The sequence below is a fragment of the Abrus precatorius genome, unplaced genomic scaffold (assembly GCF_003935025.1).
Source record: "Abrus precatorius isolate BTA unplaced genomic scaffold, Abrus_2018 Scaffold3, whole genome shotgun sequence".
Classification (NCBI taxonomy): Eukaryota; Viridiplantae; Streptophyta; class Magnoliopsida; order Fabales; family Fabaceae; genus Abrus; species Abrus precatorius.
The window spans coordinates 25,132,037-25,276,215 of record NW_020874373.1 but is presented as its reverse complement, the minus strand read 5'-3'; the positions used below and the strand labels follow the sequence as shown (position 1 = coordinate 25,276,215).

The following is a 144,179-nucleotide window of genomic DNA, read 5'->3' as shown; positions in this document are numbered from 1 at the left end:
AGGTCTCTTGTGATATTTAGGAAGAATCTCATGTTTTGAGCAAAAACCTGTTTCTAAACCTTCATTTCAAGGTAAAGGAAGCTCTATATCATTGCTAAGAATTGTTATGTGTATGGGTAAAAATGCTTGAAATGAGTATATATTGAATGATAACATGATATTGATATGTTTAGAACATGCTCTGTGATTCTTGAAATATGTTTGACATGATAGATGAGTATTTGAATTTGAGCATGTGTATGATGTACTGAGTCCGAGGGGAATAACCCTCGGCAATGAGAAAGTAACATATGGTGTAATAATGGAATAGGAAGAGATATAGAAATATGAGATAGAAAAAGAGAAAGAGAAAGGAAATCAGAAAGTATACGATAAGAGCAAGTATAGATGATTCAGAAGTACATTGAGAATGTGGAAGATAGAGAAGACTGAGAAGTCTAGGGAAAATGAGGGTGGTGGATATTCCTCTTAAATTGCGTAATACAAATGAGAGTAGGAACACCATAGGCCTCGCACTTGTTTCCTAACCCATACTCATGACTACATTTTTGCTAAAAAGGGCTGACTCGGCACACGTTATATCCGTGTAGCTGTGGTTATCCAGCGACTATCTATGCTAAGGAAGACTTTGAGGAATCCCAGGGGCAGTGGAAATGACAGTGTAATTGAGAATGAAATTGAATAAGGAAATGAGTATCAAAAGGATAAATAGAGATAAACATAATTTGGATGCATAACTGAATTGTTATATGATGCATGTTGAATGTTTTATCTGTATTATTGAATTTTCTGTATATGTATGCTTGGTAATGAATGTAGAGACTCATCCTTACGTAACCATTTCAGGAAATCCAGATGACAGTACCCATAGAAAGAATGAGAGTAGTAGATAGTTCAATAATAGATAATGTAAATGATGTATTTGATGAGTACCAGAGACTTAGTTACTTTAAAATTCTTATTTATGATAGTGAGGTACCTAGTAACGTAGTTATGATGGAGTTGGAGTTAGCTTTTAGCATCTCTTTTGATTTGTTTGTGCATCGAATTCATCATACCCTTTGTATTTATATCTTTTCTGGCACTGAGAGAACCCTAACAACATTAACATATCTGGTCACGTACCATGATCACGACCATTCCAGAATACCATCGCGATGAACGATCGAGCAGATTACGGGTACTCAGGTCATCACTGATCTGGGTAATCTGTACCTTAGCTCAGATGACGAGCTGAATTCTGAAAACCTGGCGATGATAGAGGGTTGGCATGGGGAAGACCAGTGCCACTTAGTCAGGACCAGTACTATTTTGAGTATTTGTAAATATAAATGAATGGTCTTAATGTATTTTAATAACTCTTATGTATATTTGGAGGTACTGATATCTACTGTACATTATGAAAACAAATATGACCATATTATTTAAAGTTTTCTTAACCAATTTTAAAGGCTAATATCTTATTATTTAAGTTTTTCCAATTTAAATTTTTGTTATTTAGAATTTTCTTTGATTTTATACTATTATTATGTTAATTAAAAATAAGGATGTTAAAAAAACTTATTTAAACTAAAAATTAATATAATCTAACAAGTTTTTCTTCTTTAACTTTTAAAACAAACTTTCAAAACAATTTTATTAAATAAATTTTTTTCTCAACTATAGAACAAATTTATTAAATAGAATTACCATAAAGCTTTTAATTTCTTTTCAAAAGTAAATTTTAAAAATTGATTTTCATAGTGGTTTAAAAAAAATAATTAAACAAGCCTTTATTTACAAATTTAAAATTAAACTATCAAATGGATTAGAGTTTTAGTATCATTTCCAACATCACACGAGATTATTGAAACAAATTATTGATTAAAAAATTAATCAAATAAATTATAAATGAATTAAAATTAGATAAAAATATATAAAAAATTTAAACCTACTTTAAAAATTGTCTTTTTATTTTCTAATTTTTCATTTAAAATTATTTTTAAATAATAAAAATTCACACATAAAATTATATACCAATTATTATTATTATCTAAAAATTACTATAATTTTTACTTTATAAAAGATATAATACAATTTTTATGTTAATTTAATTTTTTTAATTTAATATTCTTATAATTTTATAACTTAACATTTAATATAGGATTTTTCTAAAGTGTATCAACAACTGAAAAATAATAAATATGTCTAAAATTTTGTACTAAATCGTATATTAACAACTGAGAAAAAATCTTTAAAAATTAATGTGAAAATAATCACCAACACAAACTCCCATCTATCAATATATTTTACCGAATGACCAAATCCCATTTTCGAAACGTTCATAATTGATTTTTCAAAAACAACAAACGGCGTGGTTTTGTAGTAAATGTTATAACGGTATAGGAAATTTAATGGCTCCTAGATCCAGTCCTAGTATATAGTTTCTGTAGCATTCACTTTCCATTTCCAATTCCGTCGAAATCACAATCCCTCTCTCTCCAAGTCTCGAATCAATCCTCAAACAGTGTAGGTACGTTCTTGTGCAAACACCCGCTAGTCGTTAACCCTTTTATCTGAAATCACGGGGAAGTGCTCCCAATAACGGGTAGATTTTTGTATTATTTGGTCCTTTTTGGGTTCAACTTTGGGAACGAATGTTGGTGGTGGATTCCGTTTACCGAGGAATCCCAAGCTCTCAAAACCCTTTATTCTCTTTTGGTTGATATTCGAAAATTATGTCAATAGTCGTTGGATTCTCCGTTATTTGGTCTGTTTCGGCTGTTGGCTTCTCAAAGTTTTGAACTTTGGTAAGGAGTCGTTAAACATTTAGCTCTATCAGTTTTATTTGTTTTGGTCTCTCTTTGAGGAATGCCAACTGGGTTGTAGCAAGTTATGTCTTTTGATAAGTTGAAAGCTTCTAAGCTTTCCAGAATTTCATACGTGTACTTATTGTCATAGTTATGATATTATAAAATAATTGGTGGTGTTTCTGGTTATTAGATAATGTGATTTAAGGCTATAAAATGGTAGCAACATTCTTTAAAAAAGAACCTTTGATGAATCTGAGTGTTGTACCGCAGAGAAAAAAGTTTTTTTGATATACACAGTAAAGAATATTTATATACAAGTTATTGACGGGAAATAACTAAGTAACAAACTATTTTAAAGTGAGAAACTAACAGACTATTACTTGATTTATTTGATAACACAATTAACTATTACAATAACACCCCCTCTCAAGTTGGAAGGTGGATGTGTAACATTCCAAGCTTGGATTTAAGATGTCTAAAAGGACTAGTAGCTAGCAGTTTTGTCAAGATTTCTGCAATTTGAGATTTTGGGGAAATGGGAAGTAGGTGAATGGTTCCATCTTGCACTTTGTCATGAACAATATGGCAGTCCAGTTCTCTGTGTTTTGTCCTATCATGAAATACTGGATTAGCTGCTATGTGAAGGATTGATTAATTATCACTATACAAATTGCTGGGTTTGCAATTGTGATATGGAAATCTCGTAGAAGATAGATGATCCATTGAACTTCATAGGTTGCTTAAGCAAGAGCTCAATGCTCAACCTTTGATAAAGATCTTGATATAGTGGTTTGTTTCTTACTCTTCTAAGATATTAATGAGTTTCCAATAAAAGAACAATAACCTGGAACATATTTTCTTGTGTCTAGGCAAGATGCCCAGTCAGAATCACTGAATCCTTTAAGGTCTAATTTAGCAAGAAAGGAAAGGCCAATTGCTGGATAAACTTTCAGATATTTTAAATTACACAGACTCACAGAGTAGCTTGATAATGAATTGTAGTTGGAGGATCTAAGAATTGACTTAGATGAGTTACAACATAAGAGATATGTAGTCTGGTGTGTGTTAGATACAATAATCTCCCTATTAGTCTTCTATATGATGAAATGTCAGGAAATGGAGAACCTAAATGTTTGTGAAGTTTCAATGTTGAATCCATAGGAGATTACATGTTTTGGAGCCAAAAGAGTCTAGTGTCTTGAAGTAAGTCCAACGTGTTTTTCCTTTGATATAGATTGATGCCTTCAGATGATGTAGTTACTTCCAACCCCAAAAAAAAATTTCAATTTACCAAGGTCTTTGATACTTCATGTTTGTCAAGTTCCTGTTTGACAAAGTTTATTTCATTCAAGTCATTTCCTAATAACACAAAATCATCTAGGTGGATCAAAATTGCAGTGAAACTAGTCATAGTTGACTTTGTGGATAAAGAATAGTCTACTCGAGGTTGTTTATAGCCATATGAAAACACGTTGCTAGTGAGCTTCACATTTCATTGTCTGCTAACTTGCTTTAATCCATATAATAATTTCTGTAATTTTCATATCAAATTTTTGTTTAGAAGTGAGTCCGGGTGGAGGATCCATGTATAGTTCTTCATGTTGATCATTGTGTTGAAATGTTGTGTTCACATCTAACTTATGTAGATGCCATTCTTTTGCTGCAGCAAGAGATAAAAGGGTTCTTATTGTTGTCATTTTAGCAACTAAGTTGAATGTTTCAATGTAATCAATTCCTTTAGTTTGTCTAAAATCTTTCACTACAAGTCTTGTTTTGTGTCTTTTGACCGATCTATTAGGTTTGTGTTGAATTTTAAACACCCACTTGGACCCTATAGTCTGCTTCCCAAGGGGTAAAGATGTTAATGTCTATGTTCTGGTTTTTTAAAGTGCTTCCAACTCAGCTTGTTTAGCTTTTTGCCAGCATTCTTTTATCTTGGCTTCCTTGTGGGATTTTGGTTTTGTAATTATTGACAAGGCTATATAATAATTTTGTGAGAATTTGATAACAGTTTATATGTCAAAGTAGTCGATAAAGGATGCTGGACTTTCTTTGAAAAAGTTCATTGTCATTTGTTATAGATAGTGAGCAGTGATAATCCTTTAAATAGGATGGAGGATTCCTTGGTCTGTTGGATCGTTTGACTTGAGATTCATTTTGATTTATGGTGATTTGTGTTGATGCGGGTTGAACAACAAATGCATCTTCAATATTTTTAATTTCTGCTTCAACTTCTCTTTGAAGTGGTTCTTCATAAAGATCATTGCAAGTTGTAGGCAGAATTCTACATATGTTAGATTCTAGTTCTGCTTTCTTGGAAGTTTTAGGTAAAGGAAATATGTGTTCATAAAATGATGCATCTCATGAAATATACGTATTTCTGGTTTGTAAGTTCATAAGGATATAACCCTTAACATGTGACGTTTCGGGCACTGACGAGTGAAAAGTGATTGTCGGTGCACAAAGAGATGAGGTATGGACAAGAAGTGACTACTAATAGGTTTCCAACAGGAAGAACACATGAATGAATTAAATATACACCGAAATAAGAGGGTAGAAACTGGTGGGCATGTGATGTCTTAGGCACTTATGGGGGCAGGGAGTGATTGTTGGTACAAAAAGAGATAAGGCATGAACAGGGAGTGACTCCAAATAAGCTTAAAAGAATTGAATATACATTGAAATAGGCATGAGACTATATAGTTAAGGATAACTTAAAGGAATTGATTAGTAATACTTATACCAACAAAAAAACTTTTACTTTTTGGTGGTCTATTACTTAAGAACTTTAAGGTTAGACGTGCTTGACTTGGAGCAATTATGGAATGGGTGATCTTTTGAGAACTTCTCAAAAGTGTGTGAGTAAGGTCAAAATTCACTAAAAAGTCTTGTGTTGATTTATGGGAATAATCGTCAATCTTGAAAAAACTTCCAAGGCGTTACATAACACCAGCCTTGTTTCTTTTTGAGCTCTTACATACAGCTTCTTTCTACGATTGTTAAACAACCAAACACTTTTAGATTTGTTAAATTTGGTAGATCACCAAATAAAATTTCATAAGGTTTTCTATTTATTAAGAAAATGAGTAGATAATCTATTAATCAAACAAACTGCATGCCTTACAGCAAAATTCCAAAATGTTTTAGGCATATTAGATTGGAAAATAAGTGTCCTAGTAACTGATAATATGTGTTGATGTTTCCTCTCTATAACCCCATTTTGTTGGGGTGTTTCTACATGTCATTTGGTAAATGATTCCTTTTCTGTTATAGGATTCTTCTTGATTAAACTCTGGACCGTTATCAGTTCTAATGCACTTTACCTTCACATAAAATTGAGTTTCAACCATAGCAATAAAGGACTGCACTAAATTTCTAGTTTCTGATTTCTATTTCATAAGAAATAACTATGTATGTCTAGATTTATCATCAACCGCTGTCAAAAAAATATTTATGGCCATATATTGATGGTAAACTAAATGAACTCCATATATCCATGTGCAATAGATAAAAAATATTAGAAGACTTAGTATAACTATCTGGAAAAGGCAGCCTTTTCTGCTTAGCATAGTGACAAGTGTTACAAGGCATATTCATTTTATTACATTGTATCTAAGGAAAACACTGCTTCAAAATATGAAGTTTATCAAAAGAAGTATGTCCTAGTCTATAATGCCAAACATGCTGTTCAGAGGAATTCATGTGGTTTACATTGTGATTTGAACATATTATTTGGTGATTGAATGCATTACATACAATTCTCCAGTTCCTTTAGCTGCACCAATCGTCTTCAATAAAGTTTGATCCTGTATGTAACGAGTAACAACCAGTCTTAGAAAAAGTAACTTGACAAGATAAGGTATTGATTAGTTTTGACATAGAAATCAAGTTAAAATTAAAACTTGGAATATAAAGAACATTATTTAGGTCAATTTGTGCGCTAACTTTTGCACTATTTGGTAATTTTACAAGAATGAGATTAATTCTTTTATAGGATTGAAAGAAAGAAAGATTATAACAAACATGATCAGTTGCACCTGAATCAACTATCCTCTGCTCTTGATTAGATTTATTTGAAATGATAGAGATTGCACCTGTTTTGTTGAGATTATTTGGTATGGCAGCAAGTTGATTAATGAAATGGGAGTTTTCTGACTTTTTTTAGCATTTCCAAGATAGCTTGATGTTGTTCAGGAGTAAAGTTTGTATTGTAATTTTGACTTGTTCTTTATGATGTGTTGACACTTTGTTGTCTTCAACTTCCTCTTCTTCTACCATTATGCAATTCACATTACCATTTCTTTTGTAGTTTGGAGGAAAGCTATGTTTCTTGTAACATGTTTCAATTGTATGACCTATTTTTATTTTGCAATATGAACAACTCTTGTATCCTTGTCCTTGACTTCCATAGCCTCTCCCATTTGAGTATGAAAATTGTCCGCTAGAATTTCTTCCTCTTCCTTTACTAGTGTCAATTGCATTGTACAAAATTTTTGGCTCTTCCATATGTATCCCCAATTGTCTTTCTTGCTGAACTAATAATGAAAATACTTTGTTTATGGTGGGAAGAGGTTGCATCAGCATGATTTGAGACCTTGCAGCAGATTAACTTTCGTTTAGTCCCTTTAAGAATTTAATGACGGAGCCATTTTCTCTATATCCTTTTATAGTTGCCACAAGAACACATGTGCAAGGTGTCTGCCACTTACAAATTGGTGTGGGCCTGAAATTTTCAAGTTCTTGCTACAATGTTTTCAAGTGAGTGAAATGCATAGTAATTGAGAGATCGCCTTGTTTATACAAATATAATTCTTTTTGTAACTCAAAGATTCAGAATATCTCCTTGATAATACCTTTCTTTCAGATCATTCCAAACTTCCAGTGCAGTTTCGATCCAAAGCACACTGAATAATGGAATGAGGTTTAGTACCATTGTGTTACATCTATCTCAGGCTCCATATATGGGATCACTAGAATGAGGTTTTTTTAGAGTTCCATTGACAAACTAGTCTTCGTTCTTTGATTTCAAAGTCATCATCATAGCTCTTGACCATGAATGGTAACTTCCTCCTATAAGTGGAGCTGAAACAAGAATTGCACTTAGATTTTCATTAGCATGTATGTAATAAGGGCTCGATGTATCCATTCCAGAATTTGTCAACGTCAAAATTTGATCAAGAAACAGCAAAAAAAAGGAATTTCTGTTACAGCAGAAGAAATAGAGATTAGGATCAAATTGAAGAAGTAATATATCTTTTCTAAGAAAAGAACTTTAAAAAAAAAAAACAAAAAAAACTGCATAGCAGAGCTCCCAGTGGTGGAGCTGTAATACCATATTAAATGGTAGAAACATTCTTTGAAGAAGAACCTTTGATGAATCTAAGTGTTGTATTGCAGGAAAAAAAAAATTTTTGGATGTACAGAGTGGAGAATATTTATATACGAGTATTGACCGGAAATAACTAACTTAAGTAACAAACTTTCTAGAGTGAGACTATCTAAACTGACTATTACTTGATTTATTTGATAACAAGATTAACTATTACAATAACAAAGGCCAACACCTCGTTTTTCTATCCTTGCTTGGTATTTCCATTAGCCTGATTCAAAATCAGTGGCCAATGGTTTTACCACACTTCATCTTATCATATTTTTAACATGACAATAGCTTGGTTCTTGGCTGGTGGCATTTTATTGTTTGTATTACTGATCAAACCCATGATTCTAATTGTTCACTCATGATCTTATTCTAGTGTCTTGTTATGCTGAGTAACCATAGAATTGGAGTAGAATAGCAAAATAATAATAATAAAAAATTATGTTTGAATTATTTTGCTTTCCTCTTTATTTAAAGTGTATTTTGAAGGTTACAGGGATTAAGGCTGTTTATAGAAATGAGGGGGGAATGAGAACATGAGGATCGGGACTTTGGGGGGATAGATATTGGATCTCCTAACATGTGTTTTCCTTGCTGATATTTTAATAAGGATAATAGTGTAGTTAGAACCACTTGTGAATTTGTCTTGTAATTGTCTCTTCAGTTTGTTTATGTCATTGATGGGATCAATTTGCTGTGGTAATTGGTTTACTACATGGTAATTCATTTTAGATTCCCAAACAGTGTAAAATGAATGCCTTCTCAAATATTCACTCCTCCCTTACCCAAAAGAGCATGAAGTACTCATTTTTTGTTGTTTTTAATAAAAAATGAAAGAAAATTGACATTCTCATTACCATACATAGAAGAATGTGTGTAGAAGGCCTGAGATGGAGATATTTAATCATGGTCTTGTCCTTGAATGAAATACTGAATGATCTTTAGAGATTGGTCAGACTGTTTATAACAATAAAGTTGATGCTTGCCTTTTATAGTTTATTTCCAGTATCAATTTTATCATCATAATCATCATTGGAAATTTAAAAGTGCGGTCCACTTAGAATTGTTTTTTCAATTTAAGGTTCTTTTCTGAAACCATAGGATTTAGATCTTGTGAGTTGTGACTGTGGTATCTCTTAACTTCCTGTATTATACTACATAATACATATATGCTATCTCATGCTTACTATTGATAGTTTCTACTTGTGTTCCATGAAAAGAAAAGAAAGTGAACAAGATTTTAAACTCTCTCCACAGTTATGAAATTGAACAGCTAAGAGTAAGGGTGTGAGTAAGGGCTTTATTTAGTAGATTAAGCTACCCTTCTAGTGATCACTGGAAAATAAGAATAGAACCCTCGATTTACTGACATGATGTTTTTACCTTGCATTGCATATAGTTTTGATCTGCGACAGATAGAATATAAAATGCATTATGGATCGAGATATATTTCATTGATTGAGACAGATAGAATATGTCTGTGGGATCTTCAACCTGTTTATATGAGCATATTTCATGATTTCTATCCTAGGTAACTGAGCCACTGGTGTTTGTATCATGCGTTATTTTGATTATAGTTCCATGAATATGTTCTGCTTATGTGCATACTTTTAATTTTCATTTTATTTTTCGGAAAAGGGTTAGGGGTTGGAACATGGAAGATAGGAGAGAGACCAGGACTCAGCTCCTTTGAATTCTTGTAAATCAAGCCATTCTAGTTTATTTGAATTAAACACTTATCTTCTACTAATCTGGAATCAATGCTTTTTTCAGTTGAGCTGAGGAAGGTTGGCGTAAAAGCCATGGTTCTTGATTCCATTTTGTCTTCTCCCCATAGGAGGTCTCCATCATTCAGAAGGCAATTTCCCAGAGACGAACTGGGTAGTTGGTCGACCCTTGTTCGGAGACATCGTTTCCTTCTAACAGCACTCATTTTGCTTACTTTCCTATGTACTATTTATCTTTACTTTGCTGTCACTTTGGGGGCCACTAACACCTGCTCAGGATTGACTGGGGCTAGGAAAGCTTCATGCCAATTGGAGCGTGCAAAGAGCTTCATGGGCAAGAGCAAATTAAAATTTTTCTAATATTTGAATAAAGAATTATGGTTGAATTGGCTATCTCTTTCAATTCTTTCAAGGTTAGTTGATATGAAGCTGGAATATATATATATATATAGCCTTTAGCTACATGATATCTACCAGTTGCACGAATTAGTGTTCTTGAGCACCAGCATATACGATAACAAATATAACATTGAGAGAGTGAGAGAAAAGAATAAACTTAAAAGTTTGTGGTCACCTTCTGATTGTTTTATGTAGCTACTAATTTATTCTTTGTTGTGGGATGTCTATTGATACTAGTGCTGGCTTTACCAAATTTAGATATAGATCATTTCAGTTCTTCAGCAACAGTCTATATCTTATCTTTGTATTTTATGCAACTCTGGAATGTATGGGTTTTAATTTGCTCTATTTATATCGGAGCTCTTGCTTCAAATATACACGTAAATGTAATACAGATATAACATATGTTGCATGTCAGATAAGTTAGCATCGTAGATTTGTAGACAAACTAGCTAGTTAAGTAGCTTATAAAATATGGCAAAATAGGTAGTTATGTAATATACCTTAGAATTTGATTAGCTCGATTCAATTTAAACAAAATAAATTTAGTTAGTTTGGTTAATCACGTGATAAGTAATGAATTGCATGTTTGGGGTTTTTATTTTTAAAAGAAAAAGAACTTTTTTTTTATTAATTATGCGAGTTTTTAAAAATGATTTTCTTTTAATTGTTTCTTAACATTTCATTAAAAAAAAAAACTTAGAATGTTAGACATTTAATTATTTGGGTTGGCTATTGGGTCAAATAAATTCAAAATATGTCTACGCCAATCTACTTATCCAAATAAAGAAAAACATTTTGCTTTAAACGTCAAACGATATACATTGTTGCATGTATATAAAGTAATATAATGTCAATTGGATGTAATATAAAGTATTTAATGATGATGTGATAATATGATTTGATTCGAGGACTATATTTTTTTTCAAAATTTGTGAATTTAGTTCTTAAAGAATGTCTAATCAACAAAATTGGTCTTCAAAATATCATTAATCAATAAATCTAATTTTTCTAAGTAAAAAAAATAATTAATTCTCTGTTCTTTTTCTTCCTTAATCAGTTAAAATGATCCTTTAATAATTTATAATCAATTCAATTAGTCTAAAAAATTTCTAATAAATTAAAAAGTTTTGTTAGTCTCAATACGTAGTTATTATATTAAAATTATAAAAATAATAAATATTTTTTTAATAAAATTTTACTATTATTAGCTACTTATTTTCAGTTCTAAAGACTGAGATTAATAAAATTTTAAATTAAATTAGTTTTTAAAAAATTATGAATTAATTAAGTAATTAATCTAGTCCCCCAACTTTAAATATTTTTTTTTTTTCATTTTTCTTATGCTGAACTTGATTGGGTCGGTCTGTAAAGTCTAGCAGTGAGGTAGATGGTTGTGTGTATAGAGGTCGCAAGTTTTGATGTGATAATTACGAGGTAGATTTGTGGCGATGTGGCAAAAGCGTAGTGGTTAAATGGGGTAAGTGAAAGGGTTAACATAAAGATGGAACAAAATAAGGTAAACATAGATAGTATACTATTTATTACAATAACTCATACTTGCGAGTACCCATTAAAAATATTATTATTACTTGTGAGTATTCCTGGATATTTATAGATATTTAATAAAACATATATAGAAAAAGACTAAAAAATAACCTAATTTAAATTAATTTATATATAAAATTATAATTAAAAAATAAAGCACTTAAATTATAAAAATAGTATACTTTATTACAATAACAAATATTAAATTAAACGCACATCAAAATTATCATAAAATAATAATGTTAGAAACATATTTACTTGAATATGTATAATAATATTTTAATAATTTTATGAATACAAATATTTTAATATTCATATTCGCCCCATTAATAAGCATGTAGAAGAAATTATATTTAATTAAACTCAAAGTATTCATGAGTGCAAATATTTTTACCCACGACATTTTTTATCGATAGATATTTATTTATAGGTATGAAAAATTTTATCATTCATAAATAAGTTGTTAGTGATCACAACAACATTAATATTCATTCTAATAAGTAAAGATTAAATTAATTAATTAGAGATGCTTTGAAAACTAAATTTACTAATTAAAATTCTTTTGGAGATTAAATTTTTGTATTCTAAGTTAGAACCAAATTGACTGATTTAAAAAGAAAATTATGAGCGGAAATATGTCACATAATTACATCATCATAAAATGTCATATGTTATATATCCAACTATTATTTAACATATGAAGTTAATTATTGTTTAAGTTACAATAGATATTATTTTATTTAGTTTAAAAATTATTTTGAATTATCAAAAAACAAATGCAAATCAAAATAGTATTTTTTGTTTCTTTTCTTGTATTAAAATAATTTATTTTAATAAGCTTTAAATTCATATCAAATATTTTTTTAATCAGTAAAGTTAAATCATTACGTAAATTTAATTCAATAATATTATATGTTGCAATTTAATTACTCAAAATTAATATACAAATAACTTCTAAAATCAAGTTTTTAAATTTTGTTTAATATATTGTAAAAATTAAATTTGAAAAAGTAAAAAAATAAGAAAGGTGACGCGACTATAAAAGAAGTGGCTTAAGGAGCAATTTCAACGGCGCGGTATAATAAGTGGAGTAAGGGAGAATCCCAAGTCTGCTCCCACGACACCATATATTCATGTTCTGGTCGTTTTCGTCTGCGCCCTAACCAAATTGGATTCCAATTCGACCCTAATTCTCTGTTCAATATCCCTAACCAATCCAATCTCTTAAAACCCTAATTTGATCACCGAAGAAGAAGAAGAAGAAGAAGATCGATGTGGGCAGCTACGTGCCTAGCGTCATGCTGCGCGTCGTGCGCATGCGACGCTTGCAGGACCGTCGTTTCGGGAATCAGCCGTCGTTCTGCCAGAATCGCTTACTGTGGCCTCTTCGCCTTCTCCCTCGTCGTCGCTTGGATTCTCCGCGAGGTTGCTGCTCCTCTCATGGAATCTATTCCCTGTAAGCCTTCTCTTCTAAACCCCCCCCCCCTATTTTTTTAATTATATATATATATATATATTATAATCGCGATTTGATTGTTTATATGAATCGCCAATTCCGTGTACAATTCTTCATTTATTTTAATGCTGTATACCTGTTTTGTTTTATTTTTTCACTTTCTAAAATTATTGAGGTCTTAAACATATTGATTTATCCATGGACTTTTGCTAATGCTGTAGGGATCAATCACTTCAAACATACTCCTAGCCGAGAATGGTTTGAAACTGATGCAGTTCTGCGGGTTAGCTTGGGAAATTTTTTGTTTTTCACTATTCTGGCAATTCTAATGGTTGGTGTGAAAACCCAGAAGGATCCTCGGGATAATTTGCACCATGGAGGTTGGATGATGAAAATTGTCTGTTGGTTCCTTCTTGTAATCTTTATGTTTTTCCTTCCGAACGACATCATCAGCTTTTATGGTATGAAATTCTTCTAATGTAATTTCAGTTGATTCCTTATAGTTGCTTGTTAAGCTTACTGTACTGCTACCTTGCTCGACTCTTATATTTGGGCCTATATTACATTATAAGAAACTTTATATTACGATAAAGGGCATTGGGAGGGATCTTAGGATGTTGCCATTTGTGAATGGAAAATGGACCTCTTTTCAAGGTTCTTGCATGATGCCTCTATCTTTTAATAATAAGTTTTCTTCATGCATCTAGACTTCTGTTGGAGCACTTGAAGGTGAAGTTTGATGATTGGTCCAGACCAAATAATAGATTTCCAATTGAATTGAATCAAGATTTTATGACTGGATTCAGAATGATAGGCTTGTTGTTTGGTTAACAACTTAAAACTGGCTGGTGACAATTGCTTTCGTCATTTGAAATCTGTTGATGGGATTTTTTTTAAGTTACTTCTTAAGTGTCTCCTTGTTTGTGCATTCTTCTATTGTAGTTTGATTTGAACATATCCCATTAAAAGGTAAATATCTTGTTGCTTATGCAACTTTCTTCACGAACTGCCTGAGATTGAATCAAAATTGGAAGTTTGTGTGCAATCTTCATGAATTGAATCAAATGTCACTCTATGGACTTTTGCTGGGCCTGAGATTATTGGATGTGGAATTAGGGCTGGAATGAAAAGGTTACTGTAAAAACACTTTGATTATTTAAAGTGATATACCTTTTTTGTTTGAGCTATTGCTTGAATTTGGATTACTTCTCTTGATTAAGTTATTGTTTTAAATATCATTTTATCATTCTGCTGTTTTCTCTAAATGTCAAGAGTAGTGATTCCCTATTTGTTTGAAATTTTAACATGAAGAACAGTTTGATATCCAGTTTTTAGTGGGCATGGGAGGATCTATAAGTTAGAAGATATATCTTAGGTAATTTTATGGTACCTTGTAAATTAAGAGGGCATTCTGTGCCCTCACGCATGTGGAACAATTACCACCATTGATTTTATATTAAATATGTATGATAAAAAGTGGGGGTTAGTGGTTTATTTGAAAAAGTCATAAATATCCTTTAATATCTAAGATATTAGAGGAATCACAGTTGTCAATTAAAGAAAGTATAGAATATTCTCTCAAGTTTACGGGTACCATAACAAGCACTTATATCTTATGGATGCTGTAATTTTCTAGATATGAAAAATTACTTTGCGTTTAAGCTGATATAGCTGAAAGATATGAAGTATATATGTTTTTCTCACATACGAATTTGATATGTAAATTATTTCATTGTGTATGATAATGAAGTATATTAATTTGCAGAAACAATGTCAAAGTTTGGCTCGGGTATGTTTCTTCTTGTTCAAGTTGTGCTCTTGTTGGATTTTGTTCATGGATGGAATGACAAATGGGTTGGGTTTGATGAGCAATTCTGGTCAGTTTTAGGCTTTGCTTTATTATTTAACTCTTGTAATATCATTTCCTTTGCTTGATAAGTTGACATTACATTATATGTTTATACGAGAATGTCACTATTTACCTGCTGTTTATTTGTACAGGTATGTTGCTCTATTTGTTGTTTCACTTGTTTGTTATGTGGCAAACTTTGCATTCTCGGGAGTTCTCTTTCACTTCTTCACTCCATCTGGACAAGACTGTGGAATCAATGTTTTCTTTATTACTATGACCCTGATTCTCGCATTTGTTTTTGCCATAGTTGCTTTGCATCCTGCAGTAAGTTTCATTTACTGATTTTTATTGTAGCTACCCACTATTAATTGATTTCCTAGTTTTCATATGTAGAATGCTAATTTGCCAATTTTGTCTTTTCTATGATATTGAATTGTCAACTCATTGCTTGAAAGTTGTAAATGATGCATTTTCTATTTGTTTAGCTATATAGTACATGATTAAAATGTTACCATGTATAAGTTCATATATAATCTGTTTTTTAAATCTAGTTTCTTATCTGGTATCTTTATTCTCTTGGTTCAATATTTCTTATGGAATATAAACATGCTAGCGATGACAATACTAAGCATATTTAATATTTATTCCTGTCAGTTTGGGACGCTACTGAAATCTTCTAAGCTTAGCTTGAAGGATATATTGCTGGAATTTTATTAAGTTAGGAATTGATTTTATTCTATACAGCATATGTGTAGATTATGATTCATTACTTTAGTTGGAACTATGAGGTTTCTGAATTATTTTCATATACAGGTAAATGGAAGCATTTTACCCGCTTCAGTAATATCATTATACTGCACTTATCTCTGCTATAGTGCACTGGCTAGTGAACCAAGAGATTATGAGTGCAATGGTCTTCACAAACACTCAAAAGCTGTTTCCACTGGCACCCTTACTTTGGGTTTATTTACAACTGTTCTATCTGTTGTTTATTCTGCTGTACGTGCTGGCTCTTCTGCTGCAGTCCTTTCCCCACCAAGTTCCCCCCGTTCTGGTAAATTCTTAAAAATCCAACATTTCAAAATTGATTTTGAAATCTAAGAATGCTTTTATTGCCCTTGAAGCTGAGTTTTATTTTTTAATTTGGTGCCGTGAAGGAAATGAATGAATTGTGATGTTATATGGTTAGCATGAATTTACCAAAATTTTCCACGTGCTAATACTGACAATCTTCCCATTTCTGGTGATTCTGCAGGTAAGCCTTTGCTTCCATTGGATGGAAAGGAGGAAGAAGAGAGAGAGAAATCAAAGCCAGTTACATATTCGTATGCTTTCTTCCACTTGATTTTCTCTCTTGCTAGCATGTATTCCGCCATGCTTCTGACAGGTTGGTCAACCTCTGTTGGAGAGAGTGGAAAGTTGGTTGACGTGGGGTGGCCTTCTGTGTGGGTCCGGATTATCACTTGCTGGGCAACTGCTCTGCTCTACCTATGGTCTCTCGTAGCTCCTGTCCTGTTCCCAGAAAGGGAGTTCTGATGATACTGTTCCTCATTTCAAGGTTACAAGGGAAAATGTGTGTATCCTAACTACTATATAGTCGAGTTGTGTTGCTTTTAACGCTATGCATCTCTATCAACATACATTGGAAATGGAATAAAGTGTTTGCTATGTATGACATTCCAACTGGTATGTTTTTAATTGTATAGTGAAATATTTGTGCCATGAACAAATCTATATTATTCCATACGGTCTGTTTCTGCATCTTCCATCCCGCAATTTCACTGTCCTCTCTGTCTCTCTCTCTCTGTCTCTCTCTCTCTCTCTCTCTCTATATATATATATATATACACGTGTGTGTGTGAATGAATTTTGTGACTGATCTATAAAATAGAAATTGAAATGAGATAATAATTAGTTATGGTAATATTGGGTGATTAAAATTGTACTTTAATTATGATAAAAATTTTGAAAGTATAATTAAGTTTATTATTATTATTATTTTGAAAACTTAATAAATTGATTAAAAAATAGGTATTTCTTCGTGAAATGTTCTCTCAATAAATTTTCAAAAATAAGATAAGTCGGAGAATTGACAGTTAGCAAGTGTGATTTGTGAACCGTTGGTGGCTTATGGTGGTGGGAAATATTGTTTTTCCAAGATGATTATGACTTCAACAAAACCTGATTTTGCAAACAAATTATTTTCAAGAAAATTAATTTTACATTATAAAAGTTATCCATGTCTAGTGTTTCTTTCATTAAAAAAATGTTTGTGATCGTTTTCTTAATGTTATTTTCAATTTCTTGAAAATGTTAAAACGATTTTTTAAAATTTTAAGTTTTTATAAAAACTTATTTGTTCATTTGAAAAAAAATAGTATTTTTTTAAAATGTTTTAAGAAAACACAAATATACCTTTTAGTATAGTGATTAAATAAGTTTTATCCTATTGATTAAGTTTAAATGTAATTTAGGTTAAGAAACTAAACGAAATATCTAATACATTTTGTTGTTTTTATTTGTTAATTCATACTTCAGCTGTATATTTATTTTCTGGAAATGTTTGAAGCTACAGTTTTTAGTTGGGGTACGAAGAGTTAGAATTTCAATCCTCTGTAGGGGCCCCTTGTCATTTTGTATAGTGTAAACTTTAGTTACTTGCGTACGATTGAACAATTCATGCTAATTTTGGTATATAAAGCTAGTATCCAATGATGGGATCCGCAATTTATAACACGTACCTGTTGGCAGTAGAAAGTCAAATCGAAATAAAATGTATAATCACTGTGACAATTAACGAAATTTCATATCTTAAATACCTCTAATGAGTCAATTTACGCCATTGGATTTAGGATTTAGGATTTAAAAGTACTCAAGAAAGCATTTTAATTATAACGCATGAAAGGGGCATTTGCCCGTTCTGAAGACTTCACCGCTCAACGGTTGGCCTTTTACATTTGAAATGGATAATTGAATACTGCTTGCCTATAACCTACACAAAACTCCCACTCCCATAATTTTACTCTTGAAAGTGAGCTTTAAGAGCTGGAACAATCATTACAAGCAATTTACCTATAACTCCTCAAAATCCAAGAAGTAAAAAAATGTGGAAAAATAAAAGAAAAATGAGATAAAAAATAGAACAGCTGTTCAAAATTCATCTTAGAAAGAATAACGAAAATTAATATGGTGGTTTCTTTTTCAACATTTGGGAAGGTCAGAGGGTGGAGGTGGCAACTTCTGATTGTGCAGCTTTCCATCTTGGACGATCCATGCCATTTTCAATCCCCAACTCGTATGCACTTCAAGGTGGCAGTGCATGAACCAAACACCTGCTCATGTATGATCAGCAAATTAATGTTACAAAATGTGTAAATGGGCTTGATTAATTTACAAACTTTTAGACTTTTAAGATACCCGTCATCAGCATAATTAAAATATGATACAAATTAAAGTGATACGGTGTAAGAAACAAAAAATTATCATTCAATAGATGTATTTAAGAATCTCTTGTTATTGTTCTATGCACCTGGATTATCTGCAAGGAAGCGCAAAGCCACCCACCCTCCAGATGGCACACCAATAGAGTTCCTCTCAGCAGGGTCAACCAGATTGAACTTGGAAGGGTCCTTATTGGGGTCGAAGTTTCCATTGCCTTGACCCACAACAAAGAAGTTAAAGCCATGAAGGTGAAGTGGATGGCTCTCAGCACCAATAATGCTGGTGTCCTGCAGGAGCAACTCAACACTTGTATTGAATGGCAACACCACAACCTTAGTCCCACTTGTTACCATGATATTGCTTGGTGGAGTGCCAGTGTAGTTGAATTTGAAAGGTGGGTTAGCAGGGAAATCAGTTGTGTATACACCTTTGGATTGGTTGAAGAAATGGGCTTGGAGTAACGCAGTGTTCGGCATCACAAAGGACACATTGTTTATGGATGCTGTCACCCTTGTATTATTGGGTCCTTGGCATGCCTGGTTTGTTGAGCAGGTGCTAATTCCTAATCCAACTGTGAAGAAGAAGTGTTTGTCAACAGTTTTTGGAACTTTTGCAGGGAATTTTACATTGGCCAAGCTACGGATCTTCTTGTTGAAGTTCAAAGCAAAGACAGTGTCATTAAACTTTGGAAGCAGTGGTCTAAGAAGAGGAAGCCTCTTGTTCTTTGGTTTAGTGTTTGAAACTGAAGATTTGCTGTACTCAAGCAACCCAGTGGCAGTGGTGTTGTCAAAAGATGCAGGGCCTGTAGCATAAGGCCTTGCAGCTATGACAAAGGTAGTATTTGGGACCTTGGACTTTGTCTTGAGAAGGACATTGGTGGTTTGGCCAGGTGTGATTAATACAATGTTTGTTTTGAAGGGCTTTACATATACTGCATCAGCTTCCACCACAGTGAGAGAGTGGTTTGCAATGCTAAAGAAGAGCTCGTCGTTGAGTGCCGCATTGACCAGACGCAGGAGATAAGTTTTCCCTGCCTTGACCTTGAGTTTGAAGGTATCTGCATGAATGAGAAAGTTGTTAACTTAGTGGATTGGAAGTAAACATATTTTTACCCCTCTTGTAACCTTGCTTTTGTTTACCTTTGGCTGAGCAATTGTGGAGAAATCCTGCAAGACCATTGATGGTGTGAGCATCTGAGAGATTGGGTGCCAATCCTGTTTTCATTGCTTGGTTGATAACACTTTCTGTGTCAGCTTTCCACCATTCCCCTACCATTTTGAGCCAATGGAAAAGCTCAAGTTATAATTTGTGGTACAAAAATAATTTAACTAACAAGTACAAAGAAGGATTTTAGGAGAGTTTGAAAGCTATAAACTTACCAAATAAGATGGGGACTTCTTTGAAGGGTTGAGGGAATGGGTAAGGCACATGTCTTTTGGGAAGAATGACAATGGGACCATAAAGTGTTGCTCTTAGCCATGAGCTATGGGCATGCCACCATAATGTCCCTCTTTGGCCAGTGACTGTGAAGTTGTATACAAAAGTTTGGCCTGTTTGAATTGGACACTGTGTCACATAGGCAGGTCCATCAGCCCAGCCACTCCTTAATTGACGAACACCATGCCTAAAGAGATGAAAACAATTTTGAACAATTATGACCATTCAAAAATTACAATTAACTGATTATGAGGTGGTTTTTTGTATAATACCAGTGGATAGTAACATTGTAGGGAACATTGTTAGTCACTTTAATCACTAGCCTGTCGCCTTCTCTTGCTATGATTCTAGGCCCCGGAAATTGACCATTGACAGTCACAATGCTCTTTGTTTGGCATAGTCTTGTGACATTTTGCATTTGGACCTGTAGAAAGGAAAAGTGCAAAAAATAATAAACACTAGGAGATGGAATAAAGAAAAACTTTACTTCAATTGAACGCATTGTTTCTTCTAGATTTTGTGTTAATGAAATGGATTACACATACATTAAACTTGTAGTGCCTGGTAATTCTAGAATGCTTTGCGAGTGTTAACTCTGGCAATATCCAGAGAGCACACAAAAGAAGGAGGATGGCCCTCAATGAGCAGAGATAAGCAGATTCCATTCTTTTTTTGTTCTAAAGAACTTGAAACAGCCACTAGAGTTTACTATGATATCTTTTGGATGGAGAGAACAATAACACGAGGCAGTTTAAATAGTAGAATAAGCATTGGTGGCATTGGATGATTAGGTGGTTGAAAATGAGATATAGCAAACCCACAACACCTTTTAACAACAAATTCATAGTTGGATCTTTCTCACAAGGTTGCTGCTCTGCAATGCTTAGTGTACACTGTAGTGTAATGCTCAAGGCACAAGTTACTTGATAAATTGCTCTAACGGCATTGACTTCAGTTCCCAAAATGACACTCATTAGACAAAGACAGATATATTCGACCAAATTGGTGTTCACTCTCTCTCTCTCTGTTGCGTCTAAATTATTTCATTCCCTATGATTTGAACTTTGGTTCTCATAGAATTGTGACTTATCTATTGCCTTTTTCAAGCCTTGTCTAATTGATCAACCAGGGGCACATCTTCTTATCATGTTAACTTATTTACAAATTACACTTACATCACTTAATATTTAATTAAATTTTACTAAACATTTTTCTCCTAATTTTTGTTCAGTAATTATATGAATCAAAGAGTTTAAAGCAATATAAAAAATAGAGAAGTATCATATGAAATTTATTAAATCTCACGAGTAAGAGGGTAATTTATCCATTTTTCTTTGACGATATAAACCTTTAATAACAACTAATTTAGGACAATTTTTTAATTAAACTAAATTTTAATTTCCCCGGCCCCCATTATTTTAGGCTTTATTTAAAAAATAAATTAAAAAAGAGAGCATATTTTTACCTTTTTATTTATAATTAATATTCTTTAATTTTACAATTTTAAAAATAAAAATTAATATAAACTTATTATATTAACATTTGATTTACTTTTATAAAATTATATAAACTCCACTTCCTATTTCTCCAAAAATCCAATTCTCCAACATATCCTAATCGTTCCAATGACATACTTTTTTTTAATTTGTACGATGTAATCTAACATATGACACAAAAATATTAAATAAAAACACACCTTTTGGGGTATTCAGCATAATTTTAAAACCATTTAGTTCTTTGATTTGTAGAAATAAATACAAATTGACTTAGGAAAGGGATTGGTTATCGGTTAACTAACAGAGAAACTTCACCCTTTTACAACCGTTCATACTTACTAATTAAGGAAACGGGTAAACGCCAAGTTGCAGGTTACACCTTATTGTTCTGTTACAAGTGTCGGTTGTTAATCAACTCAGTATTCATAATTATTTTATAATAACTTGTTACATATTTCATAAGCTTCTAATTTAATAAATAAATAAGTTTAAATTTTATTTGAAATTTAATTATGTAAATACATGATATTTTAAAGCTCATGAATAATCTGTATCTGCATATAACAAACATGATATACTTAGTTGTGATTTTATATTAAAGAAATTGTTACATCATTTTTATGTTTAAAAATATTCTTTTATTTTTCTCTTCTTATTTCTATCTCGTCCTCTAATATGAAAATGTTTATTAAATACTTAATTAAAAAAGGGTTGTCGATTGATTGTTCAGGAGCATATAATAAAAGATCTCATTAATAACAATAAAACATACCTCAATGGTAAATAAAAAAAAATTCCAGCTATAGATAAGCTAAACAAACTAAGGTTGATTTTTTTTAATTTTTTTAAAAAAGTTCAAATTTTAAATTTAAATTATTTAAATAAATAATTAAAATTTAAACACTATTTTTTACAAGTGAATATTAAAGTCATTATATGTATCTATCACTAGAAATTATCTTTATTTTTATAAAATCTTGGTTGAGAGTAATCATATATACCCCTTATTGAGGAAAGGCATTGATTTACTTCTTCATGAGCAATTTTTTCCTTTTCTGTCTTAGCAACATTTGCATATCTATATGTGCAATTTCTCTTTGTTCTTGTCACATTAGTTATGCTTTTGTGTCATAACACGCGTATGGTAAACAAGGGAAGAAATATATGACGGAGTTTCAACGGTAAACTTTCTTAATTGCATGTCCTATGACTATCAATATTTTGTTTTCAAAAAGATAAAATTTTATCCTAATTTTTAATTAAACAAAACAACATTGATCTGGTATATATAAAAATTAATAGTCTAGTAGAATTCACCATTTAAAGATACAAAACATTTGATTTTTTTTTAAAAATAAATAGCAAGTTTCGGAAATGTTTTCTTTTGTAATATATATATATATATATATATATATATATCATATATTTTTATATTACATAAATTAGACTAAATTTTTGCTATTTAAAACTTACAAACATGATATATGCTTACAAGAAAAAATCAATCCATTATAGAGTTATTTTGCAATGCTATAAGATAAAATTATTACAGAATATAACATGTTGACCCAAAAAATGGCTAAACAGAAAAATAAAAAGAAAAACAAACAAACAACTCCAAAGTTCCATTATGGGCAATCTTGTTCCAAAAATCAAACCATTAACCTCTAAGTTAATATTTGATGTTTTTTCCTCATTTATTTTTGGTTCTTCTTTTCAACCTAACTGACTCTATCGATGCTTCAGTTACACTCAACAAGGCATGCCATTAGACATTAACAAGGTAAAGTTTTTGGTGCAAGGGAACACAGTTAGGAACAAAGATAAGAACCACTTGAAACATAGGAGGGAAAGAAATGCAAGGAAAAAGGGGAGGTAAGTAGAAATGGTGGAGTTGAGAAGGGTTCATTGTGGGTTGGGGAACGAGAGAGGTGGAGAGAAACAACAAAAGCGCAAAGGAAACTTAGGAGTAAGCTTTCTGTTTATCTTTGCGCATAAACATAAGGTGCTTCAGAAATACTATATTTTCGGGAACACACGTGAACATCTACTAAAAGAAGGTGATCAAAGGGTCCAAAGAAGAATAAAATTTACATTTTGATACAACTTAATTTCATTTAGAACATATTTGTTTTTATCCTTTGACATGTATACACAAACTCTTAAAATTGTAATGTTTTTCAATAAGAGTAAAATATCAATTTGATATCTAATGTTTTTAAGAATTATTAAAATAGTTCTTAAACTAAGTAAAATATTATTTAATTCCCAACTTATGCAATGGTTGATATTTTAATTTCTATAATTTCAAAACTGTATCAAAATAGAATATAATTTGAACACAAATTTTCATTTTAATTTTTAATGTATACAATAATCAATCATTTTAATTCTCAAACATATATAATTGTTCATTATTTATCTTTATCGTTATTTAAATATTAGTTATTCTAATGAATATGATGACTTGATATGTTAAATATAATATAAACATATGATATAAAAAAAATATTTAATAAGTTAATTTAGTCTTCATAGAATTTTAAGTTTAGAGATTGTTTATAAACTAAAGTAATAGATTTAAAAAGAAAAAACTTCAAGACATATCACTCTATTATATTTTTATTAAATAACACATGACATAATTAACTAACACTTAACTTGTTAAGTCAGTTTATTCTCTTGAACAACTAATGTTTAATCGATGACATGAGATTAAAATAATTGATAAATGTATGCATTAAAAGACTAAAACTATTAATTATAGACTATTTTAATAAATTATTGAAATTATAAGGATTAAAACGAATAAAAATTATATATGTTAAAGACTAAATAATATTGTACTTAATTTAAAAACTATTTTGATAAATTTTAAAAATAATATAAAGACCAAATTAATAGTTTAGGGTTACTCTTTTCAATAACTAATGCATCTGCATAGTTTCTAAAACTTGGTAGGCAACTTCATCCTCATGGTGCCTATAAGGAATAGAGGAAGCAAAATAACTGAGAGTGTAACCTAGTCCGTTCATGTAACCTATATCAAGAACTACACCTATCTAATGAATCCAGCCCTCTCTCTTAGTCGTAATTATATAGTTGGTAACATCTTATATTGGGACTACAGGAACATAGAACACACATGAATAGAGGGGGAAAGTAGATTAACATTTGCTGCCTCTAAAATATGAATCTCCTGAACCTGCTCTGAGGAATAACCTTCACTCTTTGAAACTATATATATATATCTACGCTTCAATGCTCTCGTCAACTTTAGGCCTCATGTTCATAAGAACCTGCCAGTAAGTGATTATATTGTAAGAGATAAACAACGTTAATTATTAGTTGCAGATTAAAGTGAATTTGTTTGACGCAGGTTACTTTGCGGAGCATCGTGTTTTCGTTTATCAAAGTCGAAATACGCTCTTCTAAGTTGGAATTTTTGTCTTCCAACTCTTTCGCTCTTGATTCCAAGTCATTCACGTACACCTTTTTTCTTTCACGGGCTTGTTGAGCAGAAACCCTGTTCCTTAACAACCTGTTTGTAATATCAAAACTCATACATTAATTGCTTTCTAATGTTATCGTCTTCCTGCTCTTAATTCCGATTTATTCGCATATAAACGCTTTTATCGGATAATATTTTATAATATTTAATGTTAATTTGAATATATTAAAATATTATAATGTTATAAATTTTAAAATACATTAAGATAACAACTATTTTTATCACAATTTCATTCATCTTCTATTTTTAAAAAATATTTGATAAATAATATATATCAACAGAGTGTATCTTGAAATTAAATTTATAAAATGGGCTGACCTAAATATACTCATCAATATGTCAAGTTTAGGTCATTAAATTTAAGTTCCAAATAAAATTAAGACATTTTTTATTCTGTTTCGAGTAAGCTTACGTAAAAAGTGAGCTTGATGCGAACTACTAGTCCATTACCGACTATTAGTGTTGTTGTTATTATAAATAGTAATTATGCAATCTAGCATTGCATACACTAGTTACCCAAATAAAATTGAGCTTGAACTGTCGTTTTAAGAGCTTCAATCACTTTTCGCTTTTTATTTTGCTGCCTTTATGACTTTATCAAGTCAGGCCAGAAAAGATACCCTAAATTGACAATTTTACTCTGTATATATGAAATACATATTGATAATATCCACATCTTATTTTAAAGTAGTCATTGTTTGACAGAAATGTCAATAAAGTACGAGAGAAGAAGAGTATAAATATATATAATTTTTGGAGAATAAACGTATTATTATGTAAACTACTTTGATTATTGATTTTCACTTCTAATTTTACTTATTGTTAAGGATAGAATTTTAAAATAATTAGTTAGTAATATACAAAATATATAATATATAAATTTATAATATTTTAAAATTCTTTCAACTTAACTCTAACAATTTATAAAATTATGTAAATTTAATAAAATTACAATGAGTCTAAGATAACAGAAATAATATATTAAATATAATAATTTTTATATAAACAAAGATATTGTAGAAAATTTGAAAGTTTATATAAAGTAATAAATTTTTTTCACAAATATAAATATTAAAATTTACAGCAAATCTAAAAGTTTGATTAAGATAATAAAAGAAAGTTAAGTAATAACTTTTATCTCTAAAATTTAGAATAAAAAAATATTACAATAATAAAAGTGTAGTTCATACATTATTTTTAGATAATTTTAATTTTAAAAAGTGTACGTGTCAAGCTTTAAAAGAAAGTAACTCTCTAAATAAAGTAGTTTTATTTATAATATAAAAGTTGAGCATATTTTAAGTTTTTCAAATCACTGAAACCAATGAAATAAATTAAAACCATGATAGACACATATTCAACTCAAGCAATTAACTTCCGTTTTCATACAAAATTTGATTCAATTAGTATACGAAAGGACATGAATAAAAATTACATGCATGACAATGAATTAGAAGATAAAAATAAATATGTAGGATTAGTTTGATTGAAAACTTTTTGGAAACAAATAAAAAGAACATGAAATAAATTCCTTCCATTTTGCATAAAGTTTATTCGTGTTTAAAAAATTAATTTGTACTTGTTTTAAGTGTTTACAGTTTATACTTTTCCTTGTTTTTACCATTCTCATTTTGCATTTAATTAATAGAATGAAATATGCTACGAATGAAATTTTTTCTCTTTGCAATATTATGATATTTTTTATAGTCTTTTTTTTTAAATTATTATTATTGATACTTAATAGTATAATTTTTAAAAATATTACAGTATTTAGTATTGAGTTTAAGAAAAAAAAAAAGACTTTATTAATTTGAATCTTTATGGTTAATTTTACACATCTAAATGCATTATATTTTAATTAAAAAAATCTTCATTATATTAAAAGTTATAAAAGTGTGATAAATATTTTTAATAAAATTTTATTATTAGTTGCTTAAACTTAATTTTAAAAATTATAATTTACATTTTAAAAAAATCTAAGAATGTTAAAATTAAAATGCACTTCTCAAAATTTTCAAAAATAATATTTTTAGTAATAATTTTTAAGCAAATATTTGAAAAAATATTTTTTTTAACCTTAAAACCAACACCACAAAATTTTATCCCAATATATATTTGTAAAAGAGAAAATGAAAAGATAATGTTAAAACATAATGAGGAAATACTAATTTTTTTTACAATTTGAAAATGTGCAATGGTATTTTTTCTTGAGTTAAAATTTATTAATACTAGATGTTAAATTTGTATACTTATATTACATAAATGTGTTTCATAAAATGTTAGATTTATTCATCTAATTATTAAATCAAAATTTCTTATCAAATATATTAATTTTATAAAAAATAAAATTAATAAGTATTTCATCAATTATCTTATTTGAATAACATATTTAAAAATATATAAATTATATAAAATTTGATATAAATGATGATAATAATAATATAAATATAAATGTCCAATTTTAATATTTAATGTCAAATTTATTGTACGATTTTGTGGTGGTCACCCAATGTCACTTCTATGCTTTGTACCGATAGGATGAATAATCTGAGAGGAAAGGAAAAATAAAAATTATTTTTAAATTAAAAAAATATTTTTCTCTTTGATTTTTTTTTTCCTATCTTCATTTCAATATAATATACCAGTCAAAGAAGTATTTCAACCTAGGAAGGAAAATAAATTTTCTGTATTCCATTAGTATAAATACCACAATATACCTAAAATATTATTTTCTAACGGGGACCATATGGTAAATAAAGTAGATCTTAGGAGTGTAGATACGTATTTGTGTACGTACCTCTTGAGGCGTCGATGCTCCTTGTCTACAGAGTTTCTTCCGCGGTGGCGCTTTCCAGCTTGAACCTCTCTATTCCTCACATTACTTTGATTAACGTTATTACTGCTACTTGGATTTGTCGCTCCACAATCTGGAACTCTCAACACATCTTCATCGCTATCTTCTGCATTTTTAATCAGATCACTAATTAACATCATTCATAATATCAATTCTCAGATACCAAAATACACTTTTTTTCCTCGTACGTATATTATCAATACTTAATGTTAATACATGCATGCCTTTAAAGTTTTTACTAACAATTTTGTTTATTAAGAAAGTCTATGCTAATAATAGAATGCATTTGAGATGCAAGTTTAGATTAGATAATAAATTTTGGAACAGAAAAACTCTTACACTGAAAATATGTTGAAAACGAAGATTAATGGTGTGACCTACCAGAGGGTTTGGTTCTCTGGCGTGGAGATAAAGGAGGGAAAGAGTTTGGATGGTTGCTGAGCCTATTCCCTGAAGAAGAGGCTTCTCCCACAGCTTCTCCTTCCTCCATCATCAACTGCTGAAGACTGTTGCTGTTTGGTTTACTCTCTACGAATTTTGAAAGTGACATTTCTCTTTGCAATAATTCTCTATCTGTGTTTTGTGTTGGGTTCTCTCTTTCTTACAACCTCTCATCCTAAACCATTGCCTTTGAAGCAACGATGGGGCCATAGAGCTTTGGTTCATAAATGAACACGTTGATGTGCACACAACCAACACTTTTCACTCAGTTTTCCGTGTTTCGTCGTACATCAAGTTCACTCAATGCTATCGCCTTTCTTTTTATTTATATTTCAGTTATAATATTTTTTATTTTAATTTCTAAACATAATTGTACAAATATATTATACAAATAACATTTTTCTTTATAATATTTTAAATCCAACGTAAATAAAACAAGAATTTTAAATATTCCAAGTTACAGGTTATTGATCGATCATTGACAATGCCGGCCTTGTACAAGAGAAGGGAAATGATTTTGGCATAATTCGAGGGACACTTATTAACTTATCTTTTAAAAAAGAATAATAATATATAATGATTAATTAATCATAATTTAACATTTTTTATTAATAATTTTATTGTTAAATCTTTTCAGTTCACCAAACATCAAATTTTTTTAATACTTGTTAATTTAAGTATATACTATGATAAATAATTAATATTTTTATTATTTTTTTAGGTTTTCAGATAATTATAAATATAAAATTAGATTCTGAATTACCAAAAAAGTAATACACAATACCAACAAATGATAACAAAAAGTAAAAAAAGAAAAAAAGCTCGATGCAAAAATTCACTATTTTAGTCAATTAATTATAACAAGTAAAAAAAAGTACGTAACTCTGACCAAATAACTTTTTATTATAATCTTATAAACTTTGTTTTAAAAGGTTAACAAATAAAATATTATATATTTCCTAAAGTGTCATTTTAAAAAATAAAGTGTAAAAGTATCGGAAAAAAAAATTATAGTTAAAATTTATGTAATTCGTAATTTATTATACATGTGCATGTATTTAATTACTGCTTTAAATTTTTAATTTTGAATTTTCATCTTAGAAGAGTCAAATAATAAAATGAAAGACATTTTTTTAAAGGTATTTATTTTTTAATAAATTAGTATTATTTATCAAATAATAATTTTTTTTGTAAAAAAATATTATTAACCAACAAAAATAGTTTTTTTAAGATTTGAAGGAAGTACTTTAGCTGCTATCCCCTTGTGCTGGGCCCGTAGTAGAGTAAGTATTCAAAACTTATTATTAGGTAATGCAACGTAAGAATAAGTGCAAATATGCGTGTTTTATTACTTAATAATTAAACATAGTTTTATATATTTAATTTAAAAAAAATATAATTTTATAGTCACAATTTACAAATTGAACTCTAACAATTTATTCTTATCTTAAACTTAAAAACTCCAATCCCTTGCTATCATATGATATAATTGTTTCACTTATTTAAAAGACAAGACAAGTACTGCAATAGCCTACTCAAACTCGTATGCAGTTGTCTCTATAAATTACTATGAATTGCTATCATTTTTACTACTGACAATTCAATTAATCAAAATGTATCGATAAAAAATATTTCCATAGTTTTTATAAAATAATATAAAATATTAATTGAAAACACATAAATATAGTACAAACTTGTGATAAATATAAAAAATATGAATATAATATAAACTTTTAACATTAATGTACTATTATGAATTTTCAACACAATTATTTGTATAGAGGTACAAGTTCTGTATTAACATTTTCTAAAATTAAATAAATTAACTTTAGACGGAAAAAATAATACATGAATTCTAAATAACAACATATTATACAAATTAAATTAATGGAAATAATCAAGTTTTTTCAGAGGCAGTCAATCTCATATTTTAATTTTAACACAAGTGTAGAAGATTCAAACTATACTTAGTGGATGTTATCATGTTAACACCAAAAAGTGGTGCGGTCACGTCAATCATTACTAGTCGATTCAAGGACCAAAAGGGAATAATTTCCGAATAAGAAAAAGAAACTTTTTTTTCCTTGAAATTACCATTGGAAATTAAAATATCTCAAATTACATAGGTAAACAGAGAGTGAGAATGTTGCATAACTGATATTATAACATTTTTTTACTGTAAATATTGTTATATTATTTTTTAAAGAATGATTTAAAAGTAATATGATGGAATTAATTTTACTCCAATGGTTTTAAATAAATTATTTTATGTCATTATTTCATGATTTGTACCAAACAACCAATATACACTTTTTTTATGAACTTAAAGCAACTTGCGTCAACCAATCAATTACGATGACTAGAAACAAAACACTGTCTTATCGACCGATAGTTTTTTGCACATATTTTAAGTTCTACGATGAATAATAACTCTTTACAGTAGAAATGAAAGGATAGACATATCTAGTTAATGCAGAAATTAGACATTTAATTGTATTTTTATTTAAATAAAAATTAAAATACAAAAAATAAATTTGGATTTTTTTTTTTACGTTGTTATTTTCTGGATTGATTCTAGAAAATAATATAAAAAATAGTAAAAAAAATTTAAACTTTACTTGTAAATTTTAAAAGAGACGTAACTTTGATTAATATAAATTATATGTTTATTTTATATAACATTTTGAGATATGTTCAAATTAAATATTCATAGGGAGTTTAGACAAATTAGACTAATATTAAAGTAATTATAAAATAGATATTGAAAGGTTAAAGAAAGTTCTTAGGTATTTATAAGGCATCAAAGATTACATATTTATTTATAAAAAAATTGATCACTAAAGTAGTTGGTTATTCAAATTTAGACTATGTTGAGTGTGTAGACTCGAGGAAGACTACATCGTCTTATTAGTTAAAGGTGTAATTTTATGAAAGAATGGAAGAAGTTTATTATTACTACATCTACCATAGAGGTAGAATTTGTGACATGCTTTAAGACCATTGTTCACACTTTGTGGTTAGAAGCTTTTCTCTTAGGGCTTGATATAGTTAGGGATGGAAATAGACTAGACTAAACTAGATTTTATATAAATAGGCCTGACCTGTTTAATAATTTTTAAGTCTGAGCTTGTCCTATTATCTGTCATAGGCTTTTTATTAAGCTTAGCCTGACCTTTTTAAAAACTAAGTTATTAAACTATCTAAATAGATATGTCTTTCTAAAAGTCATAAGGCTTATATCTAAATAAACTATTAAATAAAATGATTCAACACTTTGAATATATATAATAAAATTACATATTCCTATTTATCGCTTTCAAACAACATAGACATGATCAAAACATCGCAGTGTAAATTAGTGTTATGCGTATAAGATATAAAAAAGACTCCAATAGGTAAGGCTATCTCTCTTAGAGGGTATATAGTAGAGATCTTCTTCAACTCTAACAAAAAAATTTAGGGTTTTTAATTTAAGATTTTATTATTTTAAAATTTAATTGATTTAATATATTATTATATTATAATTTATATATAAAATTGTGTAATATATTATTATAAATTTTAAATAGGCTATTCTAATAAGTCTAATAGGCTTTTTCTCAAGCTCAACTCTGACCTATTTAATTAACTAGACTTTTTAAAAGCTTAAATTAAGTATTTTACTTAAGTTTGATTTAATATAATAAAACATTTGTTATTAATTATAATAGGTATTGTTTTCTTTAAACTTATAAATTTAATAAATTTTAAAGTCGGGTTATGTATTTGTGTGTGACATTTGCTCCATATGAGTATTTATCATTTTCTAACTTATCATTCTTGAAGAAAAAGATAACTATAAAATTATCACATTACATTATTAACAACTTATAAAATTATCATAGTACATTATGAATGACTTATCTACATTGTCAACCGCACCTAAGGATAGAAATAGGTCAGGCCATCCGAAAGGGGCCTACAACTTAACCTTTTTAAAGCCTAACCCGGTCTAACCTAAATAATTGAAATTTAATTTAATATTAAACTAAATATACATATTGTAAAAAATCAATTAGATGAAAAGAAAAAAAATTTAATCTCCAACATTTTAATATCTAGTATTAACAGAGTTGCAGTATAATTGAAAAAGCTTTGTTCTATGAAGGTAGGGAGTTAATGATCAAGATTTGAGATCTGATGGATGAATAATCATTATTTAGTCTAGAAAGAAACCAAATTACCTTGTCTTGTTCTTTGTAGAGCTTAGCATTCTGTATAGCCAAACAAGAACACTTCACAGTGCATGTGCAGAGAGGCATAGGTCTAGAGTTTTCTAGTTCTTCCCAAAGAGTCTTCAATTGTGTAAAGACATAAGTAACATTTGAATTTCCTTGCTTTAGAGTGAAAATTTCTTATTGCAATTTTGAAAATTTGATGATGTCTCCTTGTGCAAATCGTTCTTTGAGATCTTTCTACACCTCAGATGCCAGATCAATGTACACTGTGCTTTGTGCAATTGATGTTGAAACAAAGTGAATTAACCATGAATGAACAAGATTATTACATCTCTCCCACAGCTCGAACATAGGCTCGAAATTTGTAGGCATTGTACTTGAACCATTGACAAACTTGAACTTGTTTTTCGAAATTAGCGTTCTCTTCATCATTTGTGACCATGTGTGATAACTGTTTCCATTGAGAACCGATGAAACCAGAGAAATTGAAGGATTGTTACTTGGATGGATGCAATAGGGACTTGCAGGATCTTGTGTAGGACTGAGATCATTGTCATTGACATTTGCGTTCTAGCGCTGTTGCCCAGGTCCTTGCGTCATTGGAGAGGAAAGAATCAAGCTCTGAATTTTCACAGTTTTGATACCATAAAAGATTCAAAGAGAAAATTGAATATACTTATTTGATTGAAGTTTATTGAGAAAAAATTAAGTCATCGAAACTAATACAACAAGAATTTATATGGCTAGCTTGATGTGATGTTACTGCTAATTATACATAATACAGGAAAATAAAACCCACAACAAAATAACTAGAACAAGAACAGTTAATTTCTTAACTAACTATTCTTCATGTGGCACTAAACTATCTCGTCACTGAATTGTCTTGGTAGCTGGTTCTGTTATATTGTAAAAAATCAATTAGATGAAAAGGAAAAAATTAATCTATAACATTGCTCAATTCAAATCATTCTATATAAAATTATTTAAAGAATCGTTATTTTAATATCTAGTATTAACAAAAGTTGACAAGATTACGAAGAGAAAGATAATTCTTATAATCTATATACATAAAGACTTACGAAGCAAATGAAATTAATACTACACGTAGAGACATTATAAAGCAAATTAAATTAATATTAGGCAAGAATTAATACTATTTTTTCATCTAACTCTTGTATTTTTGAGTACCACATTTCAATCCATGACCAATTCAAACTCGAAAAAAGAATAGCACAGGAACTAGTAAAACTAAATCAGAGTATACAAATTTGCTTCGAAAAAATGATTAGCACAGGAACTAGTAAAATTAAATCAGTATGTTCACATTTGCTACTTCCATGGGATGAAACATTGTAACAAAAACAAATAGATAATCGACCAACAAACAATTAAGGAAGCTCAATTCCAACGAGGAAAAACCAATGTCTGAACAAAATAGTTGGAGTAAATCCACATTGACTTGTGGACAGCTTCAACGGTCTTCATTTTATTGTCTTTCATGTAACACTGGTCAACGAACTCTATTCTATCGTCTTTCTTGTTATACAATAAAAGTTCAACCCTTGGTCGATTCATCAGCATCAACAGAACATCGCCATTTTCATACACGGCCAACGGATAAGGCTCAAAAAAAGGGAATAGAACGGAATCAATCTGAAAATATAAACGAATAGTTTTCATGAGCAGAGTCCAAGACTCTTCAACTCCATACTCCTTCATTTGCCAGAGAGCAAAATGGGTTTCATAACGATTATAAGCACCCAGGCACAGGCAACCCTTCAAAATCCCAAGTTCTGCGCTAATAGTCCGAGTTGTTTTTTGAGCTTCAGGTATTGAAAAATATCTGTACGTTTCCTTCCTTAAATCAAACGAAAAAATTACATGCTTTCTTGAGCCATGTCGTGCCATCCAATTAAGAGTGCCACTCAGAAAGTGACCCTTATACTGTAGAATCATTGAATTTGTGGGAATACTCGCAATCTTTCTCCAGCACTTGTCCCCCAGGCAGTGAACTGTGAGCTCTCTATCAGTTGATCTTTGTACCATAACCAGTGCCAATACCTTGTAAGTATCGCTCGAATCGTCATAGCCAAAACCCAATGTCACAGATAATAATTGAAGTTCCAAGGGTGGAGATACGTGTGATGTTATCCTAGTAGCAGGGTTCCACAGTCGGATATAGATTTTACCATATTTATCATTCACAGGAGAAAGGACTATAACCCTCAAACAGACCAATCCATTGCAGGTTCCTATGACGTGGGTGATGTTGTTAGTGAACTCGCATGGGATCTCACTTCCATCAATGGCTAAAGATGGGCTCTCTAGTAAACGTTGGACGGGGATGGATTGCATCGCATATGGGCAGCACCTAAAGCCTTCGAGAGCCAATGGTTTCCACGTGTATAGCATGTGGATGTTCTTGGAGGACCTTTGAAGGTGCAGTTTCACAAAAGTAGGATCCAAAACGAGATCATTCCAAGCCTTGGAAACACACCTCAATCGCATAAGAGCTTTCGCTGGAATGTACGACAAGATTTGCTCGACGAGTTCGTGAGGAAGATACAACTTACACTTAGCAGATTTCATTTTTTGACGACTCATTCAACATGCGCAGCTTCTTCTTAAATCAGTTCCATGTAATTCAAACGTTTGAATCAAAGTTAGTTTTCTATAACTATCTTTATATAAATTTTTATATGATAAGATTTGATATTTGATCTTCTGTAAAATCTTTTCGATTTCCATATGAGTTTTAAATTTTATATATAATGTATTGAGAAAAACAATTTTTGGTTATATATTGTTAGATGCGTTAGATACCTCAAAAATTTGAATCAAAGTTAATTTTCTCTGATTAACATTATTTTAAATTTTAATGAGAAAAAATTTGATTTAATCTTCGATAAAATCTATTAGAATTTTTGGTTTGAGAAGAAATGATTTCTTGCTAAATATTGTTAGATAGCTGCGTGCATTTCAAATATCAAAAGTTTGAATTCAAGTACGTTTTTTTCAATTAACTTTATTTTAAATTTTAATTGCAGAATTTATTTTATTCAAATTTTTATTAAATAATATTGTACTTACTCTTCCATAAAATTTATTAGAATTTATGTTCTTCATTTCAATTTTAAATTATATTTAGAGAAAATATATCCAGTGAAAAGAAATGGCTTCTAGCTATATTGTTAGATAAGTTGCGTTTACTTCAAAAGTTTGAATCAAAGTTAGTTTTTTCTCATTAACTTTATTTTAAATTTTAATTGTAAAATCTATTTTTTTTAAAAAAAATTTATGAGATAAGATTTGACTTGAGCTTTTATAAAACATATCAGGATTTTCAAGTTTTATTTGAATTTTAAATTATACATAGAAAGAGAAATGTATCTAATGAGAAGAGATAGTTGGATGTACTTCTAAAGTTTGAATCAAATATGTTTTTTCTAATTACCTTTATTTTAAATTTTAATTACAGAATTTATTTTATTTAATTTTTTATTAGATAATATTTGACTTTGATCTTCTATAAAAAATAGAATTTTTGTCTTCGTTTGAATTTTAAATTATATATGTAGACACAAAATGTATCTAGCAAGAAGAGGCAGCTTCTTGCTACATATTGTTAAAAAAGTTTGAATCAAAGTTAGTTTCTCCAAATTATCTTTATTTTAAATTTTAATTGCAAAATTTATTTTATTTAAATATTTGAGATAAGATTTGACTTGATATTTTATAATATTCATTAAATTTTTTTTCCTCATTTAATACTTTATTCATATACTTCAAAATTAATTTAATATACTTTTAAAAGTTACAAAAATAAGAACCATTTAATAACAATTTTATAAATATTGAATTTTCACAAAATTTTACATCTTACCGGTGGTGTAATTGATTCCTTATATATATATATATATATATATATATATATATATATATATATATATATAAGTAATGTGTGACAACCTCTTTCATTTGAGCATATGTTTTATATTTAAATTTTTAAAAAATATTTCTACAATTTATTAATCAATACTTATATTTATTTAATGAGCATTAAATGTAAAAAAATAAATAAATTTTATGTAAATTAAATCAAATTTTAAGGACAATTAAGTTTTAATATTTATAATTTAAATTATCGTTAAACAAGCTCTCTCTCTCTCTCTCTATAATTTGTAAATACTAATATTTGAATCAGTGTGATTTGAATAAAACTCTCATATGATGGCGTTTTTTAAGAGTATTTTCACATGAGAGTATTTTTATGGAGTAATTCTTTCTCCCAACATGCATAGTATTTTTTACGTTATACATTTAATTTTTAATTAATATTAGTTATTTTTATATTTTATTTAATATTCATTCTTTTTAAAATTTATTAAATTTTAAAGTAGTAATATAAAATATTTAAATTATTTAAAAATTTAATTTAATGATACCCTCTAATACAGACAAAAATTACTAGTTTCTTTCTTGTTTTACTGCTCAAAATGAAGACCCTTTTGCTTTTGATTATTTCATTAATTAATATTTAAATTTCTAAACTGAACGCATATTATACAAATGTGTTTTATTTTAAAAAATATTTTATTATGAACAATTAAAAAATTATTTTCTTATAAGAAATTACATATAAATAAGTAATGTAAATTTGCTCTTATTATAATTTATACAAACTTAAAATTAATAAGGTATCTACAATATATATGTTTAAAAACATATATTAGTAAATTTAATATTTACTATATAGATATCATTAAATGAAAATAAGTTTATTTTAATAAAATATACAATTATATTATAAACTTTTTAAAAGAGTCTCCTCTTATTATAATAATTAATATTTTACGATATTAAATAGAGTAAGTTAGATAAATAATATTTTTAAGCTTAATAAAAATTTAAAAATAAATCAAAATTAAATTATAAAAAAACATTTATTATAGGAAAAACCATGTGGCTTAACTAAGATAATAATAACACTTATTAAAAATAATTTCATTCATAAGTTAATATTCACAAAATATAAATAGAGATTGATATAAAAAATGATATTTATTTTAATATTAAATTACAATATAAATATTTAATATATACGAAAATTGACTGCAATGATAGAAAGTAAGAAATATCTAATAAAATTGTTCGCATTTGAGAAATTACGTCAAAACATTTTCGTTCATGATTTAGTACTCCTTATATCGTTGACACGAAAATTTGAAAATTTATTTATGTTAATTTTAAAAAATGCTTAATATTAAAAATAAAATAAAACTACTATAAATGATGAAAATCAGAAATAATTCCTTAAAAATATTATCGTTTGATAAAACTTCTATAAATACTTCATTTCAAGAACATAAACACAAGTTATTATAGAGTTTGACATTAAATAAAGAGAAATACTTAGAATGTTGAAAATCAAAATTGATCTTTAAAAATATAGTTGTTCAAGAATTAATATTTATAAATTATATATATATATATATATATAATTTGATATGAAAAAAAAATATTTAATTTAATATTAAATTAAATAATAAATCCTTAATCTAAAAAAAACTTGGAATGATGAAAATCAGAAGTGACCTTATATTCTTGCTTGAGAAAATAAATCTTAAATATTAATTAGTATTAACAAATTATATAAAACGGTTGATATTAAATTAAAATAAATGACTTTTTTTTTTCTAAACTATACGTATTTTTTTCTATTCTATTCGAGACTTGTTTGAGTCCATTATCGGGTGACAAAACTTTCCCTAAAACAATATCCTACTAATTGATCATGTACTCAATAGTAAAATAAATATTTAATATATAAAAAAATACTTGAAATGATGCCGTGTGGTCAGTAGTAAATAAATGCTTAATATAAAAAAAAATACTTAAAATAATAAAAATTTAAATTAATATCTAAATATACTTTCGTTTGAAAAAAACATCTTAGAAACGTTCTCATTCAAAATTATTATAAATTATATACAGTTTGAAGGTTGATAAAATTTCTGTAAGCTTCAATGATAACAAAATCAAATCAAATTTTCATAATGATCAAACTTTAAACTTTTGTAAACCATATCAAATATTACTCTTGTTGGTATGTCAATCCATAGTTGGATTGTACAGTAAAAAAAATTTACCTTGACAATGTATTTGCAATAAATCTATATACGTATATTAAAGTAGTTAAGAACTTTAGTTAAAGTAGAGGAACAATGATGGAAGACTTTGTTTTATCTACAAGAATTTCTGAAAAGCCATATGAAAAATCGAAATCACCTAATAGTAAAGATTTGATAGGTAATCCTAATTAACACAAGAGTGTTGTCTCTTTTTATTCCAAGGTTATGCGTAGTTGTACAATGTTTATGTCTTCTTAACAAAAACACAAACTTATTGGGACATAACTTAGACAAGGTAGAATTTATTGGTGGTAATAAGTTAAAGCTTATTATAGTTAAATTGCTTAATAAATTCTAAGTGATGAAATGCTGCAAGAAATGCGTAAATTGTGGTTTGATACTCTATAGCTAAATTGCTTAATAAATCTATTGGGTTGCTTCATTGTGTATCATTCTCACGCATGAAGTTATGAAAGATAAAAGAAATAATCGAGATTATTTATGTTGACAAAAGTTTCTATATGGTTCAGTTTGGTTTTGTGTGACAAATTAAAAATAATGGAAATGATTCATAGATGATTATGATTATTACTTAACAGATCAAACTTGGTCTTCTGAATTTGTTCTCTAGTAGTTAAAATGGAAAGAAAAAGAGCTCTTCCTTAGGTTAAATTTCTAAGGCTTGTTTTGGTATTCATTGCATGACAAGTGTTAGAAATTTTATTAGGATTTTCAACAAATTAAAATTTTGAGTTAGATTCACTTGTGTAAAACTCAATTAGAATTAATAAAAATTGTACTCGTGAGATTATGAAAGAAATGAAAGAAAAAGACACATTTGAGATCATAAATATTGGCAATGATTTCTATGTAGTTATTTTGTCTAAGAGCATGACATTCCCTAAATGATTTCATAGTCGACTTGGTCCCTTCAATTTGCTACTTCGACTACTAAAGTTGAAAAAGTAATCTTCTTTAGGTTAGAGTTCTTAAGTTTAATTTTGTATTCTATAATGAGTGTTTTATTCACCTTTGCTTCTATTACTAGAGTGTATTAATACTTTGAATGTTCTTAGAGGTCATTTTGTACATGTTTGTATTGTTGGTTTAACTTATTTCAATGGCCATTAGTATAATATAGGATTTGAAGGTCTACATATTATATATATTTTTTTAAATACAAGTAGGTATGTCAATTTGATAACATTCTTAGTATTTGAAAGTAGTGATGTATTGCTTAAATATCATTTACTATTCACGATGTTGAATATAAATAGCTCATATTTAAATATAGTAAACTACATATTAAAAGAACTTATAAGGTGTTTACAAGAAAAAGCATGCTAAAGAAATAAATTTTAATTAAATTATAATTATTACTTAATTGGGTTAAACTAGTAAATAATAAGCTCATATAGTGAACCATACCCATTAGGATTTTTTCTTCTAAAAGAGAGGATTAAATATGTAACTATAATGTGTGTAGTCACATTTATTCTTATGAAACTACTAGCATAATAATGATAAAGGACTTTGGTAGATTGTTTGTGTGGACATCTAAAGAGATGCAATTATCACTACCATGTTTATCAATACAAAGTACTTTTTTTTTTTTATCAAATGTATGTGTGTATATTCATGCTTTGAGATGTGTTAATCACATAAACATTTGTGTATATTTGTGTATTATTTTCGTTAACATGTATATGATTCCTAATAATTTTATCTTAGCATTACAAATATTTGTTTTTATTCCAATGATTGATATCCTAATCATTTTAAAGATTTTAAGCCAATAAGTCTATGTAAAGTGCTTTTCAAACTAATTACAAAGATCGTTATTTATAAAGTTAAAAAAAAAATTATAAAAAAATAATCTTTATTACTTTGAATTTTCTGAGAGAATTCTCAATGTTATTGTATTTTATTTGTTTACTTCTTTCATATTTTTTTGTAGAATGATTAGAACTTAACTTTTTTTTGTTTTCTAAAAGAATGTGAGGGTGATCCTTTATTTATAAATATTTTTATCTTATGCATGTGGCTACTTGTTATCAATAAAGTGAGGGAAAACAATCTTAGAGTCCAATTTGTATTTCTTAAAATGGGCAAAAGATATCTCTTTATTTTATTTTTTTGGTAAATGATGTTCTTTTTTTAAAAATCAAAGTCTTCTCAAGTCAAAATTATGTCTACAATGGTGGAAAATTTTTGTTAGGCCATAAGTTTAAAATATAATTTGCAAAATTTCAAGACCTTTCCTTGAGCATATTAAATGTCAAGAAAGATAAGTTGACTTTTATCTTTGGTATTATATTCACATCAAATATTGGTAGATATTTGAGCTTTCAAATATTTCTGGGGAGTTAAAAAATATGATTATAATTTTATCATTGATAAAATTCAAGGTAGATTGACTGCCTGAAAAAGAAATTTATTTATTAAAATTTTATCATTTAAATATACCGATAATTACACATTACCAGCCGAGTCCAAGACTTGTGAACTCCAAAGTCCGACCAAAATCGATTTCCGAGTGATAATGATTAGTAAACATACAAAGGCAACCCTTCAAAAGCCCAAGTTCTACTTCCAGATACTCCGTTATTTCAAGACTTTCAGGTATTTATATGACTAGTACCGTAAGGATCCAAATTCTCCGTAATTTAAGCAGAAATTGCACTCTATAGTTTAAATCAGTGTAAGCGAATTTGACAAAAAATAAAATAAATTTTTTTATTTAAAACAAAAAAAATTATTTAAGCAAATAGGTGAAAAAGTAATTTTTATTTCTCTAAATTACAAAAAATTTTGAGAAACATTTATGCATTAGGACGTGGTCACACATTATGATTATACTATAAAAACTTAAAAATTTCAAAACATATACTATTGTAACTATTTTTTCAAAGTTATCATTTTTATAATTTTTATTATCATTTTTAACAATTTAACTTAATTACAAATAGGTTTAACTCATCAATGCTTAGCATAAGTATTACACTAAATAATATATTTGAAATATTTAGTGGGATGATATATATAAAGATCTTTGACAGGTAGTCATTAATGAGAAATAAATATTTTTTAAAATTTTAATAATTTAAAAAAAAAATTTAAGTTTTTTTATAATTTTAACTTAAACAATTTTTTTGATTTAAAAGAAAAATATTTTTTTATCATAAACTTACTTAATCTAATTTTTTTAGTTTAAACAAAAAATATTTTTCATGAAAATTAACTTAAACAAAATAAAATTAGCTCAAGTGAATTTAGATTGAAGCCTGCAGTTGTACAAAAATTACAGAGAATTTGAATCACTTGAATGGTCGTAAGCCAAACCCCAACGTCACATTTCAGCAATGAGTGGACACCGACACCTTTTAATTTATCATTCTCATAATCAGCTTCGTAAGGCACAACACTTAACAGACCAATCCATAACATAAAGACTTTACGAAGCAAATGAAATTAATACTAGGTGCTTTCTTAACATACCCACGTGCAAATGAGGTGCAGCACATGCAGTTCTTGTGATCTTTAACACAGACATTATGAAGCAAAATTAAACTAATATGAAGCGAAGAATTAATACTGTTTTTTCATCTACCCTTTGTTTTTTTAATATCACCCATCCATGACCGATTCAAACTCGTACAAATGAATAATCACATTACTACTATTCCATAGTATAGTATGAGCGAAACGAATCTAATATAAACCAAACAAATTAAATAACTCAAGATGAGCCAAACATTGTAACAAAAACAAATAGATCATCAGCCAACTAACAACTAAGGCAGCTCAATTACAATAAGGCAAAACCAACGTCTGAACAAAATCGCTGGTGTGTAAACATATTGATTTGTTGATAGTTTCAATGTTCTGCATTCTATTGTCTTTCTTGTTATACAGAAAAAGTTTGAACCTTGATCGATTCATCAGCAACAGAACATCGCCATTTTCATATATGCGCAACGGACGAGGCTCAAAAGCCCAAGGTACAATGGAATCAATTTGAAGATAGACACAACTAGTTATCATGAGAAGAGTCCAAGACTCTCGAACTCCAAACTCCTTCATTTGCCAGAGAGAAAAATCGGCATCCGATTGAATATCATAAGCACCCAGGCACAGGCAACCTTTCAAAATCCCAAGCTCTGCTTGAAAACGCTCCATTGTTTCAAGACCATCAGGCATTGACAAATATCTGTATGTATCCTTCCTTAAATCAAAGGAAAAAATTACATGCTCATCAGTTCTTTGGACATGTCGTGCCATCCAATTAAGAGTGCCACTCAAAAAGTGACCCTTATACCGTTCAATCCTTGTATCTGTTGGAGCATTTGCAATCTTTCTCCAGAACTTGTCCCCCAAGCAGTGAACTGACACCTCTATATTAGTTGATTTCTGTTTCATAACCAGTGCCAATACCTTGTAAGTATCACTTGAATCATCATAGCCAAAGCCCAATGATACGCACGACCGACTATAACATAATATTTGACTTTCCAACGGCGGAGATAAGTCCGATGTTATCCTCATACTAGGATTCCAAAATCGGATATAGACTTCATTGTATACATCATTCTCGTCGAATGGCTCAATAACCCTTAAACAAACCAATCCATTGCAGGTTCCAATAATGTCGATGGGATTATCGAACTCGCATGGAACCTCACCTCCGTTAACGGCTGAAGATGGGTGCTCTAGTATACCTTGGACGGTGCTGCAGTGCATGGAGGATGGGCCGCACCTAAAGCCTTTGGGATCTAATATTGGTTTCCACGTGTATAACATGTGGATGTTCTTGGAGGACCTTTGAAGGTGCAGTTTCACAAAAGTAGGATCCAAAACGAGATCATTCCAAGGCTTCGAAACACACCTCCATCGCATAAGACCCTTCACTGGAATGTACGACAAGATTTCCACGATGAGTTCGTGAGGAAGATACCAACGACACCGAGCAGAGCCCATTTTTTGACGACTCATTCAACATGCGCAGCTTCTTCTTCTTAAATAAGTTGCATGTAATTCAAAAGTTTGAATAGAAGTTAGTTTAACCTGATTACTTTTTCTTATATTTAATTTTTATTTATTTAAAATTTTCATTAGATAAGATTTGACTTGATTTTTTTTATAATAAATATTTTTATATCTTTAAGATTTAAAAAATATTTCTGTTTTGATATTTTGTTTTCTGTGGCATCGAATTCCACGTCAATTCAAATCAAATCAACTTAATAATAATTTATATGTTAAATCATAATTCAAATAAAAGACTTTTTTTTTCTAATTAGTATTAAATATAATAAATTTTTGAATTTAATGAAAATAAAATCAATTTTTAATGACGATCAAGCGTTTGGCTAACTTTTCAGAATTCAGCGTTCCAAAAGATTTGATACATCTTAACGAGGATAAGCATAACTTGAATTTTCATAAAACCAATCCAAATTTACTTTAAATTCAATTATATAAATTGAATTTTAAATTAATTTATTTTAATTTTTTTAAATTAGTTTTAAAATTTAGATTTAATTTAAAATCAGTTTTAAATTTTATTTTGATCAAAATTAACTCTGAATGCTTACTTAGTGCTATATAAATATGAAGTAATTAATTTTTTCTAATTTTATATTATTTTTTATTATGTTTTTAATTATAAAGTTATTTTTTTTAAATGTATGTTTTGATGAATTAGAAATATTATTAATGTATTTTTTTGAAAAATTATTTGAAAACGTTAATCAGTATTCTTAATATTTTGAAATATATGGTAATTTAAATAAAGTTTTATTTATTTATTTATTTTATGACTTTAAATAAATTTTTTTAGTTTTTTTTGTATTGAAATAATTTTTTAAGAAAAAAAAAAGAAAGGAATAAAAAGTATGATTTTAATTGGAGCTTTTATGTTTTTAAATGTTTTTTCAATTGTTGTCTCTGAGTGGAATAGAGAAAAACTGCAGTACAAGCCAAATGCTTTCACAGTGTCCTTTTGTAACATAATCGTGAATTTTATTTGAATAAATCATATAGTTGGACTCTTAAAAAACAATCGTTTATATATACTCACTATTTTTTAAAATAAACCAGTTTTAATAGATAAAATTTAAATTTATCAAAGGAGATCTGATCTAAATCTCGATGAGAAAATAAAATAAGTCCAAATATTTAGTTTTATTAAAAATCTATATTTTAAAATTAGTTTAATTTTAGTTATGGATTAGACCTTTAAATTTGAATTTTTTGCTCAACCCTAACTAGGATAGTGGTTAGGGTGTAACTAGCAAGTATCCTTCTTCTAATGGTAATCTTTTTTTTATTAAAAACAACTTATGATATTATTGTTGTAAATTATAATATGCATAATTTTAACTTTGAATTGTGTGATATGGTATGGAAATGAAAGAGCTCCCTAAAATCAAGATTTCCCTTTAAAAAATGACTCGTGGTAAATTATTAACTAATGAAGAAAGGAAAAATATGGAGTTTATAGATAATGATGAATGTGTTAGATGTAATGAAGGATTTGAATTTGTTATACATGTAATTAGGAATTATTTTGCTACTTCTAATTTTTGAGTTAAGATTATTTCAAAATATAATTAGTCTTGTTTTTTTAGCTTTGCTTTATCCAACTAGTTATGCTTTAATCTTAAAATAAAAAAATTTGAATGGCATAAGTCACTAGAACATTTATTTTGGACTTGCTATTTGATTAATATGAAATAATAGAAATGATTGGATTTTTAATAATAGATTTTATATCAGATTATTTTTTCTAAACTTCAAAGCTAGTGTAACTATATAACTTCTAATTTTGTAATATTATTTTCCACAATTCATAGGACTTGTAGGCAAGATCCCTCGTAGGATGACATCTGTGCCTAAATCTAAGACTTGATGTACAATGGACATACACTTAAAAGTATACAACACCTCCTTCTTATGTTTATATTTTAAAAGAGAGCTAACATACAATAAGTGGAATTGCTTAATCAATCATTAAGCATTTAAGCGAGAGAAACTTGTTTCTATCTCTCTACTTCTTCAATCTAGGTACCTACACTATTAGCATATCATGATAAAGAATAATCTCACACAAAATGATTTGTTGGGTTATATAATCCTGAGACAGCGTACATACAACATAAACTGTGTCCAATCATTAGGGGAAATAAAAAGAATGTTAAGTAACTATTACATTCCAGGGAGGATATATCATACAACAAAAAAGAAGCAAAAAATATTATCAACCCTCTAACCCCTCAAGCAATCCCAAGCCCTAAATAAACAAAGCTCAAGAAAACATCGATCAAGAGGAGTATACTCCTCTAAAGGGTTAGAATATGAAGAAGTGGATAACGTCGCATTAGGGTTGATTGGCAGGTTAGGTAGGTCTCCATTTACATCCTCTAACCATCCAGGAGTAGGTAGTAATATACGGGAGAGTGATAGGGGAGGAGGTAGTGAATGACTACGGTCAGAAGGTCTGACCTCATCAATAGGTGAAAGTTAAGTGGCTAAGTAGGTGGGCAAGGAAAGAAAAATGACTCCACCACATGAATATTCACCCACTCAAGTTTAGGAGGAGGAACAGATAGTCAAGGTGAACAAGTCTCAAGGGCACTATTTGGGTTAGGGTCAGAGGTAGGGATGTTAGTGTCCATAGGAGCTAGTGCAACTATAATGGGTGAAAGGGGAAAAGGGACAGAAAGGGCACACAAAGACCAAGGAAAATGTAACACTCTCTTTTCATTATTTATAAAATTATGTTTTAATTGATATTAAATAGCATTAGGGTGTGTTAGGAGTAAATTGAGAGGAGTTTTAGAAGAGGATGATGTAGAAGATCACGCTCAAGCGAAACTGAGCGCCCAAAAATATCTACTTTCAGGGTAATCTTGCTCAAGCAAGATAAGATAGAATTTTTTCAATCGTAACCTCACTCAAGCGAGATAGAGATCTCGTTCAGGCGAGCTGTGTCGTCTAGGCGAGGACTCACAGAAGAAATCTCGTCCTCTCTGATCGCCATCTCGCTCAGGCAAGATGTAGCTCGCTCAAGCAGGTATACCAGAAAAACATTGAGAAAACCATTGTCTGCATATCTTGCTCAGGCGAAGGATCTGTCACTCAAGCGAGATGTTGTCGCTTAAGCGAGATGTTTGTCGCTCAAGCAAGATCGTGCAAGGCTGAATGGTATTTTAGAGATTTCCAACATGAAAATTCATTTCATTTCTATAACTCACGTACCTCTCTCACATTCTCTGAACTTTTTCTTCCTTATCACAGGTAAAAGCCTTAGAAACTCCAATACTTCATCGAACACAAGCTCAAACTTCAACTCTACGGAATCGTTGGTGAGTATCTTAGAGCTTGAACCTTTCATTTTCGCTTCTATCTTATCTATTTTCTCTTTTCTCAAAGAATTATCTATAAGGTGTTGAACTACCTTGATCCGTGAATTGACCTTCTCTTACTTTCTCATCACCCAGAACTAGTTTTCTAAGGCAAAGAGAGCTCTATCTTATTACTAAGAAATATTGTGTTTGCATGTATGATCGTATTTGATTTGAATATGTGATGAGTGATAATATGTTTTTGATATGCTTGGAATATGATTTGATATATGCGAAACATGTTTTATGTTGATGAGTGTGATTTCATTTTGAATATATGCATGTATATGATGGACTGAGTCTGAGGGAACTAACTCTCGGCAATGATTGAGTAATATATGATATAATAATGAACTAAAGAAAAATATAGAAAGATGAGATAGAAACATGGAAAGGGAAAGGGAAGGATATATTAAGGACGGGTATAGATAGTTCAGAGGTACACTAGGGGTATGGAAGATGGAGAAGACTGAAAAGTCTTGGAGAAATGAGAGTGGTGGATGCTCCTCTTGAATTGCACAAGACAAATGAGAGTAGGAGCACCACAAGCCTCACACTTGTTTCCTGACTAAAATCCTGACCATGCTTTTGCTAAAAGTGATTAAGTCGGTACACATTGTATCCGTGTAGCTACGGCTATCCAGCGACTATCTATGCTAAGAAAGATCTCGAGGGATCCCAGGGCAGTGAAATTGAGAAATGAAAATGTTAGTAGCAATAGACTTAAGTTGAATAAATTAGAAGAATAATGATTTTATAATATGATACTTGTATGATTACTTTATCTGTATCATTGAATATTTTGTGATTGTATGCTTAATAATGAAAATAGAAACTCATCTTTACATAATCATTTCAGGAAACCAAGATGACAGCACCCACTGAGAGGATTAGATTAGTATCAGAGACTTTGGTTCTTTAAGGTTATTGTATACGAAAGTGATGTACCTAGTGAGCTTATTATGATGGAAATAGAATTAGCCTTTAGTATTTCTTTTGATTTTCCTGTAAGTAGAATTTATCATAATCTATGTGTATATATCTTTCCTAGCACCATTAGGACCCCAACAGCTTTGACATATCTGTTCACGTATCATGATCACGATGATCTTGGGAGACCATCTCATGTTTGAGAGAATTACTGGTACCCAGGTTACTACGGACCCTAGTGATCTATATCTCAGACCAGATGACGACCTCGACTCTGACGATATAGTGATGATAGAGGGATGGCATAGGGATGACTAGTGTCTCTTTGGTCACGTGATGGATAAGTTGTTCATTAAGACTTCATATGTTTTGAAATTTGTAAATGTTAACATTATGTTTATTATGATAACAATGTATGTTCATGTATTTTTATGTTTCTTATTCAGATTCTGCTTAATCATTATTGTTCATTATTCAAAATTTTGTACAGTTGAGCAGAGTGAAAGGAATATATGATAATTTTACTGTTATATTTGACCGGTAACTAAAAATTTATCTTATTTTCCATTTAATTCTAAATTTTTGCTATTATTGTTTTAAATAAAAATAAGAATGTTACAAAAAGTAATCTTAATCGGTAAATCAGTAGTGCAACAAGGTTCTTAACCCATCTAAAAAACTTAGCAAAGGGTCATTCTAGGCAACCTTTTTGTAGATGGTCTACTGGTTACTATCATCATAAATCCATAGGTTATTTGTCATTGGGAGTAACCCCAAATCTTGAACATGTCTAATCTCATCTGCACAGAATAAACAATACATACCAACCCATGGATATGCCAAACACACACAAAGAGGGTGAGCCCATGAACTTAGAGATAATTTAAATAATGAACAATTGAAAAGAATTATCAATTGAATTTAATTCTATATAGTAATAACATCACTACATCTCAAGGGTACAAATATAGGTTCAAGAAAGAAATGTCAATGATTAATAAGGGTGTTCACAACAGAATTGACAAGGGTTTACTAGCGATGTAACCTAGCTATAGTAAGCTACTCTGTGTTATTGGGTCATCTTTCCCATTGCCACCCTCAAGGTTCACCATAAACCTAAAAGAAAACATCTCACAGTTGTGCCAATTGTAGCCTTGACTTTACTTGTTCTTTTTCATTAAGGTTGTTACAGTTTCTTTTTCAACATTCATTAAGTTAGAACAATAAGCACATCATATTCATATTTCTCTCAAGAGTTGTACACATAAGTCCTCATCCTTAATTCTTTTATCATATTTTTCTACTCTTGTGCAATTACATATTGAGTTATATTACAATAGTTGGGATTAAGTAAAAGGATTTATTAGATTAAATCTCCTATGTTATGTTATGCCTATGTTTGAGAATATTTTGACTAACTACTAGTTATGGGCTAATTCTTATTCACTAATTGTAACCATAAAAATATGCTTATTTGTCTTATTTTTTTCTCCTTCGCTTCTTGTCTAAGGCATTCTTAAAGAGAATTCTCTGTGTTTCCTAATATTTAAATTTTATCATCCCTTTTATTCTTTACTAGACCAAATTGGTTAGTCTCTATTTCTATCTAACATTTTACGTCAAAAACTTATATTCTAATTTACTCATGAATGTATAGGGTGCAGGGGTTATCTATTTGTTCTTTTACATTATAATTTAATATTTTATTACATTAGGGGGATGAAGTGAGTTATTTTATCCACTCACATACCCAAGGTCTTCCAAATGTTGATTTGTCACTTATCCTTTTATTACTTTCATTCTCTAAATTTTTATCACCTATCAAACTTAAATTATTAATTGAGACCATAACTCCTAAAAGAATAGAATAAAAAGAATTTAAATGACAATCCTACCCAGTTTTTCACCTCTCCAAACTTTTATAAGTTAAAAGGGATAAAATTCTACTTTCTTTTCTTATACGCAGTGCAAGCATTCACATACTACACAGTAGCACCACTATTGCAGTCAGCAAGTTTAAACTTCATTTGTCAAGTTCAAACCTCACATTCAAGAGAGATTTTACATAATTCAACACCATTCTCATGGTTCAAACATCACACACACCACCCCACTTAACATGTAGCAACTCCAAACTCCATTTATCAAGTTCAAACACCAAATGCAAGGGAAATTTTACATAATCTAGCATCATTGCCATGGTTCAAACATCACACACACCACACACTTAATATGTAGCAACTTCAAAATGAAGGAAAAGCTCCTCTGACATGCATGCAAGGTGAAATCTACCAAGATCTTAAAAGAATATACTCTTCTTTACTTGTGATGAGGAGTTATGTAGAGGAAAAGGAGAAAAGGAAATGGTGGCTGTAATGATCCTACCTCACAACAATGTACCAAGGTACCTAGGAGTATTCCCTAGACTTCTTCCAATGGACAAAAGATGCAAGGTGAGATAGAGGTAAAGAGAGGTAGTGATGGAATTAGAAAAGAGAGAAAAAAGAGGTTAGATTGTGATTCAAGTGCTGGATAAAAGGGAACCATTAGGCTTTCTTGAGAGAGTTATTCTTATTATCTTTCTACGCAACGTGAAAGTGACCAAGTGGTTAAGAGATAAAGTGGCTTTTGTATGTGTATCGTACCGAGCAAAATTTGGTGAGAGGGAATATGAATGCATGGATTTTGAGTGGAGGAAATAGGAGGTGATGAGACTTGCAAGTTCTCTCCCCTTCCAAGGCCATTAAGTCAGCATGACAAGATGTTAGAAGTTTTCTCTATTTAATACAAAGTAAGATTTTGTGGCACACTTTTTCCTAGGCCATTTTGGAGAGCAACCGTGCAACATACAAGATGAAATAAAGAGAATATTCCTTGCTACATAAATGATAATCCTAAACCCTCATTTATGGTAGTGGGATAAGGTGAGATGAGAAAGTTCAATTCTACCCCTAAGTGCATTGGCCATGAAATCAATTGATTATAAAGTGATATAAATGAGAATGAGCAAGGATTACATACAGCTTTCCTCTAGCTTTAATAGTAATGCCATTTATTATATTTTATGTGATATTGAGAATTTGAACTGAAAATACGAGAACAAAGAAAAAAAATGGCTTAACAAAGTTTTGGGATGGAAAGAATTTTCAAGTATTTTGAAAGAATATTTATAAGGTCTACCATATGGGTAATGTCACGACCCCTTTTTGTAAGGAACCGAAAACATCGTTTTTACATCACATACTTATTTAAGATAAATAAATAATAGAGAATATAAGTATGAAATTCTCTTCTCAATTAAAATAAAACAAAGTTTCTTACAACAAATATCTAATAGAACAACATAATATTACATTTAGTTCATAATATTCAAAATACCCAAAATTATACTATATAGCTCCCTCTACATGAGGTCTCAAAATATAAGGAAAAAAGGACTTTGATACAATATTACTCGACTCCAGCTTCTAACATTTCTTCACTGGCCCCTCAGCCTGTGAAGTAGATGCAACACCTGCTACATCTGCTCACGTACCACCGTACGATCATCGCAGTACACATCCAATGCATAGCATGAAAACGGTTTCCAACTGGTTTCACAGCCTAAGTAATCCAGAAGGAACCGAGCTGCTCCGGGAGCGACCCATTCCGGTATCTGGATTCAAACAGCACAGCACAGCAGCTCAGCATGAACTTACCGTTACACGTCTACTCACCTAAACATGTAACTCGGCTCTATAATGATGCAAAACATATCTCAGCATGATACACACCGCCAAAATTATTTTAACAGCTCAACTAAGGCAAGTTTATAGTAGATCAGCCAAAATCTCAGCATTTTAAATCAATTAACAGCAATTACAGCTTACAAAATAGCTTTTATTCAAAAGATCTAACAAAATCATATCAAAACATCTTGAAATAACATATTAAACCGTTCAAAACGTAGTTCTTAGGTTAAAGTAAACTCCCCTTACCTCAGAACGATGATTCACACTAGATCTACCGAATATTACTTGTTTTATAGCAAGATTCACCGAAGATTCAACTTTAGAACAGAGTTTCTCCTAAGAACACCATGAACTTCTATGAGAAAAAGAAGGAGAAGAGAAACAAACGGTAAATCTAGCTTCAAACTTAAAGAAACTTACTTCAAATCCTTTAGAATAGACGTAGAATCTCAGATCTGATGAGAAATCTAAGTTTATGAGGGTTTAATATAAGAGAAAATGGTAGTATACGGCCTTAGAACCTTTGACAACCTTGGAGAGGAATGAAGAAATGAAAATTTCGTGTGAAGCTCCCTTTTTATAGAAAATTTTCAAAATTTACTGTTCACCGCCTTACTGTTCATGCCGGAAATACTGTTCAGGGCAATATTCACGCCGAAAAATACTGTGCACACGTACTGTACACGCACTGTACGCGTATGTGACGTCAGCCATGACGTCATGATGTGTCACTAATGACGTCAACAGTCACTGTACATACGCGATTTTTACTATTCATACACGGTTTGTACTGTTCATATGCAGTTTATACACGGTTTTACTGTTTACAGGCGGTTTTACTGTTCATACGGTACTATTCATTTTTTTTTTAATAATTTCAAACTCTATCTAAATCTATTCCAGTACCAAATAATCCTTCAATTAACATTGAACAAGTATAAAATATTATAGATTACTCAATAATAAATCACTAGCCTAACAAGTAAAGTTTTTATTTTTATTAACCTTTTGTTAAACTTAAACATACCATTTGAGTAAAAGAACGTTATGCTAAATAAATTGTTTCTGAGAAAATTTTCACCCTCACAAAGTATTAATTTAAATAAATAGATGAAAAAAATTAAGCACAAACACATAAAGGAAAAGAGTAAGTCAAATCAAAAAATAAAAATTTAAACTTTTCTAAATATATTTGAGAACACAAGGGTAAGAATTTAGGGTGTTACTACTCATGATTGAAAAGATGTTAGATTTTCACAAATATTTACTTTTGTTGATTAAATCATTAAGATTCCATTATGAATTTAAGATCTAAGACAAGCAAGTGACTAGACTTAATAGTATGGTTATACTTACATGTCATTATGTCACAGTGTCCTCACTAACACATACACACCCCTTTAGAGTCTCATAATTACAATAGGGGTCTCATTCCACCTACTTATGCATTTATGTATGCTTTCAACTAGTTATGGGTCATCAATTAAACATGTGTAAATCAGACCTTAAAATCATTCAATCATCACATTTACATTCAAATTCCATAATGTGTGTAAGACTTATGCATATGCAAATAATTAGATACTTAATTTCACAATGACATGAATAATCACCATAACGTTGAATTTTATTCTCGTAGGGGTCTTACATAAGGTTTTCCTAAGTCTCCTTATGGCAGTTCATTCAATCTTTTCACCAGATACTTTAATGTTTAGATTTTTTTTTAAACCCACAGGTTTACTTAACATGACTAGTATTTTCTCAAACACAACCTAAGTAATTTTGTTCTTATTCCATATCACATTCAATTAGATTTTCTAAAGGGTTGGATACATAAGTTGAGGCTTCATTTTTTATTTCTTTTTTCATTCATTATTGGAGTATCGGTTAAATTTATCTAATTTCTTACTTATTATCAATTGCTTGTTTTAACTAAAATTGTAAATAAGAGTAATTAAACGTAGCATGAATTACAGTTATGAGACTTAGTGGTTAATGTAGATTGCCTAAGCAACAGTCTAATTTAAAGGTCATATCTTTTTCTAATTCATCAAGAATCAACTGCCTAAGTGTTTCTATCCAACATAGTTTGATTTAATTTTTTTAGGTGATAAAATATATATGTTAATTTATAGGTCAGTTTATTCAACTAGTTTTGGTGTACGTAGTACTATGCTGTAAAGGATAATTTTCATTCTCTTTGATATTCATCAAGTTTAGGAGTTTAAACCTTACCATAAAATTTCACTTAACTTAGCATTCAATCACATAATTTCACATATATATGTGCATTACAACAATATAAGCAAACATATCAATCTCAATTCAAGTACATGTTTATAAACCTAAAAGAGTGAGGAATTCTCAAAAGCTTTCAAGCATACACAATATTTATAGTTTTACTAAGTATATTCATATCTATTCCCTTAACTCCTAACCCCGAGTTATATGAAAGTTTCTTCCCGCCACCTTAGAGAGTAACTCAATTTAGTAAGTAAAGGACATTTCACTTTCAGTTTCATTGGATTTGTACTTGTGTCTCTCTTAATGGAGTTGACAATCGTCTTTGTCAAACAATTCTTGCAATTGGTCTCGTAACTCAAGCGCTCTTGAATTTGACTAAAGCGTGTGAAGTACTTACATGTTCCAAGTTAGGTATAATTGAGTAATACGGTGTTTAAATTGAGTTCAAGATAGCTCTTGAAAATCTAACATGGCAAAAAGTAATTTCAATTAGTTACCATGCAGTTAGGGGACTCATAGTTTTCCATAGAACAAGGGTAAGGTTGTTGTGTTGAAATAAAGTTCAAAACCAAAGCACTTATATGATTGGAGTGTAAGTTGATGATTCAATATCCAAATTAAGTCAAACTAGTTTTGTTTGAAAGCTAAGTCATCAAGGATTCTAAAAATGTCTTGTATATCAATTTTCATACTCAAATTATTTCCAATACTCAATTATCCATTTCTGGTCCAATTAGGATTCAAAAATAGGAGTACCTACTTAGTTCGATCTTCTAAAGGTGCAATTAGAGTATAAAACAAGCTTGTAATAACCTGTTAGAAAGCTAATATTTCCTGGAATATAGAAACATGTTTAGGAAAGGTATTTCACACATAGATTATCTCATAAATTGAGAGAAATTTATTGTTACGTGCAATTACATAAAAATATTTTTTGAAGAATTTCGCATTAAGCAGCTTCTAAATTTTAGACCAAAAACAAAGAAAGTGACCTCCAAATTGAATTACGCAACAAGGGTTTGAAGCTAACATCCTAAGGATTATGAAGATGTGATTAAAATAATTTTTCATGCGTGCTGAAGGTACAAAATAATGATTTTACAGATATGTGTTTTTGATGTCACAGATTATTTGATAGATTTGAGACACTTAGTTCATGCATGTTGTTGAAATATCAAATGGATTCTAAATTGTGAATAAGATGGCTTGATGGAAAGGTTATGTCATAAGGAACATAAATATATGAATGCATATCAATAAAATTAAATGAATGTGGTTCAAAAAGAATACTTTTACTATTGTTAGCAAAGAAAACACATTTCTAAGACAACTTCATTAAAAACTGCATATCTCATTGATTTGTGATCCAAATCTAAGTCTAATCAATTTTGTTGAAAGATAAGACATTGAGTTTACTAAAAATGTGCTCATATAAATTTTTGGAAATGTAGATTAGTCCTAACACTTACACATATGCAAACTGTATCCTACTTACTTTTGAAACAAGACCTCCACTTGTCCTAACTTTTTGACTTAACAAATGGGATTCAAAATGGGCTTAACATATCTTGTTGGAAAGCTAAGATTACCTAGAATACATTGGTGAAACTATAAAAATCATTCAACATATAGATTCATTCAGAATTTTTCTCTTTAGAAATTGATTTTGTAAAATTTTAACTTGCCTTGTTTTTTAGTTTTGGGTCAAGAGTAGGAAAATTGATGTCTAAATCCAATTTTGTAAAATGAGTTTGAAATATAATATGTTAAGAGTTATGGAAATGTGTTCAAAATAATTTTTCATGCATGTATATGATATAGAATCACAGTTTAGCAGAGTTGTCACTGGATGCATGACAGCTTTAAATGACTCACTTTGTGCATGGAATTGAATAATCAAACAAGCTCCAAATTATCCATATGGTAGCTTGATAAAAATATATCATTACAAGAATTTCAAAAGTGCTCATGCATGTCCATAAAGTTGGATGAAAAGGGATTTTAAAAATGCATTCTTTTCACTATTTTTAGAAATTTTTAGAATCTGATATAGCATGGTAAAAATTGTTCTTCTCATTGATCTTTGCTCCAAATTTTACTTTGAAAATGGCTATGGAAAGCTAATGAAGTGTACAATGTAAATGTAAGGGAATAAAGCCAAGTTAAAAACGAGAGGATTTAGCAAATGAAATATGCAAAACATATTGCATGCATGGTAAAAAATGAAGACTATTTTTCTATAAAGTTTTAAACTTTGCATATGTCTCACCATTTTTCACATATATTGATCAATTGGATTCTGATCGATGAGTCGTAAAATGCATCAAAAAGCTAAGACAATAAGAAACAAGATATAAGGTTTTCACGTTAGTTTCTCTACATGAATTTTGCTTAGAATTCAAGAACAGCAGTTGTTAGACTAGCAGAATTCAGTTTGGAACATACTTACGAAATTAAGTCGTTGAGTGGTGAAGTGGACTCCGAATCAAGCTTGAGATAGTGTGATGGAAAGCTATCTTCATATAGCTTATGAAATCAAATTTTCATATTAAAATATCTTAGTACAGAGATTGTAAAAATTGTTTCTTTACACTGTTATTGCAGAAAAACGTAAAAATGAAGGTACTCACATACTCTTAGCAATTGAGGGGTAAACAATGTTAGCTTAAGACTCACAATATACTATTGAAAAGGTATTTTTACATCGAATACAGAAGAATGGTTGCATATCAACTTTGGAGACCATAGAAACAAAAAGTGGCCTCTTTTGCTACTAAAATACAAACGCAGAGTAAGGAAGATATCTCACTGTTTTCACCATAACTTATGAATTTGATGTTCGTTTTGAGTGAAACCACTTGCTTTTGAAAGCTTTTCTACTACAAAAATCAAATATACAATTATTGGGTGCAAAAAAAATACGTTCAAAGGGTCTAATGTGTCTCACACAATGGCTATTATGAAGAAGGTTTCAAGATTTCTTATGGAAGAAGTGCAAGAACCTTGTCTCCTTACTTTGATCAGTGAAAACATGGAGAAAGAGAGGTTGAAAAGTGTTTGGTACCTTGATTTAGTGTCCATAAGAATGATCAAGGCTCCTCTTTGACATGCACAAATGGAAACAACTCCCTTTAGCACCAAGTAAGTTGCATTTTGAGGTTTTGAAAGGAAAAGAGTACAAAAACCTTGACTTTATGCATGGAGAGAAAATGGTTCCAAGTTTTAGCCGTGAAGGGCGTCAGTTTCCAACCTAAAGTTGCTGGAAAAATGAAAAGAATGGTAAGAAAGATGAGAGAAAGTGAGAGAGCTTTACGGTGAATGAGAAGGGTGTTATGTGACTCTCTTTTTTTTATGCATGTAAGGGCATTATAGGATTTTTCTTCCCTATTTAAAAATGAGATTACCATTAGGCCAGAGAAAGATTAGATTTTTTAAGGGTAATCTTGTCATTTTGTATATTTAGAATCTCTAAAAACTTTGATGGGGTAAAATTTTGCTTTACTAAAATTTGAACCAAAGTCCTCAAGACTCCAAGGACTAACAAAGGAACTCTCAGAGAATTGATGTAGAAAGTTTTTTTTTTTTTTTTTAATCTATCTTCTACATCAAAGAATCCTCCACTTTAATTGTGATGGTTGAAAACCATATAGAAAACAAGAAGGAGACAAGGGAAGAGGGTGTGATAGAAAGTAGTATTTTTTTTTTTTCACTTTTCATCTTCTCCCAATGACGTTTTACCTTCTCTGATGGTGCAAAATTAATGTTAAAGTTTGAATAATGTGGGTTATTAATTTTCTGGCAGAATCAATATTATTTATACATTCTTCTATAATATAATATTAAGAATCTTGTAACTCCTATGCTTAGAAAAGAAGAAACAATAACCATGGAAGTAAGATTAGAGTCTCAAGGCCATAATCAAAGGTATAAATACAAAAATAGAACAATTTACTTTTCTATCCTTTATAACTAAGATTCAATACAAGTTACTTATCTAGTTTTATTTTTGTTAGCTCCAATCCTAGCTATAGATTTACTACAAAGTCAAATCAATGGTTTTAAGTGATTTACAATTTGCTTATTTGAAAGCATTATTTTTCTAATTTCTTACTTTTTAAAGTAAATAAGAGGATGTTAGTCTCACTCTAAACTCTAGTGTTGTAACTATCTTATTCTCTTAACAAGCCATTCTTTCTTTATTATTATAGTGTGGAAAGCTCTCTTTTCTTGAAGGAGCTCCCCTCCTCTTTGTGGATGTTTTTTTCTTCTTTTCTTTAATGATTTTTTTTTTCTCTTTTATAAGACTTTTTACTTATATTAGGTAGGTCTTTTTTTCTCTCTTTTGTGAGAGATTCTTTTTGTCTAAAATACTTCCTTCTCTCTCAAAATTTCCCTTTATTCTCTTGCTATCTTTCTTTTTTTGTTGTCTTTTTAAATCAAACTTGCTAGAAGTTTATTAGGCCATATCATTCTTTCAAGTTGTTTCTTTAGTAGTTATTTTAAAATTTGACAATCTAGCATTTTTCTATGCTTGTACTCATCCAAAAAAAAAAAAAAAACTTCACACTATTCAAACTAATTTTTTAATTTCTAACTTGACATTAGTGGTTAACTTATTTTTGGACTTGTGCTAATCTAGAAAGAGAAAAAAGAAGAATAATCAAAGTTTTTTTTTTTTAATGATAAGAGAGATTATGAGTTTACTTTTTATTTTGTTAAATTTTAAAGTTTTAAAAATGATAAATTAATTTAGATGTGAGCATGCATGCTTGATTTTTATTTTTTGTGTATATGTTGTGCACGGTATAATGCTCTCTTTATTTAGCATTCTTTATTGTTGAACAATTTTTCTATGAAAACATAAAATAAAAAAAGAAGTTTGAGTACATAACTGTCTAATTATACTCATGACATTGTGTTATGTATGTCTATATAATGCCGAAGCTGAGCATATCCTTGTCTAACAGGTAGATTCGTGAGCTTGGGCGTAAGATCTGAAGACCAAACACAATGAAATAGTCAAACACCAATGGCGAAAGAACATAGCATTAGTCAACTGAAAACCTCTATTCTTTCTGTTGTCTTTTTATTTATTTTGTTTATAATAATTAAAGTATGGTAAGAGGGACCAAGAAAAGGTTGATCCCACGTGGAGATCACCCACATAATGTGCATTTTTGCAACCTTTTGCGTAAAGAGCCAGCTTTAACCTCGTCATCATCGTCGCGCCTCCACGTGGCCCCCAACCACTGGTCGGTGATGTTGTAGAATAGCAAATTACCAACTTTTCTTGGTTCGCTCATTTCCATTTCTTTTCTTTTTTCTTTAATGTAGTTTCGCTAATGTTAATTATTTTCATTTATATTTTAATCATGTAAATTAATTCATTAATATTATAATTTCATTTAATAATTAATAATAATATATCATATTTGGGATTTATATAAATTAATAAAAATGCATAATTTAAAAAAAAAACTATGTATAAAATATAAAAAACATTTTTAATTATTTATATATATATAACTTTTGAATCTATATAAATTAATGATATATGATATTTTTATTAATTTTTAAATGAAATTTATAAATGATGAATTTAATTTGAATGATTAAAAATTATTAAGACTAAACACATATACTTAAAATTAAAAGGAATATAATTTCATATAAATTAAAATATAAAGACTAATCAAATATGTTTTATTTTATTCCAGGATAAAAAATAAAATTAAAATCACACGCTCATTTCTTCAATGACGTGGATTTTATAAATGAGTTTGAATAATGGTTTACATGTTTTATCCAAATTTATCTGATAGTTTAAATTTATTTTAAAATTTAATGATAGTTAGATAGTCTTCTGAAAAAGAAATGTAAAAAATAAATTTAGTACTTTTAAAAAAATAAAAAAAATAGATTTTAAAAGCATAAACAGACTCATGTAACAAAAATGGTTACGTTTCTCGAACTTTCTATTAGTCTTAAACATTAGGTCATGAGCAGTTTAGGACTTTGGTGCTAACTTTTTTCTCCCTTTTTCAATCCGACTTTTGGTGCTAACTTAATGGAAGTGACTCCCTTTAAAAAGAAAAGTTAATGGGTGTGCCTCAATTATTTTAATTCTCTTTTACAATTTTATTATTATAAAGAAATTACTTTTTGTTTATCAGATTTTATTTTTTATATAAAATAATTTATTTTAAAATATTAAAAAATATAAAATAATAAAACAATCATGTTATCTCTCATTTGAGATTATTGCCTTTTAATTGGATAAATAATTATTAAATACACATTTAGTCTCTATACTTTATTATATGTATAATTTTAATTTTTTACATTTAGTTCTTCTATTTTCTAAATTATTTAAATTAAATATCTTGTTCCAAAACTACAGCAAATATTTAGTAAAAACATAACAAAACGTGTAATATATTGTTGATTAATACAAAATTAAAAAAAATTAATTAAATATTTTTATTATGTTTTATATATTTTATTTATTATTTTTATTTAAATAATTTATTTTTTGTTAATTCATAAAAAATATATCACACCTCTATTATATTATTTATTTATTAAATAAATTTTTAGAGGTAATAGATATAATTTAAACAATTAGAAAGTAAAAAATATATAAATAATTAAAACTAAAAAAATTAAAGTCACACATAAATTAAAGTATATAAACTAAAAGTACAATCAAGTCTAAATAATTTGATAAAAATTTCTTTTGATTTATGTCTGAGAATGCTGAATACCCTATAAAAACGTATGGATATTATTTTTTTTTTAAACCACAAAATAGTACAGAATTTAATATATTAATAATATAAAAATGTTAATTTTTAATAAAATTTAATAATTTTTTATGATGTGTATTATATATGTATTGAAAAGCCGTTAAATAAAATAATTTGAGCAAATTACTCTACTGTTTTTAAATTACTAATTTAACCTATACAAAAATAACCCAAAAGTCAAACATTATGACATTAATTTTATGTTAAGATACAACACTAAAATGTAGATCGACAGAAATGTTACTGTCTATCTTATCATAATATTCATTTTAATAGATATATATATATATATAGATCGAGTTCTATGTTGTTTTTATTGTATTTTTAATTTTTTTACATAATTATATTTTATTCTATATATAAGCAGAAGATAATGTTTATTGATTATTGAAGATTGGTGATTATTTTTGGCATGGCTGTTCTTTTAACTGAAGAGTTGAGTTGAGCTGATGTAATTACATAGGGGACTTTGTTAGAAAAGCATTAATGTCTCGTTGTCTCATGCACTCATGTCTTAAGAGCCAGGTTTTTCGAGTTCTTTTGATTATTCTGTTCCCATGCCCTTAACGTAGAGTCAAGAGTACCAGATCCCACCTCCACCTCCCGTTAATAAACGGCTCAACTGGTTACTAGAATGTTATCAACCAGTAGAACAAACAGCCGCCGTTAGCGCGTAGCAGAAGCGGCCGTTGCACGCCACTGCTAAACGCTTTTGACAGCGACGTGCCTCTCACTTTGTTCCTACGGTTCGATTCCTACGTTGGTGCTCTCTCTCTCTCTATCTATCTCCCTCTCTCTCTCTCTCTCTCTCTATCTCTCCCCCCTCTCTCTCTCTCCGTGTCTCTGTCTGCGGCACCGTACGGAATTCGGTACTCTGAGGAAGAGGGGGCGCCATTTCGATCTCAGAAAGCGATTCCCATTTTGCTCTTTTCCTTGTCCACTCTCCCTCAGGTATATTTATCGTCGTGTCTGATGCGACGCCGTTTTGATTGGAGTTGAAGAATGCAATGCCGTTCTTTTACTCCCTCATGGGATCCATCGTCAATGGATGAGTTTGTTGATTGATCTGTGATTTTGGGTTCTGACTTTTTCATGATTTTTTGATCCAGCTCAATTGTTGTATTTCGATTTAAATTTTGATACTGGTGGTGTGCGTGGATTCCTTGTGTTTTTGTTTGATTTTTATTTTTTTAGGGTGGTCTAGATTCCCTCGTGTTTGCTTTTGATGTTGTCAAATGTAGGTACTTTTGTTTCTTGCTGCTGAGATCATGTTGAATTACAATGTTGTTTTTCACTTGTTGATTGATCTACAGTTTTGGGTTTTGTTGTTTTGGGGAACTAATCCAGCTGGATGATCGTGTTTACTTGTGTTACGCATGAATTATTGGTGAATTTTGTGGATTTCTTCTAGTGTAAGTCTTAACTGTGGATTGTTCTAGATTCCCTGTTGCAATTATCGTCTCTATTGTACTTCCTGTCTGTACTTGATGCATGGGTCATCTAAGTATTAGTGTAATCCAATGTTAATCTTGTTGTGTGAAGGGTAAAAGGTTAACTTTGTTGATTGATCTTTGGCATGGATTAGTTTTTTTTTTTTTTTCTCTCTTTAGATTTTGTTATTTATGGGATTTAATCCGGCTGAATAATCTTATTAATTGTGTTATACATGATTTCTTGTTGAATGTTTGTTTTCTTCGAGCCTATGCCTTTGCTGTTGACTATTCTGGATCCTGGTTTGCGTTTGTTGTTATTAAATGCATTTCTTGTTTTCCCTTGGTGCAGAGGCAATCTAGGTGCAAATTGCTTGCATTTTATAGAATGCCAGGTACAAAATCAAGTCCTGTCAGGCATTGAGATGTTGATTTTGTGAATATATCTTTGTTATTCTGGTTGTGTGTGACTATTGATGAATATGGGTTTAGGAGAAGAACTATTAGTTCAAGATGATGAGAGGGGTAGAAGTATGGAGCCTGAAACCTCTGAGGATGAGTGGCGGAAGTCTCGAGCTAGATCTCTTCGAAGAAGAGCAATGACTGCTTCAACGAGACTTACATATAGTCTTAGGAAGCGTAATCCACGTGTATCCGATTATGAATTTGCTTCAATTTTCATAGAAGATGTACGTGATGCTAGTGAGGAAGTAGCTGTGAATTCATTACGTCAGGCTCTACTTACAAGAGATCTACTACCAGATTCCCATGATGATTATCATACAATGCTGAGGTAAATGAATGTCTCTTAGGAGTTTCTTTTCTATTGAGTGAGCTGTTTCTCTTTTAGCTGCTCAAATCACTTTACATATGCGCTAAATAAATAGAATGTTATGGTTTACATTGTTCATATCCTGTTGATTCATCTACTAGTGCTGCAGCTTTTGTTTAAGCTTGGTCAAGGAACATTAATCATGCAAAGGCACTGCGGGAAGCACGTTGTCTAGAGTGACATTTTGTTTCTTGTTCTTCACTAATTATGTGATTTTGCTTTCAAACTGAAGTAATCTCTCTCTTCTAAAGAGAGATCCTGATGGTGAATTATTAATATTAATGCTCATTGTAGAGATTTGGTAAATCAACCTTTTAGGCCCTGTTTGGTATGGTTGTCCATTTTAAAATCATTAAAAATTCTAATATTTTTTGGTTTCTAGTTATCAAATTTTAATTCCGAATCTTAAATTTTTAGGTGAGGTTGATTACATAAATCATACGATGCCATTAAACTTAGTCCAAAACCAATTCCAAACCTTAAATTCAAATTACACAAATTCCTACTTCTTAGTTTATACTTGTTAGTTATGAGAGTATTGGTGGAGGCAAGGGCCAAGAAAGGGGGCAACAATTATAGGGGTGGTGAACTCGTGGCAATGTGTTAGTGGTGGTAATATTGTCTATAAGACTGGTGGTAGTAACAATAATAATGAAACAATGGTAGGGGTGAAGGTGGTGACAATAACAATGGTGGTGAAGATGATAATAGTGATAGTGATGAAAATAGTCGCAATGGCAATGGTTATTGGTTGTGGTGGTGACATAGTAGTCAATCCCGGATAGCAATGCAGAGTGGTTGACCCCAAAAATGCTATAGCAGGATGACTGCTATTCTGAAGACAATCAAAACAAAGAAGGAAAATAGATTAACGAGTGTTTAGTCACTTGAAAAAGCTCTAATGCAAATGGAGTATCATCCAAAAAATTCTACATCTCATCAGAAATAGCTAGGGTTACACTGGAAACGAAGAAGACAAGACAACTGAAAAATGTCTACTCACAATAGAAATAAGTTGGGTTTCGCTGGAGATGAAGAAAACAACTAGAACTTGGCTGAAAATGGTGACTTGCACTAGAAAATGACGTCAAAGATGGAGGACGAAGCAAGAGAAAGAGAGACAGAGATGAAAGTAGGGTTCGATCCTAACTTGTAAAGACAGAGAAGCATTCCAATTTTCAAAAATATAAAAGGGAGGCAAAGTCTCAAGATTGTTTCCCTTAAAAAGCATTCCAACTTCTAGAAAGAGAAGACAAACTTGCCCTTTTTCCCTAGAATGAAATATCGGCCGCGATATGTGGCACGATGACCACTACACTGAAATATGACGCAATGGTGATGGAATAGCGGCACCTAGCCACTCCACTTCACACCTCTGTGATAGCGGCCGCTATGGTCGCTATTGACTTCTATGAGTGGTGGTGAATGGTAGTTGTGGTGTCGTCAAACATTGATTAGTGGAAGTGGTGACAATAACAACGGTGATGATGTCTTTTAAAAATTATGAGAGAGTTGAATATTTTTTATAACTAAAAGTCAAAGCTTTATTTTTTTTTCTAAAATTGAGGTAAAATTATTTTGAAATTAAGATAAATATCAGAACTCCGTTTTATTTTGATAGACAATAGTATCTTTATTAAGAAATACAAGAAGAAACAACCAACATTACAAAATAAAACACACATTCAACAGTTCTTTGAGGGACCACCCCTCCTAAGCCAAAGGCCTTAACCCTCACAATTGACAAGCTAACCTCTCTCTCTTCCTCCCTCTTATTTATAGAGGCCATATGCCTTATTTCTTCTACAATCTCAACTATCCCAAATTACTAACAAATTAAGGCTAATTAACTAATATATTGTAACTAACTAACTAAGCTAACTAGCTAATATATTATAACTAACTATTAATAAGTCCCTAATTAACATCATAGCTAACTAATAACTAATGGGGATTACATAACATAGTTGAACGTGTTTTATTTTGAAATTTGCATCGAAAACTAAAATCTGAAAACTTGCAACTACCCCAAACTTAATGGATTATTTATCCAAATTTTCATTCTTTGTTGTTCGAAACCTTTTTTCCCAGGAGCTTTTGGCGAGAATTCAAATATTTTGTTTTATTTTTTATCTAGACAAGTTTTTATACTTAAGAAGAATCTTTAGATGAGCGGTATGTTACAGGGTGGTGATATTTTAATGCTGCAGGTTTTTAAAAGCCAGAAAGTTTGACATTGATAGAACAGTCCAGATGTGGGATGATATGCTCCATTGGAGGAAGGAGTATGGAGTAGATTCTATTTTACAGGTAAAATGTCGTAGTTGTTTGTTTTCCTTTTACTTATTCAAAAGCCATTAGCCTAGATTTTCAATTAACAGCCACCCAAAGCTGTATGTAATTCTAGTGAGGAGAAATCTTACTTATATCCCTTTTGGAAGATTTTCCGTTTTCCCAGTATTATTTGTTTGATCAGGAATTACTTCAATCTTTCCACCGCTGAATGAACAGTGTTACAATAAATAATATGTAGGATTTTGTATACAAGGAGTATGATGAGGTTCAGCGTTATTATCCTCATGGTTACCATGGTGTGGACAAAGAGGGCCGACCAGTTTATATTGAAAGACTTGGCAAAGTTGAACCCAGCAAGCTGATGAATGTCACAACAGTAGATCGACTTTTAAAGTATCATGTTCAGGGATTTGAGAAAATGTTTAAAGAGAAATTCCCAGCATGTTCTATTGCAGCAAAGAGGCATATAGATAAAACAACAACAATACTTGATGTGCATGGCGTGGTAAATTCTATGCTTTCAACAACATATCTGAATAGCCAAAACAGCATTATGTGCAAGTCTAAACTTTTTATTGCTTGGTATATTTTGCAGAATTGGATGAGCTTTAGTAAACTTGCTCATGATCTCGTTATGCGCATGCAAAAAATTGATGGTGATAACTACCCTGAGGTAATTAAATGTTATAGTAAGTTGAATTTAATTTAATTTGATGAACAAATCATAGTTTATGGGCTTCCACTTTTTGTTTTGCTTTGGTGATATTTAAAATGACAATATCAAATTAAAGAATTAAATTTTGATGTCTTTTATGGAGAATTCTTAAAAAACAAGAACGACAAGTATACAAGCTTATATTTGTTTGTAAATAAAGAGGAAAAGGAGACAACCCATTCAAGAATTTAATAGGAAGTAGGTCTTTGTGGATGTTTGTGTGTTATTTTAATTCCTAAGTTCAGTATTTATTTGGTTTCTTCTTTCCTTGTACCGTTCATGTTGTGTTGGGTGCATGCATGTAAATGCACTCAAGTACATGTAGGAAAGGAACCTGAATTAGGGATAGGATACAATCTGCAATTGCAGCTATGGAACCTGTGATACCCATCCCTAACATACTACTCACAAATAAAGTAATACTTACTATGTTCTGCTGCAGAAACAAGACTTGCCTTTAGGTAATTTTGGGTATACCGCTCACTTCTGAATGTGCCCTTTTCTTTTTCAGACATTAAACCAGATGTTCATTGTTAATGCTGGTAGTGGGTTCAAGCTACTGTGGAGTACTGCAAAAGGCTTTCTTGATCCAAGGACCACAGCCAAAATACATGTATATATCTATCTCTGTATGTTTTGACTTTAGAAAGGAATGAACATATTATAAATGATTCATGCTGAATTTACAGGTTTTAGGCAACAAGTTTCAGAGCAGATTGTTGGAGGTTATAGACTTAAGGTTTGTTTTTATGTTTGTGCTGTCTCAGCTAATTAAGTGCTTCTATGTCTGAAACTCATTATGGAAGTATTCTTTGTTTCTTTCAACAGCCAACTTCCAGATTTCTTGGGTGGCAGTTGTTCATGCCCAAATGTTGGAGGGTGTCTTAGAGCAAACAAGGGACCTTGGAATGATCCTGACATTTTGAAAGTATGGTATTGTTATAACTATGGCTCCCATATTGATATGAATTCACATTTAAGAATTATTGCTCAATTTGCGGATAATAATCCCTTGTTCTATGTTCTATTACAGCTATTACATTCTAGAGAAGCAATGAAGCTTACAAAATTTGGAAGTTCTTCTGTTGCTAATGAAATAGATGCGAATTCATATGCCAGCAAGGTCATACATAAATATATTGCAAGTGAAGTATTTTGTTGTACAATTCACAAGTCTCATTCTTACTCTTTTGCATGATGTTAAGACTTTACACATGATTGTTTCTTCATAGGTAACAAGAACTGAAAGATCTGAAACCGTATCCGCTGGATCATCATCACCAACACAATTGAGTCCTTCAGCCTTCATACAATCTGTTCCTTCTAGTGAGAAAGTGAGCTTTCTATTTTCCTTATTTTTTATTTTTGTTTCTTATATTTTTTTCATAGGTTAGAGTTTGAAATCCTTAGCAGTTTTTCTCATCTCCCAAACAAGAAGCTTTACTGACTACTACACATTTTATATTTACCCTTTTCTGGAAGTATTTTGCTCATGTCATGTGCTTCTGAAAGGAAATGCAACCAAGATTATGAATGATTTATGTTGTGACGTAGAGTTGACAATAATTTGAACTCTCCAGCTTGCTACTATCTAGTCCTGTTGATTGGAGTCATAGGCCAGTCCTATGTGAATATTTTCTCTTACTGTTGACAGCCTCTGATATCTTAGTGCATTTGTGCTAGTTGTTGACTTTTTTATGTACACTGCAAGTTCTATATCATCATTGCAGCTTTAAGCAGACAGGTTCATGGTCGTATCAAGTGTCTTTAGCATCCTGTGTCATTTTTTTATTCATATGCGCCTTACTGAAAGACTTCTAGAGGTGGAAATTATGCACTAGAGACCATGAATTAATTTTGGTGCAATGCAAATTAATTAACCAATGACATACAATTAGTCTCATTCTCCATCTGCTTAGTACTCAACAGTGTTTGATTTTCTTTCCTCTTTTATATAAGACGTGTACTCTTCTTTCTTCCAGATTTGGATCCTCTAAAATCGAATGTTAGCTTTAAGTGGTACAATGCAGAGTTTATAAAATTTGACAAAAAGGTCAATTATGTAGATTTATTCTTTGGGTAGAAGCACTGGGATAACAAAATTGAAATTTTGAGTAGCTAGTTTTTCCACCAGTAGTTATCACATCTTTCACTTCGTCTGATTAATCAAGACCGAAACAAGTTTCTATTGGAAATTGGAGTTTATTGCCCTATAGTTTAATATTGGCTAGATTACAACCTTTTGTTCATAAATTTTATTTTGTCTTTTGTGCCCAGATCTAATTTTTGCATCATTTTGTTCCGAGCTGACTTTCAACTTCGTTAAATTTGTGTTATGCTTTCTGTTTTTTGGAGTGAGTGTCCCTTTGTAATAAATTCTTCTTTTATCAAAAAGGAAAGGAACATGTTGAGATCCATACACCTCTAATTAACATGGCATTAAGTAAATTAGAAAGCTGCTTAATGCTAGCCCACTTTTTAAGAAAATAAATCAAAATTTGAAAAGAAAAAATTCAATTACATAAAAAATGTTGTCTACTTGATATCTATAGAGCACTTGATTTCATTTTGAAAATGGACTTGTAAAGTTTATAATTTGAAAGGAAATATACTTAATGCTTGGTTATTTTAAATCAAATCTAGAATACTAAGAGATCTTGGTTTTGATTCTTATCAGTAGTCCATCATTGATGTAAGGCATTTTTGGGTAACACTGCAAATTCTCGTTGGGATAAATAGCATGTGCAAACCAAAAAATGGAACAAATTCCTCTCCCCCTAAATGTACATTCACAAAAATAAAAACCTAGAATCAAGAAAAATCTAGAAGACAGAACATTTGAAATCTCAAAAGTTACTGTGAAAGACTTGCAAAAGTGGGCAACTACCCATGTCAATTCACCATGAACTAAAGTTTTCCTTGTTATTCATTTCCTTACTCCTGATTGTAAGGCCAAGGAATGCATTGGTAACCCTTAGCATATTTCAGTGAAATCAAGACAACTAATTCTAATGAAAAGGACTTAAGTTACTATAATTGTAAAATATATATCTATATATACACTCCATGTCAGCTTCGGATCATGGCAGGAATAATTCCAGCATGGTGCTACCAAAATTATCATTGCAGATGTCGAAACTGTAGTCTGAAGGTATGCGATTTAGGGAACAAAATGTGGGATGGAAGGCAGCTGTGGACTCTGCTATGAGTATACATGCTTGGTCTCTTTTGAGTTTGTCTAAATACTCATTTTAATATCAATTTATGAAGCTTAATGGTTTACTTCTCCAAAGCTATAGATATATGGTAAATTCAAGAAAAACATTGGTTTTCTCTCTTTTTGAACATTGAGGTTCTGCATCTTACTTTTATCTTTCTGTTTCTCTTAATAAAGTTGTTAGTGAACACTTTCTTGGTTTCTGCATCAGCTTAGTCTGTCATTTGAGATATTTTTTGTGCCATTTTTAAATTTGAGGATAAACTATCAAAAGAAATAGATTTCAAATAAAATTGGATGTCTATACCTTTAATATCAATTGGTTATTTTTATCTCAAGTTTCTCTGAAAAATATTGATTACTAATAAACCACCTTCTTGGGCTCCAAACCAGTTTAAGTCTGACTTGTAGGTTGATGGAAACATGTGTAATTAATACCATAGATGCCAAATTTAAAATTTTAGGATATGATTATACTTTAAACATAACTGAAAGAAATAAAATGATGTGGAATAAAATTGGAAGTCAACATTTGCGACTTTGGGTAAATAGGTTTATTAAACACTTAGTCAGTGAGCTCTTGTCGAATGAGAGCTTATTTACAAATTTAACTATCAAGCTTGCTGAGTGTATTTGGTTCAACTTATTTTATCACTTTTTTTATCATCTTTTTGAGTTTTTTAAAAGTTAGTGATTATTTCAAAAATAATCTTTTACCAAAGATGCTGTGAAAATTAAAAAGAACTTATTTTGATTAGTTTTTCCATGAAACTTATTTAAGTAAGCTAAATAAAACTTACAAAAAGGTCCTAAATTACTTCCATAAACCCAAATAGGTTATTTCTAAATGTCCCTGAGAAGACAAAAAAGAAAAAAAAAACAAGGGGGAACTTTTCTATTTCTCCTTTTGTGTGAATATAGTACTTCATCTTTGAGGTTTTGTCAAAATTTTGGTTATCTGCATTGCAACTCGTGATATGGAACAATATTGCAGAAAAGGATGAGAGATTGTGCACCTATTGGCAACTTGCTTGAGCCAGTCAATGCTGCCAGAGAAGTTGGGGATGTTGATTCAACAAGTATGTGTTTCCTCAGCATGTCCTTTTGTAATTAGGGGTTGATATGTGTTTATTCCTTTTATAGATATTCATCTGTAAATGATGATAATAGAACTCGCAACATTACTTGTGAACAATCTTGATTTACATACCTTATTTGTGCTGAGAGAAAATGAAAGGAGAATATGTAGTTAAATTTTTTAAGCAAATTATTTCAATTAGTCCAGACCTAACCAAGTCACATCACACATTGAGCTTCTTGGAGTAGGCCAGGAGAGGATGGAAGTTACTTGGGTCCATCCTCCTTCAAAAACAGGATTGACATTTGTTGCTTTGTTTTTCTTTTAGTGCTAGAGACTGATTGAAATTTTAGTATGTATGCTGTGATATTTAATATTATTTGTTGCTGAAAGGTGTATGTATCTCACAGCTCGATCACTTGTTTCAGCCATTTGGACTCTTCATTTTATTTCCTTATCTAGTTAGGAGAATTTCTTATCCTGCACTGATTGTTAAAGTGGTGCATCTGTTAGGTGATTCAAGCAACAATTTTCTGAGAAGAGCACCAGAGAAGCCAATTTCCTATATCACAAGTATTTTGGTTCAAATCACAGTGAAATTTTTGACTTGTATTTACCTAGTATTTGTGGCACTGGGGAAATGTTTTGTGGTTCGCTCTGTAGACAACCAATCAGGAAGCAGTCAGTCAGCACAATCCATTTCCCGGGAACAATTAATTACTCCAGCAATAAAAGAGCCACTTTGGCAGAGGTTGCAGAATTTAGAGGCTGTAGTAACTGAGATGGCCAATAAACCTAGGACAATTCCTCCTGAGAAAGAGGATATTCTTCAAGAGTCCTTGAGTCGGATAAAGTCTATAGAATATGACTTGCAGAAAACAAAGAAGGTACTGCCAGTCTCCTACTATAAAATTGATCACTGTGAAGGTCCTATTATTTAACATTACTGTGTTGATTGGTTTGCTGCTCCATGTTAGGCACTGCTGGCAACTGCCTCAAAACAAGTTGAGCTTGCTGAGTCATTGGAAAGCTTAAAGGATAATAGATTTGATGTAAGTTGCTATTGTCCCTCACTTTCTTTTTGAGAACTCAATATATAAATTTAATAGACTGTCTTATGTCGATCTGAGTGCAAACCTTTCTGCTCATCTGATGCAGAACGTAGAATTTAACTTGGAAGATTTGTTTTCATTTATTTCAATTCAGTGACTGAAAATCTTCTGCAATAGGGATTGTTCTTGAGTACGCAGACACATAATAATTCCCTTCTACACCCCATCCTCGTGGTAACAATTAAAGAAGTCGTTAAATCACACTATTGGGCTCTCAAAAATATATTGGAATCATAAATGCTAATTTGGATAGGAAACCCTTCCAACTGGGATTACAACTGTTAGAATCCCAAAGTCAAGCTACATACCCATCACCATCATATTCTCTTACTTTGACATTTCAATATATTTTATTGTTTTCAAAGGTGTTCCCTAGTCAGACGATATAGAAATAAATAATCTTTTTTTGATGATTTTTCCCTTCTAGAGCTTCAGTTGAATGTTTGTATAAAGTATATACAGATTATAACTCTTCTTAAAATACAGGGGACGAACTCATGTTGGCCTAAAAATAGTAAATGTTATGCTCCAGGAAGATGAGTATTTGCAGAGGTTGCTAGTAGTCCATTGTTTTTGATACTCTACAGCAGAATTACTACCAGAGAACTTCTATTGGCTTATATAAAGGAATTAGTCTCAATTCTCATAGGTGACTTTCCTTCTATTTAAACACAATTTTGTACTCTCTCACAGACTCCCTAAAAGAAAAGTGGTATCTTGTAATATCCATTTCTTTTCAGGTTTGAGGAACGGGCTATGGGGAGTAGATAGGCCCAATGTATAGCAGGCAACAACAAAAAATTTATTTGAATTGTGGACTCCCAATTACTCCTTTTCAATGTATAACAGAGTGGTAACCACATATATTTTCTTATTGGCTTTTCTGTACAGAGGACACAGATACAAAGCATGTTACTCAAGTTCAGATGTATTTTAATACCAATTGCATGTATGCATAAAAGGAAACATTTTCTGTAATATATTGTAACACATGGCGAGGGCATAACATTAAATTTTCGATTTTACTAGAGGATACGATATTCTAAACAATTCCTAGTTTTGGATAATTTTTATCACTCTGGTTCTTAGAGAAATTTCTTTTCGTGGACTTTTTATGATATCAGGTATCGACAATTTACTAAGCCATTATTTTCCGTTTGCAAGTATTTCTTTCCTTCTAATTCAAAATTGGTAGAATCAACTAAAGAATCAAGTATGGAGTGATTTGTGGCTAACAATTTATCCAAATAATGAAATAAATAGAACTGAACTGAACAAAATAAGTTGTGTAATTCCTCATAATTATAAAAACTACTGTAATTGACACTTAAATCGAGAAAATGTAAGACAAATACTTAAAGGGTCTTACGTGTATTTTAAGACCGTTGGTTATTCAGAAGCTTATAATACACCTATTTAAGAGTTTAGTTTTAACTTATAAAATGTAAGGCTTAGACTTTAAATTTTTCAGTCCAAATCTTATCTATGCTTATTTAGTCCAATTCGATAAAATTTGATGCCTGCTAATCGCAGACACCATTTTATGATTTGAATTAAATTTGACCCTTCTAAGCCCAATCCACTAAAGTCTACCACCCATAAGGAGTAGCCCAAATGGGCCCAAAAACCTATTTTACTACGTCTAATACTGTCATTGCAATTTATATTTATCAGCAAACATTCCCCTAAATCTATTGAAACTCATCATTCACCGTATTCAATGCCAAATCACTAATTATTTTTAGAATTTAATTTTTGGAACGTAGTAAATGCACTTTTCAAATTTTATTTTAATAAAAAACTGTTAAAAAAAATATAATTTTATGAATTTATTTTAATAGATTCAGACTCTTTTTTCACAAAACACTATGAGGATAAAAAAAAATCATTCAAAATACTCATTCAACAATCTAAATCATAAAGATTTTGACACATGACAGTCTTATTATGATCTATTATTTTTTTTTCAAAAAGTATTACTGAAAATTTGTCAAGATGATAAAATTCAGCACTAATTAATCAAAGAAAAGGCTCAAACTAGAAAAGATTTAAAATCTTTCTGTGAATAGTTTAGTTTACCAACTTGTCCAACCAAAAATAAAAAATATTATCACAAAAAAAAATAGAATTTCAACAAAAAGTTTATAAAAAAAATATTCTCATCAAGAGAAACAACCTTAAAAATAAACTGATGATAATATTATTAGAAATATTCCCAAGAAACTTAGAAGCAAAATTGTTTGTTATAACTGTAGTAAACCAGACCACATTAGCAAATTTTATTTTTCTAAAAATTTTATTTTATTTATTTATTAAATTATTCTGTTTTATTAACCTTGTATGCATTTAATATTTATGCTTTGACTTTGGTATTCTAAACATTTTAATTTTTATCTTATTTATTTTAAATTTATTTTTTTATTTTTTTATATTCATTTTATCTCTATGGTTCAACCTTCTATATTTTGAAAATTTTTATTTTTTATTATTATCAGATTATTTATATTTCTTTTAACAATCAGACTAAATCAAAGTAAATTTTTTGGTACAAATTAAATAATTTAATATTTTCCTTTTAAAAAATTATATCTTTATTAAATATATACTAAAAATAAATATAAATAATCAATATCATAAATAATATAATATAAATAACTAAAAGGAGAACTAAATTTATTAAATATATCATAAATCCGTACATGTACCATTATAAATTCTCCTTCCACTGTAAGCATTACATGACACGTTTCACGCTGTAAGTGACACATGATATATTTTTTAATTTCTAATCTTTCATTTTTTAAATTTATTATTTCATTTGATTTTCTTTTTTTATCTATATGTTTCTTCATATTTTGTATTCTATTTTGTAATTTTTTAATATATTTTTATAGTTACTTTTAATTTTTTCAATAAAGTATAAGAAATGCAATAATTTTTAATGAAAACTATTACTATAGATGTTTATACATCAAATAGAAAAATTTAAAATATACATTAATTTAATACTTATCGAATATTTTCTACTTTGACATTCGTTTCTTCTTATCAATTCTGATAAAAATAATACTAAAATTAAAATTTAATTGAATTTTGTAAATTTTGGTAATAAAATGACAGCTTTGTGTTAAAAATGTTAAATACTTCAACTTAATAAGAAAATATTTATTTCAATAATATTAGTGAGTGAATATAATTTTTTTATAAATAAATATAAGAGAATAATTTTTTTCCTTATACTCTGTCATACTTCTTTTTTATGAGACTGAGATTATAAAAAAAAGAAGAAGAGAGATTATTAAATTTATTTTCTTAATTGGGAATTGATTTGAACTTAAGGCATATAATATGAATCAATTTATTTGTAAAAGTATGTAAACATAATTTATTTTATTAATATATTATTATATGTATTTAATAATTTAAATTTATTTAATACTTCAAAGATTTATACTATATATTTTAACTTTATTATACCCATATTGAATTAAATATATTTTAAATATTAAATACATATTCTAGTGTTACTTTTGTAAATTGTTTGGAATAATTTATTTATTAAAATTCGGTGTAATATAAATAAAAACCCATTTAATTTGATGATTAATATATTCTAAATAATGAATGAGATAAAATACATATATTACACGTTTTATAAATCCGTACATCATATGAGTATAAAATATAGTTTAATAAAAGAGTTTAAATACACTGAACTGCATGTGATCTATTGTACAATAGATCGATAGTTAGCAGAAAAAAGATCACGTGAACAAAAAAAAAAGAGAAAAAGATATCAATGGTTAGATCTAAATCATAAATACATTAATTTAACATTATCTTATTGATAAAAAAAATATAAAATGAATTAACTTATTATATATGTGTGTGTTTTAAAAAACTAGCCCTCTAAGAAATTGAGATCATAAAAAATTGAAATACAAGCAGAAATTATATTTGTTTTGTTTTGTTTTGTTGTAAATGGTCGTTTTGGTTTGAAACTTTCGGTCTGTCAATACATAACAGATAAATGGGAAAGAATAAATTTGTTATTTATAAATTTGAAAAGTCATCTTTAATCTTATATTATATTTAAGGTGTGAGTGTATATATATATAATACCTTTATCATTTATATTGTTATAAGAGAGTGAAAAATTAATTTGAAATAAAAGTTACTTAAAGGAGACTAATAATAAACATTTAGAAGAGAAAATAGAAAAATTTCTTATTTAAATTCTCTAAACTTCATTTAATCAATAAACCAACACCATGAAAAGGTATCCAAAAGTTTAGAGATTATGGAAGCAACAAAAACATCTATGAAGTCCCTGCATTTAACAATCCTTGCGTGAAATGGCAAGGCTTTAATACACTCATAAGTTAAACATAAACTCAGATAAGTAAAGCAGCAAATTTGATCTTCATTTTAGTAAGGCATGACCAAGCTTTCAACAAAAGTCCTGGGAAAGAGACAGAAAACATCTATGTCTGTGGGTATTATTGAGCGTTCTAACTTACCATTCCCCTGGTTATTCACAATTGCTACCCATTCAGGAACAGTAGCTGATATAATCAAGACATCACCATTCTTAGACATGCAAAAGGGTATCATTTTAGGAAAATTTAAAGGACTAATTTGAAGATCAAAATAGCTAACATTCACCAACTGAATCCAAGACTTGTCATCTCCGAACTTCTTCATTTGTCATATGATAACATTGGTTTGGTTATAATCTTGCCAAACACACACAGAGTCCCTCAAAATCACAAGACTTGGCTCCTGAAAACCACGTTGATCATCATTCAGCAATAATACCCTACATGTCTCGGTTCCCAAATCAAGGGAAACAATTACCAATTCAACCTCAATAGTCGTGTCATTAGAGACATTTAGAAATGCAAACCAGTTAAGAGTTCCATCCACATATACTCCATCACCACGATGCATAGCCAGAAGATCGGGAAAACATTCAAGGTACCTCCAACAACCATCACCATTGCAATAAACATTCACCCAGTGATTTTTGTGACTTGTCCTTAGTATCATAACCCAAATTCACTATTACCACCTTGTAAGTGTCGTTTATTGGATCATAGCCAAACCCAAAATTTGTAAACACAATCCCAAAATCGCTGTAGGGAGAGGGAGGAGGCGGTGACATTTCTGATCTCAACCTTGTGGCCATGTTCCACAAATAGAACCCTCCTTTTCCCAAACGGGTAAACACACAAAGCAACTCATTGCAAGAACCTATGACTAAGTAGTTGAGATTCCTGTTGGGATTTTCTATCAAACAATAATTGTGTCTAATCACTTGTTATTATCTATATAGAATAAAAATTACAACACAATTATAGAATTTATTGTTAACCCATACCCCAATTTATGATAAAAATAGAATACAGAAGTGTACCTAAATTTGTCATTGGGAATAATGAAGGTTATGAAATTGACAACAGGTATTTGATCTTCCAAATGTAGAGCACTTTAGATTTTCCTTATGAGATTTCTCTTCTGATGGGGATGAAGAGAGAAAAGAACTATAATTGTACGTGTGTTATTTGCTCTATAAATGGGAACCATAATCCCTGTATTGGTAACTCAGTTACCCAAAATTGATAATTATAATTTGGCCCCTCATCAAATTATAATATCACTAAGGGTATCTACACAATTAACCTTTCATGACATATATGCCCTTAGCCATAAACTTATATTAATTAGATTACTTTAATATTTTGGCTAATAAAATAATGGCCCTAATACGTTTAAATTATGTAATATATATGTATGACCAAAAATTGCTAACAATCTCCCACTGGTCACACATATATATCCTTATAGTCCTTATAAATGTGTTAGACTTTATGAGCTCAAAATTTGCCATTACATACCTTCAGCATATTCCAAAAATCTCGTCCATTGATTACATCAACACATATAACCAAAACAGTTTTCATTGTATCAATCACAATTTAAACCCATCAATTATTACTAATGCTGACAGAATCAAATGACATAAACTCATCATGAAATGTGTAGCATGAAAATTACGTAAAGGTGGCTTGTACACGTCTATTTTCAACTGGTCCTACTTTACCTCAATGAGGATATGCTATCATGGAGTTTGTCCCTAAGTGTTCTATGAAAATCTGTCCACTCTATATCCTTTCCTTAATACCTAGGAACTTGATGTCAATATGCTTTGACTTGGTTGAGCTCTTATTGTTGTTAGAATACAATACAGTTGATTTGTTGTCACAATATAACTTAAGTGGTCTTTCAATTCCTTCCACAATTTGCAGCCCTGTGACAAAATTTCTCAGCCATATTCCATGATTTGATGCCTCATAGCATGCTACAAATTTTGTTACCATAGTGGATGAAACAGTAAGGGTTTGCTTGGCACTATGCCAAGAAACTGCACCACCAGCTAACATGAAAATGTAACCTGAAGTGGATCTCAAACTATCTTGGCATTTTGCAAAATTCAAGTCAGAATACCCAGTGATCTCCAACTGGTTTGACCTCTTGTATGTGAGCATATAATCCTTTGTTCTCTTCAAATACCTCATAACCCTTTTGGCTGCTTTCCAATGATTCATTCCTGGATTGCTTAAATATCTGCCTAATACTCCAACTATGTATGCTATATCTGGATGCGTACATACTTGGGCATACATCAAACTCCTTACAGCTAATGCATAGGAAATCTTCTGCATTTCCTGAATTTCCAAATTTTCTTTTGGGCACTGTTTGAGACTGAACTTGTCTCCCTTAGCAACAAGGGTATCCCCTACTTTACATTCCTGCATGCCAAATCTTTGAAGTACTTTTTCGATATAGTTCCTTTGTGATAATCCAAGAGTACCCCGCGATTGATCTCGATGTATCTGAATTCCTAATACAAAGGAAGCGTCACCAAGATCTTTCATTTCAAAGTTTTTGGACAAAAATCTCTTGGTTTCATGCAACATGCCTATATCATTAGTGGCAAGCAGTATGTCATCAACATATAAGACCAAAAAAATATACTTTCTCTCGCTGAACTTTTGATACACACAATCATTAACAAGGTTCATCTTGAAACCAAATGAGAGAATAACTTACTAAAATTTGTGGTACCATTGACGAGATGCCTGTTTTAGTCCATAAATGGATTTTGTCAGTTTGCAAACCATATTCTTTGGGTCTCTTGACACAAAGTTTTCTGGTTGCAACATATAAATTGTCTCATCAATGTTGCCACTGAGAAACGTTGTCTTGACATGCATTTGATAGAGCTCCAAATCATAATGTGCGACAAGAGTTATGATTGTCCTAAAAGAGTCTTTCGATGAAACTGGAGAGAAAGTCTCTTTAAAGTCAATCCCTTCCTTTTGGGCATAACCCTTCACCACAAGACAAGCCTTATACATTTCCACATTACCTTTGGAATCTCGTTTGGTCTTAAATATCCATTTGTAACCAATGGGTTTCACACCTTCTGGTAATGGAACAAGTTGTCAAACTTTATTATCTTGCATGGACTTGTACTCCTCATTCATTGCTTCAATCCACTTTTCTGAATTGGAATCTTGCATGGCTTGATGAAAGTTGACTGGATCATCTTCTATCATACCATTATTTTCCTCATATTCCTGAAGAAATACTATGTAATCATTTGGCATAGCACTTCTTCTATCTCTAGTGGATCTCCACAAAGGCATTGGCTCATAATGCACAGGTTCTTGAGGATCTTGAATTTGTTCTTCATGAACAACCAAATCATTTTGAGTAAGGGGTTCAATAAAAATGTCTTGTAGAGGTTCCGAACTTGCTTTATCAAAAGCAATTGTTTGAATCGGTTCTGGAATTGTTACCGATTCTTCCTCAAAGACAAAGTCCCTAACCTTATTCTTCCCCCCAAACTCAATATCTTCAAAGAACGTGGCAGTTCCCGTCTCAAAAATTGTCTTTAGCCTGGGATTATAAAATTTATAGCCTTTGGATCTTTTAGAATAACCAATAAAGTAGTTGCTCACTATTTAGGAGTCCAATTTCTTTTCATTCAGCCTATAAGGCCTTGCCTCAGCTGGACATCCCCACACATGAAAATGTTTCAGACTAGGCTTTCGCTCAATCCAAAGCTCATAAGGCTTTTTGGCAACTGCCTTTGTTGGCACTCTATTTAGAATGTAAGCTGTAGTCTTTAGTGCCTCTCCCCAGAGTGACTCTGGTAAGGTAGAATGACAGATCATGCTCCTTACCATATCCTTAAGAGTCTTATTTTGTTTTTCAGCCACACCATTCATGCTAGATGACCCTAGCATGGTGTACTGTGGGACGATTCCACATTCCTCTAGGTACTTGGCAAAAGGCCCTGGACGTTGTTCACCTGAACCATCATATCTGTCATAGTATTCACCACCACGGTCAGATCTGACACTCTTGATTCTTTTGTTGACTTGATTCTTAACTTTAACTTTAAATGTTTTGAAAACATCCAGAGATTGTGACTTTTCATGTATAAGAAATAGGTATGCATATCTAGAGTAATCGTCTATGAATGATATAAAATATTACTGACCATTCCAAGAAGGTGTAGGAAATGGCCCACAAATGTCTGTATGTATCAACTCTAAGACGTCCATAGCTCTATACGCACCTAATTTCTTTGATTTGGTCTGTTTACCTTTAACACATTCAACACAAACATCAAAGTCTGTGAAGTCAATGGAATCCAAGATCCCATTTGACACAAGTCGTTCAACTCTCTTTTTAGAGATGTGACCTAGGCGCCTGTGCCATAATGCTCCTGAGTTAATATTGTCAATTTTACGCTTAGTACCGCGTAATTCTGCATTAAAGAATTCACCATAAGAAGCTACAGTATCAAGTAAATATAGATTATCATAAGCTAAAAGTGAACCAGTTCCAACAATATCTGAATTAAAAAACAACATAACCATATGGTTTTCAAATGAACAAAAATAACCTGATTTGTCCAAATAAGAAATCGAAACCAAATTTTGTCTAAATGACGGTACAACTAAAGTGTCTTTCAAATCCAAATAAAAACCAGTACATAATAATAATCTAAAGTGCCCTATAGCTTCCACTTCCACCGATTTGCCATCTCCAACATATATCCATCTTTCAGAATCAATTGGCTTCCGATAACTTAGGCAACCCTGCATTGAAACACTGATGCTAGTAGTTACACCTGAATCTAACCACCAAGTGTTTCTAGGTACTGAAGGTAAATTGACCTCAGAACAGACCAAAGTAAGAAACATACCTTTTCTCGCACGCCAAGCATGATATTTGGTACATTTCTTCTTTACATGTCCAGACTTACTGCAAAAGAAACAGTTGTCACCCTGATTTTGTTTCTTTTGTGTTGGACCCTTAACAGCTTCATTCTTAAAGTCTTGAGTCATCTTTCTTTTGCCCTTGTCTTTAGAGGTACTCACAAAATGGGCACTTTCAGTCCTTTCTTGCTTCATTCTTTCCTCTTCTTGTACACAGTATGAAATGAGCTCATTAAGAGATCATTTCTCCTTCTGATAGTTATAAGAGATCTTAAACTGACTAAACTGTGAAGGTAGAGAAATCAACACTAAATGAATAAGCAAGTCTTCTGACAGCTCAAGCTTTAGTGCCCTTAATTTTGAAGCAATATTTGACATTCCCATAATGTATTCCCTTATATTTCCTTTGCCTTGATACTTCATGGAAATCGAGTTCTGAAGAAGAGTACTTGTTTTCGCCTTATCGCTTTTTGCAAAGCGCTTTTCAATTTCAGCAAGGAATTCTTTGGCACTTGTTATATCATCTGAAACAGTACCCCTAAAGACCTCAGGAATGTCACACTTAATGATCATAAGACTCATGCGATTTGAGTGATCCCACTTCTCATGAAGTTTCCTATGTTCAGAGGTACTAAAATCTGTAAGAGAAGAGGGTTTCTCAATCCTTAATGCAAGGTCTAGATCCGTGCAACCAAAAATAATTTATATGTTCTCTTTCCAGTCCTTAAAATTTGTACCATTAAGAACCGAAACTGAATTCATATTAGCAGATATATAAGCAACAACTGAAAAGAACAAAGCAAACAATACAATTATGCTCACATTATAATAAAATCCAATCATCAATATGTTCAAATAATGGCATAACCCATCTCAAGATACCTGGTGCATCATTAATATCAAGTCTTTGGACAGTAATATTAATTGCTAGTGGTACACTTGTTGTAATGATCAAACATTGATAATAAAACATGTCAAACAATAAACCTATCTTTGGATTGATTTATCATTCACAAGCAAAGCCTCATAATTATCACATGTTTACTATCACAGGTGTGCATGCAATCCGGCCAATATTAATCTTCCTTTAGACCAATTAATACTCGCATGGATAAACATACATACTAACTTTTAACATTTCTTATGAATAATCTACACAAGAGCTATCACTTTGATGATTTCTTAATTCAATTAGCTCATTTAAAATATTAAACTTTGGTTTAAAATATATAAACAATAACCAAAATTTGAATATTGATATACCAAACTCAAAAAAGAAATTTTGTATAATTTCAAAGTAACCTAATTCGAGGATTATGATAAGCATTAAAAAATAAATAAATAAACTTCCATACGATTTCAATGCATCTCTGTACGATTTCAATGCACAGAACATATTTAATGCATCATATATGTTCAATTTGAAACCATGTTCAATACGCAAAATTAAAACTAACATTCAATACGTAATCAGCGTATAATTTCAAATTGAGATCAATAAATCATACATCATATTCTCCAATCAATTTAGATGAAATCGAATCACTGTGTCATATTCAAATTGAAATCAATAAATCATACGTTATATTCAAATTGAAGTGCGACAACAGTGTTTAAATGAAACCTAAATGCATATCGTCACATTAAACATTGAACAGAAACTCAAATGCGCAGCGTCAACCATAAGATCAATTTGATAAATAATTATCATTACAACTCAGAATTATGAAAAATCAATAAATCCCAATGTGGAACCTTAATTTTAAAACTTCCAAAATTATAAATTAAGTATAGGTTGCTCTTATAGAATTTTCTATCAAACAATAATTGTGCCTAATCACTTGTTATTATCCATATAAAATGAAAATTACAGCACAATTATAGAATTTATTGTTAACCCATACCCCAATTTATGATAAAAATAGAATGCGGAAGCGTACATGAATTCGCTATTAGAAATAATAAAGGTTATGAGATTGATAATGAGTATTTGATCTTTCAAATGTAGAGCACCTTAGATTTTTCTTATAAAATTTCTCTTTTGATGAGTATGAAGAGAGAAAAGAACTATAATTGTACGTGTATTACTAACTCTACAAATGAAGACCATAACTCTTGTATTGGTAACTGTCATCGAGTACCCAAAATTGATAATTATAATTTGACCCCTCATCAAATTATAATATCCCTAATAGTATCTATATAATTAACTTTTTGTAATACATATGCTCTTAACTATAAACTTATATTAATTAGATTATTTTAATATTTTAGCTAATAAAATAATAGGTTTAACACATTTAATTTATATAATATATATGTATGGACATAAATTGTTAACAATTCCATCCACAAATAATATCTCTAACAGTTAATGGGTGATCTAGAAAAGAACGCATAGAACATGACACTTCTCTGTGTTCATTGAAATCGCTGAAGTGAGATTTTAGCATTAGGTGGATACGTGTCCAGTCCTCGTTTGTATTAGACATACGAAGGTGCAATTTGACGAAAAATGATTGGGATAATAACGAGTTCCATGACTTGCACACAGATTTGAATCGGATAATGGATTTCACAGTAACACATGACAAGATTTCTACAGTGAGTTCGTCAATGAGGACTGGCGACCTTGCACCACGCATCGCCGATTTCATGCTGTCGTGCCTTTTGGTGATAGTGACTTTCTTCTTATCAGTATTACTGCAATTTTGTAACTAAACATGCTTATACATCTCTATTATATTTATGCTTTTTTTTAACAGTATATAAAAATAGAAAATTTTGATTAAAAAATATACTTATTATATTAATGAATGATTATCTTAACATCTTTCTATATCATCGGTGCATTTCAATATTAATTTATAAAACAGCTTTTTAAATGTGTATGGAAAGGCACATACGATTTTATGTTTATTAAATTCTTATTAAAAATAATAGGATATAAAATATTGAAATTATTAAATATTGTGTTTTTAATAGAAAAAATTAATTTATTAGTTTTTTATATATTAGACATGCATTAAAAAATTTATTTATAAGAATTAAAAAATATTAAGGAAATTTTTTATCATTAAATTAAAAAGCTAAATCAAAAGTAATATGAGTGATTAATGAATGTATTTTAACATGAAATTTGATATGCAATTTCTTGGGAAGAATATTTGACTTTAATTAATGCGTACTTAAATTTATGATATATAAACGAAAAATTCATTGAAGGGTACGGAAATACTAAATTTTCTTCTACCCTTATTTTAATAACATTTTTATTTCCTTTTATTTATTTACGTTATAAAATTAAAATTATAAAAAAAAAAATTTAATCACCTAAATCAAAATTTTGACAAAAAGAATAAAATTAAAAATTCAGCATAAACTCAAATAGAGTTGACTCACAGTGCAGTCAATTCTCTGAAAACAAAGGGAAGGGGAGCTGTTAGTAGACTTCTTAGAGTACTTTCAAATGGCGATTGTTTCGTTAAAATTTGATAATCTTTTATGATCTAAAAGTTTCTATTTGGAAAAAAAAAAAAAAAAAAAAAAAAAAAAAAAAAAAACCAAATCAATGGCATTTTAAAAAGGGAAAGAAAAAAAAAAGGGAATTTATGAAACATGGAGAAAGGGAATTAAACCAAAACGGAAACTGTGAAACAAGGAGGAAGGGAACTGAACCAAAAAGGAGGAGTGTCAAATTAAAAAGAATCTGAAAACAGAAGAAAGAAGATAATAAAAAAGAAACTGAAACTCTGTTACACCCCGCACTATCTTAAACGTCATAATTTTTTAAAAACAAATTTAATTTTAAAATAAAATTTTATAAATATATATAATTTGAATTAACAAACTAATTTCATAGTAATTTTTATAAAACTAACAAAGTAAAAGGTAAAGGCTACGCTCAATCAGTAAAATAAGCGACTGATAAATAAGTTAGCAAAATGATTTGTTATAATGGGTTTTAAAATTTTAAATATTTAATTTTGCAAATAAAGAATCTCAATCTCTTAACTATTTAAAATGAGTTCATCTTTAACATAAATTTTTTTTTAGATTAAGAAAGAACATAATTATTTAATCACGCGAAACTATATCATATTTTCTCAAACTCACTCCCATTTTTAGTTGTAGAGATATTAAAGATTTTGTTTTGTGCTTCTAATATAAAGTTCAATGATAAATTGAGTGACTATGGTTGAAATTTTTTTGATAAAAGTTTAAAAAGATAAATCTAAAGCAAGAGATCTAATGAAGTCATATAATCCTCTTTGTAGTAGAAGCTTTATTCAATTTCTCTTTCTTTTATTTCAATTCTTTCTTATTTCTCCTCCTTGGTAATATGCAAACCTATTTTTCACATCTAACTTAAACCTTAGACCTACATAACTACTTTTCCTTTGGATTGTTATACTTTCAAATGTAAGAATTTCTTATTTGAAAACATTATATACTCATACCAATTATTTTAAAAATCATTATTTTTGTTTGATCAGAATAGAGATAATAACTAAAGATATTTTGTTGAATCAGAAAAAAATACAAAGAATTCACTTCGCTTTAATTTTCACTTAAGCTAAAGTTATCAGCTTAAGCTAAATTTAAACAAAGATGAATCTAAATTTTTCGTCAAATTTGTTTAAACTAACACATATTTGCTTAAGTGAATCAAAGATAGAGATGAATCTAAATTTTTCATCAAAATTAGCTTAAGTCATAATCTACAGCTTAAGCGAATTATGTTCTGCTTAAGTAGAAAAAAAATTATAATTTTTGCTTAAGCAAAAAAACTCAGCTGTGAATGTTGTAGAATTTGTACGATGAAAAAGCGATTATTATATAGGGAGAACACGCGAGAGATCTAAAAAAGCATTGAATAATGTATCAATACAAAACATCATTTTCATGATGAATTGAGACTGTAAGAGTAGTTGTAAAAGTTTTAATTCTTAAAATTATTAACTTTATAAATAGAGTTTGTGGAGAATTCTAAACATCTAACATAACATTTAAAATTTTATGAATTCAAAAGTTATTTTTTATTATGTATTCAAATTACATTTGAATGCATATATGAATACATATTTTCTTAAAATAAGATTAGAAAATCCAGAATATACAAAGGTAAAGAGAGAAAAAATATATCGTATAAAGTTTTAAAGACAAAAAACAGTAATAACTTTTAAAATTATCAAACAAAAGATTTTGAAAGTTCAAAGAAAAATTTTGAAAAAATTTATAAAGGATTAAATGATAAATATATTTAAATTTGTATTATTAAATTATAGATAAAAAATCTTAACCGTTTATAAATTTTAAAATACATCTAATGGTTTAAAAATGATCACTCACTTATAAATCATTTACCTTGCTAACTCATGTTAATCTCCACCAAAGTAAATACTAAATCCATTGAGCTAATAAAAATTTTTTAATACATTTTTTTAAATATTAATTAATATTTTAGTAAATAAATGAACAGCATCAGGTATTAAAATTAATTTCTATCTCAATTAAACAAATCTGGCGCTCATGCTTGAAAAACAATCACTTTAGGTTTCTTTTTTAATAAAAAAAATTCCTCAAAAGGATGTCAAAAAGATAATTATTATTTTAAAATAAAATGCAGCATTCAGATGCTTACTTGAACGAAAACTTTTACAAAAAGATATTATTTATTTTATTCAATTATAATTATTTATTATCGTATTCATTTATATTAAATTACGTCGAATGAAAAATATAAAATAATAAATAGTGTTATATATATATATATATATATATGTATATATATATTAATCAAACATATATTATGTTAATTTTATTATATATAAATAGAGTATTAAAAAATTTGATATAAAATTTTGATTAATATGATCTATATAATAAGAGTTTTAATTTAATGGGAAATAATAATAAAAGTTATTAGAATAAATTATAGCTGTATAATTTAATATTGTGTTAATTTATTATTTTAATCAAAACTAAAAATCACTTAATTTTTTAATTATTTTCCTTACAAATAATTTTAAAAATATTTTATTATATCTTATTTATATTTTCTATTTATTTTATTTTATTAATACAACATGTAATAATTGTATATTACAGTTTTTCAATAATTTTGTTTTATTTATTCTATATAAAATAGCATAACTTAATTCATTTATAATCCATAAAAGATCCCATAAATATATGTTGAATCATTTTTTATTTAATTATTTATGAAAAAATTGATTTAATGTAAATAAATGTATAGGAAAAACATACAAAGAACAAATAATGTTTAGATAAAATTACTAACATGTAAGAAAATTAGACTAATTTAAAATTACACTAACATGCATTTGAGTTTGTTACTTTGAAATGTATTTTAAAAAATTAAAATTATTTTTAAAACATATAAAATTTAAAATAACTCACAATAGTTAATTTACAATAATACTTAGACACATAAATAAAGAAAATTATGGCATATATTTTTCATTTTATATTCTATATATTAACATGCATTTGAATTTTATTATTTTAAAATATATTTACAAACTAATTTAATCTAAATAATTATAAAATACAATAAATAATTTGCTATATATTTTTATGAAATAACTATATAAATAAATTTTATTTAATAATAATAAAGTTTTTAGTGATTTTGATTACTATCAAAGTTATTCATCTTTGGTACATGTACTGTAGGTATATGATTGACAAGTAATCTTAAGTAAATGCAAGTATCATTTGAACCAATCCACTTTACGTTGAAAAGGTCATAATTTAATTACTATATTAATTAATTATAAATTATATATATATATATATATATATATATAATTCAAAAGTTTTTTTTTTTTTTACTTTGTATAAATTATTAATATTTTCTATGAATACATTCACGCATGCTTTATATATAATAGGCTTTTATAATGTATTTAAGAGTTTGTTTGTATGGTATTTAAAAGTTTAAAAAATTTAATTAATTTTTTTGTTTATATGATTTTTTATTTAGATAGAATATTAAATATTATTTATTTATAAAAATTTTATTTAAATAAAATAATGAATCATTATATAATAATGATATTTTTAATAACCTGTGTTTACAGAATCCGGATCCTCTGCGGTGTTGGCAAGAACTGCAGGAGGTGCAGTGCGTTTTCGCTTAAACGAAAAAATTTGCTTAAGCGAAATTTAACAAAACGTGATTTTGGCTTAAGCCAAAAAAATTAACTTAAGCGAATTTAGTTAAAAAGTAGATTTTTGCTTAAGCTAACAAATTTGCTTAAGCCAAAATTGAAAAAAAATTTAAAACAATTTTTTTTCTTCTCTAAATTATAGAAAATTCAAGAAAAATTTGTTTCTCACCAATCACTACCTAATTACTAAAGACTCTTACATATTTTATCCCACCAAATATTTCAAATGTATTATCTAGTGTGCTACTTGTATTAAACATTAGTGAGATAGAACCATTTGAAATCAAGTTAAATTGTTGATAATTGTAATAAGAATTATAGGAATGATAACTTTTAAAAATTGGTTGAGAAATAGTTACATTATTACATGTTTTAAAATACTTAAGTTTTTGTATTATGACTATAAAGTGTGATAATATGATCTTACACAAATATTTTTAAATGTATTGTCTAGTGTGCTATTTGTGCTAAACATTAGTGAGGTAGAACCATTTAAAATCAAGTTAAATTATTGAAATGATGATAAGGATTATAGGAATGATAACTTTAAAAATTTAGTTGAAAAATAGTTGTGATATTACATGTTTTGAAACACTTAAGTTTTTGTATTATGACCATAAAGTATGACTATATAATCTTGCACAAATGTTTTTAAATGTATTGTCTAGTGTGCTACTTGTACTAAATATTAATGAGGTAGAACCATTTAGAATCAAGTTAAATTGTTGAGAATGATGATAAGAATTATAGGAATGATAACTTTGAGAAATTAGTTGAAAAATAACTGTGATACTACATGTTTTGAAACACTTAAGTTTTTATTATATGATCATAAAGTGTGACCACATGATCTTGCACAAATGTTTCTTGAATTTTCTGTAGTTTAGAGAGGAAGAAGATGAAGTTTTAAAAATTTTTGCAATTTTGACTTAAGCGAATTTTTTAGCTTAAGCAAAAATTTACTTTTTAACTATATTCGCTTAAGTTAAACTTTTTTGTTTAAGTTAAAATTACGATTTGTTAAATTTCACTTGAGCAAATTTTTTCATTTAAATAAAAATGCACTACGCCCCCCGCAATTTTCGCCAACACTGCAAAAGATTCGGATCAGTGTTTACATTTAAAATACCAAATTGAATAAGGTATTCTAATTACTAATTTTTATTTTTTATAATTTTTATTTTAAATAAAATAAAACAATTAAAAGGGAGAAAATCACTCCCTGTGTGGATCAATCAGCAAAAATTATTATAATTTAATCTATAATTTAGAGTTTAAGTTTCAATGAAAAATACATGTTGTATTACAATTATATAAATTTATTATAATTTTAAAAATATTTATTTAAATATAAAAAAATAATTTTTTAAAATTGTTCATTAAAAATATTAATCAATATTTTAAGAGAAAAATTATTTTAAAATTATTTTGATTCAACAATTATGTTACTTGATAAAGTGACTGCATATTATACCACTATAAATAATATTAAAAAGTAGAAAAGAAATCACATAATTATATTATAAATCATTATAAAAATTAACATAAATAATAATTAAAAAATATTTTAATTTATATGAAAAATAGTTTTGTAAATAATTTAATGAAAAAATATGTATTATATATAATTTAAGACAATGCATATTATATATAAATTTTATATGACTTATTTAACAACCAAAAGTCATTGGTTTGTAAAGCAATTGTGTGAAACTAATTTTAAGTAATTAATTATTTAAATAAAAATATAATTTATATCTCAATTTAATTACTAGATTAAGAAATATTAAAAAATAAAAAAATTCAGTTGATAAAATTATTATTTAATGAATTAAATTTAAGATAAAATTTAATTTTAAAATAACTATATTATATAAAATTACTTATGATTATTTATAATGGATATAAATAGAGAAATTACACATTAATAAAACAATATAATTTATTTTATTTTATAAATTAATATTTTTATTATTTGATAATTAGAGAAAAATATTTGAAAATATAATTTAGTTTATAATATATTTATATTGCGTGAGACTTATAATAATATGGGTACATATAAATCAAAGGTAAAGAAGTTGTATATTAGTTTTAAAAATTATGACATTAATAGTTTTAACATAATAAATAAATAAATAAATTGATAATTAAATTCATAAATTTTTCAAAGACTGTATTTTATTAATTAATAAAATAATTATTTAATTAAGTATAGTTGAACTATGATTTAATTTTTAAAATAAATTTATATAATTTTTAAAAAATAATTCACTAATATAAAATATAAAATAAAGGAATTATATAAAAATCTAGCTCAAATAATATTTTCATTACACAATAATAACAATTAAAATAAAAAAAATTAAAGTTCAAGTAAATTTTTTTAAAAGTGTCATTTTATTCATATTATTATTATTATTATTACTATTATATATATATATATATATATATATATATATATATATATTATTATGAAGATTGAACATTATAAACCCAATTTGCCCAAAACCCTCACTTCAGAGCATATCTTAATATTAAATGAGTTAAGGATAACGCTTATAATTATTTAGGCCGGAGACTATTCGGCCCAATATGCATAGCACACTTCTTAACAGATCCTAATATTTTGTTCCTGTCAGCCCAAGGTTAACACATCATTCTGATCCTTATTCAAACCTTTTTCTCTGCATATTAAAATATAATAAAATAATCAAACATGAAAAGAATTTAGACTCTTCTAAAATAAGGATTTAAAATAATATAAAATATAAAATAATTTTTATAAATTATAAAGTATAAATTTTAATATTAATTTCCCAATTTAAAGTAATATATAGTAAAATTAAAATTAAATTATATATTAATCTTCAATTCTTCACTCTAAACATTTAAAATAAGGAGTTGGTCATGAAGTTTGACATACAAATAATAAATTTGAACAGCTGCAAACAATTTGAAATGTTTAAAATGAAAAGAAAAAAAAAATACAACAAAATTACTCGGTTCTTCTCTCGAATTGATGTTTTTTTTTTCTCTCTGTTTTTCATCTTTTATTTTTCTTTCTTCATTACTTGCTCTAAGTATGCTCCTTCAAGTGTCGATTTCCTTTGTAGCAATGCATAAATACCAATTATGAATTGCAATATTTTGTGATAGGTATTGAAAGACCAATTATGAATTGAAGGGAAAATAATTAGCGTGTGGGGCAAACAGCCAAAATTCACAAAAATTGTTGTATATAAAAATTTACATATCATTACAAAACATAACTTTCAACCATTGAAGAAGAATCCGTTTAAAAAAATGGCCACATCAGAAGGGCGCTTTAAGATGAAAACGTCTCATTTGCCTTTGAAAATTCCACGATACAATCCTTAAAAAAATATGCATGAGATTCAGCTTTTCTAGAGTTGTACATAAAAAATAAATCGTACAGACATACAAGTCAAATTTAAAATAATTTATTTAGGTGTGCCTCAATGCACTCAAAAACAATTAAAATTCATAGCCACTTCTCTTTCAAAGGAAAAAAATTTGTATTGTCCGAATTACCATGATCTGACTAATGCATTTTTTAAAATAATTGAAATATGGTAACACGTGAGTGGTCATCACTATATAATCCCCAGACTCTCCAATAATTTTGAAAGGTTTTAATATCTTTCTTTACCACATTCAGTAAACTAATGAGCAATAACTATGTGAGGGTTGAATTGTAGTCGCTATCAACCATTTGAAAGAGATTAGTTAGTCATCGCAAATAATTATAACTATATTCAATGAAAACCGGTCTCTGAATTCCAAATAGGCTGCTTAGTGTTGACTTAAGGGATGTTTGAAAAGTTTTAGACATAAAAGGAAAGCAATGCACAAAATTTGTCATGAAAAAAAATACATCTCAATAATGGGTTTCAGAAGGTGCCCAAACTCCTCTGTTTGCATCATACTAAGTTGTTGTTTATTACATGTTGTTGCCATTTCTTCATCTCAGTCCATCAAGGACCCAGGAACTCTAAACTCAACTAATGGAAACTTCACCTTGGGGTTCTTCAGCATTGAAAATACTACAAATCGTTACCTGGGAATTTGGTGCAAGACCAAAGACACTGTCATATGGGTGGCTAACAGAAACCAACCACTTAAGGATTCTTCTGGGGTTCTTACAATATCTGAAGATGGAAATCTAGTGGTAATGGATGAACAGAAACATGTCATGTGGTCATCAAATGTGTCCAATATCACATCATCCAATTCTATTTTCCAACTTTCAGATTATGGGAGCCTTGTCTTGTTTGAAAATACAACAGGAAATACAAAATGGGAGAGTTTCCAGCATCCTACAAATACATGGTTGCCTCATTTGGAACTTTCTAGCAACAAAATAACAGGTGAAAAAGTAGGACTTACATCATGGAAAAGCCCTTCTGATCCATCCATTGGGAGCTTCTCTTTAAGTATTGAACGCTTTAATATTCCTGAAATCTTCATTTGGAATGATAATCGATCATATTGGCGCAGTGGTCCGTGGAATGGACAAGTGTTTCTTGGGGTACCGGGAATGGAAGCGACGTATCTTAACGGTTTTCGGGTCGAAAATAATGGGGATGGAACAGTTGCTGTATATTTTACCGTAGATGAGTTAGGACTTGTAGTGCTAACCCTGAATTCGCAAGGCCAATTTCAGCAACATACTTGGGATGATGAGAAGGAGGAATGGCAGGTTACATGGACAAGTCCAAGATCGGATTGTGATGTTTATGGTATATGTGGAGCATTTGCAAGCTGTAATTCACAAACCTCACCGATATGTACCTGTTTGAAGGGGTTTGAACCAAGGAACATAGAGGAATGGAATAGACGGAACTGGACTAATGGATGTGTTAGCAGGACACCTTTGCAGTGTGAAAGGGCCAACAACCAAAGCAGAAGTGTGGATAGTAATAAACCAGATGGGTTTTTGAGATTAGAGATGGTCAAAGTGCCTGATTTTGCAGAAGGGTCATCGGTTACACAAGACCAATGCCAAAGCCAGTGCTTGGAGAACTGTACTTGCATTGCATATTCATATGATGCTGTTATTGGCTGTATGACTTGGAGTGGAAGTCTAATTGACATCCAACAGTTCACGCTTGGAGGATCTGATCTATACATTCGTGTAGCCTATACAGAACTAGGTGTGCTGGGTATTATCAACCCAAAAATTTGAATACAGCTCTTCAACTTGACTTTATTAATTTGTTTATACATAAATTCTTCAATTGAAATTTTACATTTTTAGTTTTTTCTCAATTACAGGTAAAGGGCGAAATATAATTGTCATCATCACAATTCCAGTGATAATCGGAGTTTTGCTATTTCTCACATGTGCATATGTCATCTGGAGAAGGGCTTTGCACCAAGGTAATAGTAATACAACATCCTTGCTGATTCAAAATTTAGCTATTTAAGCATACATTTCATTGGTGTGAAATCTAAGCTTACATGTTTGATGTTTTTCATGTCTGCTAAACTGTGGAACTTCAATAAATCAGCAATGAAAAAGAAGCTTGGATTTTTTCGATTCAACAAAGGTACAACATCTGAAGAAAACATAAGTGACAACATAATTGGAGAATTTTCACAAGCTAAGCTACAGGAGCTGTTATTGTTTAACTTTGAAAAGGTTGCAACTGCCACAAACAACTTTCAATCCTCCAACAAACTTGGGCAGGGTGGTTTTGGTCCAGTATACAAGGTATGTTCAATCTAACAAAGTTAATCAAGTATGAATTGATTGTTTATAGCTTTTGTTTCCTGTCGTTGTTATGCAGGGAAAACTGCAAGATGGCAAGAAAATAGCAATTAAAAGGCTTTCTAGAGCATCTGGACAAGGTCTAGAAGAATTCATGAATGAAGTAGTAGTAATTTCTAAGCTTCAACACCGGAATCTTGTAAGGCTTTTGGGCTGCTGTATTGAAGGAGATGAAAAGATGTTGATATACGAATACATGCCAAATAGAAGTTTGGATGCATATCTGTTTGGTTAGATCTTTTGACGGACTCTTTATATGCATTTTCTGATATGTTCAAAATAACATGCTATATTTGGTCTTTGCTTCTGTAGATCCATCAAACAATAAACACCTAGATTGGAGAAAACGCTTTATCATTATAGAAGGAATAGCTCGAGGATTGCTTTATCTTCATAGAGATTCTAGGCTAAAAATCATACATAGAGATTTGAAGGCAAGCAATATCTTGCTAGATGAGGAGCTTAATCCAAAAATATCAGACTTTGGTATGGCTAGAATTTTTGGAGGGAGTGAAGATCAAGCCAATACCCAAAAGATTGTTGGAACATAGTAAGTGAGCCTTCTTCTTTATACTAGGAATGAGTAACATACTTGGATAATTGATCAATTGTTAATATTTCAATGTAGTGGCTATATGTCGCCAGAATATGCAATGCATGGAGTGTTTTCAGAGAAATCAGATGTCTTTAGCTTTGGAGTTTTGCTACTAGAGATTGTTAGTGGAAGACAAAACTCAAGCTTTTATGACCCTGAAAATTCTCAGACCATCTTAGGATTTGTAAGTCTATAATTCATCTCTAGCTTAGTTGTGGAAGCTTTCTTGCTTTCTCTTATAAAACATTTTTTATTTTTCATTTTAGGCCTGGATACAGTGGACGGAAGACAATCTTGTAACTTTGATAGATTCAGGAATATATGATCCTAGCCTTCACAAGGATATTTTGAGGTGCATACACATAGGACTTCTTTGTGTACAAGAATTTGCTGCAGACAGGCCAACTATGGCTACAGTAATTTCAATGCTTAACAGTGAGATTGTGAATCTTCCTCCTCCAAGGGAACCTGCATTTATCCTGAGGCAGAATATGTTGAATTCAGTCTCCTCTGATGAAAGACTTGGATTGTATTCTATCAACACTGCCAGTATTACAGACATCCATGGCAGATAGAAAACTAGTAGCTTTTTGAGTAAAAATTTCAAGTCTAGCGGAAATTATTGTTAGAATTTTGTAGGATTGTTCTTTTCATTGTTTAGGAACATGGTTCAAAATTGAGAACCATGATAAATCAGTTTTAAAATTTATTAAATAGTTGTTTGTGTGAGAAGTTTGAACTTTGAAATCTTTTATGTTATATATGGTTGGTTGGATAACAATACTTGATAGGTTTGTAGGATAAAGAATGTCTTACCTCTGGGAGACATAAGCCTCTGCATAATATGGTTTTTCAACTGAACCAAGTATAACTTAATGATTGGAAATGGTTATCCAACATGTAAACTTTAAATTTTAACTACTTTAGGCAACTCATTATAATAATCAACCTATAATTTTAAATCCTTTCCTCATGTTGAAGGAATATAATATAATGTACATGCTCCTCTCACCATCCTTGGTGGTATCCAAATTTTAAAAAGCTAAATTTAATTTCATTTTATAATATTTTAAATATTATTATATTTAATAATAAAATTTTAATATATTAAATAAATATTTTTTTAATTTTAAAATTAATTTTTATTTTTAAAATATAAATTTTTAATTTATTTAAATAAAATAATTTAACAAATATTACAAATAAATGATATAATAGTTATTAATTATTTTTTAAAATAAGTAGGTTAATTCACTCTTAACCTTGACTCTAATCCACTATTTTTTTTATATTGAGACTTAGGACAAAAATAAACCCACTAATAATGGACTTTAAAAAAATAGGGCTATACAGGAGGTTAAGTGAGATAGGATTTAAGTGAGATAGGATTTAAGGCTTTAACCTATTTTAATAACTTCAGTTGTGTCTCTGACTCTTTGACAACTTGTCTTCTTGTGCTCTATTTTTACACATTTCAAGTTCATTATCATTAAGGTTTTGTTTGAGAATTGATTTTTAGAAGAAAAGAAAGGGAAAGAGAAGACTTATGTGATGATTATCTTTATTTGAGAGATTTTAAATGAGAGGGGAGGGTTTATAAACCCTCTAAACCTTCTCAATCCCTTGTTTTTAAGTTTTCCCAATTTTGAGGGTTTATAAACATTTTCCTTACTTTTAAACATTTTTTTCTCCCTTCAAACTTTCAAATAAAGTCTAAAAGTTTCACGTGAGTTCATATTTATTATTCTTACTCCCTTGAATACTAATTTTCAAATCATTTCAAGCTTAGGCATCTCTAACAATGATGGGTGATTGTGCTCTAAAGCTTTGGATAAAAATAAAAGAAATATTTAAGGCAAAGGATATTATTCATAGGGAGCTTATAGTTTATGTTTTCCTTTAAGATCTTAAGCCTCTTAAATTGAGAATTTTTTCTTCTAATCTTCTTCCTCTTTTCATTAGTGTTCAAATTCACATGAAAATATTTTTATAGGCCCTTCAAAATTTCTAGAAGTGATTGATCTTGCTCTATGTAGTCATGAGTATTATGATAAAAAAATTTACACTAACATATTCATGTGAGTACAACATGAATCTTAGAATATTTAAGATACCTAAAAGGAGAAAAGCGCAAAACAAGTAAAGAATGAAAACTTAGAATCTTTGAGATGCCTAAAAGGAGAAAAGAAAGGGCAAATATTACAACAAAGATAAAGTTGTTATTTTTGGATCTATCAATCATGGTTCTAGTTACAAAAACAACCTCATACTCCTGCACGAGTGTACACGATAATGATTTTTATCAAATGAAAAAATTCTCAAGATTCATAACGAAAATAAAAACATGCTTAGAGATAAAAATGTTTCATTTTTTATATATAAAAATACTAAAAAAACGTTAAGGTAGCAAGAGTCATTGAAGTTGATCATTTTGATAAGAACTAAAGAGAAAAGAAAAAGGTAATCTAAAGAGAAAATAACATTTGTTTATAATGAAATATATAAAAAGATAAGGATATTAATAAAAAGAAATGGTGAGAGTGGCTGATTATTCTTTGATAATTAAAAAAATTAAACTCAAAATGATAAAATTTAAGAATAATTTAAAATTGGAACAAATCTTAGTAATAAAATGCAAGATATTTTGTCTTCCGTTAGAATTTTACTTAAATTTTTTTTTCATTTTTAAAAAATTGTTATTCTACTAAAATTGAACACGTGATTCTTTATTCGAGGAAAAAAGTAGCATAAAATATTATACAAAATGAATACTAAAGTGCAAGGTCCTTGTCTTTGATCTTATGCAGAGTTTATAACCATTAACATGTGTGCATACTATACATATTCCATGAAATTTTTAAATGACTTAAACACTAATATTTTAATTAAAACAGATAATCAATATTAATTAAAACATTTAAAGGTAATTGATAAACACACTCATATAGCCTTTTTAAACATAAAAAATTCAGAGAATAGAAAATATAAATTAGGATAATAACAATCCCAAGTCCAATGACAACCCAAACAAATATAATAAAAGCAAGTGCTAACATAACAAGGTTTTCAATGAAAGGAAAATACAAGGAACAATGTCCAAACATAGTCACGAGTTGCATAATGCAGAGCAACCAAGTTAGTGAACCACAGAATAATCTACCTGGTCATGACGCTTGAAACACCAGTCCAACCAGTGGAGAGATGATCTAAGATCACTAGGTGGAGGTCTCGAAGGTAAAATTGATTTCTTTGGTTTCATATCCTCTGAATACACACTCCCTCCCGCAGTTGAACGATTAACAAAGTACAAAGAGTTGCTATCATATCCCCACCTACTTGGATTGCTCAATGCATAGCACTTCGTCCACCCAAAAAACAATGCAATGTCTCCCATTGTTTCCATCTTCACATAACCCATGGTTGAGAAATCTATCTTGTATACATCCAATCTTTCCATAGATGCAAAATTAACCACTAGAAGTTGCCCATCACAACTAACCAACTTAAGAATAAGGCCAATTATCTTGGGAATATTCTTCAATTTTAGAAATTTCAAAGTTGGAGAATTCAGCCTCAATACTCCTATCTCACCCTTGTTAGTGATAGCATATATGGTGTTATCAAAAACCACAAAGTCAACTACTGTCCAAGGTTCTCCCTGTGCAGAACAAGTAACCCAACAAGAATTTCGAGATTCATAGATATGCAAACATTGAAAATATTTACCTGAAACCACTACGATGAATTCCTCTGAACCTTTTGCAAAAGCAAATAAGGCATTGCAACCCAAATATTCTATGTTACCATTAAGTGCTGACATATTGATTTCCACCTTTCTTCTCACAAAAGGATTCATTAGAAGAAGTTTGTTGTTTGAAATACCAACCATAATCACATATCCACAGGAAGACCCTGAATAGAAAAACTCACTCAAGTAGCAATTTCGCACCGAGCCATACACTTTTTGTTCAGGTATGCTAAAGAAAGAATAAGCTTGCATGAGAAATGATGTTTGGACCACTAATGGTTCTTGGGATGCCATCAAATCTCTCAAGTAACTTTTGTGAAATATCCTCCAGCTCTTGCACACTCCACCAAACTGAAAGAGGTCATCAAAATCTAGTTTCTTGGATATAATATCAAAGACATCCTCAGGAAGTTCACTTTTCTCTACCATTTTTCCCTTCAGTTTTCCTACATTCATTAAAAAAGGACAAGACCAATATTGGTGATCTCCGGTGTAAATGAAAGGAATAGATATAGAATTTTATTTATGTCTAACCATATTATGGAAATGAGGAAATAAAGAAGGATTTGTATCCTCAAGTCCAATTTAAATGTAATACCATCCTTAGTATTCCTCACTGTGAATAATTCATGATCATGCTGCTATTTAGTAAACAGTAGACATCTATTTTCATTCTCACACAGACATTAACATTCTAATCAAAAGCATGAAGCATTAACAATATTATACATGGCAAGTACTGAGAGAAAGATTCAGTTTTACAATTGCATCCACTTGTTTCCAAGGCTACAAATTAAAAAAAAAACTCTAATTTGGTAAAAATAACTAGTTTAACAACTCTTTCTGTAGTTAATCAAGGAACTAAAGCAGAAAAACTTACACTTTTGAAGAGAGAGAAGGGATTCATTCAAATTATAAACAAATATTTAATTAGTTAAAATTTTTAATTCAAACCTAATTTTATAATTACTATTTTATTTATCTAAAGATAAATCAGTTCCACATGACCCTTTAAAATTTATAAATTTTTAAATTAATACGTAAATTAATTCTCTCTGACCCAAAACAAGTAAAAGAAAAAATTTAAAATATTTGAATTACCTAAAAGGAGAAAAGAAAGGACAATTTTTTCAATAAAGATAAAGTTGTTATCTTTAGATTTATCAATCATGGTTCTAGTTATAAAAACGACCTCATACCCCCTCACTAGTGTACATGATAATATTTTTTATCAAATAAAAAAATTTCAAGATTCATAATAAAAATAAAATAACATACTGAGATACGAACATGTTTCATTTTTTTGTAGATAGCAACATAAAAAGCAACTAATCTAAAAGATAGGTACATGTAAAACAATACTTGATAGCGACGATGGAGCTGAAATCTCAGAACTATTTGATTTGTTGATATCACTGTCTTCGTTTTCTCTCTTCATTCTATCTTTTTTTGAGTCACTTGAATATGTTTTCTTTCTTCATTTTTTATTTTATTGTCAATTGCCGTGATCTCTGCCTTTTTTCTGCCTTAATAATCGAGCTTAAAACTTTGTCATAAAGAGGACATATTTTTCTCTTTAAAAAATAGAAAAAAAAACACGTCAAACCTTACCCGCCATTGGTCACATAATATCAAAATACTAATATTTTTAAAACTTATAAAATAATATATTTGATGTTTTAATAAAAGCAATTAATGATATTAAATTCCTGCTCTCCATTTTATTAAAAAAATTGAAAAACAAAATAATAATTAAAAAACAAAGTAAGAAGAAAAAAGCATAATATTTTACTAAAATTGGGGTAAAATAAAAATAACAACAACAATAATAAAGAAAAAAAAAGAGGGGGTTTGCGTACAAGAGGTCAAAGACCTCCAAGTTTGTATATAATGCATGACAATTAAGACTATTATTATCTTAGGCTTTAAACTCTGTTTATTTTATGTTAATTTGTTATAAATGACTATTTAAAGAATGAATAATCATTACTTAATATTAATTATTATTTTCTATGAATAAAGATGTTATAAATTCAATCATAATGTTACACATTATTATTAATTAATACTTTATATTTAGCTATTTTTATACAATTGTTTATCCTATAAAATTTTTATATTTTTATTTAATTTAATTTTTTAATAAAATAAAAATAAATAAAAAGCATCTAAATTAAAAGATAGGTATATATGAAACAATACTTGGTGGTAATAATAGAGTTGAAGTGTCAAAACTATTTGATTTGTTGATATTATGTTCATCATTTTCTTTCTTTATTCTTTATTTTATGGTCACGTACTGTGATTTTTGCCTTTTTTCTGCCTCAATAATTAAGTTATAAAACTTTGTTATAAAAAAAACATATTTTATCTTTAAAAAAATATAAGAAAAACGCATCAAAATTCATCCATTATAAGTCACTTAATGTAAGAATTTTGATATTTTTAAAACTTGAAAAATATATATTTGATGTTTTAGTAAAAGTAATTAATGACATTATAATATTTCATTTTATTAAATTGGAAGACAAAATAATAAAAAAATAAAGTAAAAAAGAAAAGGCAAAATATTTTATTAAAATTAGGGAGAAATAACAACAATAATAATAATAAAAGAAGTTTGGCTTATTTGCAAAGAAAAAGTGAAAAACCTCTAAATTTGTGTATAATGTATAGCAATTAAGACTATTATTATCGTAGACTTCATGTAACATCCTTATTTTATATCTCAAATACTTATAATAATTTAAAATAAAAAAAGAAAATAAAATAAATTCATTTAATACTTTAAATTATTGGGCTGTAAGCCCTGTATTCTAACAAAAAAATATATTTTAAATTACTCATTATAACAAAATTAAACTAAATATCACAAATTTAAAACAAATTGACAAAAAAAATATCTACAAACTCTTATTAATTAAAAATAGAACTTAATCACAATTATTCCAATTCTCAAATTAATATAAACATTATTAGAGCAACTTTTCATTACAATCTCACTAAAAGTATAATTCTAGACTAAATTAATATTCTTTTACTTTTCAATTTTATTTTTTGAAAAATAATTCATAAGAGTGAATATTTTCGTTCCACTAAATTTTTTATTTTAAAAATAAATCATGTGAAACAAAAATATCATTTAATACAATATGAAAAATTTTATTTAAGTTAAAAAGCAAAATTATTAATTTAGTAATGAACAATTCATTATTTATCATGTTGCTATTAAAAAAAATTATAATATCAAATACGTCTCTCAACTAATATTTAAATATTACTTTATTCAAGTTATAATTAGAATAATTTATATATATTTTTTATTCTTTGAATTGAATAATTTAAAATTTAAATTATTGTGAACTGTAACTATTGGAGGGACAAAACATTTAAAGTATATGATTTATAAACTTATTTGTGCTTATTATTATTCTTTATATTACACTAATCACTTAATGTATATATAACAATTAATTGAAAAACATATATATTTACTTAGCATCGTAAAATATTGATTCATAATATGTTTATGTATTTTTTTTCATGTAAAAATGTCAACTCTAACAATTTTTTATAATGTCAACCTCACTTTAAAAAAAATAAATAGTTTCAAAATGAATATATTTTATTTTATCCTCTTCTATTCATTAATTCATAATATTTTTTTATAATAATTTTAATATTTTAATTAAACAAAAGATTGTCAAATATGTTATAGTGTTGAGTATTATATTAGTTTTTTTTTTATTTTCTCTATTTAATTTATATAATATGAAGTTTATACTTTATTAAAACTTATTGAAATGTTAATATTTTTCTCTCTAAAAAAATATTTTAAATTATTATAAAATTATAAAAATAAGTTTAAAAGTTTAGAATACAAAAGATCAACATATAAATAAAAAAATTAATAATAAAAGATTAAATTATAGTAAAATATAACATAATAAGAATACTCAGTAGAAGATATTTTAATTAATTTAAATATTTTATTATAAATAATTTAATAATTTTATTAAAATAAATATTTCGATTATGATGTTGTGAATTATTCTTTATTTATATTATATAAAAATAATTTTGTATTTTATTAACATTATTGCATTTTTATATTCTTTTTCAAGAAAATGTTAAAAATTATTATTGAATTATAAAAGATACTTGGAAAGAATAGAGTACAAAAGATCAAGTAACATTTAATTAAATTGTGAGAAAAATTAATAAAATATAAATGAAGTAATAAAAATTAAAAATAAAAGATTATGAGAAAATGTAATGTAACATTATAGTGGAAGCACATTATTATTATTAGTTTATAGATTAATATTTTAAATAATTAATGAATTTTTTAAAACTTTAAAATTTATACATATTGTCTCTTAGGTTCTAAATATCATTAAATATATTATTAAGATATATAATAAGTGTTCAAATAAGTATTATGTGCATTTATGTTTAAATTTTTAAATAATATTTTACTTAATTTATACAAAGAAAACATATTCTTCATTAAAATTTGATATCATATTATTAAATTGAATATATTATTAATTTAATAAAATATATTTATTAAATATTAAACACATTATTATAATATAATTATTAAATGAATAAGTTTTGTAAGAAAATTAATTATGATTAATATATCAGTCATAATTCTAATTAATTAATATACTAATTTATTTAACGAGTATTTTGTTCTAACTTGTTAAGTCACCTCTTTAAAGTGACACTTGTATCGTTATAAACTTCCTAATCAGTAATATAATTACTAAATTAAAATACTAACAAAATACATTAAAAAGAAATATTTAAAGACTAATACTTATTTTATATATGTATTGATACTTGATGACATGTAAAAATATTTTTTATACCAAAAAATAATAAATAAGAAACAATAACGTACAAAAATTATAAAAAAAAAGCTTATAAAAACATATTAATGAGTTTTTAATGAATTATAAATATATTTTTTATTTAATTATGAATTATAAATATAAATTTTATTAAATAATATATAAAAATATTACCATTAGTTAACAATAATAAAACTCTATGTATTGAAGAAAAAAATATAATAGATAATCTTTTTATTATTACAATTGAATTTTTATTTGGTTATATATGAATAAATTAAAATAATAATTTTTTATTTTAATTTTATTTTAGTTTTATTTAATCTTAAGAATAAATTTTTTTATGTTGAGAGTAATATATAAATTTGTATAAGTTAGACAATTTTTTGTCGTTTAAGTTTTTAAGATACATATTAGTAATTTTATTTTATCTATAAGATTCTAATCTAACCTTAACTGTACGCACTTTTTAGTTTATAAAATTTTGATTTATTAAATTTTTTAGCTTATATAACTTTTTAGCTCTATTCTTCGTTAGTTAGAGATAGAATTAGGCAAATTAAATTTTTTAACAATTTTAATTATGTCTCATAGAGTTTCCAAGACTCATGTATTCATTTGTATTCATTTAAATTCACAAGTCTGAAAATAGAGAGTTCTTAAACTTATGATCTATTCAAATCCTTTTTTTAGATAAACATTATCATGCATAAGATATTCATAAATCAAAATTTTGTCATTTAATATATTTTGTTATAAATATTTTTCCTATTGCAATGTAAAATATATATATATAAGGAATTTTCCTAAAATAAAAATTACATAATAGAAATAGATATAGATTTATAAGCAAGAAAGAAGCATATTTATATGCCTTTAGTAATAGTTACTGACGTGTGGTGTGGTGTCATGCATTTTAAAATATGAAGACTCGTTCTTATCCCAAATTAAAATGGTTACGTTTGGATTCGTTGGTCAGAAAAAGGATAGGCAAGTGGAACTCAAAACTTGTCCTTATGCTATAATTGTCCCCTTTGTAAGACCAAGACTCCGTTTGGAGAGAAATGTATAATTTTTAAATCGCTTTAAAAATTTTAATTCTGAATGTATTTTTATATTTTATTTATAATAGTAAACTATAAATTTAATTTACAAATAATTTTTATAATGTATAAAATATATGTTTAAAAATTAAATTAAGAAAAAACACGAATATGTTTATTTTTTACAAAAATAACTATAAAAAATATATGCAAAAAATAATCTTCTAAATTTAAATACATCAATGATTCTTCATAGATGTGACGAGGGAAGTTAATACTTCCTCTATTTTTAATAAGACCATTTTTAAAAAAATAATAATTTGTGACCCTTTGTAAAAAACCTTTTATAGATTTTAAAAGACTCATCATCTTTATATATATATATTAAACTGTTTAAACTTCACAATATTTAAAAAATAACGATTTTTTAATAGTTTTTAAAGCTACACAATAAAAATTTATATATAATAAATTTTATTAAAAATTATAAAATATTACAATATTCAGTACACTAAAAATATTAAATATTATAAATTTAATAAAAAATTATTATTTTTTAATTTTTAACATGTACTTTTAGATACGCATTAAAAAAATTTGTTAATATAATAAGAGTTTGACTTTCAATATAGACAAACTTAAACTTAGAATGTTATGATTATTTTTTAAAAAGTGCATTAATTAATTTTATTAGCTTCTCAATTGATATTTAGTAATTTCTTAATATTTGGTTTGACATATCCATTAAAATAACTCTTAATATAATAAGAGTTTAAATTTTTTTAAAATATTGAAAAACTTAAAATGTTATAACTAATTTTTTAAAATTAACGAATTAGTTAATTTTAATAACTTTTCACTTCTTGATACTTCTTATTCTATTTAATTCATTTATAAGATAATTTTAACTAACTTACATAAATGAATAAAAATAAAAAATTATCAATTTAGTCTATATACTTAACACACTTTTTTAATTTGGTCCCTATATTAAAAAGTATATAATTTAGTCTTTATATAAATAAATATTTACAAATTAGTCCTTGTCGTTGAAGTTTATTAATAGTGTTAATTTTTGTTGATTACATAACTTGACAAGAGTATCCATTTGCACAATTGGTCAATGACTAGACAATTGGCAGAGGGTTCTAATTTGGCAATTGCATGTCCTTGAACTTAGGCTGCAAATTTAGATATTGAAAGCTTTTTAATTGTTGAAGTTGTTGTAGTTGTGTTGGTTAATTACCCCCTTCTGATTTTGATTCTTATTGTTTACCCTACTTTTGTCATTGTCAATTTGCATGTTGATTTACTAGTTAACAAAGTTGTTGTTTCCTTTGTATGCACCGTATAGCTTTGCATGTATCCCTGATATTGCAAGCTTCTTGATGAGAACATTGGGTTCCACATTTCATTTCCTAAAAATGTCACCTATCCTTCTTTTACATCTATCTCTAACATAAAAACTCTTATAAAAAAAATGCATCCTATAAATAACTAAACACACCATTGATTTAGCATGCAATAAAAAAAAATTGGTGTTATTTATGTGAATCAATGAGGGATAACACACTTTTTTTTTTGCTGCTTTGCAAATGAATAAATGCTTACTATATATCTTGTGTAAAATTTTCTTAACTTTGTTCTTACACTCATCACATTGATGTTTATTTTAAGAACGCATTTTTGCATGTACAAGTAATTCCTAAAGGCAAATCAGAATAAAAAGAAATTCATTATAAATAAGAAGAATTAAAATAGAATAAAACATTACTTTATCATAAATAACGGATATACAAAGCAAAAACACTCGACAAGTTAAATAAAATATCGTTCAAATGAGAAATTTAAGGCTTTAACAAAAGAAATAAAAAATGAAATAATCTTTAAAACTCGTCTATACTCAATTGTAAAGATGATGGTGGGAAAGATGAAGGTGATTCAGAATTCAAGTGTCTACTTATTGACCAAATTTATAAATATAAATAATTATTGAGCCATGTCATCAACAAAAATTAACACAATTAATAGATCTCAAACAATAAGAACTAATTTGTAAATCTTTATTTATATAGAGACAAAATTGTACACCTTTTAAGTGTAAGGACCAAATTAAAAAATGGTCAAATATATAGAATAAATTTATAATTTAATTTAAAAGTAATTAAAGTTGTTAATTTTTATTTTCTAAAAAATTATAAATAAAAATTTTATCTTCATTTAATACTATTGAATCCAATTCTATTAATATTTATATTTTTAATTAATTATCAATTTCATTTATTAAAGGTAAATAGAAATATATAATAAAGTGTCTTAAAGAAAAGAATTATTAAAAATTTTAGAAGGTGGCTTAAGCTGAAAGAATATTTAATTAAAAAATTATTATAAAGAAGTAAGGAATATGAAAGAGAAAATGGGAAAAGAGGAAAGCAACAAAGAAATTGAAAGGGGACAACGGAGTTTGTGAATTCTATGCAACAGCACTGAACTGAACAATTTAATGTAACGGGAGTCGATAGATTTTTTGAGGCACGCATTAATTGTTATGAAAGCAAGTTTGAACTTCTCATTATGATGCCGTACGGTGCTGACTCGTAATTGGGAAGTGTAAAATCTTAATGAAGAAAGAGGTGCCCTTAGGATCAAGTTGTGTAGATCTTATACAACCTATATTCATCCCAGTAATGGGTTTCAACAGCTACTCAAATTTGTTCTTTATTTTGTTGATGCTGTGTTGTTATTTGTTAGAAGTTGGGGTTGCCTTAGACACCATCACATCATCTCATTTCATGAAGGACCCAGAAACTCTAATTTCCAAAGATGGTAACTTCACATTGGGATTCTTCAGCCCAGAAAATTCTACAAATCGCTACGTTGGAATTTGGTGGAAGTCTCAATCCACAGTCATATGGGTTGCTAACAGAAACCAGCCATTGAATGGTTCTTCTGGGGTTGTTGCAATATCTGAAGATGGCAATCTTGTGGTATTGAATGGACAAAACCGAGTTATTTGGTCATCAAATGTGTCAACTACAACATCCAACACTAGTTCCCAGTTTTCAGACAACGGAAAACTTGTTCTCATGGAAAGCACTAAAGGAATCATATTATGGGATAGTTTTCAGCAACCTTCAGATACAATACTCCCTGGTATGAAATTATCATGTAACAAAAGAACGGGTGAGAAAGTAAAAATTACATCATGGAAAAGCCCTTCTAATCCATCCATCGGGAGCTTCTATTATAGTATTGAACGCCTAAATCTTCCCGAAATATTCATTTGGAATGAAAGTAGACCATACTGGCGCAGTGGTCCATGGAATGGTGGAGTCTTTATAGGGGTACAGTGGATGGTGACAAGTGCATATATTACTAGTTTTCGTGGTGGAGATGATGGGAAAGAAAATATTGAATTCTATTACACAATTCCAAATGAATTACTTTTTTATATCTATAGCCTGAATTCACAAGGCCAAACTCAATTAAAATATTGGAATGATGAGACCAAAGAAATGCAAGTTAGGTGGACTAGTCTCCAATCTGAATGTGATGTTTATGGTGTATGTGGTGCATTTGCAAATTGTGATTCAAAGAGCTCACCAATATGCAGCTGTTTGAAAGGGTTTGAACCAAGGAACAAATGGGAATGGAATAGACAAAACTGGACTAGTGGATGTGTTAGGAGGACTCCTTTGCAGTGTGAAAGGGTCAAAGATCAAAACACTAGTGTAGATAGAAAGGAAGATGGTTTTTGGAAACTGCAAATGGTTAAAGTTCCAGATTTTGCAGAAGGATCAACTGTTACACAAGATATATGCAGAAGCCAGTGCTTGGAGAATTGCTCTTGCGTTGCGTATTCTCACGATGCAGCCATTGGCTGTATGTCTTGGACTGGGAATCTACTTGACATTCAGCATTTCTATGATGGAGGTGTTGATCTATATGTTCGTCTAGCTCATACAGAATTTGATATGTTAGGTATGTTTGTGTTGATCTAATCCGACGTTTGAAACATAGGTTTGGACTGAATTTGTTAACTTCAAATTTTTCTGGTATGACAGATAAAGGAACAAATAAAACAATCATCATCATTACAATTACAGTGATATTAGGAACTATCATAATTGTTACTTGTGTATATGTCATGTGGAGGACTTCTAATCAGCCAGGTGATATACCATCTACATGGTTTCAAGTTCAGTCATAAAATTTTCAATTTTTTATTGGTAAAGGAACCGATGTTATGTTTCTCACTCCAGCTAAACTGTGGCAATCTATTAAATCAGGAAGGGGAAAGAAGAACAAAGCTTTCATGCTGTGTAACAAAGTTGAAATATCAGATGGCCTTACAAGCAACAACGTTATTGGAGAAATATCACAAGTTAAACTCCAGGAGCTATTACTATTCAATTTGGAAAAGCTTGTAGTGGCCACAAATAACTTCCACTCATCCAACAAACTAGGGCAGGGTGGTTTTGGTCCGGTCTACAAGGTAACTTAAAACAAAGTTATCATATTTATGGCCATTGTCAATTGTTATCTCTGAATCTTTTATCCCAGGGGAAACTGCAAGATGGTCAGGAAATAGCTGTTAAAAGACTTTCTAGAGAATCTGGACAAGGGCTACAAGAATTCATGAATGAAGTAGGCGTGATTTCCAAGCTTCAACACCGAAATCTTGTAAGACTTCTTGGCTGCTGTATTGACGGCGACGAAAAGATGTTGATATATGAGTACATGCCAAACAAAAGTTTGGATGCTTTTGTCTTTGGTTAGTTTTTTGTTGCAACCTTTAGTTTTTACCTCATATCAATTCCAAACTTTCATGTTTCCCTTTATTTAGATTATATATATAATATTTTAGACACAAAGAATTGTTTCATGGATAGTTAGTTATCTTGAAAGCATGCTAATCAAGGGATTTAGGTGACTCAGTTTCATCTTCTCATGTTATGTTCAAAATAGTATACTAATATCCTTATTTTTTAGACCCATCAAAAAATGAACTCCTAGATTGGAAGAAGCGCTTTAGGATAATAGAAGGAATTGCTCGAGGAATGCTTTATCTTCACAGAGATTCCAGACTAAAAATTGTTCACAGAGATTTGAAGGCAAGCAATATTTTGTTAGATGAAGAGCTGAATCCAAAAATATCGGACTTTGGTATGGCTAGAATCTTTGGAGGGACTGAAGACCAGGCCAATACAAACAGGGTTGTTGGAACTTAGTAAGTGAGCCTTCTTTGTCCAATATTATATTAAAATATTTGGAGAATCATTTCTTACATTTCAATGCAGTGGCTATATGTCCCCTGAGTATGCAATGCAAGGATTGTTTTCAGAAAAATCAGATGTCTTTAGCTTTGGTGTTTTGATACTAGAGATTGTTAGTGGGAAACGAAACTCAAGCTTTTATGACAATGAACATGCTCACCTTTTAGGATTTGTAAGTCTCAACCATTTATATTTGGCTCAATTATGAGTTCTTTTACCTTCTGCTGATATAACTTCCAAATGATTTTCTTTCTTCTTTTCATTTTAGGCATGGATACAATGGAGGGAAGGAAATATTTTGTCTTTAATAGATACAGGGATATATGATCCTAGTCATCATAACCATATTTTAAGGTGCATACACATAGGACTTCTATGTGTACAAGAACATGCTGTAGACAGGCCTACTATGGCTGTTGTAATTTCTATGCTTAACAGTGAGATTGCATATCTTCCTCCTCCAAGTCAACCTGCATTCATCCTGAGGCAGAATATGTTGAGTTCAGAGTCATCTAAAGAAAGTCATCAACTCTGCTCCATCAATACTGTTAGTATTACAGACATGAATGGTAGATAGCAAACTGAGAGCACTAAAACTGGATTTTGAAGACAGTGCAAATGAGGCAAATACTAGACATTCTGTCAGAGCACTGAAAATTTGTTCCCTTATTTGACGAAGTACATTGTAGCAAACTTAGAGAACTGAGCAATAACTTAAGCACCACAGTTTATAATTTAATGATTTTACATCTCCAGAATATACCTTGATGTGGTTGTTTAAACAGAACTCTGAAATATTCTCTGTTTTGCTGATTGATGTATGGTTTGGGGAAATAAATCTCTGGTGCTTTTGGTACTTTTTTTTAATCAAAATCGAAGTTTTAGTTTGCTACTTGAATAACAAAAGTTATTATAAAGGTCAATGCAAATTCTTTGGATAAAATTCTAATTTTAATTAGATAATAATATAAATATACTTATAATATTGCATCTAAGTTTTATTTTAAGTCACGTATTTTTATAATTAACTTTTAAGCTTTTATAATGCATTAAAAGTGTGTTTGATAGACCCATTTTAAATTTTAAAAAGTTAATTACTTTGATTAATTTTCTTTAATAATAATAATATTTTTAATAACTTATGTATACCTTAAATACAAATTGGATAAAGATACTGTTTGTGATCACTAATTTTGAACCAAAATAATTTTTTAATTTTTACATTATATAAATAAAACTGAACTATAAAAAAGCGGAGAGAATATTACCGATGTATACTGTCCTTCACAACAGCGTAGTAGTAAAAAAATTTGATACATAAAAACTTCTTTATTATTAGAAATTAAAAGTATTGAATTTAAAAAATTTAAAAGTAATATATTTTTATATATTTATTAATTATATTTTCTTCACAATATATATATATTGAAAGATTTTTCTTTAATATAAGAACGATAGAAATAAGCTTTGATTATTAATATTATTATAAATTATTAAATTAAAAAATATAAATTATATAAATTTTTTAAAAAGTTACATTGATTTTTTTAATTGATCAAGTAACCTTTTAAGTTTATTAATTTTTATCGTTCGTATATAATTGTAAGATTTATATATACTTTCTACACTTTCATATTAAATAAATTAGATTAATAATTTTTTAAAAAACTTATTAAATTTAAAATGCTAAATTTTATGTCATCTAAACAGCCTACTGACTTATTTAATTGAACATAAATATTATTAATGTAATATTTTAAAATTACATATATTATTTATTTAAAAATTTCAATTTATTAATATAAAAATAAATTTAAGCTCATTAACTTATTTAGAGATATATTTTTTAACCACTTTATGCAAAATAATTTTTTAATAGATTTATAGGATAAGTTAAGCTTATAAAAGTATTAAAAGATGAATTCAAATGATCTATAATTTTGGCGAAGAACTATAGTTGTCTAAATTTGCTTAGGTGAAAAAGTGATTTTTATTTAAGTAAAAAAAAAGTTTAAACTTTTAATTTTTTTTAATTTATAAAAATTCAAAAAATATATATACAAAATTATATGGTCACACTTTATAGTTATCTTTATTGTTAGTCTTATATACAAATAATTTTATTTTCAAAGAGTTTCTTTAGAAAATGCAGAACAATAGAAACTATAAATATGTCAATAAAAAATTTCTTAATCTTCATGTTTTTATTACATATTTTGAAAAAAAACTCATCAAGATGAAATTTCATCTTGAGAGTCTCATATTATATAATAATACAATTGTTTGTCAGTAAAATTCTCAAAATCATTATCTCTATAATTATTAGTATTATTTTTAACAATTTAACTTAATTTCAAATAATTATACTTCATCAATAGCATAAATAATACATTAAATACTATATTTAAAATATATAATATGATGATATATGGAAAAATTTATATTAATTAGTTAGTTATTAATAAGAAATAAAGATTCTTCAAATGTTTTATAATTTAAAAAAGAATAAAATAAAGTTATAAATATTTTGTAATTTTAATTTAAATAAATTTAATTTATTTAAAGGAAAATTATTTTTTCATTAAATTCACTTAAGCAACATTTTTTTTACTTAAATTAAATTTTTTTGTCAAATTTAGTTTAAAAATTTAAATTGCAAACTACAATTCTTGCTAATAATGCAAAAAATTTAGATCTCAAAAGAATATCTCATCAAATTCAAGTATCAATTTAAAAAATAAGCCAAATTCAATTTTCATCTCTAATCTTATATCCCTTTCGGACGGGAGGAGGATAGATTGATCGTCAACACATTTAAAGTATTAATAATTTTTTGAAATTAAAATAATATTGAAAATAATTAATGTAGAGAATAAAACATTTTAATATTTAAAAAATTATGAATCATAAAAATATATTTTAAAAAATGTTAAAAAGATGCGTTAGAGGTATCCAAATTCAGGCTTTTATAGGAGAGAACGTGGATGCACAAGAAGCGTTGGATAGCGTGAACAGTAGAGATTTTGCTGACTGCATTGGACTGCACAGATATCTCGCTTGCTTCCTCTACCTCATGGTGCTGTCCCAACTCCCAAACAAAGTGGAATGGCTTCACTCTCCACCACCGCTACCACACGTGTTCCTACTTTAACCACCACTCACAGAACCTCTTCGACGCGAGCACAAGCTTTGCCTCCACCCCAGCCCTCTTCTCCTCGCACGCGGACAGTGGAGAAGGAATTGGAGAAGCTGAAGGCGAAGGAAGCGAAGGAGAGGAAGGAGATGGTCAATAGAAAGATAGCATCACAGAAAGCTGTGTCTGTTATACTTTGGAGAGAAGCCACGAAAGCCGTTATTGACAAGAAAAAGAAGAAGGGTCCCATCAATTCCAAGAAGCTTCTTCCCCGAACCGTCCTTGAAGCCCTCCACGAAAGAGTCACGGCTCTGCGTTGGGAATCTGCTCTCAAGGTCTCTTCCGTTTGTTCTTTTTTTTTTTTTTTAATTTATTTTTAAGATTTAATTTAAATGCACTTTAATGTCACCCAATGGAATGCTATGTTAGCTACAATCATTGATTTTATATGTGAATGGAGGCAGGTAAAAATCCCTATGAACACATGGTTTGCATACTGTATTTTAGAGATCAGGATTTTTTTCATTTTTACGGAATGTGGTAAATGTTCATTTGCCTACTCTGAGCACGTTTATATCCGTCTACTTGTTTTCCTTCATCCTCCATATCATGTATTATATTGGCTAGTGTTAGAGTATGTTAATCTCTCCCTCTCTCCCCATATCCTTTCATATATTACTTCTGTTCCTCTATCTAATTGTGGAAGTGAAGTGAGCATGTGCCAGTACTTATTTGGATACAATTCAAGAAACATGAAATGTCGGAGGAAGAAAGTAAAGATACAAGGAAGCATTTTGCATTTAGAATATAGAAGATAAGTTTTAAAATGTGGCAACTTAGGAAGAGTTAAATTGATGGACGAGGAAGCATTTTTTTACTGAATTACTGTTGTTTAAGGATTTCATGTACTGGGAAAGAAATTAGATTAGGAATTCATTTGCATGTTATGATTTTTAAGCGTGAGTTTTAAAACAATGGTTGAAATGTATTTGTGCCTACTGTCTCTTACACACACACTCTTCTTACTGTCTTTTTTGTAGGAAGACTTCTTAATCATGTCAAATGATACTCTCATGGTTTCAGGTTTTTGAACTACTGCGTGAACAGCTCTGGTACAGGCCTAACTCTGGTGTATACATCAAGCTAATAGTCATGCTTGGAAAATGTAGGCAACCTGAGAAAGCTCATGCACTCTTTCAAGCTATGGTTGATGAGGGTTGTGTTTTAGATTGTGAATCTTACACTGCATTGCTATCTGCCTATAGCAGGAGTGGTCACATGGACACAGCCTTCTCTCTTCTCGAGGAAATGAAGAGGACACCTGGCTGTCAGCCTGATGTTCAAACTTATTCAATCCTCATAAAATCTTGCTTGCATGTTTTTGCATTTGACAAAGTTCACAGTCTTTTATCTGACATGGCCAATCATGGAATCAAACCCAACACAGTTACCTACAACACCCTTATTGATGCTTATGGGAAGGCAAGAAAGTAAGCTGTTTACCTGTCTCTCTCTATACCTTGTGGAAGTAATACATGCTCATTCTGGTTGCTGATAGAACTTGAATTTTATCAACTACCTACTTTTCCATCATAGTCTAGAATCTAGATACAATCAAACAATTTATTGATCAAAGAGGCTCTATCTTTTTAAAATGCAAAGTAAAGATAGCTAGATGGATGGCAGTGTTAATCTTTATGATTTCCATAAATGAGCTCTTTGGCAAAGTGCATTTTTGTTCCTACAGTTGGGCACTGACACACCATTATTCATCCCTGGCTTCTCACAACCTTCTTCCCTTCCAAGTAGTATAATTGAGAGAGAGAAATTGTTCTTGTTTTATTTAGTTTGTTTTGCTTGTGTTTTATTCTTTTTGCAACCAGCTGTAGCATGATTTAACATCATATTTGCATATCTCTAAAATATATTTCTTGTTCCTGAAAGGTTTTCGGAAATGGAATCTATACTTGTGGAAATGCTTGCTGACCGGCATTGCCAACCTGATGTATGGACCATGAATTCTACTCTGAGGGCCTTTGGAAACATTGGGCAAATAGAAACAATGGAGAGGTGTTATGATAAGTTCCAGTCTGCTGGAATCCAACCTAACGTTCAGACTTTTAATATTCTCTTGGATTCCTATGGCAAGGCTCAGGATTACAAGAAAATGAGTGCTGTGATGGAATACATGCAGAAGTACCATTACTCTTGGACAATTGTGACCTACAATATTGTGATTGATGCTTTTGGGAAGGCTGGGGATCTCAAACAGATGGAGTATTTGTTTAGACTAATGCGGTCAGAGAGAATAAAGCCTAGTTGTGTTACACTATGCTCACTGGTGAGGGCTTATGCACATGCGGGTAAGCCTGAAAAAATTGGTGGTGTCTTGCGTTTTGTTGACAATTCAGATGTATCACTGGACACTGTATTCTTTAATTGCTTGGTGGATGCTTATGCGAGGTTAGGTTGTTTAGCTGAGATGAAGGGAGTGCTTGAGATGATGAAACAGAGAGGTTGTAAACCCGATATCATTACTTATAGAACCATGATTAAAGTTTATTCATTTAAGGGCATGAATAGCCATGCTAAGGAGCTCATAGAGCTCCTTCCAACTGTGAAGAGGCCTCCACTAAAAAGGGACAAGCCTGACTTTTGATGAGAAAATCCACTGATACACCGTTCTAATATGTTTGGCTTTATCTGATCTGTTTATTTGTGCATATATCTACTAGCCTTTGAAGCTGGCTGTTTCTTAACTTTCCATCCTTTAGGAGATAAAGGGTAGCAATTTCTCATGCACTTTTTTAACCTACTATCCTTTATTGGGTGGAATCTATGTTTGTCTTATTAAATGTTGTCGAGTAAATCTCATTTGTTATTTGATATCATTAGCCAGGGGTAGTGTGTGAGCAATAATAGGCTTAGTTTGGATAAGCTTATTTTTTTATTACTTATAAGAGGGGAAAAAAAGATAAAATAAAATAAATTTTTTATAAGTTAAAATTAATTTATGCGTCTTATATTTTGAAGTTAGTTGAAAAAAATTTTAAAAAATAAAAGAGCATAAGTTAATATTAATCTATGAAAATATTTTTATTTATTTGATTCTCTTATTTGGCAAGTTATTATTATTATTATTATTATTATTATTATTATTATTATTATTATTATTATTATTTTGTTTTGCTTAGGTAAATATAAAAGAAACAAAAACAAAAAGGATGCATTATACTCAAAATAGAAAAATTATATGATACTATTTTAAGTAAGTAGGTAGTACTCCTTGCATAGCACGATAATGTAAATAAAGGTGAAATGTGAAAAAAATTATAAATTTAAAAACATTGAAGAGAAATTTAATTTAATTAATTGAATATTGTTTTATTAATATTCAAATATAAATTAAAATATATTTTATAGCAGTTGCTTGAAACTATTATTTAAAAAATATTAAAATGGTTTAAATATAATTTTATTCCTTACATTTCACCGAATTTCTTTTAATTCTTTTAATCAATTTTTTTAATTTTAGTTCTTACATTTTTATAAATTTTGATTTTAGTCCCTCATGTTGACCTGATCGAACTAAAAACTGACCGTTGACAATATTTCAATAAATAAGATTAGCATCAGGAACAAAAAATAAATATTTATATGAAAAAGTAAGGATTAAAATAAAAAAAATGTTTGAATTGGCTAAAATAAAAAAAAATTGCTAAAATGTGAGAAATAAAAATATATTCAAGCCTATCAAATTTTAGTTTAATCAATAAAATATTGTTTTAACTAATAAATATTTCAAGTTTCCACAATTATTTTAAGTTTAATATTTATTTTAGTTATTATTCATAAATTAATTTTTTATTACGTGTGTAAGTTATAAATAACCATATGAACCCACACGTAAAATAAAAATGGCAATGTACAAAATTACATAAATTTTATAACATTACTTTTTATAAGGTAACATTTTGAATAAGATCTCCTTTTTAACTTTTTTTTTTTTTTGAAATTCTTGTAGGTAATTAAAGTTGTTAGATTAATATAAAAGTACAAGTAGTTAAATTTTAAAATGAAAATGAAATTGTAATATAAAAATAGTTATGATGGATCATTTAACATTCTAATTTTGATGAATAAAATAGTGATTATAAAAATTAAAACAAAATATGATGTTTATTAAATAACAAAAAATAAGATAAACTTAAAGAAATAATCTTGAGTGTTAACGGATTAGTTAGCATAGTAAGAATAATATTTTGTTTAAATAAATTGAAGAAGCATTTGATGATGAAATACTCCATTTAACTAACCATAAAAAGGAAAATGAAATTGTAGCGTGGAAGATGTTAGAGACCTTACAATTACATATGGAATATTATCAAAGATTTTAAGTAGCACCTTTAGAAGTAGATTGTATCTACTGATGGTAGACAAGGGACTCATGTGTACCTTTGTTAAGAAATGACATAGAGACATGAGTAGCTTTCACCTATTATATAGGAAGTTGACAATTAAATTGGATAATGTGTCATATTTTATCTATTTGTGGTAGGTCTTTTTTTTTTTTTTTACATCTTCTGATGTCTAGAATACTTACTTGCTCAATATTGGCAAGTTTACTATGTATTATTATAACCAATGTATTGATGGAGATGACTATTATGTGTGATTTATATGTACATTTTATTTAGCTTTAAAATGTTTATCACATGTTGCCATAGTATGATTATTTGGAGTACGCAACTCTTACTCCATTTGGTAGGTTGCACTATATATGCAAATGAAAATGCAACTTTTGTGTCAATAGTTTACTTGAAGTTATTTTACAACCTAATCATAGTTAATAGGTATGCATGGGGCTATTGCACTTGCATTCTTCTAAGAAACATTTAAGTGATGCTAGCATGCATCACACTTGACAAATTAGAGGTTAAATAATACTTATGTGACATTAATATATATTTTTTAGTTATGTTTTGAGACTTACTTTTGTAAAGTAAATTAATTAAATATTAAAATTTTCTTAATAATGCTGGATTTTTTTTACACTTTTTAATGTTTGGGTCTTGATATTTATTATTAAAATACACTGAAACTTGCTAGACACTTGTGAAAGGTTCAAGTAAAGTGAAGCCTTTTCTCACTTCTCTTAATCTAATCAAGAATGATAATGTTTATTGGACCCCATATATCACGCATAAAGCACATCATTCATTTTAAGATGTATTTACCAAAGTATTGCATTAATTGAGGGTTAACCTGATAGGGTGCTAAACATATTCTCTATAGGGTGTCAAATGGTAGCATTAGTTTCACTCATTCTAAGTCTATTGTTACATTACATTTATGTGCATGTTATTTATTTTATATAACACTATTATGATGTTTTTTTAAACTCATTTGAATTTTTTTTTCTAATGTAGGTGAGGTTAAAAGGATTGTTAACATACTACAAAACATGTTAAAAAGAAGGATAATTACTAAAGGAAGGAATTGAGGTTGAAGAACACATTTAAAAGTACTAAACATAAAGTATGTAAGTCATTTAAAAGACTACATCACTTAGCTGATTTGATTTAATTTAGGTGTTATTTTTTTTCATTAGATTTTATACATTATATCGATTACGTGTATAGTTATATATATATATATATATATATATATATATATATATATATATTCTATTCAGATAATTTTAAAGTTATTCAATATTATAAATACTTAAAAAATATTATTTAATATTACAATTACATAAACTATAAACATAAAAAACAATACTATACTATATAAATAACTTAATAATATTTTGCCTTATATTAAGTTAAAAATATACAATTTAATTTTAATAAGTCAAATATTGTTTAATATTGTATATATTTAAATTATAAACTTAAAAAATAATATTATACTATATAATTACTTAATAATAATTTTGCCTTGTATTAAGTTAAAATATATAATTTAATTTTTTAATAAATAAATACATTAATATGTACAATTAGTTAAATATAATATTTATGTATTCTATTGTTTTATACAAATACTTATTTCATATTAATCACCTAATACATGTGTAAGTTTTAGCAAAATTATATATCTAATATAAAATTTAAATTATATATATATATATATATATAATTTATTATAATCGTAATGTCATATACAATTGACTTACATATTTTAAAAATTTAAAATTATAAATCATTTAATATATGTCTAACTTATGTTTTGTTTTAAAAAATATATAATTCATAAATGACATATAGACTTACATATATTTTTAATATAAATATATTTATAAATTATAGTTATTAAACAAAATGATACAAGATAAGTTCGATTTATATTTTTAATTTTTACTTTATTATTTCAATTTATCTATGTTAGTACATATTTTTTTTTATTGAAACAAAGAACAATATTTTTAATATTTGAAGTAATGATAATATCTAACACTGTATTAAAAAAGTTCTACAATAGTGTTCGTAAACAAAAATAATATTATTGTTATATTTTTTAATATTATTAACTAAAAAATAAATGCATACGCAATGCAAAATAATAACAATAAATATTTTAAAAAATATTAAATTTAACTCTTAAGATTAAAAATAAGCTACTAAAAGTGGTAATACTTTATTGTAATTAATTATTTATGTTATTATTTTTTATATTTTAAGTAATTAATTTATAATTAATAATATTAATAAATATAACAATGATATTTTTTTTATAAATAATATTGCAAATTTTTTTCATAAATTATTAGATATTAACGTTGCATATGGGTAAAATATCCATAGACACTCGCAAAATTTATCCACAATGGGTAAGGTATTTACCTGCTGTATAGATACGGGTATGAGTTTATATATATATATATGCTTGAACTTTATTCTGCAATTATACATTGAATTTTTGTATTATTATATTACTTATGTGAAGTTATATAAGATTAATATAAAAATATATTTAATAATGAAGTAAACTAAAAAATTTATTTTGGTTTATAATTTTAATAGAAAAATTTATTTACTATTTTATATTATTTAATTAGGCTAATATAATTTAATTATTACATAATTAATATGAGATTGATTTTTTTAAAATATTATTTATATATGACACACATAAAATATTTTTTACACAAATATTTTTGTTAATAAAATCATATTGATGTTTAAATCATAAAGCCAATGATAAATAATAAATATATTATAAATATTTTATAAATTTTACAATCACCTATTATTATTGTAAACTTATTATTTATTAATAATATTTAAATTATATTTTTTATATTTTAATTTAAAATAATATTTTTCTATGCAACATATGTATTACAAGCATAACTATAATCTATTGAATCTAAATAATATTATTCTTACTATTTATTTACGTTCAAAGAAGTTTTTAAAAAGATATAAATATAAAAAATTATTGTTAATTTTTTTAATATATACGTATATTTCTTTATTATAAAATTTTATTGTGACTATTTATCTTTTATTCAAATTATTTCTTTTAAAATTTATATACATTATAAATATTTAATTCATTAAAATAATTTTTTAAAAATTTATATTTTTGATAAAATACTTTCGTATAGTATATGAGTTAAAAATACTAGTATATATATATATATATATATATATATATATTAATTATATTATATTATTTTAATTAAATCTATTATTTTTCTTACATTTTTAAATTCAAAAGTTAAAAAAAAAAATTTATGTATCCACTTTCTGTTGTTAGTATTGAACTTCTCTACTCTAACTCTATTCTCATTTTTAATATTTATCTCATTAAAACCTAACAACTATTAAACGTTATTTATTAGAGTTAGTTGTCAATGCCGTCGTAAGAGGTCACCAAGTGATCTCACGAAAGGACAACCATTGTACAAATCTATTTCATTATCGCTCTAACATTGCCAATAGATCAAATCTCACACAAGATATGGTTATTACCGACAAATAACTTGTGTGTTTAGTTTCGCTTATTGTTTCTAAGAATTTTAGTTTAGAAAATTATTATATTAAGATACATTTAGCATTTATGACTTTTAAATATTTGTTTTTTTATCTATGTTTGTACCTTATTCGGCAACTACATATTGAATTTTTGTATTATTATGCTGTTTATGTGAAGTTATATAAATATATTTTTCTCAAAAAAATGTGGATAATGAGTATAAGATATGTATGCGGGTATCCAAAGAGTACGAGTACGGGGATTAATGTTCATACTCACGCAAGTATGGGGCCAAAAATGGGTATTTTTTCAAAACGCAGATATGGAGATGAATATTATAGTACTCTACCCATTGACATCCCTAACGTTGCATTTAAAATTAGAAACATTGTTAATTATTTTAGCAAAGAAAAAGAGCATGTGTTTACATAGATAAAATTGAAAAAGAAAAACCTTGAAATAAAAGTAGAGTTTACATTGTTTTTTTTACTAACTTTAATATATAAATATATTTATTTTAAATATAAATATATAAATTATATTTTAGAAAAAAGTGAAACATGTTATATATGACTTATAATTTTTTTTATTTTTAAAATATAAAAATATTATATAATATGTATAACTTTATTAAATTATTTTTTAAAAGAAAAATATTATTAATTCGTATGTAGAGCATATAACTTACATTATATAAATAATTCAAAATTTACACTCAATATGTAATTTGAACTAAAATTACATTAGTTGAGTAAAAACAAGATAATAATTTTTTTTGAAAAAATAAGAAATTTGTCAGAAGAGTATTAAAATATCTTTTAACATATTTTTTCACATATTTTTAATTATTAGTTAAAATTTATTAAAAAATATAAAATATGAGAAAAAAAAGTTAGGAATAAAAAAAGTAAGAACTTATACAACTTTTTTAATTTTCAATCAATTTTAATTATTCATCATGAGTGTGTTAGAAAATGTGTGATTAATATTTTTAATTAATAAAAAATTGAATAAGTGATAAAAACTTTAAAGATGATATATAAACCATAATATCTAATTAAGAAGCCAAATATTCAAGATATAAAGAATTGAACATATTCTTAAATACATTTATCCTTTTTTATAAGGAACTGAAGTGATTTTTTTAAATTTATTATGATCAAATATAGTCAAAACCGACAAATATTTAATTTTTCATAATTTCGGGCACTAACACGCCAAATGAAAAAACTAACAAAAAGGCCACGGTAGATTACCATCGTTGTTTCTTGTTTAAAATATTACAAAACCAGTGATAATTTTTTTTTTTGGATATTTTTATGTAAACAATTCAATTCAGTACTTCTTCAATAAAACTAATAAAATTCTTTCATATAAATACTCATGACATAAATTTGACATATCACATAAATTAACAAAATTATTTTAATAAATTTATTATCATAATTTTTAAAATTTATGAGTCACAGATTATTTTTATAAATTTTTCATAAACTCTTTTAAATAGTCATTGATTATTTATAAAAGTAAAATACAAATAAATATTCTATTTATACTGTATCTTTGTAATTTTTTATTATTAAAACAGACAAAACGACAGGAGAATGAGTTTAAAAATTGAGTAATGTAATAAGGAAAGATAAAAAATGATTTATAAACCATGTAAGAAGAATACGTGTCTTTTAGAGAAAAGTAAAAGGATGTAAGAAATTTACAGTGTTTTTTCTTTTTCACTTGGGGTATCTTATCGTCGTCTTCCTTGCAATCAAATCAAAACTCAAAACCTTTCTCCTAAAAATATGACAATGCAAAATTACATGAATTAAACTCATTTTGATTGAATCGCACATGTAATGAGGAAAAAAGGGTGCAATAAAAGCCCACAAAGGACGTCCAATTTCTCAAAAGCCCTCTCCTCTGTGCATCGTCGTCTTCATGCCCCAAAGCCCACACCACTCTAGCAGAGGTCGCATAGTTCCTCTTCCTCTCACTTCGCAACACCATCAACGAAACCATACCTTTCTTCTTCAAATTCTAAAGAGATAAACACAGCCCATTTGCTCCACCCACGGTTCCACGCTCACTCTCAGAGAACCCTTCATCCATGGCTAATGTTTGTTGCAGCATGTTAGGTTTTAGGGCAAATTCGCCATCGTTCCGCTGAACAAAGGGCCCCCCTTTTTCCAAAACCCTAGGAGAGAGGAATTTCGACTTTGGACGCCCTTGAATTGTGCCCTAGGTTTCAATTTCGGAGACCCTTTTGCGCGTTCAGGTGTTTCTCTCGGCTCAATTGTTGTTTTATTGGCATTCTTTGGAAACCCTAGAATTGTGCGAATTGGGGGAATTACGTGGAAATGGATGCAGTTAGGGTTTTTAATGTTTGGGCGTATTGTGCAGCGGTGTTTCTCATTGCGACTGTGTTATGCATTGTGTTGGCGTGGAGTGGCTTCGGGTTTGTATCTGTTAGGGAGGTTTGGTTGGTGTGTTCTTAAATGTGGGAGTTTTCGTTTAATCCTTACCGGGGAACAAATTAGAATGCTAATATTTAAGTGGGGAGCTAGTATTTTGAAGTGTAACTATGTGGTTGGTGATGGCAATTTGAAAATTTGAAGAGAATCAGTGGCGGCAACCTTTGCATGCATGCAATGGTTGCCAAATATACTTTTTAGTATGGTGACTGGTACTTTAAGCAGTAACTACCATAATTTTTAGTTTGTTACGATTACTTAAGTTGGTATCTTTCTAAATTGCATGTGGGGTGTGCTGTTAGTATGCTACTTCTGGCTGGTTGCAGATTTCTTTCCTGTGCAAATATTTTAAACTTGGAGGCTTGGCTTTTACTTTCTACTTCGGCTTTATTTTGGCATTTCTTCTAATCTGTTGGGCTGTATATATGTTATTCTTATCTTTTACATAGTTGATATAATCTGGTTACTTATGGAAAGGTAACCATGATTTTTCACTTCATTGTGCACTAGTATGTATCTCAAAAAGTCTTGGGGATTTGATAAATGGTTGAGATCACTGTGTTTTTCTACTTGGATTACATCTCCTTTCAAAGTAATATTTACGTGTGGCTTATATGAATTGATTGTCACTTACTGAATTAGTTGCTGTGCTAAAGAAATGTCTGAAGCTGAATTGTAATGGGAATGGGAATATGTATTTGTTAGATAATGTACATGATCAATTAGTATACAGGACCTAAAACTTCATGACGTGCTTGTATTTCATTACCAAATAACATTGGTTTGGATTTTACTTTTTATGATAGATCCCCTACATTTGACAAATACTTTGAATTGGTACCAAAGGTGTAATTATTGAAATTTGGTAAATAGTAATGCAGCGCATGATACTTAACCACGATATGTAGTCACGTCATTTTCTGCTGGACAATTTTTTGTATAAGCTTATATTATTATAATTAATAAATAAAATGAGGAAATTGCCGAGTTCCATTGAGAGGTTATTTATATATTCCTCTGAAATATAAACATGATGATTGCAACCCTTGTTTGCAGGGTGGTCATTACATATCCTGGATTCACATTGTTCTGTCTTAAGAAAACTGTATAACATCTTAACCATCCAAATTATTTTATAATCAAAATTAATCTTAAACTTAATTGGAAAAACTTTAGCTGTTCAAATACAAACTGCATGATGTGTAGTTTGCATTTTTACTTAGGAGATTCAGACTCTGGGCATCCAAATTCAACAGGCTCGGGTAGAGTTGAGTTGCATTTTCAATTTAGGGGAAGCATTTTCAAATTGTGAATTAAATCTTGCTGAAAAGAAATTCACCTATTTCAACTTAGTATTTTGAAGTACATTTTCACACACATGTAAATGTGTGAAATTAATGTCAAGTAATATTAACATTTTTAATGTTTGGTTTTTGAGGAAGTTTTTGGGCCCTATTAGTTGCTTTATACTTGGATTTATATCTTATTTCCCCTCTTTTCTTTACAAAATTGGCAGATTCTTTGATAGATGGAAAGTGACACTCTTAGATATTAAGGGTGGGAATGCATGGATGTAACTCAGGGTCTGCTCTCCTCGTAAATGCTGAGGTTGATTCCATGGGAGGTGTTGTTGACGGCGGAGTTGGTATAGGTTTGAAAACCTCTCCGCACCGAGCAGCGATTGAGAAGGCTCAAGCAGAGCTTAGGTGATGGAAACGTTATTCCTTTGATTGTGTTTTTGGAGTACCAATATTATCTTAAACACAAATAATAACTCATGCATTTTTATTACAGACTGGAGTATGATGTTCGTGAAGAAAGAAGAAAGGAGCTAGAATTTCTTGAAAAAGTGTGAAGTTTTGTTCTTTTGCATCCTTTATTAAACAACTTTTCAAATGTAAATGATGACCATCTGTTCTTTGTAATTGCAGGGAGGAAACCCTTTGGACTATAAGCTTGGGAATGCTGCATCAGTTAGTGTTCAATCTACTTCACTCACTGATCAGCATCAAGAGCAGTTTGTGACCAGGTTGGCTTTTTTTTTTTTTTTTAACTGTTTTTTTCATCACCATTATGTGCTATCTTTTGTGTATTAATTTGCTTAATGATGCCCAATCACTTCTTTCTCTTGTCCTTTCTTCTAATATGATTCAGTGAAGCAAAAGGTAGTTTTGTATTGACTGCCTCCCCTCATGGTGACTCTGTCGACAGTAGCACTAGGCCAGGGGCTCCTTCTCTTAGTGAACCAAATACTGCTGATAACCTCTTACTTTTTGACGGTGAGAACGAGTTGCCTGAATGTGAGAAAAGGTCTCTTCATTCAAATAAAAGGAATAATATTACTCCTTCAGAACAGTCTTCTCGAATTGGTGGGAATCAAAATGCTAAGGAGACTGAAGATTCTGCTATTTTCCGCCCATATGCGCGAAGGAACAGGTCCAGACCAAATCATGGTCCTCGTGGGGCTTCTAGGGATGGCAAGGGAATCATATCTGATACAAACAAACAAAAGGACCACAATGTGCCTTCTGTTTCTAAGCCAAAGCCTGCAAGTTTAAATGGTGAGACACTTAATAAAGATCCAACATCTAATAATCCACTGGACAATGAATTGGTTGGTGTCCAAGCACATCAAGCAGCTAGTGTTCCTGAAGACAAATTGGATATTACCGTGAATAAAAACTTTAAAGAAGATCAATGTATTATACCTTCTGAAGATGATAATGTACAAAATCCACTTGTTTTGTCATCTGGGGAAGCTAAAGTGGGTGGAGAAAGAGAACTGGGAACTTCTTGTGATCAGGAGTCTCTGCCTTGTGTAGCTTCTACACAACCTGGAAAAGAATCTTGTTCTGGTCAGCCAAATGGGTTTGGAAACTTAAAAGTAGACAGAAAGGGTGTACCGAATGGAGACCAAAAGTCTGCTGCATTAGGCATGAAGAATTTTGATTTGGAGGCCTCCTGCACACAAACTAGTTTAGCTAGAGATGTAAATAATGACAGTAATATGTGTAGTAATGCAAAGAATGTTGATGCAAATGGGAATACTACGGAACAAACGTTGGGATTTGAGAAGAAACTGAATTTAACTGGCTGTGGAATTTTAGAAGATAGGAGTAAGGACAACATTGGTGAAAGTGGTGCTACTGCTAACAATGGGTATGCTGCTGTTTATCAAAACCATTCTGGTAGTGGTAATGTGGTCAAAAGTGAGGATTCTTGCATGCAAAACAAGGTGAAAGATTCTTCCAATATTAAAGAACTGCACCACAATGAGAGTTCCAAATCAAAAGCCGATAAAGAAGTAAGTGTTATTCTGGTGGATCATTCCAATTCTATCAGGGAAGACAGCCATGAAAGACTACATGTTCCTACTAATGTATCAATTTTAACAACTCCTCAAACTGCTGTTGAGAAGGTTACTACTACTGCCTCTGACCGTCAACCTATGCACTACTTGAAGTTAGCAGACAAGGCTCATGAAGATTCTATTTTAGAAGAGGCTCGAATTATAGAGGTTTATTTTTTTTTTTCACTTCTGTTAATTATTTTTCAAGTAAGTTTTGCGGGTTTGTCTGTAAACTATAAAGTTCTGGCTTGTGTGAAAACAGGTCAAGCGGAAGAGGATTGCAGAATTATCTATTCGCACGCTACCCCCACAGATCCACCAAAAGTCTCACTGGGGTTTTGTCCTTGAGGAAATGGCATGGTTGGCGAATGATTTTGCCCAGGTTTTATTTTCTAGACCTAGTTATCAGCATTCGAAGGACGTGAAGAATACTAACCCTTATTATAATTAAATAACATTTGTTTTTTAATGTGTCTTTTTTATTCCACCAAAATGTATTTGTAGGAGCGTCTTTGGAAGATAGCTGCTGCAGCACAGCTGTCTCATCAGGCATCTTTTACTGCTAGGTTAAGATTTGAAAAACAAAGCAAACATCATGGGGTGAAAATTTTGTCTCACAACATGGCGAAGGCTGTCATGGAGTTTTGGCATTCAATTGAGCTTCTTCTAGACGATGATGTTCCTGACCATAACTGCATTTATGGTTCAGTTGAATCTGCGAAAATTGAATCGAGTGAAGCTTCAGGGGAGAAGAGGAGAAATTCTGAGATGGTGCTGGTTGTTTAATTTTACTTCTAATCTTACTTCTTATCATAGTTTCTATCTATTTAAAATTGTGATCCTTCTCTATTGGGCACTACATTGGCTGGTATTGTGACTGGACTTAATATGTGAATGATCTTGTTTAATCAGTTGGTTAGAAAATATTGCTTTTAGAGTAAAAAATAATGTCACAACAAACTGTTCAATTGTTGACATGTATTTTGCTTTTAAAATGTGCTTTGTGATCATGTGAATTAGAAAGAGGTACATAGATTTTATGCTTTGGGGAACCCTGCATCTTGTGCTTGTATGCAAAACATTGTACTGATTGGGTGGTTGTTGGTGTTCTGATTTATTGCTGATTTGTTTTATGTATGTGCTATTGTGTTCTGGATGGAGTTTATTATACTTGGTGTGACTAGGTATTCCTATTATTTCTGTCCTAGAACTGGAAAACTAAGTTTTACAATGCATTTTATTCTCGTTTTTTTTTACAGCCAACTTCTGAATATTTTATCCTCACTTGAAAATGTAGTTTGAGAATTGTTTGTTATCTGTACTCGGTATACCAGTTTTGATTATCATATTCTTGCCTTTCCTGTTTAGGCATTGTTGTCATCCTTGTTGATCCATTTTTGTTTGCTTTGGCAACCTGCTTTATATATTAGTTAGAAGCATGGAGGTTCATAACTATTGCATGATATGAGTGTTTATGTTATGATTATGATCTGGGTAATTTGGGAACCTTTTAAAATTTTCCTTCTATGGTCAGTTTTAGCTTTCTAAATTGTGTTACATAAATAGTGATTTGTTATTGATGCTTGAATTGTTGGTTCTGGCAGGAGACGGGCAACTACTTGGATGGACAAAATCCCAGAAAACAAGAGGCACTTAAGGTGCATACATACGCTTTGAGGTTTTTGAAAGATAGTAGATCTCATGGGATTTCCTGTCAAGCAGTAGCACCAACAACACCTGATAAAATATGTGATTCAGGCACTGTTGACATGTCATGGGAGGATCATCTTACAGAAGTATGGACCAAGTTATCTTATCCTTATTTGATTAGCTTATTAATTTTGTACGTTAGTTATCCTTCTCTCTTTCTTATGTTTATTTTCACTGTGTTAATTAAATCAAAATGGTGTTTTTAATGTCGATTGAATTTGGCTGTTTCAATATACTTTAGTAGTTGATTTTGTGGTTTACTTTTGATATTAGTTTGTTATCGTGAGCAAATTTTTGACCACAAATATCTCTTCTACATGTTTTTTCAATTTCCAGGAAAGTCTATTCTATACAGTTCCTCCTTTTGCCATGGAAGCATACAGAAAATCTGTTGAATCTCACTTTCTGCAGTGTGAGGTAAATTTATGCTCATAAATGGTCTTATTTTGCTACCTTGCTTTCCTGAGCAGCATAATGCTTCATTGCTTCATGACTGGTTTTTAAGTTTTATTGGTTTGAAGATATTTAGGTGACAACCTTGTTCTTTTATGTCTTAATTGTTCTTGTGGTGGTACTTTTTACCCCCAGAAAACTGGTTGTGGCATTCAGGAGGAGGTTGAAACATCTATGTATGATACTGCAACAGGTACTATGGGGAATATTTAGATTATTTGATTTTTGAGTGAATGGTAGATCAGTCTGGAATCTGTAAGAATTTTTCTCCTTTTTAAATTTATATATAGAGTTTGGGTATGAAGATATTGCATATGATGAGGATGAAGGAGAAACCAGCCCTTATTATTTGCCTGGTGTCTATGAGGGTAGTCGATCTTCAAAATCTTTACAGAAGAAACACAAGAACAGGATAAAGTCTTATACTCACAAGTCCAGTGAAATTGGTACTGATTTGCCTTACGGACACTATTCAACTGTAGCTCAACAGTCCATGCCATTTGGGAAAAGGTCTGGTACTTTAAATGTTGGATCAATACCAACAAAACGCATGCGTACAGCTTCTAGGCAGAGAGTTGTGAGTCCTTTTGCTGTGGTCGCTGGGACAGTACAGGCTCAAGCTAAGACAGATGCTTCAAGTGGAGATACAAATTCCTTTCAGGATGACCAGAGTACTTTACATGTTGGACTGCAAATCCAGAAAAGCATGGAGGTGGAGTCAGTTGGAGATTTTGAGAAGCAGTTACCTTATGACTGTGGAGAAACTTCAGTTAAAACAAAGAAGAAGAAACCCAAGAATCTGGTAATCAAAATCTGTTTTCATGTAACTGAGTCTATGGACTTCAAGAAGTGGATCCATTTTTTTTTTCAATTTGTAATTCTGGTGTATTATATCTACAGGTTTCTGCATATGACCAGGGATGGCAGTTGGATTCTGTTGTCATGAGTGAACAGGTATTTTTTTTTTTAAATAAAATTTTCTTGCTGTGATACTAATCTTTCTATTTGGAAATGATGAAACTGAACTTGAGTTTCTGATTGTGTAATTTGGCATAAATATGCTGTATCTAAAATCATAGTTATCAATAACAGGGTTTATCAATTTGAATCCTATTAAGGGGTTTTTTCCATCTCCAATTCAAACTTTGTGATAGTATGCCAAATTTTGTTTATTTGTTTGGGTTTCTAATCCTTCAATATTTCTATTTGTTCCTTTCTCACTGTTAAAAAGTTTATAGAAATAGTTTTTCCATCTGTCTTTGATGTCTTGATCTATAACTAAAACTTTCTTCTTCATTCTTGATGCATCTCATTTGATCTAAACTCTACATTTTCTTTTCCTATTTTTGGAAAGTATATATATTTTTTGTTGTTTTTTATTTTTTTTCTTGGGATCATGATAGAATTTCCCAAAAGCCCTAGGTTGTGCCTCACTCTTCTTTTCTTGTCTCATTTTTGCATTTCGACATCTTGCCTAATTTTCCATATAATTGCACTTGTGCAGAACTTTTAAACACTTCCTTTATCTTTAACCTTTTCTTGCACATTCATTCCACCACTAAGATTCCTTGGTGTTAGACATCTTGTGCCAAATGATGTTAGCGCTGCTTTATGCTTCTCAATTACCTTTTTCTGCTAACTGTTGCTTAAAATCCAACTGTTTATTACCTTGAAATAGCCACCACTTAATTTTTGGGTTTATAACTTGTTTAGTTCTCTGTTTACCAACCTGAAAATGACCATTAAAGACCTAGATATAATGTTGTGTAATAAGACTCACTCATGGAATCACTTTGCAATTATTACAAATTCTTTTATCTAGACTTGTTATCAAAAGATAATTATTTTGCAGCTTTGAGACCCTACTCTTATAAGTGATAAGATGTTCCTCTCACTTTTTAAAATAAGTGTTCATAATTTTGAAGTCATCTGCCGTTGAGAAATCAAGAATAGATTATTCTTGTTCATTTAACTCTCTAAAGCTAAAGCTTCCTTGAATCCTTGTAAACTGTCCAATGTTACAACCAGTATGCCCGTTTAAGTCTTCACCTAATTTTGGCTTGGGTACTAATGCCTTGAATCAATCCTTTTAAATCCTCTCAAAAGTTTTCTTTCCGAAGAGCTTCTGAGCTAACATGGATCATAAGCACTAATCGTATTAGTAGTGTCTTGTGCGACCAATAACATCAAAGATATGATCTTGTCTCCAATCCTATTAATCTATCTACGTTTTTTCAAGTGTTATCCATAATGATGCCTACTTTGTTCATTCTACTGACTTTCCTTGTGTACCAAAGTTTAAAACTTGGTAGTTTTAAGTTCTTTAGCTTTATCTCCAGCCCATTTTGTTTCTCGAAGGCGCGTAATACTTATCGTTCTACAAATCATGATGTCCTCCACTTTCAAAGACTTTCCTGTCAAAGTACCAATATTTCATGAATTAAACCTAATCAAGTGCTTTTGGACTAGCTTCTTTACGCACATTTGCCTAACCAAATGTAAGGATCCTTGCTCATTTGACACTACATTTGGGTGCCGATACAATAACTCTAACCCATTTGACATTGTACTCAAGCCATACAAGTTACAACACTCTACTTTTGGATAGCAACCTAGCTCTAGCACAATATTGTCGTGAGTGATCCTTGTATATGTTTCAACAAGTTTTATGTTAATTGTCATAGGCATTTGTTCTCCTTTACTCGAGCTTGAGACCTACTGTGGGACTATAGGTGGAAGTAATTTCAAACTTATGTATGTATATGTTTTATTGTGAGAACATCACAAGTATTTTATGGGTGTGCACTTCTTTCCTTGTTCTCTAAATATGCTAAATATGGGAGGGCAGAGAAATTGTAAAAATTCTGAATTTTTATTTCTTTGAGCTAAACTGAAATTGGGAGGATGATGCTTACGTTGCTTTAGATTTAGTGACTGTATTTCTATCATAAGAGATGGTTGGATATTTCTTAGTTGGGGGATATTGGAGTTAATAATGTCCAGATGGAATATGAAGTGTTGAACTTATAATGCTTAATGTTGCATTAGAGTAGACATTGGAGACCTTTACTTTTATGCTCTGAAATATTTTTCAAATGGTGTTCTATTGTCATTACATTGCAGAGGGATCTTTCCAAGAAGAGATTGGATAGTCATCACTTTGATTCTAATGGAAATAGTGGTAAAGTTCCTTGTTATCTGATTATATATTTATAAATTTGTTTTTTTCTTCTGCAGTTAGTATTATATATTTGTCATGCTTTACTTGCATAACTGTCCTGTTTTGAAGGTTTGTATGGGCAACATAGTATGAAGAAGCCGAAGACAACAAAGCAACCCCTCGATACTTTTGACAATATTTCTCCAATAACTAATTCTATTCCCTCCCCTGCTGCTTCACAAATGAGTAACATGTCCAATCCAAGTAAATTTATTAAAATCATTAGTGGTGGACGTGATAGGGGAAGAAAAGGCAAAGCACCGAAGGTAGTTTTGTTGGGAAATTAGATATGGTTGTGTAGTAGCAGTGTCCTCGTCACACTACTGATTTATTTATTTGCATTTTTTTTATAGATTTCTGCAGGACAGCATGGTTCTGGAAATCCTTGGTCACTATTTGAAGATCAGGTTGTTAGTAGTTCATCTTTATTTTTATTTCCTTTTTTGAAATAACTATTTCAACTTCATTACTATGACATTAAATGGCTATCTCTGTTCTTATATTTGTTGCAGGCCCTTGTTGTCCTGGTGCATGATATGGGTCCAAATTGGGAGCTTGTGAGCGATGCTATCAACAGTACTATACAATTCAAGGTAATGATATTTAAATATGATTACACATGTATAGGAAAGGAGCCATGGTTGCAGGACTTGAGAATGTCTTCAATTATCACCACAATCCATTACTGAAAATTCTTCATCTTTTTATTGACATTCACAGATTACACCTGCATCATAATAGGAAAGCTATGTGTATGTATAACCTTAAGAAGCAAAACTTTAGCAATTAGAGTACTGCCGTGGTATCTTCCACCACGTCAAGAAACAAGAGGAAGAACAAACCACGATATCTTTTGAAATTGTGTTGCCATGTTCATAAGTCTTAAATGCTAAGGTTTCTTTCTACTCTAAATTTATATCATTGGTTATATAGGATTTGATTGGATTTTCACTGAAGTTTGTAGGAATCAGGACAGAAGAATAAAGAAAAATGAGTAAACCTGTTAGACTAGTTATGGAATTGATTATGTAGGTGGTTAAAGTTGTTAAGAATAGTGGCTCAGGGCTTAGTTTAAGAGTGGGAGAGAGGTAGAACAGGATTTTATCACTTTTTTGTTATTGGGAAACCTAAAAGTAGTCCAGTTGTTAAAGGGGAAGTCTTTTGTTAAAGGAGAAACCCTTGAAAGGAGATTCTTTTTTCTCTTTGTCAATTAAACAGTCATCATAGAACAGTTTTTTTTGCTTTCTATCTTTATCCTCTCAGTGTCTTGGGTGTAACAATTTTGGTCCAATCTTCTGGATCTCTTATATCATTGTTGATATAGAACTGAGTATAGGAGCTTTGGAGAAATTGGTGGAGTTCTTCAGGAAGACTATTGGCGATCTTGGAGTGCAATTCATTCCCTGCTTTCCTATGTCACAGAGATTTGAACGAATATGGATGATATGGAGTTTGGCAACTATTGGTTAAGTGGGAAATAGGGCATTAGCTTTGAGGTAAAAGGTGATGAAGAACTACCTGTTCATGAGACGGCAATTTCATGTTAGAATAAGGAGAAAGCTGAGTCCCTAGAAGATGGTGATTCTTATTCCTTTTGATGAATCCAAATCTTGTTTACAAAAGTTTGAACTGCCAAACTTTGATTGCAGCAACCTAATGGGTCGGGTTGCTTGGGTGGAGAAGTTCTGAGGTGTGACAAACTTAGTTGAATATAAAGGTGAAACTCAAAATAATAAGCGTGGAAGGTTTTTTGGTGCGCTGGTTTTGCTTCTTGAGGGGAAAGATGTTGGATGACCTAGCAAAGGTTGATGGTAGCTATGATACAGAGATTTGAGGAAAGAAAACATCATATATGATAGTCTATTCACCTTGCAGTAAATGATGAGATTATTTAATGTACATATTTAAGATTTCAAAATCTTGGTGGCACTAACTATGAAGATTCCAGAGGAGCCGCTCTCAGGTAGATTGGGGACTGAGGTGAAATACCAAATGTATATGTATAATCCTAACAACTCTGGCCTAAGATTTTGAAGAGGAGCTACATGCTACCAAAGTCCTCAGGAGTCAAGATCTCACTAACATGTTCTGGTGTCAAGTTTCTGACATTACCCAAGTGATTGGGATATGTTGTGCCAACCATTGTTATCAATGGTGGAGGGTGGGTCATCGTGAACAACTAGAAAATTGCCATAAAATTATGGCAGATGCCATGGCATCTTATGGCAGAAGCACGACAATTATTATAAAATAATATAATATATATAAAAATATATGAAAAACACCACAGGTCATAGGAAATAATGTAAAGACATTAATACAACCTTTGTAACATAAGTGTTCGATGGAGTCTTTAGAGATGGAGGTAGCAGTGGTCACCGGAGATGTAGCAGCGAAGTCGTCAGAGAAGAGAGACATGAGAGGGGAAGAAGAAGAAAGAGAAGTTGGAACAAAGAGAGGCATGAGTTGTGTGAGAGGAAGAAGTTTTTAGATATTGGTTTGCGGTTCACTCTAGACTGGGGCCTAAGTCATTTTTTCCCTTGAAAGCCTCCATTATTGCCATGGTTGCCAGGCGTGTAAGGGTCACCATGGCACTGCCATCGTAAAACCACCATTTTCAGCCATGGTTGTGGTGCTTTGGGCAGACTGCTAGTGATATCCGCCATGGCTGATTAACAACAATGGTGACAACCCATGGGGCTGCTGGCTATCTAGCCTGATTCAATGACATTGAGTCCATTCTAGAACATACTGACCCATCCAAGTATTCTGAATTAAGACAAGAGTGAATCAGTGCATTGGGGTGTAAAGCTCCAACAGCATCCATTGACCAAGTCCAATGCCAGTAGTGCATACCTGCAGAAAAATAGAGGAGCAAGACATTGCTACATCCAGAATATCCGAATATGTCAAAAGATCTGATGAAGTTAGATGTTTCAGCATTGCCAGCTCTTTTTCCCATACACGAAAGAGCCTAGAAAGAAGTATAAGGATTTTGATCGTGGCAGAAGATGAATAAGTGGATCAGGATGGGGAGACTGTTAAACCAGAATCCTTGGAAGGAGAAACACTGTAGAAAGTGGCAGTAGTTTTCATGCAGGACTCCCCAGTTTGAACCTTGCAGACAGGGTTGAACTTCAATGGGATGGCAATGTTGGGACCCAAGGCCAAAGAATAGAGGAAAAGGAGACAGCAGTATACAGTAATTAATAAAGAATTGGTTTGATGGTTAAAGTTGATAAGAACAGGGGCTTTGGGCTTTAGCTTAAATACTAGTAGAGTAGGCAAAGATTCAATTAGATTTGTTAGTATTGGGAAACCAAACCCTTGAAAGGCAGATTCTCTTGTTTTTCTTCTTGTCAGTCAGTCAATGAATCAATCAATCATCACAAACCTGTTTTTTTTTTTTTTTCTCTACTTTATTTCTCACAGAGAGAAAAAAATTTTGCAATATTTCCAGTGTATCTTTCGGAAGCCAAAAGATTGCAAGGAGCGTCACAAGATTTTAATGGACAAAAGCGCTGGGGATGGTGCAGATAGTGCTGAAGATTCAGGCTCTTCTCAGTCTTATCCATCTACACTACCTGGAATTCCAAAGGCATGAATATTTTATCATTTTTTATTTTGTATTATGACTTCAACTTTGCAGCTTTGATTGATCAGAAATTTTTGTATCTTTAGCAGGGTAGTGCCAGGCAGTTGTTTCAACGTTTGCAAGGGCCAATGGAGGAGGATACTCTGAAGTCTCATTTTGATAAAATTATCAAGATTGGACAGAAGCAACGCTATCACAGGAATCAGGTTTGGATCAAAGCATTTATATTAGGTGGATTCTAATATGCAATTGCAATGACATTTAAATATGGTATTTATTACGTGTGAACCACTTTCATGACTGGTTAAGTCATATGATTAGTGGTTTGTTTAAATGACTACTGTTGAACTTAATTGATAAACAGTTGAATTTTAGTGTTGTTATTTACAGATCAGTTAATTCAACTTCAATTGAGTGATGCTTGTAGTTGTTTGAATATCACTTTAACATCTCATTGTGGTGCAGAGTCAGCCTTGTATTCTTCATCAAGAACTAACTTATTTTTATGATCTTAGTAATCTGTATTTGCCTGAGTTTAAACCTTCAATAATTTGTTTTCTATATTTTAGGTCTAATGCTACCTTCACATGATTATTCAAATATTGATATCCTTTTCCTACTTTGTTACATTTTGAAAATTTGTCTCTACCATATCTATTGGTTTATTTCCTGGATGATTCCAAAAGTACAGTTAATCCCCAAAAAGTTGTACATTTAGTTGTAATTTTTCCATTTGTTTTTCTTCCTTTTTTTGATGTGATTGCTTAGCAAACATAGAAACTGGATCAGAATATGAATCAAAGAGTGTGTATTAATGAAGAACCCCAGTCTTGATCATGCCCCAATGTGGTGCAATGCCAAGAATAGAAAGAATGTACAAAAAGAAAATGGATTCCCTGGATATTTGAGAGATCCAAGCATCTCCCATGTCCCTACTACAGTTCTGAATTCCCCACCCTCCCTCTTTGCCTCTCTAATCTCTATTGTTTATACTGTCTCTTCTATTTGCAATTTTGTAAATAACAAAAGTTCTCACGAACAGTATAATCCCAACAAACTAACCAGCCAACTCTAACTAACTAATTATTCTACTAACTACATCATAGTTATCAATCTCCGATAGCAGCATGTAGCAGCCAATCCCAAAATGTTGTAGCAGGATAGCGTATAGCTGGTGACTGCTATTTAGAAATTTTATATATAAATTAAATAATTTATATATACAAGTGCTAAAAGATTTTTAAAAAAACTCAAAAGCAATGACATATTCATAGTTAAAAATAAGAAGTCACTGTTCTTAGCCAATACATATAAGTAAATAACAATAAAAGTAAAAAAATCCCTCAAAGCAGTGCTTTCCTAGGGCAAAAAGGATTTTTCTTTGAAAAGTTTCATTGCGCTGCTATACCTGTGCTCAGCCGCTGCTGTGGCCTGCTATGCTATTCAAATTTTATAGTGGACTATGGCTACTCCGCTATAGCCTGCTATTGATAACTAGAACTACACAGAGGGTCTATGACAAAACATGAGTCTTTTGTTAACCTTTTCTTCTTGGAACTTTGCCTGTTGATTTATATGGTAATATCTTATTGACAATGGCATGAGACATACACTGCTGGTTGGTGTTTTTTTTTTCTGAAGAATATTGTGGATGTATAACTATGAGCAGGCTATAGCACTATGAAAGACAAAATAAACTGCGTTGGTACCTTTTTCTCATAGTTTCTATAACATAACTAATTTAAAGTTCTTTTGTTTAAATGTAGAATGATAACCAGGATTTAAAGCTAGTACCTGTTCATAATTCACATGTGATTGCTCTTGCCCAAGTCCGCCCAAGCACCTTGAATGGAGGTTTTTTGACGTAAGTTCTATGATTTGACTTTTTTTTGGGTAACATTCATGTTTTGAAGGTATGAATACTATCGCATCACCTGCTGTGCACATTAGCCATAGTTTGGTTTACCTTGTAATTTTCACATTCTGTATGTGCATTATTATTTTATTTGGCACAAGTATTTTAATCATGTTTGAGTTCTGGTGAAGGCCACTTGATCTTTGTGAGACAAATGCAACAAGCCCAGATGTCCTATCCCTTGGGTATCAAGGTTCTCATGCTGGCAGTTTAGCATTATCAAATCATGGTTCTGTACCAGCAGCGCTTCCTTCAGCTGGGCCAAATTCTCCTATTCCACCATCTTCTGGTATGGCTCCTAGCAATAACTTGTCGTCATCTGGTTCAATTGCAGCACCTGTCAGGTTTGTGCATTTTATAGCTGGAAATTCTTGCTGTGCAATTATTATATATTCTTAACAATCTTAGTTATTCAATGGCTGGGGACTGCATACTTTTTCAGGGATAGTAGATATGGAGTCTCAAGAACTCCACCTTTATCAGTTGATGAACAGCAGAGAATTCAACAATATAACCAGATGATATCTAGCAGAAACATGCAGCAATCTAGCATGCCAGTTCCTGGATCTATTTCAGGAAGTGATCGTGGTGGTGTGCGCATTTTGCCTGGGGGAAATGGTATGGGCATGATGGGTGGGATTAGCAGAAGCATTACTATGTCAAGGCCTGGGTTTCAAGGAATGGCATCATCATCTATGCTTGGTTCTGGGGGCATGCTTTCTTCTAGTATGGTGGGCATGCCAAACCCTGTAAATGTGCACTCTGGAGTTGGTGCTGGACAAGGCAACTCAATGCTTAGACCTCGTGAGACTGTACATATGATGAGGGTGAGAAAGGATTTAATTGGTTGGTAACATTGTGAAATTGGAATATCTGCTTGTGGCTATGAAACTTAATGTCCATCCAACTCAGCATCGTAGTTTTTACAATGTTTCCAATTTCATTACATCTCTAGCACTTTGTTATGCAAAAGTTTATAGCAAGTTAATTTGATTGTGTTTGGTTTTCCCTTGTTTTATTTGTTAACATTTATGGTAATCACTGAGCCTATTTTATTTCTACTAATGATTGTTTTTCTCATTGTCATTAGCCTGGCCATAATCAAGAACATCAAAGACAAATGATGGTTCCAGATCTTCCAATGCAGGTCACCCAAGGAAGCAGCCAAGGCATTCCTGCTTTCAGTGGGATGAGTTCTGCCTTTAATAATCAGACAACCCCTGTTCAGTCATACCCAGGACATGCTCAACAGCCACATCAACTATCTCAACAATCCCATCTCAGCAATCCTCATCCTCATCTTCAGGGTCCAAATCACACCACTAATTCCCAACAGGCTTATGCAATCCGATTGGCAAAGGAAAGGCAACTGCAGCAACATCAGCGATATCTGCAGCACCAGCAACAACAGCAACAGCTTGCTGCATCAAATACCTTGATTCAACCTTCCCAGGCACAGTCCCAACTTCCTATATCATCATCTTTGCAAAATAGTTCCCAGACGCAACCTCAAAATTCATTGCAGCAAGGATCTCTTTCGCCTGTAACACCGACATCCCCTTTGACTCCCATATCTTCTCAGCTCCAACAGCAGAAAAATCACCTACCGCAACATGGATTCAACCGGAATCCTACTGCTAGTGCATTGACTAATCAAGCAGTGAAACAACGGCAACGGCAGCCTCAGCAACGACAGTATCCACAGCCTGGTAGACAGCATCCTAATCAGCCACCGCAAGCACAGTCTCAACAGCAGGCAAAAGCTCTGAAGGGAATAGGAAGAGGAAACATGTTGATCCATCAGAACAACTCTGTGGATCCTTCTCATCTAAATGGATTATCTGTGCCTCCAGGAAGCCAAACTGTTGAGAAAGGGGACCAGATCATGCCCATGATGCAAGGTCAAAACTTATATCCTGGATCTTGTAATCCAAATCAACCATCTAAGCCGCTGGGGCCTGCACATTCTTCAAATCATTCCCAGTTGCAGCCTAAGCTACATTCTGGACCAACAAACACTTCATTGAAACTTCAGCCAGTGGTATCTCCTTCTGACAATAGCATTCAGGCACAAATTTCTTCGGTTTCTTCAGTTCATGTAATGTCATCTCCACAGCAGGCTGTTGTAGCTTCTAACCACCATCAACTGCCGCCACAATCTCAGCCACTGTGTAAGCAAATTAATCAAAATAATTCAAATGTTCAGAGAATCTTGCAACAAAACTGCCAGGTGCATTCTGAATCAAGTATGTCTCAATCTGATTCAGCTAAAGTTGATCAACAGCCTGCTAATGGTGCTGCTCAAGTCGGTGTAAACACTGCAATATCTGCTGGTTGCATGGACGCAGCTAGTGTAACTGTTGTTCCTCCTACTGTGTCTTCTCAGTGGAAAACATCAGAATCATCATTTGATTCCAATGTGCCCAATCCAGTCTCTCAAGTGAGCTCTGTGGGGACCACATCTGTTGGAAATTCTGTAGGAAATGAACCATCAACTGTTATCCAAGGGCTGGGCCCACGGCAATTATCAGCCAGCTTGCCTTGTCATGCACATAATTCTGGGGGGCAGAGGCAGCAACAATCACCGACTCTTCAACAGCAGTCATCATCGCAGCCCATCTTACAGTCATATCAGCCTCCAGAACAACATAAGCAGCAACAGGAGCAGGAGCAACATTCTCCCAAAGATGTGGCTTTGCAACATCAACCTCAACAACAATTACAACATATACAGCCGGGGCAGAGCAGTTTACTTATCCATGCTCCTAATTCTAAAGTGGAATGATAACTTTCTAATGATGGAACAGCTGAGTGTGCTCGGTTCATTCAGGATTGGAACGTGTATGCCCTTTCATAACCAATGTACAGGTATTTTATTCTTTATTGCCTTGTCTATGAAAATTTAGTCACAATTGAAGTACAGATTTTATTATTATTATTATTATTATTTTTTTTCATTTAGGGATGGGGCAAATGTCATGTGAGCTTTTCACTAGAGGTATATGAAACATCTAAGCCCCGTTTGGTGTATGAAAATGCTTCTATTTTCATTTTCTATTTTAACAACTACAAACTTGCGACATGGTTTTCATTTTGCTTTTTAGGGTTACAGTTGTTATATAAATTACAAAATGTAACTAACTATGTTGAGTATGGAATCACGATGTATCTAAAATAATTGAGGGAACAGTAGCTCAAGCGTCATATTGGTTGCATCCTTGTGTTTCTTCAAATTCCGATCTCCTTTTTTGGCTGACTTATTCAATTCTTAAGGGGGAAAAATCAACTCGGAATTCATAAACTAGCAAATCATAATTAACAGTTCACATTCTCTTCAATTTTAATTTTTATCTAACTGTTTTTTCCCCCTAATAATTTCAGCATAATCTTTCATTTTTTGACTTCATCCTCGCATTCTTATTGCTCCTAGATTGATGGTGATTGAGTCTAAACTGTGACATTATTTATCATGAATTTCTTTGATTTCGAGTAACTTTTTTATTTGCTTAAATATGTTTTTGATCTCTGCATTTATGTAAGTTCTTGTTTTAATCCCTCTTATTGACATGGCTAACTGAGAGGTTGTCACATGTCATTTTTTTATTTGTGGAGGATGTCAGTAAGAGAAATCAAATTCAAAACCAAAAAATCTTAAAAACGTAGAGACCAAAACAAAAGTTTTGTAGTGACTAAACTAGAAATTGCAAAAATATAGCGACAGAACATATTCAAGCTTTTTTTATTCAAGTATTTATATGCAAGCCAATGGATAAATTTAGTTTGTATTAGAATATTTATAATAGCAGCCATCCCACTTTCTGCTATCCTGCTATAGTGTTTTCACTTTTCCGAGTGCTGGTCTTTATGTAAATGACAATGCTATTTTTAGATCCTTGCAAATCATTTAGATCCTTGTAAATGACAAACTATTGCTTATGATACAACATTCCTAATATATTGTGCATCCGTTTTGTCCCAAGTGTGAATCTGATTTTCAGTTTTTCTCTTCTGGTGTATTGATATATTTTTCATGGTGGAATGAAAAGGTAGAAGACCTCAATTTTATTATGGGTTTTGTGCAGACGAAGCTGGTTTTACATGAGGGCTTTGGAATATGGAGACAAGACATTCATTGTTTTCTGTAGGACCTGTAAAAGTTTAACCAAAATTGTATTGGTAGGCATCATTGCTCACTTATTCTTGTCTCAAAGGCCGTGTATATTACCACTGTTTTTAGAGGATTTCTACCATTTTCAGTTTTGGAAAGAGACAAATATAGAGGTATGTGTACAGGGTCGTCTCTTCTTTCGTTGTACTTTCATCTACTTTTTGTCTTGTTCTCCCTGCCCTTGTGCAGAGGAACACTTTTTTGTTTTTCTAGATTAGTGAATGTATTATTACCCTGTTAGATAATTGGATAGCAATCATTTTTATGAGCAAAAGCCAATTCAAAGTTTTGTGAATACAAGATTTCTGATGCATGCATCTGCCATTGCTGTCTCTATTTTCTCAAAATCTACAAAATGTTCTATATTCTAACTTCATAACTATTTTTAAGCTTCTGAAATGGAAGAAGTCAGAGCTTATCTTATTCCTTGTGTATCGAGAAATAGTTTAATTTTTAGTTGAAAAGCTCAGCAGGTGAACGACTTGGAACTATTATGAGGGCTTGAGATGTTAAGTTGTTTATGGTAAGGTTTATTTGTTTGATCCTTTCAGGAGCTAACGGCTGAGTTTCTCTAGTTTATTTTTCTTGTTTTTCAGTGGATCTGATGCGTTGTATTTCTCTATTCTCAGGGTTGAGTTCTGCCCTGATGAAATGCTTGTGTTTTTATTACAGAAGCAGATATTTACACTATCCTTTTTTCTTTTGCTGAGTGCATTTTTTATTTCTGTTACATAAGATGTAGTGTTTTCTATATTGTATTTGAAGATAATGTTTTGCTTCAATATCTGCGAGAACAGGATAATGGTGTTGCTGTGGGATGCAGGGACAGCCAATCTAGCCAGTGTGGTAAGAAAGAGTTATTTGGTTTCTCGTTTCAGTTTTCTAGGATCTATTAATCTCAAACCACCACGCTAGAGTACTCTAATTGAAGGATAGATGCTACGTATATCGGTTTAATATTTATATGCAGTTTCAGGTACTGCTTGGAAAATATGATATATTTGGGGGAATTATTGTAAGTGCAAACATCTACAGCAGATTTTGGTGTTAAAGTGTTAGGAATGTATATTCATTCCATCCCTGAGGCATTCCTACTTTATTTATTTGGTATGTACACGTGCTGGTTGATGAATGAGGTTCTTGATCGTGTTTGATCAAATTACCGAAGAACATGGTTCATAATTCTTGTTGAACGAAATTGAGTTTGGTGTTGACCGTGCATAACAGAATTGAGGCAACAAGTAAGTTTTGATCATTGCCTGCTCAATATATCTCTAGTCATTGGGAAATTTGTGCATCAACTCCATGGCTTTGGATAGTTGCAATCATAATAACAAAATGTCACTTTTTCATATTTCGGGTGAAATGCGTTCAGTTGCAATGTTTTGCACCTTGCCAGATATTTGCTACAAAATTCGATCTCAAAGCATCAGGGAATTAATGATGCCACCTGGAAAGTCATTGGTGGTGTTTTGAAATAACGTAGAGGCTACGGCACCATGATTACGTCATAACTATTCCACAGAAATTTAATAGCCTTATAAGATTAATATTATTTATTTTGGGGGGTGGGGTGTCAAGCATTCCACCTGTTAGATTCCACAATTGCCAATATGGGAAATGTTACATCTTAAAATTATAAATCTTTCTACTTGCATAAAAGTGACATCTCTTCTAAAAGTGTAAGCTGAAACACGAATATATTTGTTTTCGCAATATTATGACACTGCACATTTTTTTTAAACATAAGCATGTAAATGTTCTACGAATGATTAATGGACTTGCTATATATGTCCTTCTAGTTCCAAAATATTTGATGAATGTTTCGTTTATAAAAAGTTAAAAGTGATTAAATGTTGAAAATAAATAAAATAAACAGTTGCGTTGTAACTTGAATTACTATTATTGAGTTAACAAATAACAATGAAGTGAAAACAACTTTATTCAATAAGGGAATTATTATTGAACTAAATGAATTTGGTTAAGACTTCACTACCTACATTATATTTTTAAAATTGAGAATTCTACAATAAAAATGTTCGACATAATTATGTATGCATTTTGCAAGTAACTCTTTTACATGAATGTTTTTGACAAGATTGCAAAGTATAATCCACGTTTCATCACTTGAATTGTGAGTAGCAAAATAAGAACACAAACTAAATCATCTATTTGCATAAAATATTTAACTTCTATTGAACTCTTGAAAGACACATTATAATACATGTGTATCTAACAATTTCAAATGTTTAAGGGTATTGAAAACAATTTGACAGAAAAAGTTCTTATTTTTATTTTTTTAATATTTACTTTTAAGATAAATTTTAATTTTGTTCTCTAACTTTTTTTTTTTTTTGCTTTAGTTTAGTCTTTTAAGTTTTAAAAGTGTTATAGTTTTTTTTTTTAACAATGTTAATTGGGTTGAAAGTTTGTCTTTTTTGCCACATCTATTATTCATTTATTGTTTATTGTCTTCCAAAAGAAACTCCAAAATTTCAAGAAATTAGACAATTTAAATCACGAAGAGTAGAAATCATATATATATTTTTTTATAGAAGAAACTCTTTTTCTTCTAAATTAGAAGTCTACATTGATGAGTTTGTTTCAACGAGGTCATTCTCCAGCATTTCAAGCATTTCAACCAATCCACAGGACTAATATTTCTAGATATGTAATTCCTAAATTAAATCTTTAAGGAATAGAAATAACCTTTATTATTCCTTGGAACAACCTACCAAAAAGATGAGAATAAAGATCAAAGATCTATACAATCCTTAATTTATTTCACTATAAATGGCCATTATGATGTTATCTCTTAAGTTTATTTTAGATAAGGAAGCCCTTCATAAAATCTTCTATTTTTAGGAATGAAAACCTGAGAGTAGATAATTTTTGCAAAAC

The 144,179-nt window shown here is 29.8% G+C and overlaps 13 protein-coding genes across 24 annotated transcripts; 7 read left to right on the top strand and 6 right to left on the bottom strand.

Annotated features, from left to right (window-relative positions):
- The first annotated feature begins 2,414 nt into the window (after positions 1–2,414).
- On the top strand, positions 2,415–10,460 carry LOC113863383. 4 transcript variants are annotated; one of them, XM_027496947.1, is made up of 3 exons: positions 2,440–2,512; positions 9,814–9,868; positions 9,943–10,460. In XM_027496947.1, the coding sequence occupies exon 3, from the start codon at positions 9,972–9,974 to the stop codon at positions 10,254–10,256; it is 285 nt and encodes a 94-aa protein (XP_027352748.1). In that variant the 5' UTR covers positions 2,440–2,512; positions 9,814–9,868; positions 9,943–9,971; the 3' UTR covers positions 10,257–10,460. The 4 variants fall into 4 exon arrangements, with proteins under 4 accessions (XP_027352747.1, XP_027352749.1, XP_027352748.1 ...); XM_027496945.1 differs by having other exon boundaries at positions 9,808–9,868; XM_027496946.1 differs by lacking the exon at positions 9,814–9,868 and having other exon boundaries at positions 2,415–2,512.
- A 2,453-nt stretch (positions 10,461–12,913) lies between these two features.
- On the top strand, positions 12,914–16,849 carry LOC113861259 (probable serine incorporator). Its single transcript, XM_027493961.1, has 6 exons — positions 12,914–13,299; positions 13,521–13,760; positions 15,065–15,176; positions 15,301–15,475; positions 15,965–16,205; positions 16,407–16,849. Exons 1-6 carry the CDS (start codon positions 13,116–13,118, stop codon positions 16,685–16,687), a joined length of 1,233 nt encoding a protein of 410 aa, XP_027349762.1. The 5' UTR covers positions 12,914–13,115; the 3' UTR covers positions 16,688–16,849.
- Positions 16,850–18,352: 1,503 nt separating this feature from the next.
- Positions 18,353–20,453, bottom strand: LOC113863052 (laccase-17-like). Of its 2 annotated transcripts, none has more exons than XM_027496439.1 (5): positions 20,302–20,453; positions 19,972–20,216; positions 19,732–19,860; positions 18,681–19,649; positions 18,353–18,483 (listed from the first exon to the last, which is right to left on the bottom strand). In XM_027496439.1, exons 1-5 carry the CDS (start codon positions 20,445–20,447, stop codon positions 18,353–18,355), a joined length of 1,620 nt encoding a protein of 539 aa, XP_027352240.1. In that variant the 5' UTR covers positions 20,448–20,453. The 2 variants fall into 2 exon arrangements, with proteins under 2 accessions (XP_027352240.1, XP_027352239.1); XM_027496438.1 differs by having other exon boundaries at positions 19,972–20,195; positions 20,302–20,447.
- Positions 20,454–24,312: 3,859 nt separating this feature from the next.
- LOC113863491 (transcription factor HY5-like) lies at positions 24,313–28,541 on the bottom strand. Of its 2 annotated transcripts, XM_027497092.1 has the most exons (4): positions 28,272–28,487; positions 27,834–27,996; positions 24,910–25,066; positions 24,324–24,824 (listed from the first exon to the last, which is right to left on the bottom strand). In XM_027497092.1, the coding sequence occupies exons 1-4, from the start codon at positions 28,438–28,440 to the stop codon at positions 24,777–24,779; spliced, it is 537 nt and encodes a 178-aa protein (XP_027352893.1). In that variant the 5' UTR covers positions 28,441–28,487; the 3' UTR covers positions 24,324–24,776. The 2 variants fall into 2 exon arrangements, with proteins under 2 accessions (XP_027352892.1, XP_027352893.1); XM_027497091.1 differs by having other exon boundaries at positions 24,313–25,066; positions 28,272–28,541.
- A 5,405-nt stretch (positions 28,542–33,946) lies between these two features.
- On the bottom strand, positions 33,947–35,137 carry LOC113862380 (F-box/kelch-repeat protein At3g23880-like). Its single transcript, XM_027495469.1, has one exon. It carries the CDS (start codon positions 35,135–35,137, stop codon positions 33,947–33,949), a length of 1,191 nt encoding a protein of 396 aa, XP_027351270.1.
- A 7,346-nt stretch (positions 35,138–42,483) lies between these two features.
- LOC113862379 (F-box/kelch-repeat protein At3g23880-like) lies at positions 42,484–43,656 on the bottom strand. The gene has a single exon (XM_027495468.1). It carries the CDS (start codon positions 43,654–43,656, stop codon positions 42,484–42,486), a length of 1,173 nt encoding a protein of 390 aa, XP_027351269.1.
- A 17,569-nt stretch (positions 43,657–61,225) lies between these two features.
- On the top strand, positions 61,226–72,535 carry LOC113860900 (phosphatidylinositol/phosphatidylcholine transfer protein SFH9). 2 transcript variants are annotated; one of them, XR_003504071.1, is made up of 16 exons: positions 61,226–61,746; positions 62,578–62,620; positions 62,718–63,018; positions 65,268–65,367; positions 65,591–65,857; positions 65,948–66,025; positions 66,579–66,680; positions 66,757–66,806; positions 66,896–66,995; positions 67,101–67,190; positions 67,300–67,401; positions 70,279–70,363; positions 70,876–71,249; positions 71,340–71,414; positions 71,961–72,123; positions 72,215–72,535. XR_003504071.1 is itself a non-coding variant. In XM_027493451.1 (15 exons), the coding sequence occupies exons 2-15, from the start codon at positions 62,614–62,616 to the stop codon at positions 71,569–71,571; spliced, it is 1,782 nt and encodes a 593-aa protein (XP_027349252.1). In that variant the 5' UTR covers positions 61,592–61,746; positions 62,578–62,613; the 3' UTR covers positions 71,572–71,807. The 2 variants fall into 2 exon arrangements, 1 of the variants encoding a protein (XP_027349252.1); XM_027493451.1 differs by lacking the exons at positions 71,961–72,123; positions 72,215–72,535 and adding an exon at positions 71,521–71,807 and having other exon boundaries at positions 61,592–61,746.
- Positions 72,536–81,010: 8,475 nt separating this feature from the next.
- LOC113862378 lies at positions 81,011–81,642 on the bottom strand. The gene is made up of 3 exons (XM_027495467.1): positions 81,639–81,642; positions 81,508–81,555; positions 81,011–81,408 (listed from the first exon to the last, which is right to left on the bottom strand). Exons 1-3 carry the CDS (start codon positions 81,640–81,642, stop codon positions 81,011–81,013), a joined length of 450 nt encoding a protein of 149 aa, XP_027351268.1.
- Positions 81,643–91,758: 10,116 nt separating this feature from the next.
- Positions 91,759–95,096, top strand: LOC113863651 (G-type lectin S-receptor-like serine/threonine-protein kinase At1g11300). Of its 2 annotated transcripts, XM_027497296.1 has the most exons (7): positions 91,759–93,143; positions 93,265–93,375; positions 93,501–93,703; positions 93,780–93,990; positions 94,073–94,310; positions 94,389–94,539; positions 94,622–95,096. In XM_027497296.1, exons 1-7 carry the CDS (start codon positions 91,835–91,837, stop codon positions 94,928–94,930), a joined length of 2,532 nt encoding a protein of 843 aa, XP_027353097.1. In that variant the 5' UTR covers positions 91,759–91,834; the 3' UTR covers positions 94,931–95,096. The 2 variants fall into 2 exon arrangements, with proteins under 2 accessions (XP_027353097.1, XP_027353098.1); XM_027497297.1 differs by having other exon boundaries at positions 93,265–93,369; positions 94,073–95,081.
- Positions 95,097–97,491: 2,395 nt separating this feature from the next.
- Positions 97,492–98,532, bottom strand: LOC113862377. The gene has a single exon (XM_027495466.1). The coding sequence runs from the start codon at positions 98,530–98,532 to the stop codon at positions 97,492–97,494; it is 1,041 nt and encodes a 346-aa protein (XP_027351267.1).
- An 8,003-nt stretch (positions 98,533–106,535) lies between these two features.
- Positions 106,536–110,110, top strand: LOC113863652 (G-type lectin S-receptor-like serine/threonine-protein kinase At1g11300). 2 transcript variants are annotated; one of them, XM_027497298.1, is made up of 7 exons: positions 106,536–107,986; positions 108,070–108,177; positions 108,295–108,500; positions 108,569–108,779; positions 108,998–109,235; positions 109,306–109,453; positions 109,550–110,110. In XM_027497298.1, the coding sequence occupies exons 1-7, from the start codon at positions 106,627–106,629 to the stop codon at positions 109,856–109,858; spliced, it is 2,580 nt and encodes an 859-aa protein (XP_027353099.1). In that variant the 5' UTR covers positions 106,536–106,626; the 3' UTR covers positions 109,859–110,110. The 2 variants fall into 2 exon arrangements, with proteins under 2 accessions (XP_027353099.1, XP_027353100.1); XM_027497299.1 differs by lacking the exon at positions 108,070–108,177 and having other exon boundaries at positions 106,540–107,986; positions 109,550–110,033.
- Positions 110,111–112,365: 2,255 nt separating this feature from the next.
- LOC113861938 (pentatricopeptide repeat-containing protein At5g48730, chloroplastic) lies at positions 112,366–115,247 on the top strand. Its single transcript, XM_027495053.1, has 3 exons — positions 112,366–112,749; positions 113,498–113,904; positions 114,359–115,247. Exons 1-3 carry the CDS (start codon positions 112,387–112,389, stop codon positions 115,071–115,073), a joined length of 1,485 nt encoding a protein of 494 aa, XP_027350854.1. The 5' UTR covers positions 112,366–112,386; the 3' UTR covers positions 115,074–115,247.
- A 7,004-nt stretch (positions 115,248–122,251) lies between these two features.
- LOC113863964 (chromatin modification-related protein EAF1 B-like) lies at positions 122,252–142,562 on the top strand. 4 transcript variants are annotated; one of them, XM_027497772.1, is made up of 24 exons: positions 122,252–122,672; positions 124,385–124,574; positions 124,663–124,717; positions 124,800–124,897; positions 125,023–126,385; positions 126,480–126,599; positions 126,722–126,988; positions 127,822–128,013; positions 128,264–128,344; positions 128,516–128,573; positions 128,671–129,182; positions 129,281–129,334; positions 131,504–131,561; positions 131,670–131,866; positions 131,954–132,007; positions 132,113–132,193; positions 135,061–135,198; positions 135,285–135,401; positions 136,962–137,059; positions 137,242–137,454; positions 137,553–137,937; positions 138,201–139,978; positions 140,073–140,108; positions 141,193–141,569. In XM_027497772.1, exons 2-22 carry the CDS (start codon positions 124,432–124,434, stop codon positions 139,893–139,895), a joined length of 5,979 nt encoding a protein of 1,992 aa, XP_027353573.1. In that variant the 5' UTR covers positions 122,252–122,672; positions 124,385–124,431; the 3' UTR covers positions 139,896–139,978; positions 140,073–140,108; positions 141,193–141,569. The 4 variants fall into 4 exon arrangements, with proteins under 4 accessions (XP_027353573.1, XP_027353574.1, XP_027353572.1 ...); XM_027497773.1 differs by lacking the exon at positions 140,073–140,108 and having other exon boundaries at positions 125,080–126,385; positions 141,193–142,562; XM_027497771.1 differs by lacking the exon at positions 140,073–140,108 and having other exon boundaries at positions 141,193–142,562.
- The last annotated feature ends 1,617 nt before the right edge of the window (positions 142,563–144,179 follow it).

Coding starts and splice junctions, on each gene's coding strand:
- LOC113861938 (XM_027495053.1), top strand. CDS start 112,387: ATGGCTTCACTCTCCACCACCGCTACCACACGTGTTCCTACTTTAACC. Junction 112,750..113,497: donor GTTGGGAATCTGCTCTCAAG/GTCTCTTCCGTT, acceptor TCATGGTTTCAG/GTTTTTGAACTACTGCGTGA. Junction 113,905..114,358: donor GCTTATGGGAAGGCAAGAAA/GTAAGCTGTTTA, acceptor TGTTCCTGAAAG/GTTTTCGGAAATGGAATCTA.
- LOC113863651 (XM_027497296.1), top strand. CDS start 91,835: ATGCACAAAATTTGTCATGAAAAAAAATACATCTCAATAATGGGTTTC. Junction 93,144..93,264: donor TGTAGCCTATACAGAACTAG/GTGTGCTGGGTA, acceptor TCTCAATTACAG/GTAAAGGGCGAAATATAATT. Junction 94,311..94,388: donor CAAAAGATTGTTGGAACATA/GTAAGTGAGCCT, acceptor ATTTCAATGTAG/TGGCTATATGTCGCCAGAAT.
- LOC113863964 (XM_027497771.1), top strand. CDS start 124,432: ATGCATGGATGTAACTCAGGGTCTGCTCTCCTCGTAAATGCTGAGGTT. Junction 126,386..126,479: donor AAGAGGCTCGAATTATAGAG/GTTTATTTTTTT, acceptor GTGTGAAAACAG/GTCAAGCGGAAGAGGATTGC. Junction 126,600..126,721: donor TGGCGAATGATTTTGCCCAG/GTTTTATTTTCT, acceptor ATGTATTTGTAG/GAGCGTCTTTGGAAGATAGC.
- LOC113862377 (XM_027495466.1), bottom strand. CDS start 98,532: ATGGTAGAGAAAAGTGAACTTCCTGAGGATGTCTTTGATATTATATCC.
- LOC113863491 (XM_027497091.1), bottom strand. CDS start 28,440: ATGTCACTTTCAAAATTCGTAGAGAGTAAACCAAACAGCAACAGTCTT. Junction 27,997..28,271: donor CCAGAGAACCAAACCCTCTG/GTAGGTCACACC, acceptor TTAAAAATGCAG/AAGATAGCGATGAAGATGTG. Junction 25,067..27,833: donor GAGCATCGACGCCTCAAGAG/GTACGTACACAA, acceptor TATTACAAACAG/GTTGTTAAGGAACAGGGTTT.
- LOC113863652 (XM_027497298.1), top strand. CDS start 106,627: ATGAAGAAAGAGGTGCCCTTAGGATCAAGTTGTGTAGATCTTATACAA. Junction 108,780..108,997: donor TTTGGATGCTTTTGTCTTTG/GTTAGTTTTTTG, acceptor CTTATTTTTTAG/ACCCATCAAAAAATGAACTC. Junction 109,454..109,549: donor ATGCTCACCTTTTAGGATTT/GTAAGTCTCAAC, acceptor TTTTCATTTTAG/GCATGGATACAATGGAGGGA.
- LOC113862378 (XM_027495467.1), bottom strand. Junction 81,409..81,507: donor TTCAGTTTCGGTTCTTAATG/GTACAAATTTTA, acceptor CTTCTCTTACAG/ATTTTAGTACCTCTGAACAT.
- LOC113863052 (XM_027496439.1), bottom strand. CDS start 20,447: ATGCAAAATGTCACAAGACTATGCCAAACAAAGAGCATTGTGACTGTC. Junction 20,217..20,301: donor TACAATGTTACTATCCACTG/GTATTATACAAA, acceptor TCATCTCTTTAG/GCATGGTGTTCGTCAATTAA. Junction 19,861..19,971: donor AGAAGTCCCCATCTTATTTG/GTAAGTTTATAG, acceptor TCAAAATGGTAG/GGGAATGGTGGAAAGCTGAC.
- LOC113862379 (XM_027495468.1), bottom strand. CDS start 43,656: ATGGGCTCTGCTCGGTGTCGTTGGTATCTTCCTCACGAACTCATCGTG.
- LOC113861259 (XM_027493961.1), top strand. CDS start 13,116: ATGTGGGCAGCTACGTGCCTAGCGTCATGCTGCGCGTCGTGCGCATGC. Junction 13,761..15,064: donor CGACATCATCAGCTTTTATG/GTATGAAATTCT, acceptor ATTAATTTGCAG/AAACAATGTCAAAGTTTGGC. Junction 15,177..15,300: donor GGGTTTGATGAGCAATTCTG/GTCAGTTTTAGG, acceptor TTATTTGTACAG/GTATGTTGCTCTATTTGTTG.
- LOC113863383 (XM_027496946.1), top strand. CDS start 9,972: ATGGTTCTTGATTCCATTTTGTCTTCTCCCCATAGGAGGTCTCCATCA.
- LOC113860900 (XM_027493451.1), top strand. Junction 66,807..66,895: donor TTGGAGGTTATAGACTTAAG/GTTTGTTTTTAT, acceptor TTCTTTCAACAG/CCAACTTCCAGATTTCTTGG. Junction 71,250..71,339: donor ACTTGCAGAAAACAAAGAAG/GTACTGCCAGTC, acceptor GCTCCATGTTAG/GCACTGCTGGCAACTGCCTC.
- LOC113862380 (XM_027495469.1), bottom strand. CDS start 35,137: ATGAAATCTGCTAAGTGTAAGTTGTATCTTCCTCACGAACTCGTCGAG.